Here is a 115,293-nt window from a genome sequence, read left to right on the forward strand (position 1 = left end):
ATACCAGGTTATACCCTGGTTTTACTTATTCAGTAAAACAGAATTCTGATTTGGGGGCATGTCATAAAATGCCTATATTTCATTTGTATTTCTGGGTATATTCTATCTATTTTCTTGTGCTGGGAGCAGGCTTGGGCTCAATAACTCAGACTGTGTCCTTCAGAGCTGAGTCTGCAATTTGCACCTGCTTGAGTGGAGAAGGAAGGCAATTGAGACAGCAGCTAGGAGTGGCCAACCTGGCTGATCAAGTTTCAAATGCCTATATTTGAAGGTTGAGTGACCAAGCAACTGGTGCTTCTCCAAGCAAATAGCAGGAAGACACCATTCCAATGGAAGTATCCAGCCCACGGGCAAGCCAGCTCTCCAGGCTCAGAGCTGGTGGTTCCATCATCCAGGTACACGTAGTTGGGCACTGTGCCCGTCGTGCTGCCAGGATTTGTGTTATTTTAGGATTGTCTAAACCAGCCATTTTCAACCACTGTGCCGTGTCACACTGGTGCCGCAAGTGGTCCACAGGTGTGCCAGAGGAATTTGGGGGAAGGTCATTTATTAATAGGCCCAATGGGAGATGTGAGCCCCCACTGGCAGCATGGTGTGCCTTGTTAATTCTGAAAAACCTGGTGGTGTGCCTTAACCATTTCAGTGCCTTGTCAGTGTGCCGTGAGATGAAAAAGGTTAAAAATCACTGGTCTAAACCATCCAGCCATTTCACAGGCCTCATTTGTTCCAAGCTCAGTCCCACTTTGGGGGCAGCACCACATGCATGAGAAAAAAGGACTAACCTTTTTCCCCAGAGTCTCTCTCTTTTTCCCCCCTTTCCTTTTAAGAGTAAATTGCTTAAATTACTCTGAGTCTGACTCTTCTGGAAAATTCATTGGATGGTCACATATCTGCACTCTGCAAGCATTACAGTAGGAGTGATTTTGATAGAGACGCCTGAGGTTCTGTGATGATCTAGGAGGGGGAGTCCTGCCCCGGGAGCTCCTCTGGCCGGCCTGATGTTATGGGCTGTTGGAGGCAGATTAAGCCACCAAGGCTTTTCCCTTGTAAACTGACTGTCTAAAAAGGGAAGAGAGAGGAGCGAGAAGAGGGTGAGTGTGCTAAACGCTAGGTGCTACTGGCCTGGTAACTGGTAACCCATCTATGGACCCTGATGGGGCACATGTGGTGTCTCAACAAGAGGGCCTCACTTTTTTTCTGGATCCTTCTGTCTTGGCACTCCTCCATCTAAGCTTCCTGTGGTTCCCCTGCAGCTGCTGTCCCTTGAGGCTCCCTCGGAAGCTCCTTGAGAAGAGGCTTCTCCCACTCTCTCCACTCCACCTTCTCCATCTGAAGCAGCAGGTCTTCAACTTGGGCAGCCCTTTCCTCCCCCACTGCTTTGTTGTTAAACGCGCAGCAACGATTCTCACACTTCTGGACCAAATCCCGAAGGGCGCTGTTGTCTGACCCCTTGATGTAGTCTTCCAGGCTTCCCCCTTCTAAGTCTTCTTTGCCGGTGAATAAGACAACCATGTGCCTTGTGGCCCCCACACCAAAGATCGCCTGCACCCGCTGAAGGGCCACCTTGTCTTCCTGGGTGAAACGACCCACCTGAGTCACGAACACCAGAGCGTGGGGGACTGGGCTGGCCAGACAGAGGCGCTTTTGGATCTCATCAGCATTCTGGGGACCTTTGACCCTGGCATCAAAAACAGCCGGAGTGTCAACGACAAGCTCCCCTTCCACTCCTTTGCCCAGAACTTTGCAGCACAATTCTGGGTCTCTGGCTTTAACTGGAGTTTGGACACAAACGTCTCTTCACCCAGAATGGTGTTTCCTGTGGCACTTTTCCCACCTCCTGACTTTCCAACCAGGAGAATCCCCAGGTCTGACTCCAGAAAGGAGCTGCTGACATTCACAAGGTCTGTGGAGAAGAAATCAGACATAGGTCACCATTGTTGTCTCTGTATGTTTGTCCTCAGGAAGGGACAGTTCAGGAGCTGCTGCAAAACACCATTCCCTTTGCCTTTCGCAACCCCAGACAACATTTCCCACTGTACAACCCACAAGGGAATGGGGTCATGGTGAGTAGTCTATACCCCTCTCAGTCCCAGTTCCCCTCCCCCAATTCCACCCTCCTGCATCTCCCCAAGTGGTCCTGATACCCAAGCAGTTCTCACTAGGCTTCAGGGCTGTGTGGAGAGGGTTGGTTGTCACCCTTGGTTCGCCTCTGCTGCCTTGTGGCACCTTGCTTCCTTGGGAGCCGTTGGACCTCCTCTCTGGGTCCTCCCCAGTCAGAGACTCCCTTAGCCTCCACCCTGCCCTGCAGATGGCTTTTTGAACTTGCTCCACTCTTCCCTGCTCCACCCCTCTGGAATTGTCTCCACACCCTGGCCAGGTCCTTCCACTGGGACTCTTCAGAGGGGTGGGGCATATTCTCTTTCTTGTGGTGCAGCATAGGAGCCCCCCTCCCCTGCATCACTGGCTCCTGAGGGCTGGACAAAACCTACACCTGCTGCTTCTCTTGCCTGAGCTCTCCTGCAGAACCACAAGGGGTGAGTCCCGATCGGGACACCCAAAGACCTCAGAATAAAAAGAAGGGAATGAGTCTTTGTCACTACCACACTCTAAAACAGGGGTGCCCAAACACCGGCCCTGGGGCCACATGCGGCCCTTGAGGCCTCTCAATGCGGCCCGCAGGGAGCCACCAGTCTCCAACGAGCCTCTGGCCCTCGAGAGATTTGTTGCAGCCCACACTGGCCCAACACAACTGCTCTCAACATGACAGCAACTGTTTGACCTCTTTACGTGTGCTGTGGGATGAGGGCTTCCTCCACTGCTTGCTGTTTCATGTCTGTGATGCAGTAGTGGCAGTAAAGGAAAGGCAGCCTTGCTTTGTGCAAGGCCTTTTATAGGCCTTGAGCTATTGCAAGACCTTCATTCATTCATATAAGTTCATCTTTAATATATTCATTTGTGTAAACTTATGTAAATTTATTCAAATTTTAAATGTAAATTAATTATTTCTTTCCCTGGCCCCCGACGCAGGGTCAGAGAGATGATGTGGCCCTCCTGTCAAAAACTTTGGACACCCCTGCTCTAAGAGGTAGAATGGAAATTGACTCATGTTTCTTACACTCTTCAGGGGTATGTGAGTTGCAGTGATCAGCAGGGGAAGCATAGGACAGTTGCAGTTAAACAAAAAGAAAATGCAACAACTGGAGAGGACGTGAAATGGCATGGATTCCAGATGCAGGGAGGGAAGGGAGCTTTTGTGATGCTTCCTACTTTACAAGTGTACTTTGTGATTAATGGAGAAGCTGAGAAATTACTCGACTAGAGCAACGATGGAGGAAAACTCATTACAAATCCAACCAAACACGGGATAGAGCTCATATCCGAGCTTCCTCCTTGGTGGGGATAGAGGCCAAGGAAGCTTTTCCTTCTCTGCCACCATCACCTCCTCCTGAACAAGCCCTCCCACCATGTTGGATAATGGTCAGTTAATTTCCAGCCAGTTACAGAAAAGAAAAAAATCCCTTTTCTAGGCAAGGTGATCAAGGGGGTAGTGATATCTCAACTCCTGTGGGTTCCTCCTAGAGGAAACAGATTATCTGGATCCCTTTCAGTCTGGGTTCACACCAGGCATCGGGATGGAGAGAGCTTTGGTCACCTTGATTGACGACCTGCGCTGAGGAGAGTATTTCCATGTAGGTCCTGCTGAACTTCTCAGTGGCTTTCAGTACCATCTGGGGCATTTGGCTGAGATGGGGCTTGTTATTCTACTCCTTCTTGGCCAAAAGGTCCCAGAATGTGATGCTGGGGAATGCATCTTCAGCACCTTGGCCAGGGAAATGCAGGTTGCCACAGGGATCTATCGTGTTCCCCATGCTGTTTAACATCTACACCAGGGGTGCCCAAACCCCGGCCCGGGGGCCACTTGCGGCCCTAAGGGGCTCCCAGTCCGGCCCGCAGGGAGTCCCCAGTCTTCAATGAGCCTCTGGCCCTCCAGAGACTTGCTGGAGCCTGTGCTGGCCCAAAGTAACTGCTCTCAGTGTGAGGATGACTGTTCAACCTCTCATCTGAGCTGTGGGATGAGGGCTCCCTCCACTACTTGCTGTTTCACATCTGTGTTGCAGCAGTGGCAGTGAAGGAAAGGCTGGCCTTGCTTTATGCAAGACCTTTTATAGGCCTTGAGCTACTGCAAGACCTTCATTCATTCATATAAGTTCCATCTCTAATAAATTCATTTATCTAAATTTATTCAAATTTTATACGTAAATTAATTCCTTTTTTTCCTGGCCCCCAACACAGTGTCAGAGAGATGATGTGGCCCTCCTGCCAAAATGTTTGGACACCCCTGATCTACACGACAAGGCTAGAAGAGATCATCCGGGGATTTGGAGTGGGGTGCCCTCAGTACGCTGATGACATCCTGCTCCACCTCTCCTTTCCACATCTAGAGGGATTGCTACTGAAGTCTTGGGGTGGCCTCAAGGTGGGTGGGAACTGAATCAGGGTTAGGGCCTTAGTATCTTCTCCCAGTGTTGGCGCTGAAGCCCAGCTAGGTGACATAGCTGCCCAGTTAGATGCTGTAAAGCATTTTATGGCACCCTGAGAGGAGGGAGCAATGGTGCTGGGTCAGTTCTAGTTGGCACTGTGCCTAGTGCCAGGAGGTGGATGATGCAGCACTGCTGGACTAAGTGACACAGCCGGGTGGCAGTGTGGCTTTGGAGGGTTGTGAGGAGTGGGAGGAAAGCAGGGGAAAGGAGGAACTGGGTGGGAATGATTGGGCCCAGGAGGTGATGGGACCAGCAGAGGCCTCCTCCACTGTGAGGGAGATTTTGGGGGGTTTACCTGCTTAATAATCTTCTATGTAACCCTATATGTGAACATGTAATTTCTCTTTCATTGGTTTGGGCCTCCTGTCATGGTTGCAAGCCTGCGAGTTCTTTGCTGGCGCAGCTAACGAAGAATGCGTTTACCACCGAGAGGCGGCTGCGGGCCAAGGACTTTTGCTGGAAAAACAGATCTATCAGGATGTTCTCTGAACAAACATGTCAGATCGTCCAGGGTGGGATTTTCCTGATGATCTCCAAACGGGAACTGTGGAAAGTCCCACAATAGAGCCAATGGCGTCAATGACTTTATTATTGCTAATAATAATAACCCCTGCTAATTGGGTAAAAGGCACTTTTTCAAGTGGGTGCTCCTCTTTTTAGAAGGGGGAGAGTAACTGGCCCACCTCACCCCAGCAGTGTCTTTTACTAGTGGCTGTCTGCTGGTGTTCTTTTTGCATCTTTTTAGATTGTGAGCCCTTTTGGGACAGGGAGCCATTTAATTATTTTATTTTTCTCTGTAAACCGCTTTGTGACCTTTTAGTTGAAAAGCGGTATATAAATACTGTTAATAATGTTAATAATATTGCAGTGTTATAAAAATGAGCCATCTGCTGCGCCCGATCCTGGATGACCTCGCCTGTGGCAGAATTCAGAGGGGCAATTTTCCTCTGTGTTGGACCTAGGGCCTGCTTGATACCGTCATACATCCCCTTGATGTTGCCCGTGTCAGCTGCTATCTGTATCTCGGAACAGAGCTGGAGCCAGTAGTCATTAGCACATCTCCTGGCAGTCTGTTGGACTTTGCTGCGAGCAGTTCGGAGGACCTGCAGGTTGCGCTCACTGGGACAGGCCTTGTATGCTGCTTGAGCTCTCCTCTTTTCCTCAATGACTGGTGTCAACTCCTCAGAGTGGGCTTCAAACCAGTCTGCCACCTTGTTGGTCTTCTTGGCAAATATGGACAAGGCGGTGTTGTAAACGGTATTCTTGAAATGTTCCCATCTGTTGGATGCGTTTGCGTCGGCCGGGCCTGGAAGAGATTCCTCAAGCGCTTGTGCAAATTCCTCCACTTTTCTCTGATCCCGGGTCTTGCTGGTATCAATGCGAGGTCTTCCTTCCTTTCTTCCTTCCAGCAGATGGAACGCTGGGTGCAGCACTACTCTGAGCTATATTCCAGAGAAAATGTAGTCACCGAAGAAGCACTGAACAACATTGAGTGCCTGCCTGTGCTGGAAGAGCTTGACAGTGAACCAACCCTAGAAGAACTTCACGTGGCCCCGGACTCCCTTGCCTTTGGCAAGGCACCTAGAAAAGACAGCATCCCTGCTGAAGTCCTAAAATGCTGCAAAGAGATCATCGTCACTGAGCTGCATGAAATCCTCTGTCTCTGCTGGAGAGAAGGTGGAGTACCTCAAGACATGAGGGATGCAAACATCATCATGCTGTACAAGAACAAAGGTGACAGGGATGACTGCAACAACTACCGCAGCATCTCTCTCCTTAGCGTTGTAAGAAAGCTGTTTGCCCGAGTTGCACTAAAGAGGCTCCAGGTACTTGCAGAGAGCGTTTATCCAGAATCGCAGTGTGGATTCCGAGCCAACAGGTCCACCACTGATATGGTATTCTCCCTTAGACAACTGCAGGAGAAATGCAGGGAACGACGACAGCCACTCTTTATAGCCTTCATAGATCTCACAAAGGCTTTCGACCTGGTCAGCAGAGACGGCCTCTTCAAGATTCTCCCCAAGATCGGATGTCCACCCAGGCTCCTCAGCATCATCAGATCTTTCCACAAGGACATGAAGGGCACTGTTGTCTTCAATGGCTCCACATCAGACCCTTTTGACATCCGAAGCGGAGTGAAGCAGGGCTGTGTTCTTGCGCCAACCTTGTTTGGGATTTTCTTCGCTGTCCTGCTGAAGCAGGCCTTTGGAACTGCAACAGAAGGCATCTATCTCCGGACCAGATCAGATGGAAAGCTCTTCAACCTCTCCAGACTGAGAGCAAAATCCAAAGTCCAGCTGAAATGTCTGCGTGACTTCCTCTTTGCCGACAATGCAGCTGTCACTGCCCACTCTGCCAAAGATCTCCAGCAGCTCATGGATCGTTTTAGCAAGGCCTGCCAAGATTTTGGACTGACAATCAGCCTGAAGAAAACACAGGTCATGGTTCAGGATGTGGACTCACCTCCCTGCATTACAATCTCTGAGCATGAACTGGAGGTTGTCCATGACTTTATGTACCTTGGCTCAACGATCTCCGACACTCTTTCTCTCGATACCGAGCTAAACAAGCATATCGATAAAGCAGCTACCACATTTTCCAGACTCACAAAGAGAGTCTGGTCCAACAAGAAGCTGACGGAACATACCAAGATCCAGGTCTACAGAGCTTGTGTCCTGAGTACACTTCTGTACTGCAGCGAGTCATGGACTCTTCGCTCACAACAGGAGAAGAAACTGAGCGCTTTCCACATGCGCTGCCTCCGACGCATTCTCGGCATCACCTGGCAGGACAAAGTTCCTAACAACACAGTCCTGGAACATGCTGGATTCCCTAGCATGTATTCACTGCTGAAACAGAGACACCTGCATTGGCTTGGTCATGTCGTGAGAATGGATGATGGCCGGATCCCAAAGGATCTCCTCTATGGAGAACTCGTGCAAGGAAAGCGCCCTACAGGTAGACCACAGCTGCGATACAAGGACATCTGCAAGAGGGATCTGAAGGCCTTAGGGATGGACCTCAACAAGTGGGAAACCCTGGCCTCTGAGCGGCCCGCTTGGAGGCAGGCTGTGCAGCATGGCCTTTCCCAGTTTGAAGAGACACTTTGCCAACAGTCTGAGGCTAAGAGGCAAAGAAGGAAGGCCCATAGCCAGGGAGACAGGCCAGGGACAGACTGCACTTGCTCCCGGTGTGGAAGGGATTGTCACTCCCGGATTGGCCTTTTCAGCCACACTAGACGCTGTGCCAGAACCACCTTTCAGAGCACGATACCATAGTCTTTCGAGACTGAAGGTTGCCAATACAATACAATATAAAAATGAGCCAAGTGGGAGGTTATGTGGGGGCTTGGTCTTTTGTCCTTTGACACTCTGTTCTGTCCAGCTTGTTAAGGAATAAACAGCCTTGAAGGAGAACAGTTTCGGATTTCTTATTTCAACTGCCTAGCTAAAACTAACCAAAATTCAATTTTTCTCTATCAGAGAAAAATCCATGTCTGGCTGCAAAGCCCAGCACAGAGGCTCAAATCTGTGCCAGCAAAATAGCTGATGTAGACTTGAGGGATTTTGCAGGGCCTGGGGCTTTCCTAAGGAAAAGGGAATGAAAGTCCTCTTCCCCCAATGTGACCTCTGGTGGCCTCCCTGGTGCTGCTGGACAGGGCTTCTGAGAGGAATTTTATCAGGGGGTACAAAGTTTCTTTTGGGCCCCTTTGCAAAGGGGGAGGGGTGAAACAGAGTAAGGGAGGGTGGTGATGGGCAAGCAGAATAGGAGAGGGGAGGGATGAAGCAGGGTGAGGGGAGGATAGAGACAGCTGGAAAAGTCTTAGGAGCCCAGGTCTACCCACCCATGTGGCATCAGTAGTGTCCCCAGCATCCCGTATGGACAATGTCTGAGTAGACAGGAAAATGACAGATCCCAGGAAATTTCTGGGCCCCTCCTTTGGCTTCTAGGCCCCACTTTAGACCCTGGGCCCGGGTACAAATTACCCCCTTTACCCCCCTCTCCTAGGCCCTGCTGCTAGATACAGCAATAACCATTTTGGCATCGCTGCAGCCAGTGGTGACAAGGAGAATAGGACTGGGCTGCTAAGAAACTGAAAGTAAATCTGGGCAAAACAGAGAACTTCTTGGTGCAGAAATCCACAGTGCAGTCACTGCACGACTGGCCTGTCCTGAATGGGGTTGCAGTCCCTCTGCAGGATCAGGTGCGCAGCATAGCGGTCCTTCTGGATTCTCAGCTGCTCCTGGTTTGCCAGGTGGTGACTATGATCAGGGGTGCTTTTCCCCACTTTTGGCAAAAGTGACTTTCCTCAGTCAGTCACACCTGATCACAGTGGGCCACACTTGCTGACATCTCATTTAGACTACTGTAATGAGCTCTATGTGAGGCTGCCCTTAAAAACTGTCCAGAAAGTGCAACTATTGCAGAATGCAACAGTCTGTGTGTTATATGTGCACAGAATACTGGAAACCTGAACAGGAGTCTACCTTTAGCACACAAAGATGCACCAGCTGCTGCCTTCACTCTTCTGCCATGCTTGACGTCCTGCCCTCCTGGTGATTTATGCACGTCCATCCCATTGTCCTCTGGTTCCCCTGCAGCTGCTGTCCCTTGAGGCTCCCTCAGAAGCTCCTTGAGAAGAGGCTTCTCCCACTCTCTCCACTCCACCTTCTCCATCTGAAGCAGCAGGTCTTCAACTTGGGCAGCCCTTTCCTCCCCCACTGCTTTGTTGTTAAACGCGCAGCAACGATTCTCACACTTCTGGACCAAATCCCGAAGGGCGCTGTTGTCTGACCCCTTGATGTAGTCCTCCAGGCTTCCCCCTTCTAAGTCTTCTTTGCGGGTGAATAAGACAACCATGTGCCTTGTGGCCCCCACACCAAAGATCGCCTGCACCCGCTGCAGAGCCACGTTGTCTTCCTTCTTGAAATTACCCACCTGAGTCACGAACACCAGAGCATGGGGGCCTGGGCTGAACAGAGAGAGGCGCTTCCGGATCTCTTCAGCATTCTGGGGTTCTTTGCCTTTGGCGTCAAAAACAGCTGAAGTGTCAACAACAACCACCCGCCTCCCCTGCCACTCCTTTGCTCTGTGCTGTCTATTCTCATTCAGGGTCACTGGCTGTAGGGAAAGTTTGGATTCAAACTTCTTTTCACCCAGAATGGTGTTTCCTGTGGCACTTTTCCCACCTCCTGACTTCCCAACGAGGATGAAGTGAAGTTCTGATTCCTCTGGGACATGGTCAACATCTTCTAGAAGAAAGAAAGAAAGAAGACATGCTCTTGTGCTCAACATTTCGAAAACAGGAAAACATAAGCGATGAGCCCCAAGCAACTCACTACATGGCTGCTGCCTCTACAACTGCCCCATTTCTGAGAGTGCTAAGTGTGGCAACACCTGATCTTCCCTGTCTCCTAGTCGCCTTATTTAACTGAAGAGTTGGGGTTATACAGATATTCAGATCTGATCTCCTGCTGCATAGGAGATGCTGGCGGCTACTCATCATGCTCAGGATGCCACGGCAGCCATTTTGGTGCCATGGCAGTCCAGTGCACTGGGGAGCTCAGGATTGGGCTGTTAGCCATCTCTGGCAACCCTTGGTATCCCACAAGAGGCATTAAGTCCAAGTTGCCAGACCTGGTCCAAACAACTTCTTGGCAGCCTAGAGTGGATTCAGACACCTCACACTCCTCCACACTCAGTACCCAACAAAACATCGCTGGAAATATATTTTGTTTATTTTAAGGATTAAATAAGATTATACATATAAATGGACAGGTACTGGATACACATAAGAATAAAATACAGAACACGGCAGACCAAAAGCAATAAAAGCCAAACTCCTAAGACTTACTAGACCTAACACTCAACCAGATAAGTACCTTGAGCATCTCCTAACTCAGATCTTCAAACCGCCACATCTGACCAGGTAGGCATCCATGATGGAATGGTGAAGAAGCCACATCCCCTCCAAAGTGGAGGACTTCTTTATGCCCATCTCACAGGCAGCAACCAACCAGAACTCAGAACCTGCTGTAGTTTCTAGAACAGTGATTTTCAACCTTTTCCATCTCATGGCACACTGATAAGGCACTAAAATGGTCAAGGCACACCACCAGGTTTTTGACAATTGACAAGGCACACCATGCTGCCAGTGGGGGCTCACATCTCCCATTGGCCCTATTAATAAATGACCTTCCCCCAAATTCCTGTGGCACACCTGTGAACCACTCGCGGCACACCAGTGTGCCATGGCACAGTGGTTGAAAATGGCTGTTCTAGAAGGTTACATAACTGTCACACAGTGGCATTGCTAGGGGGGCAATTGGGTATGGACTGTAATGGATGATGCTCTCTGGGGGTGACACCACTACTGGCCAAAATTGTTAAAATCTTGGTATTTTTGATTAATACCATCATGGGTAATTTACTGCAGAATGCAATGAAACAAACCACACTGAAATATCTCTATTCTATCAAAACGTATAGCCAAATAACCGGAAAAGGAAAACACAACTGCCAAGTAACAAAAAGAGAATTTTCTTCACTCAAAACTGATCAATGAGACTGATTGTTCTGAGAGCCAATGAGATGTTATAACACATCAGGGAACCAATCAGGAGACAGTACGAGTCAGTTGTCATTTTCATGTATCAGAACTAATACTAGAATCCCTATTTAGTTCTGTGATTGTCATCAAATTGGTCACTGGTTTTTTGTGGGTTATTGATTTGTTGGGTGACCAGTACTGCTAGATATTAAAATGAATAAAATTAATGGAGGTTACACCAGCCCTAGTGAGGTTCATCATGGTGTTGATACAATGAGCTCTCACACAGGGTGACACAAACCCTCTGCTGTCATGCCCTCACTCCTGCCCTCTCTCATCCTGAAGGCAGAGCTGTGTTCAGTCTCCCAATTCAGGTGTCCTTGAGCTAATCTAGCTGGACTGTGCAGAGCAAGGCTGCTTGCTACCAGACCATGGCTGCTTCCAGATCAGTAACAAGTTCTTGCTCTGCACACTAACAAGCTACATTCCCACAGCTGGGTGAGATGGACCAAGGCAGGCCAAGATTGCCAGGAGAAATATCAATAACCTCAATGCAGAGGATACCACTCTAATGGCAGAAAGTGAGGAGGATCTAAAGAACCTCTTGATGAGGGTAAAAGAGGAAAGTGCAAAATGTAGCTTGAAACATAACATTAAATAAACTAAGATCATGGCATCCACTACCATCACCTCATGGCAAACAGAAAGGGAAGAAATGGAAGCCGTGACAGAGTAGATCTTCTTGGGGTCCAAGATCATTGCAGATGGAGATTGCAGTCAGGAAATTTAAAGACTTGCTTCTTGGGAGGAAAGGTATGGTCAGCCTAGACAACTTAATGAAAAGCCAAGACATCGCCCCCACCTCCACCTGGGGCAAAGGTCCGTGATAGCGCCCCCCCACAAGATACTGCCCCCCTGCCTGTAAGTACACTGTCCCACTCACCACAATGTTACGGAGTCTCGTGTGACTCCAGGACACATTGGGGAAGCATGCTGAGTCTTCCTCAAAGTCTTCCAAAGTCTCCCCAAAGCAGTTTCCAACAGCATCAAGAGAGTTTTCCACATGGAAACGTCTAGAGATGCGCAGGGCTCCATGCCAGGGACATTTGCCCCTTTTAGTTAACAGCAGGTCTACTACTGATTTTCCCACACTGGGGGAATAGGCAGCAAAATGGCAGATGCATTTCAATGTAAATAAGTGTAAAGTAATGTGTATTGGGGCAAGAAATCAAAACTTCACAGATATGCTAATGTCTTTGTTAGATAACAAGAGAGATCTTGGGGTGCTGGCAGACAGCTCAATGAACATGCAGACCCAGAGTGCGGCAGCTGTGAAGACGACCAATCCCATGTTCAGGATAATTTTAAAAAAAGATTGAGAATAAAATGGCCAATATTATTCTGCTATTGTACAAATTGATGGTAAGGCCACACCTCAAGTACTGTGTACAGTTCTGGTCACTAAATCTCAAAAAGGATATAAGTAGTGGAACTGGAAAAGGTGTAGAAGAGAGCAACCAAAATGGTTAGTGGGCTGGGACACCTCCCTTATGAGGAAACACTACAGCGTTCGAGGCTCTTCAGCAGTAGCATAGCTAATGAATGTGTAGCCTGGTGCTGCATGCAAAATGATGTCCTGGAGGTGACGTCATGCCCAGACTTTTTAAAAAGTGAAAAATGGGGCAGTGGCATAGCTAAGGCATCTATTACCTGGGGTCAAAAAAGGTTTTGTAGCCTCACCCCCTCCATGACGAAATCAAATTGAGGACAAATTGGGGAAGGGTTTGATTAAGTCTCAGAGGATGCCTGCATGGCTAATGAGCCAAGTTAGAGAGGCCGTAAAGGGCAAGGAAGCTTCCTTCCGTAAATGGAAATCTTGCTCTAATGAGGAGAATGAAAAGGAACACAAACTGTGGCAAAAGAAATGTCAGAAGGTGATACGGGAGGCCAAGAGAGACTATGAGGAACACATGGCCAGCAGCATTAAGGGGAATAATAAATGCTTCTTCAAATATGTTAGAAGCAGGAAACCCGCCAGAGAAGCGGTTGGCCCTCTGGATGGTGAGGGAGGGAAAGGGGAGATAAAAGGAGACTTAGGGTGCAATCCAAACCCGCACTGGAGCAGGCAAGCCAGGAGCTTGTGCTGCATCCAACGCGGGTTTCTGGCCATTTTCTGGCCAGCAGCAGTAGCAAAGCCAGAGGCAAGAGGGAAAGGGTAAGGGCTGCTGGCCCCATTGGGTCTCCTTGGACCTGCGCCACCTCTGGATGTACCTGCGCAGGAACGAGGAGAGCAGAGCGGCTTGAAGTCGCTCCGTTCTCTCCGGGGAAGGGGGTTAGGATCCGGCATAACTGCTGGGTCCCAGCCCCGCCCCCGGCTCCCCACACACCCGCCCCCAGGGCCGCCCATCACCCATCCTTCCCCTGTCCAGAAACGACCCCCTCCCACCTCCTTCCTGCCCCCCCACACCTACCTTTGCCACTTGTGTCGGCTCTACTCTGCTCTCCTTTGACAGTAGTTGCCTGAAGGAGTCTGAAACTCTGTCTGTGATCAATGACTCTCCAGAGTGACTGCAAACAACAGTCGAGGAAGTAAGGGAGGTAATTGCTGGCCTAAAGTCTAAGCAAGCTCCTGACCCTGATGAGATCTCTACTGATTTAATTAAATCTAATATTGACTGGTGGGTGCCGATCTTTGCATCTCTCTTTACTCTAATTGATAGATCTGGCATTATACTGAATAGTTGGACTAAGGCCATCATAGTCCCAATCTATAAGAAAGGGACCACAGATGCCCAGAAACTTACAGGCCCATCAGCTTACTATCTGTTGCAGGTAAACTTTATGTAAAGCCCCTGCTCAATAAACTCACTCACTGGCTTGCCAGTCAGACAATCCTCGGAGCTGAACAAATCAGCTTTGAATCTGGCAATACAACTTTAGGTCATTGCTTAGTGCTGTATCATCTTGCCTAGAAATAGGCTAAGGTGATGAAAACCAAGTTATATGCAGCTTTTTTGGATCTTAAAGGTGCATTTGACTCAGTGGACAGGCCAATGCTTTGCGCTAAATTAGCCAGTCTGGCTATAGATAGACATCTCCTTCCCTTATAACGAACCTTTATTAGAATACTAAGGTATTAAGATAAGGTTCTCCCCTGAAGGGGGTATCTCTAAGGAGATCCCGACCAACAGGGGTGTTAAGCAAGGTTGTGTTTTGGCTCCCACTCTTTTAAATCTTTTCGTGAATGATTTGGCCTCGTGTTTGGGTGAGACTGAGGGTCACCCACCCCAGTTGGGAATGTGCCATGTCCCTTTATCGCTGTATGCTGACAATGCAGTTATTCTATCTCAGTCATGCATTTGGTTGCTAAATGCATAGAATATCTCTCCCCGAGTAAGCTCTCTATCAATTTCAATAAATCCAAAATTATGACTTTTAGTAACAGCTGGAGGCAATGTTCATGGTCCTTTAGGGGAAGGCAAATTGAGCAAGTGAAGCAATAAAAGGACCTAGGCATTTACTTCTCGTACAACCTTGCCTGGACCAGACACTGTAAAACAATCGGCAAGCTTGCAGGTGTAATGACACAGAATACTGTACAATACCATTCTACCAGAGGGGGTTCCTATGTTCCTACATCCTGAAAGTATTCAATGCTAAAGTTGCTTCCCTGATCTTGTACGGCATCCCAGTTTGGATTAAGGCATTGAACCATTCTTTGGAACAAATCCAGGCAGCTTTTCTAAGGAAAATCTTGGGGTTGCCAAGATGTGTTACACAGTGGTGTAGCTCGGTCGTTTGACACCCAGGGCCCATAAATTTTTGTCACCCCATACAACATAATTAATTAATTTTTCAAGTGATATCATGGCTGGAAGTGACATCATCAAGCAAATTAATATAGATAATTATAAATAATTAAAGAAAAACATATTTATTTATTTATTTATATCTCACCTTTCTATCCCAATGAAGGGCACTCAACAGGGCTCACAGATAAAGCTATGCTAAAAACATAAACTATACATATATGTATAAAGATAAGACATTTAAAGCCTTTGTGAGATCTATGAAGGCTATAAAGCTCTTTATAGCCTTCATAGATCTCACAAAGGCTTTCGACCTGGTCAGCAGAGACGGCCTCTTCAAGATTCTCCCCAAGATTGGATGTCCACCCAGGCTCCTCAGCATCATCAGATCTTTCCACAAGGACATGAAGGGCACTGTTGTCTTCGATGGCTCCACATCAGACCCTTTTGACATCCGAAGCGGAGTGAAGCAGGGCTGTGTTCTTGCACCAACCTTGTTTGGGATTTTCTTCGCTGTCCTGCTGAAGCAGGCCTTTGGAACTGCAACAGAAGGCATCTATCTCCGGACCAGATCAGACGGAAAGCTCTTCAACGTCTCCAGACTGAGAGCAAAATCCAAAGTCCAGCTGAAATGTCTGCGTGACTTCCTCTTTGCCGACGATGCAGCTGTCACTACCCACTCTGCCAAAGATCTCCAGCAGCTCATGGATCGTTTTAGCAAGGCCTGCCAAGATTTTGGACTGACAATCAGCCTGAAGAAAACACAGGTCATGGTTCAGGATGCAGACTCACCTCCCTGCATTACAGTCTCTGAGCATGAACTGGAGGTTGTCCATGACTTTGTGTACCTTGGCTCAACAATCTCCGACACTCTTTCTCTCGATACCGAGCTAAACAAGCGCATCGGTAAAGCAGCTACCACGTTTTCCAGACTCACAAAGAGAGTCTGGTCCAGCAAGAAGCTGACGGAACATACCAAGATCCAGGTCTACAGAGCTTGCGTCCTGAGTACACTTCTGTACTGCAGCGAGTCATGGACTCTTCGCTCACAACAGGAGAGGAAACTGAGCGCTTTCCACATGCGCTGCCTCCGACGCATCCTCGGCATCACCTGGCAGGACAAAGTTCCAAACAACACAGTCCTGGAACGTGCTGGAATCCCTAGCATGTATTCACTGCTGAAACAGAGACGCCTGCGTTGGCTTGGTCATGTTGTGAGAATGGATGATGGCCGGATCCCAAAGGATCTCCTCTATGGAGAACTCGTGCAAGGAAAGCGCCCTACAGGTAGACCACAGCTGCGATACAAGGACATCTGCAAGAGGGATCTGAAGGCCTTAGCGATGGACCTCAACAAGTGGGAAACCCTGGCCTCTGAGCGGCCCGCTTGGAGGCAGGCTGTGCAGCATGGCCTTTCCCAGTTTGAAGAGACACTTTGCCAACAGTCTGAGGCTAAGAGGCAAAGAAGGAAGGCCCATAGCCAGGGAGACAGACCAGGGACAGACTGCACTTGCTCCCGGTGTGGAAGGGATTGTCACTCCCGGATTGGCCTTTTCAGCCACACTAGATGCTGTGCCAGAACCACCTTTCAGAGCGCGATACCATAGTCTTTCTAGACTGAAGGTTGCCAATACAATAAGACATTTAAAAACAAATAATTAAATAAGGGGAAGCCAGCCCAGATCTCTCAAGTGAATTTCTCTGTAGCCTGCCTGCAATAACACCTCCCCTCCCACAAACCTGTGAGATTTTCAGCCCTACCCAGTATCCAGTTCAGTTTAAGTTCTTATATTTCAAGCATATCACTATCAGGACCCACCTGCCTTTACAAGTCTAAAACAGAAAACATTCACCGTACCAGCTGAAGCCCGTTTTATGCCTTTTATGGGGGGGGGGGCTGCCTTCTGGAGCATTTGTTGTGCTCCAGTTCCATCCGATCAGGACCATTCTGGTGGCCTCACATTCCCCTTTGCCTGGCCTGACCACAAGCCAAAGCACGTTTGCTTATTTGCTTTCCATAGGGCTCAATACATTCATCTGCTTGGAGAGAGGTACTTCCTTCTTAGGTTTTTTGGGGGGCTGCATTCATCAGGTCGGGACCATTACAGTGTCATTGGATTCCTCTCAGCTTGCCCTTTCCAATGGACTAAGACAAGTTTGCCTACTCACAAGTAAACACTCAATATGGCTCAGTTGCACTTTTCATAGGACTCCATGCATTTTTTGTTTTCTAGTTTTTAGACCATAACTTAGTTATGTCCATTCTGTGACTTGGCGCGATTAACAAAAACGCATTGTGCTAAATTCCATAGAGTTACGCAAATTCGCTGCAGCCTGACACTTCCGGATGGAAGGAAATTAAGGCAGCTGTTCTCAATCCCCTCCCCTCTGCCCTCCCATTGCCAACTGTCCTGCTTCTTTCATAGGTGGTATGCTGAGCTTTTAAGAGTCCAGCCCTATGCATTTCTACTCAGAAGTAAGCCCCACTGTAGTCAATGGGGCTTACTCCCAGGAAAGTGTGGATCTTTTTGTTTGTGTCCGCTGGAGCAGGAGAGCCTGCACCATGGGGGGGGGGGGGAATTAGGCAAACACTCCCTGAGTTTTTTAAAGCAATCCCCTCTCCTCCCCCTCCATTCTCAGCCCTCATTCACAGGTGGGATGCTGACCTTTTAAGAACATAAGAAGAGCCCCACTGGACCAGGCCATAGGCTCATCTAGTCCAGCTTCCTGTATCTCACAGCGGCCCACCAAATGCCCCAGGGAGCACACCCCATAACAAGAGACCTCATCCTGGTGCCCTCCCCTTGCATCTGGCATTCTGACATAGCCCATTTCTAAAATCAGGAGGTTGCGCATACACATCATGGCTTGTAACCCGTAATGGATTTTTCCTCCAGAAACTTGTCCAATCCCCTTTTAAAGACATTCAGGCCAGATGCCATCACCACATCCTGTGGCAAGGAGTTCCACAGACCGACCACACGCTGAGTAAAGAAATATTTTCTTTTGTCTGTTCTAACTCTCCCAACACTCAATTTGAGTGGATGTCCCCTGATTCTGGTGTTATGTGAGAGTGTAAAGAGCATCTCTCTATCCACTCTGTCCATCCCCTGCATAATTTTGTAAGTCTCAATCATGTCCCCCCTCAGGCGCCTCTTTTCTAGGCTGAAGAGGCCCAAACGCCATAGCCTTTCCTTATAAGGAAGGTGCCCCAGTCCAGTAATCATTTTAGTCGCTCTCTTTTGCACCTTTTCCATTTCCACTATGTCTTTTTTGAGATGCGGCAACCAGAACTGGACACAATACTCCAGGTGTGGCCTTACCATCTATTTTTTTGAGAGGCCTATGTGTTTCTACTCAGAAGTAAGCCCCATTCTAGTCAATGGGGCTTATTCCCAGGAAAGTGTGGAGAGGATTGTAGCCTTGCTGGGCTGTTTTGTTTCCGTAGGCTGGAGCACAGACAGCCTGCACCATGGGGGGGGGGGGGAATTCAGCAAACGCTCCCTGGGTTTTTAAAGCAATCCCCTCTGTTGCTACCACACCTGCCCCCCACTCTGTGTGTGTGTGTGTGAGAGAGAGAGAGAGAGAGAGAGAGCACGCGGGCGAGAGTGAGAGCACTCCACCTTGTTGCATGTGCTCTGGCTACAGAGGTTTTCCGCCCCCCCCCCTTCCCCTCCTCAGCCTCTTTGCAGGCTCAGTGGCTCTAGGAATGTTACTGTTCCTTTGCAAGGGGAACTTCCTCCAGGGCTATTTCCCTGCCTGGGTGAGGCGGAGCCTTTTTGCAGTGTTTTGGGCTGCCTGGAAATGGAAGCGAGAAACCATAGAAGGGCAAAGGAGGCAAAGGTGTGTGTGACTTTCGGTTCCCCCACCCCATTGAGACAAATCAGCAGATAAAAAATCCATGGATAAATAGGCTGCACCTGTATTTCACTCAGGTTTTCTTCATTTCACTCTGCTGTAAATTCCACATCCAACAGTATATAGTATGATGGTTTATTCCTAACCACCACAATGTTAGTGATTTTGGTAACATGTGATCTCACACACCCCCCTGGTATCGAGGGCAGACTGCCCACCCACCCCCTCGCTAGTTACATCACTGGTGTTACATATGCTTCTCTGTGCCTAGAGATGGGGCAGATACTAATTGAGACAAGGGCCTGGCTAAGAGCTTGCAGACTCTGGCTTAGAGTGTATTCTACACAGCCTCCTAAAAGATTTGCTAGCCCCAGTGGGCTCTGAGGTGGTCTTTCACAAAATCAGATCGATTGGTATTAGCTTGGAGGTGTTTCGCTTGTTGCCTGCTACAGCAGGCACCTGTTGTCTTCTGAGGACCCAATTATAATTGGGGCTTTTCTAAAACATCTCTGGAAACACCGTAGCTAACACCATAGAATGCTCAGCTAACAACATTAGAGAAATGGGTGGTACATCGGGGAATTAGTCTTTAGGTTTGTAAACTGTCTGTTTGTATATGTATATATTATGCCAATAAAGGTTCTGGTTACTAATCATAAATAAAAAGTTTTCTGGTTAATTGGCCATAACTTTTGATAGAATGCAGATATTCCAGCGCAGTTTATTTCATTGCATCCAGTATTAAATTACCTTTCCAATGATTTATAACATGATGGTATTATTCATACATACCAAAGTTTTCACAGTTTTGGCCACTAGAGTCAAGCTTAGCTTGTTGCTTCCCTAAAGCTTGTTGCCCAGTGAAATTGCCACCCCCTGCAACCTCTTAACTATGCCACTGCTCTTCAGTCTAGAACAGCGTTTCTCAAATTATGGGTTGAGATCCGGGTGATCAGACATCCTCTTTTTCCAGGACATGTCCTCTTTTTTCACCTCGTGACCTGGAAAAGAACTTAAATGCTCTCCTTTTCCCTGTTAGTGGGCCCCTGCAGGCAGTGCATAGCCTACTTGTAATTAATAAATTTTGTATTGTATTGGCAACCTTCAGCCTTGAAAGACTATGGTATCGCGCTCTGAAAGGTGGTTCTGGCACAGCGTCTAGTGTGGCTGAAAAGGCCAATCCGGGAGTGACAATCCCTTCCACACCGGGAGCAAGTGCAGTCTGTCCCTGGTCTGTTTCCTTGGCTTCTTTGCCTCTTTGCCTCTGACTGTTGGCCAAGTGTCTCTTCAGACTGGGAAAGGCCTTGCTGCACAGCCTGCCTCCAAGCGGGCTGCTCAGAGGCCAGGGTTTCCCACCTGTTGAGGTCCACTCCTAAGGCCTTCAGATCCCTCTTGCAGATGTCCTTGTATCGCAGCTGTGGTCTACCTGTAGGGCGCTTTCCTTGCACGAGTTCTCCATAGAGGAGATCCTTTGGGATCCGGCCATCATCCATTCTCACGACATGACCGAGCCAATGCAGGTGTCTCTGTTTCAGCAGTGCATACATGCTAGGGATTCCAGCACATTCCCGGACTGTGTTGTTAGGAACTTTGTCCTGCCAGGTGATGCCGAGAATGCGTCGGAGGCAGCGCATTATATGAAATAAATTATATGTAATATAGTTCTAATTTTAATAATAAGTAATATAGGGCACAATCCTACCCTGCACTGGAACAGGCAAGACAAGAGGCTTGTGCTGTATCCAGCGCAGGATAGGGGCCCACGGTGACTCAGCCAGAGATAGTGGGAAACTTTTCCCCTTACATCTGGATAAGGCACCCTAGCCCCTATGGGTCTCCTTGGACTTATGCCACCTCCTGAGGTGGCACAAGTCCAAGGAGAGCAGAGCAGCTTGAAGCCGCTCCAAACTCCCCGGGGACGGGGGTTGGGAACTGCTGGGTCCCAGCCCTGCCTCCCACTCCCCACCTACCACCCACCCCTGGGGCCGCCCCCTGCCCTGCCCTGCCCCCCACCCTCCCTCCCACCTCCGGACTTGCACTGGCCCAAGTACTTCTCTGGATTGCGCCCACAGTGTTTAAATTAACTACATGAAATCAATATACTGCATGAGTGTTTTTAGCTTTTATTTTGTTATATCCTATATTTTTCTTGAATGTCCTACATTTTGGGCTGGCTTGACCTCTTCTGCAGTTATGATATCTGCTCAGCCTTGTCAGGACCCATCAGTGGATGCTGGCCTGACTGTTGGTGGGTTGTGGAACTGGAACTGAAACTGACAAGCTGAGAGCTGACAAGGAAAACATATTGAGCCCTATGGAAACTGAGCCACACATGTACATTTACTCATGAGTAGATGACCCTGCCTCAGTCCACAAGGGCAGGCCAAGAGGAATTCAATGCCATCAGAACAGTCCTGATCCCATGAACCCAGGCCACCCAAAACACTTCAGAAGGAAGTCATCCCCCCCTCCCAGCTGAAAAGAAAAATATCTTGAGCCCTATAAAAAGCAAAACTTGGGTCCCTTTGGGGTACAAATGAAGTAAATTGAATAAATAAAACCGAGCCACATGAGTATGTTCGTGCCTGAGTAGGCAAATTTGCCTTGGCTCCTATGGAAGGCTAGGTGAAGGGGACTACAAGGCCACCAAAATGGTCCCGATTTGATGAACATGGAGCTCCACAAATGCTCCAGAAGGTGGTTGCTCCACCAGAGTAAAAAGGATGAAAACAGAGGCTTGAGCAGCTGGTAAAGAGAAACCTTAGAAAGCTCGGTGGGTCCCGGGCCAGTTTGGGCGGCTGACTTCTGAGCGGTGTAGAAAGACCAAGGCGCCCTTCGCGATCTTCGACCAGACAAGACTGGAAGAGGGAGGCGCCCCCAGACGGCCCCCCCCCACTGCTGCCCCTCTGGCAACTCGAAGCCCGTGGCTTCCAGAGCACTTCTCGCCGAGTTCCCGTCGGGCTCACTAGACCGAGCGGGGCAGAGACCTTTCCGCGCACCTTTCAGGAGGGGGCTTGGGGGAAATGCCCCGTCCACGAATCCCCCTTCAGAGACCCTCCCCCGCCCATCACTTTCTGCCCGGTGCCTCCGCGGAGGAAGGGGGCACCTGCTCCACGCGCTGCCTCCGGGGCTCGGAGTGCGGGTCGGCAGCCTCCCCGGCTCGAGTGGCAGCTCCGCTCCGGGCAGCGCTCCTTCTGCCCTGCCCGCCCCGCCCCGCCCGCCCCAGGGAGGAAGGGAGTGGCCCACAGGGGAGCTGCGGCCTTGCCCCCGACGGGAAGGGAGACCCGAGCCGACGGGGCTTCAGTGGCAGTTGCAGCCGGAGGAGCGCGGAGCGGAGGCGAGGCAGGTAGGCAGGCAGGCAGGCAGGCAGGCGCGGGGGGATCCGGCTGCCCGCCCGCCGCGTTGGCCCACGACGGCCCGGCTCGCCCAGCCCTGCCCTGCCGGCGGCTGCGGCTCTGTGGGGCTCGGACGGGCGTTCTTGCCGCACAGCCCCGCGGGCCCGAGTGACGCCTCCGCCGCCAGGCCGGAGCACCTGCTGTACGGTTGCGGCGGGCAGCGCTTCGGGTCCCGGGGCGGGAGACAGCAGGGCGGCCAGGGCGGGTCGGAAGCCCGTCGAGGGCTCCCAGGGCAGTTTGCACCTGCGAGCCAAAGGAGGCTGCGGGACGCGGGCGGGAGGCATCCGAGGGTGGCAGTGGGGCTTCGGGCCCCCGCCGAGGGAGGGGGGAGCCGGGTTTCCGAAGAGGACCTCTCCTTCTGTCGGGCTGCTTTCTCTGCGGGCACTCTGGCCGCTGAAAACGTGTGCTCTGTACCGCTGCGCACTGGGGTACCACAAATGGGCCACAGGTGTGCCCTGGGAATTTGGAGGAGGGTCATTGATTAGTAAGGCCAGTGGGGGATGTGGGCATGGCGTGCCCCTTGTCCAAAAGCCGCTGGTGTGCCCTAACTCCAGTGTGCTGTGGGTTGCAAGAGGTTGGGCACTCCTGCACTGATGCTGTGCTGAGAACAATCCCTTGGCAAAGCACAGTTGCTCACTTTGCTGCCTGTGGAAGGAAGAGCACTCCTGTTCAGCACATTTCTCCAGGCGAGTTTCCCTTGAGCAGATTCTCTGTTCTGTGTTTTATTCCAGAAATCCTCAGTCTTGCCCTGTGACTTGCCTGGCACCAAGAACATGGCGGAGCACGCCACTGGTAAGGCCTTCAGCAGTTGGCTCGTGTTGGCCTCGCACAGGTCTGAGCGGCCACATGTTGCTTGCTTTTTCACTCCCTGTGATTTGTGGAATACTCATCACTGTCATGTGGGGGGCGGAGGTGTTGACTGTCTTGGGGCCCCAAGGAGGGCAGCAGGGCTTTGGGCTGAGGAAGATCAAGGAATGAAGAAGATCGCTGTTGTGTCCTGCTCTCTCCAGGGCACCTGGGTGGCAGAAGGTGGGTGCTGAGCACTGGGTTGTTTGCTGCCATTCTCCCACTGATTTGTTATAGGCCCTGAACGGAGGATTGTCCTTGTTGGTAAAACCGGAGTTGGGAAAAGTGCCACAGGAAACACCATCCTTGGGACTGAGAAGAAAGTGTTTGAGATTGGGGTGTCACCCTCTTCTGTCACAAAGGACTGTCAGAAGGGGGAGGTGGTGAAAAATGGCCAGAAGATTGTAGTTGTTGACACACCTGGTTTTTTTGACACTAAAAAATCAAATGAGATGGTTGCCAAGGAAATTAAAAAGTGTGTGAAGCTCCTCTACCCCGGGCCACATGCCATTGTCCAAGTCATACAACTTGGACGCTTCACTAAACAGGAGAAGGAAGTGGCACAATTGATCAATAAGGTCTTCACCCTTCAAGGAAAAGCTTATTACATTATTTTGTTTACCCACAAAGAAGACCTGGAGGGCAGCAATCTCCAATCTTTCCTGTCAGAAGGAGAAAGCAATCTTCAGCATCTGATTGAAAGCTGTAGCAGCCGGTACCTGGCTTTCAACAACAGGGCGAACGGCAAGGAAAGTGCTGATCAGGTTGCTGAATTGCTGGAAATGGTTGAAAAACTTGTGAAAAATAACAAAGATGCCCCTTACTATACAGAAGACATGCTGGAGAAGGACAAAGAGGAAGCAAAGAAGAGAGGCTTTTCTTCCTGTACAATCATCTGATCCCAAAATGCCACAACAGCTCTCACTGGAAAACAGGGAAGCACTTTTTTACCTAGCCCTGCAGTGGAATGGCATATTCTAGCTTGACTGGAGATTTGTAGTCCTAAATTTAGCTTACTCAGAGCCCAGTCCCCATCAACTTTCTAGCGCTGATGCAGCCGCAGTGTAGCCCCAATGTAAGGGAACAAACATTCCCTTATCTTTATGAGGCTTCTGTGGCTCCACCACCCCCAGGATGCAGCACACAACCCATTGGTATAATTGCATTAGTGCAGAAAAGTTGGATAGGATTGCTGTTCCGCCCCATGCATCTCTCACCTTCTTGGCCCAACTCCTAACTTTTCTGACCCTCATGTCTGCCTGGTTTGATTCTCTCTCTCTCTAGTTATGCACCACAATCTCAGGTTTTTTCAGAGAGGCAGAAGCAGGGAGTGGGGGCTGTCCCAGCAGCAGCATCTGGAAGTGGCAGAGCCACCTCCAGTAAATAACCTGCAAGCATCTCTCTCAAGTGACAAATTGTGGGAACTGCCCTCACAGCTGCTGGAGTTTGTCACTGGGAGATGTGGCTTGGAGGTGGGAGTGGCAGGAGCCAAGGCGAAGGAATTTGGCTGCCCAGGAGATGTTGTCTTTTCACAGGGATGGCCATGCACAGCCGAGACATTACCATCTTCTTCAGTTCAGGACGTCCATGATGTTGCCCACAATATCCTTTTTCGGCCATTAAAAACCTCTGAGGTGCAGAGGCTGAGCTGACCATCCTTATGATACCTGCTGGTTTTCCTATTCCACTCTTGCTGGACTGGCTGAGTTTATTCTGTCCTTTTTTTGCTTTTTGGTGCCCAATTGCCCAGTCCTAACCAGTGCTGATGCGATGGGGCCAGAGTAGCTGCACTGCATCTGCTGCTAGTAGTTAGCAGGCTGGAGGTCTCCTCAAGGTAAGGAGACTACCCCAGGGAAAGCTCCAGCCTGCACAACAGGTCTGCTAATTTGCTGGCACAAGTCCAAGTGGATCTGTGTCAGGCCCAGGACAGGGGAATGGATAAGTTGCACGCCAGCGCTACCTATCCCACCCCCTCCTGGGACCCAGTCCTCCCACCCCCACCTATCCTGCCCTGCCCACCCTGTCCTCCCCTCCCAGCCACCTTTTGACCCTCCGCTGCCCCTGAGCTGCTTGCAGCTGCTCTCACCATAAGAAGCACCCTTATGCGGTGCTTCTTACACTGGCGCTGGAAGGCCGGTGCAGGCATTCCTGGTGGGCTGATACAAGCCACCAACTCCTATGCTGTTGCAACATACTTTATGGCACCTTTGCGACGGCCTGTGGCACAGCACCTGTAGCTGCACCAGCGCTAGAAAAGATTAGGATTATGCTTCAAGTCTTTCAGCCTCTGCAAATTGTATATAGTCAATCGTAGAATACTTTGAAGTGTCAGTACTATACTCTGTTTGGTGTGCGCTATTTGCAATAAATATCCCCTGATGAAGTTCTAAAATTGAATTTTTCATTTTTACAAATGGACTTAGGACATGATTTCTCTGTGCATCAGCAGAGTGCTCTGCCCCAGGGCCTCTGAAAGGAATTTTATCAGGGGGTACAAAGTTTCTTTTGGGCCCCTTTACAAAGAGCAGATTAGGGGCAAGGAGGGGCAAAACGGTGGGGGGAAGGTAGACCAGCTGGAAAAGTCTTTGGAGCCTAGGTCAACCAACCCATGTGGCTTCATTAGTGTCCCCAGCATCACATGTGGGCAACAAGTCTGAGTAGATAGGAAAACGTAAGTTCTCAGGAAATTTCTGGCTCCCTCCTTTGGCTCCTGGGCCCCCCTTTTGACCCTGGGCCCAGGTACAAATTACCCCCTTTACCCCCCTCTCCTAGGCCCTGCTTGCCCCTCTCAGGACCAGTTGTTGAGACATGAAAGTGGTCCATGTGTGCCACCTTGCATCTCTCCACCTTGCATGCATCTAAAGCTGGGGGTGGGTGGGGTCTTATTTTAAGAGAGAGGGAGAGAGAGAACACAGTCTTTTCCCCTGAGTACCCTACCATGCTTCTGGGCACTTTTCTTCTTTGTTGTGGCTGGAGTGGGCATGTAGCAATGATCCCTTAACTGAGCCCCCCCACCAAAAATCCTACAGATTGGTGAGAGGAAAAGGCCATCAGTGCCCTCCCACAAGCCAAAACCAACTGTACCTTACAGAGCTCTTTAGTCTGGGTTTAGACCTGCCTTCAGGTCTGAAGCAGTGTTGGGCACCCTTGTAGATAGCCATTGCCAGGAATACATCAGTGAGAGGGCCTCCTTGTTGGTTCTGATGGATCTCTCAGCAGCATCCAAGGCCACTGCCCCAGGTATCCTCCTGGACCACCTGGAAGGAGTGGGCTTAGGAAGCATGGTGATAGGTTATAGATAAGTTACAGGTACATGTCAGTTATAGTAGAGACAGCTGCCAGCCATGGGAAACTATTGCTTGGTCTCTTGGTCTTTGGCCTATGGGTTGTTGCAAAGTTCCATCTTGTACCCGTTCTGTATCTGTCTGAAGACATTGGCATGAGCTTCAGTTTGCACAGTTTGCACACAAATGCACAGTTTTCACTGATCTTGAAACAAGGTCTTGAACTTGGATTTAACCCTTAGAAAACAGCTGTTTTCCATTGCACAGGACCATGAGGAGGGGCTAAAATTGTCAGGGCAAATGGTGGTAGTGGACAGCTGGACATGTTCTTCAGTACTTATCAGACGGAAGGGAGATGAGTGCGTCCAGGTGTCAAGCCTTCAGCTGATCTTGGAAAAGATCTTGAAACTTGATCTAAACCAGAGTTTCTCAGACTGAAAGCGAAAGCCAGCTGCAGCTGGCCTTTCTGGGAATTCACGTATCTGGCAGTAACACAGGGCCTCTTGCCAGGAAGTCTGCTGATCGACAGCCAGAGCCCTGCAGACAAGATCATGGGCCTTGGTCATGACACCCTTTCGTGCTCGCTTGGTTTGCCCTCCTCCTTTCTGCGTGAGGAGTCGGGACATAGCACCTTTCTCTTCTTTACTGCTCAGGCAGTGGGAACGCATTCTCTGTGCACCCCCAAGTGCACTTTTGCGTTTGCTCAGATGCATACATTCCACAGTGCTTATGCGAGGAGTGCTGGGGGCAGAGCTTCACCTCTTGGCAAATTCCCTTACTGGCAGAGCTCCTGTGCCTTTTAGCAAGAATCCTCCACAAAAGCAGGGAGCCATTCACACTGGAAGCTGGACTAGATGGACCTATGGCCTGATCCAGCAGGGCAGTCCTCATTTTCTTACCCTGGACCCTCAGAAGGAGGGTCTCTCATACCCCGTTCTTATCCTTTCCCTAGACTGCACGTGTACCTCAAAAGGCAAAAAGCAAACTAGCATCCCTCGAAGGTTCAGCAGGAGCTGCTGTACAAACCGGACTGGAAAGTCAGGAGTGGAATGCAGGGTGACTTCGTTTGCACGTGTACATGCACATGTGTGCGCTGTTGAGCTTGGAAAGTGCAACTGAAGCTCAGCCTCTCCTTCTGGGAAATGCCGTGACTGTGCAGAATCCCTTATCGCGAGCAATGTGTTTGTGCATGTGGCTGTTGGCCCAGAGGTTGTCCCTTCCTTCTTGTCGGGGGATCTGGCTGGCCCTCAGAAGGAATGGCCTGTGGGTGGTCATGTTTGCCTCTCAGCCCATTGTGTGCCACCACTCTTTGCTTTCCTGCCAGAGTGCCTGGCTCCAGGTGTTACACAGTACTTACCGGGTGGGAGGAAGACAGACGTGCCCATGTGTGTCAAGCCTTCCATTGAAGCTGATCTTGAGAAAGGGCTTGATGAAACCAGCGTTTCTCAAACTGTGGGTTATGACCCACTCGGTGGTTGCGGCCCAGGGCTAGGGAGGTCACGGGTTGGACCCACCTGCCCCCTTGCCTCCATCTCGCTCCAAATTGGAGCCAAACAGAGCCAACAGGAGGACACCTCTGGCTTCCGACCCACCTCCAGAAGCTGCTCCCACTTCGCACTGGGCCCAGCATGGCCTCCAGAGGCCTCCGTGGACCTCAGAAAGCCTCTGGAAGTGACTTCTACATCCTTCTGGTTTCACAAACACATCTTCTGGTTCTGTCCAGAGGTCCGTTTTGGGTCCTGACAGCAGCGCCAGAGGCAGAGATGGGCTGCAGCTCCGGTACATTGGAGAACCACTGCTCCTTTAGAAACAAGCAGTCAACTTGAAATGTGGGGTAAAAACTGACAGAACCCTGAGGAGAGGAAGAGCCGCACTCAGTGAGTTGTGCAAGACCCCTTGAACAGAATAAGGGGGCAGGGGATGGGGGGCTGGAGCCAGCAGGGACAGAGAAGCCCAGCATCACGCCAAGGCATGGGTGGAGGACCTGGAAAGGAGGGTTCCGTTTGTATGTGCACATTGTGATGAGAGGTGCAGAGGCAGCTCTGGAGGCAACGCTGTCTTTCTAATTTGATGGGAGAAAAGGGAGTGGCATACACGAGACGCTCTGCAGATGTCCCCCAAAGCCGGTAGGTTCAGCCTGCAGTGGAGGCTTGTTTTGAGGCCCGGGTAGCTCCGGCAGAGGAGCAGCGAAAGTGAAAGAAAACTGCGGCTGGCCCTTCCGGGAACTCACATGCCTAGAAATAACCCAGGGCCTCTCACCAGGAAGTCTGCTGATCAACAGCCAGGTCTGCAGACAAGACCAGGGGCCTCGGGCACAGCACCCTGTCACGCACGCTTGGTTTGTCCTGCTTCTTTCTGTTTGCAGGGTCAGGACACGGTGCCGTTCTCTTCTTTACCACTCAGGCAGTGGAAATGCATCCTCTCTGTGCCCCAGGGCTATTCTCCCCCCCCCCCCACATAACCTCTTTGTCAGATGCCACAGATGCTAAGGTTTCGGCCACAACACCTGGCTGAATCAGTGGCTTTCTGCTGCTCTGCTACGTTACTGTGACCACTTCCCTTTGTGCTCATGTCCATTTTAGGTTTGCTCAGGGCACAGCACCCTATCACGCACGCTTGGTTTGTCCTGCTTTTTTCCTGTGTGCAGGGTCAGGACAAAAGAAAAGATCCTGAAGCTTGATCTAAACCAGAGTTTCTCAGACTGAAAGCGAAAGCCAGCTGCGGCTGGCCCTTCTTGGAAATCACATGCCTAGAAATAACCTAGCAGACTTCCTGGCAAGAGGCCCTGTGTTACTTCCAGGTACGTGAATTCCCAGAAAGGCCAGCTGCAGCTGCAGCTGCACTGCTGCATCCAGTGCAGGAACAGAGGCTACTGGAGGTCTCCCCATGGTGAGGGGACATTTGACTGCTTATCCCGGGGTAAGCCCTAGCAGCCACAATGGGGCTACTCAGGCCTGGGCCAGCAAAATAGTTGGCACAAGTCTGAGCAGTCTCAAGTTGGGGAATCAGGGCCAGGATATGGGAACAGCCACTGCTGCTATTCCTGTCCCCATTCTGGGCCTGATCTCCTCTCCCTGTCCTGCCCTCCCTCTTTGCTGCCTGGTGCACAGCTTACCTGTTCCAGTGTGTGTTGGCCTAGCACTGGTGCCAGCAGCACCACAATGTCCTACACTGCCACAATTATTATTATTATTATTTTATTAATTTATACCCCGCCTTTTTGCCCAACGGGCACACAAGGCGGCTCACAACATTTTAAAAATACAACATTAAAAACAATTTACAATAATTAAAAAATCTAAAAACAAACAAACAAGCAAACCCCATGGATTTTCATATAAAAAGCAAGGATCGCCAGCCAGCCTGTCAACAATTAAAAGCTTTTTGAAATAAAAAGGTCTTCAGTCCACGCCGAAACATTAGCAACGAGGGAGCAGTTCTCAGTTCTATGGGGAGGGTATTCCACAGTTCGGGGGCCACCACCGAGAAGGCCCTCTTCCTGGCCGCCGCCCCTCTCACATCTCTTAGTGGCGGCACAGTCAAAAGGGCCCCCCCCAGATGATCTAAGAGCATGGGCAGGATTGTAGGGAAGGAGGTGGTCCCTCAAATACCCCAGCCCCGAGCCATAAAGGGCTTTAAAAGTCAAAACTAGCACCTTGAATTGGGCCCGGAACAGAACCGGCAGCCAGTGTAGCCGCCGCCGCAGCGGCTCGACAGAGTCAAACCGACGTGCCCCAGCAACCACACGAGCAGCTGCGTTCTGCACTAGTTGTAGTTTCCGGACCATCTTCAAAGGCAGCCCCATGTAGAGTGCATTGCAATAATCTAATCTAGATGTCACTAGAGCATGGGTTACTGTGGCCAGGTCCGCGCAGCTCAGGTACGGTCGCAGCTGGCGAATCAGCCGAAGCTGAGCAAAGGCTCCCCTGGCCACCGCCGCCACCTGGGACTCCAGGAGCAGCTGTGGATCCAGGAGAACCCCCAAGCTGCAGACCTGCTCCTTCAGAGGGAGTGCAACCCCATTCAGAGCAGGATGATAGTCCAGCACCCGAGCTGTGGATTTCCAAACCAAGAGCACCTCTGTCTTATCCAGATTTAATTTCAGCTTGTTCGCCCACATCCAGCCCCTAACCGCCTCCAGACAGCGATCCAGGACCCCAACCGCCTCCTCAAAATCAGGGGGAAAGGAGAGATAAAGCTGGGTGTCATCAGCATACTGATGGCAACCCACTCCAAACCCCCAGATGACCTCTCCCAGCGGTTCCATGTAGATGTTAAAAAGCATGGGGGATAAGATGGAACCCTGCGGCACCCCAAACCTAAGAGGTCAGGGTGCCGAACAGGCATCCCCCAGCACCACCTTCTGGGATCTGTCAGCCAGGAAGGAGCGGAACCACTTCAAAACAGTGCCTCCAAACCCCAACCTGGCCAGACGTCCCAGAAGGACACCATGGTCGATGGTGTCGAAAGCCACCGAGAGGTCTAGCAGGACTAACAGGGTTGCACTCCCCCTGTCCATCCCCCGGCGAAGGTCATCCACCAAGGCGACCAAGGCAGTCTCCGTCCCGAACCCTGGCCTGAAGCCAGATTGGAATGGGTCCAGATAATCCGTTTCCTCCAGTACCCTCTGAAGCTGGGACGCCACCACCCACTCAATTACCTTGCCCAGGAATGGGATATTCGAGACCTGCAGAAAGTTATTTAAATTAGTGGGATCCAGGGAGAGCTTCTTCAGGAGGGGGCGAACTATCGCCTGCTTCAAGGCAGGCAGGAGCACCCCCTCCCTCAGAGATGAGTTCACCATCCTCCCCGTCCACTCGACCAGCCCTTCCCGGGCAGCCCTAATTAACCATGCTGGGCACGGGTCGAGCGGGCAAGCAGCAGGTCTCACACTCCAGAGAATCCTGTCCACATCCTCAGGCTCTACAAGCTGAAAAGAATCCCAAATAGCAAGGTAGACAGGTGCCCCGGGGACATCATTAGATATGCCCACAGCGGCGTCCAAGTCATGCCGAATCTGATCGACCTTTTCTGCAAAATGTTTTGCGAACTCATCACAGTGAGCTTCCGTGTGCTCCTCCCCACCAGTAAGGGGGGCCAGATGTAAAAGGCTACGGACCACACGAAAGAGCTCAGCTGGACGGTTCTCTGCAGATGCAATGGTGGCAGAGAGGTGCGCCCTCTTAGCTGCCACCACCGCCTTAGAATACACTCTCATCTGGGCCCTAGCCCGTGTACGGTCAGATTCGGTACAAGTCTTTCACCACTGACGCTCTAGATGTCTGCCCTGCCGCTTCATCACCCACAGCTCCTCAGAAAACCAAGGAGCCGCTCTGACTCTGCGACTGGGCAGAGGACGCTTGGGAGCGATCTTATCCAGGGCCCTGGCCATCTCCGTATTCCAGAGATCGACCAGAGCGCCGGGTGGGTCTCCAGCTCTGGCAGCAGGAAAATCCCCCAGAGCCCTCAGGAATCCATTTGGATCCATCAGCCTCCGAGGGCGGATCATAAAATGTGATCCCCCGCCATTGCGGAGGTGAGAGGCTGCAACAAGCCTAAATCCCACCAGAAAGTGATCTGTCCATGACAAAGGAGTGATCTTAATATCCTCCACCTCCAGATCACCATCAGCCTGCCCAGCAGTAAACACCAGGTCCAACGTATGTCCCGCATCATGCGTTGGGGCACATATTATTTGAGACAGACCCATGGTTGCCATGGAGGCCATGAAATCCTGAGCTGCAGCTGTTCCCGGGGCCTCGGCATGGACATTAAAGCCCCCCAACACCAATAGGCGGGGGGACTCCAGCACCACGCTCGAGACCAACTCCGTCAGCTCAGGCAGGGAATCTGTTGGGCAGCAAGGCGGGTGGTACGCCAACAGAATCCCTGTTCTGTCTCGCCCCTCCAACACAACACGAAGACACTCAAACCCGGTGGACTGCTGAACAGGGTTTCTGGTGAGAGGGATGGAATCCTGGTAGACCACTGCAACCCCGCCTCCCCGCCCCTGTAGCCTTGGCTGCTGCAGTACCCGGAAACCCGGTGGACAAATCTGGGAAAGGCTACCCCCCCCCAGCTCACCCAACCAGGCCTCCGTGATATATACTAGGTCGGTCTTTTCCTCCAGGATTAAATCCTGGATTAAATAGATCTTATTATTTACCGACCTGGCATTCAGAAGCAGCAGTTTTAGACTCAGGGGGCTGATGCCAGGCATGCCAAGGGTCAGAGGGATGAGAGGAGGGCCAGAAAAAGGGACAGTCTGTCTACGACTGACCCTCCTTCTCCTGTAACAGCCAGGCCAACCCCCACCGCCATACCTTCCGTGGCCCGTAACTCTAGTGATGGTGGCCTCCCTCCCCTCCCCTGAGCTCCCCCGTGGTGTCAAACACATAGTTCTGGCAGGACTGACCTACACACCAACAACAGCCGCACAAATATAAAACTAAAACACACACACTCAGACACACACACCACAACCAACCAATGCAGCAACCCTCACCCCCCTCACACCAAGGCTTGGGCTGCTGCACCCCTCTGCCTCTCTCTCACCAAGGCAGAGGAGCTCTCTAGCCCGTCCCTCCCTGCCCCCCTCTCACAGAGGCAGGTACACCATTCAACCCTCCTGGCCCGACTCTCACTCAGGCCAGGCAATCACATTCACACTAACACTCACTCAGTTAAAAAGGCTGGTGCTGGTATGTTGACAGGCTCAAAGGCTCCAGAAATGAGCAAGTGTGGCTGGCGCCTATCAATCCACGGAGGGATTGGCAGGGTGATTGGTGACAGCAGCAACAGATGTTCAGGGCTCCACTCACAGGCGAAGAGCCCTTCGGCTCGCGCCAGAGGCTCGCGCCTCTGGCAAGCCAGACGGCTAAGATGGTAGAACAACCTGCAGGGAGAAGAGCCGAATGGAGCTGGATTAGCCACAGGCAGGTGTCACAAATAAGCCAGCCCCACCCCACTCCTGCAGGCCGGCAGTCAGCAGCCTCTGCCCTTAAAGGGCAAGCCAGAGGGCTAAGATGATAGACCAACCTGCAGGGAGAAGAGCCGAATGGAGCTGGGTTAGACACAGGCAGGTGTCACCTTTGCACCTTTGCACAGGCATGCTTTACAACATATTTGTGACAGTGTAGACCAGCAGAGTGGTGCTCTGGACCACAGGAATGACCACCTCTCACAGACTGCTCCAGCTACGTCACATGACTGCCTTCAGCTCCCCCTAGTGGGCTGCACAGCCTCCCCCCCCCCCATCACCACAGGGCAGCAGTCCAAGTTTCAGGCATGGTGGTGCAAGAGTGTTGGTGCACTAGTTGTTTTATAAGTTGCACATGTAAAATGCGGATTCTTATTCTAAATTGCTCTCTATCAATGAGTGTTCACGTCCCAATCTACATTCATCTGCTAATTCAAGCAAAGTACAATCCAATTATTTTCCAGACAAGCAGTAGCTTTATTCATGACATTATTAAACCAAGGATGAAAACCATATATTATTCATTTGTGCATGAGATGAACCCTACATCAGCCTTAAGAACAGGAGGGCCAGCTGGGCTTAGACATTCTCCAGGTTGAAGAAGAGACTGAAGATACAACTGCGATAGAAGTAAAGGAAGCAAAGACCAGTAGTAATGCACACAGTGATCAGAAAGGCCTGCCTCCTGCTTAGACCCCAAAAGCCTCCCTGCCTGGCCCTCCTGCATCGTGCCAGGAAAGATCTGACTTTTGCAGTGGTTAGGCCGGGCTCCAAGTACAGCTCATTGACATAATGCCTCCCATTCTCTCGAACTATTGCCTCCACCATTCCCATCAGCTCAGAGACCTGCCCCTCCCAGTCCGCTTCGACCACCCTATTGTTGAAGGCACAGACTCGGTTCCCACATTTCTGAATCAGGGCCTGGACAGCTTTGTTATTCGACCCCTTCACATAATCCCACAAGCTCTCCCCTCCCAGATCTTCTCGGCGGGTGAACAAGACCACCATGTGCCTTGCAGCCTCTGCCCCAAACACCTCCAGGACTCGCTTTGCTGCTGCCTCGTCCTCCATGGTGAAGCGCCCCACCTGGGTCACAAACACCAGGGCGTGAGGGCCGGGCTTGGAGAGCTCAAGGCAGCGGATGATCTCCCTGAGCGAGTCTTCATGGCAGGGCTGGGAATGGAAAATATCCGCTGTGTCAACCACCGACAGGGCCCATCCCTTCCAGCTCCCTCGCCCACTCTGGCAGGTCACGGTCGTAGCTTTTATCCCAAGCCTGGACTCAAAGGCCTTCCAGCCAAGGATGGTGTTCCCGGTGGCGCTTCTCCCGCCTCCGGTCTTGCCCACGAGGACAATCCTCACTTCGGATTCTCTGCCTCCCCCTGTGGATTTGAAGAACAGTTAGAGGCAGAGCACGTGGCTGCTCCTGGGAGTCTCACCTCACTTCTGTGCAAATGATCTCGAAGTGGCTGGGTGGATGACACATGTGCACACACTGCTGGCTCTCAAGATAAAGAGATGCTTCTGGTTGGAGGAATGTCCTTTTTGCCTGCCTTCCCAACAATGGGTAGTTTAACCCTCAGATAGCCCTTTTCCTGTTCTCCTGATGCATCCAAGGGATGCATCCAAGTGGTTCTCAGATTCTTTAAATGACTCAGGGCTCAATCCTACCCAACTTTCCAGCACTGATGCAGCCATGTCAATGGGGTTTGCACTGCATCCTGCAGTGGGGGGACAGTCACAGATGCCTCTTCAAGGCAAGGACATGTTTGTTCCCTTACCTGCATTGCAGCTGCAAAGGTGGTGGAAAGTTGGGTAGGACTGTGCCCTCAGCTGCACAGGCAGAGCCTCTGGACTCCCAATGCTGATGGCCCCCAAACCCAATGGCTCCCAATCCCAATGGCTCCTATGTGGATGCACAGATGAACATAGAAAGGACAGGATGAGACCAGGAGATCAGTCCTCGTGGTTCCTGCTGCTCAAGAATTCTGTGCCAAGAATTCGTTGACTGCTCTTGGGCTAGTCATTTGTTACTGTGCCTTAACCGTTTCAACTATAAAGTGAGACCCAACTGGTATAAATGACACATGACATATATCTGTGTATACTGCAAAACTTATTGCTTACACCCCCTCTAGCTATGCAGCCAGGGGGGCAGGTCAACAGAAAGTCCCCTGAGCAGACCTGTGCTCTGGCACCACCAGTGAAAAAGGAAGAGGAAGGGGAGGAGAAAGCAATGTTTTGACCTGTCACTTACCATACATGACTCTGACCTCTCCCAGAAGTCTCTGTAAGAATAGAACATGGTAGTTACAAGCAGCCTTTACTCTGCATGCACGCGGACACACACATATACAGAGCACACATAAAGAAATGCAAACCCCACAAGAGAAGTTTGGTCTGCTGCACAGCAGATGAGAGAGAAATGCATTCAGATGAAACAAGCAACTGACTACAGTTGGATCCCAGTATCCGTGGATTTGACTTACCACAGATGCCAGCGGATACTGGGGTCCATATTTAAAAGCCCAAGTGAATCAGGGACCTTGCCTTTTCATGCCCACACCATGCTGCCTCGAAGCCTCCACAGTTATTTTTAGGGCTGAATGACTGACTTCCAGGTGGTGCGAAGGTTCCTTGCTCCTCCCAGCCTCACCTCAGAATCCATCGCACCAGTCTCCTGCTGGGAATGGACCATTAATGGCCTTCTAGAAACACAAGGATGATGAGCCTACCCAACTGCAGCCTCCATACTGCACTATTGGACTTGAAGCTATAAAAAGGTGCTCACAACCACTCAGTGCTGCTTTTTCCCAGTCACTCTGTGAACTGCTGTTCCCAGGCATCCTTGTCCATTCTGCTGCCCAAGAACTGCTGCGTCTCCTGGCACCCAGGACTGGTTTCTCTCTCCCTTGGGTGCCACTGCAATGTTGCTCAGGCTCCAAGGGCTCCTTCCCCCATGCAACTTTTTCCTTACACTTCATCATCATTGGCATCCTTCAGTCTCGGAAGACTCTCGGAAGACTCAGAAGACTCTCGGAAGTCCTCGGAAGACGAGGACCCGGGGAGGGGGTGTGAGGAAGGCAGGGCCTCCTTCCAGAGGCTGAGGGCTCGCCCCGGAGGAGCACCGCTGCGGGCCGAGGCCAGGCCGGGCACAGGGAATCGCTCTGAATGGTGGTTCTGGCACAGCGTCTAGTGTGGCTGAAAAGGCCGATTCGGGAGTGACAATCCCTTCCACACCGGGAGCAAGTGCAGTCTGTCCCTGGTCTGTCTCCCTGGCTACGGGCCTTCCTTCTTTGCCTCAGACTGTTGGCCAAGTGTCTCTTCAGACTGGGAAAGGCCATGCTGCACAGCCTGCCTCCAGGCGGGCCGCTCAGAGGCCAGGGTTTCCCGCCTGTTGAGGTCCACTCCTAAGGCCTTCAGATCCCTCTTGCAGATGTCCTCGTGGCGCAGCTGTGGTCTACCTGCAGGGCGCTTTCCCTGCACGGGTTCTCCATAGAGGCTGCCCCCGATTGGCAGCGCAGGAGCAGCCAGGCGCCAGCCGAGAGGCTGCCCGTGCAGGGTCCCGCCCGCGGACAGCAGCAACAGCCGCCTGGTGCAGGCGGGCGGGGGGGGGGGACGAGGACCGGGGAGGGGGTGTGAGGAAGGCAGGGCCTCCTTCCAGAGGCTGAGGGCTCCCCCCGGAGGAGCACCGCTGCGGGCCGAGGCCAGGCCGGGCACGGGGAATTGCCCCGTCACAGTCGTGCCGCGACCGCGCTCCTGGAAAAGCCCACTCGCCCGTCCCGTCCGTCCCGTCCCGTCCGCCACGCGGCTTCGCCCTTCTAGAGCGCGAGCCTTCGCGGAGATTGGCGAGGTCCCCAGATGCCGCCCCGCCCCGCCAGCCCCTCCCGCGCCCCCGCGGAGCACCTTGCAAGGGAGCCCGTCGAAGGCGCGCCCGTCGCTGCGCAGGCTCCCTCGGCGCCGCTCTGCCGAGCCGCCGCCGCTCCTCGCGACCCTTCCGCGGAGCCACCGACAAGAGGACGCTCCTGTCCAACCCTCCGAGGAGGGGCCTGGGCGGGTCCTGCCGCGCCGCTCCTCCGCTGCCAGAAGCGCCCGTCGTTCGGCCGAGGAGAGCAGGGCGGGCGGGCGGCGGAAAGCGAAGGCGGAGAGAGAGCGAAGTAGGTAGCGCGCTGCGACGCGTCGCCTCGCCGTCTCTGGGTCGGGCGCCTGCCGACCTCCCCGGCCCCCCTCCCTGGACTGGAAAGCGGGACCGGACGGACGGGAAGGGCGCGGGGCCCGGGACGGGAGTGCTCAGCCGGGGAGCGCACCGTCGGGGGAGGCCTTTGGAGGGGCGCCGCAGTGTCGGTTCCTGGGCTCTGCGTGCCGCTCAGGAGCTTCGTGGTCCCGAAATCGCTCAGAGCAAAGTGGGGCGCGGGGGGGGGGGAGTCTTTCGCCTGCCCCAGAACTCCTGCTGCCCCTTCATGCCAGGAAAGGGTCTCTCTGGGGATCTCTGTGCAACCTCACTCAGAAATCCCCACGAAGGAAGGAGGAGGCAGCAGGACAGATTCGAAGATGTCTGCGTTTGTTAAGCAATCATTCTTTCTCCAGGCACTTAGAACAGCTTCAGTCTGAGGCAAGCGACCCCTGCCTTCTCCCTGACACATGAAGGAATGCAAAGTGGAAGTGGTTATCACCTCCTCTTTGCCTTCTTTCCCCATGCTGCACCCCTGGGACAGAAAGGGGTGCTCCTGGGAGGGAGGGGTCACTGTGTGAAGTGTCACTTTCTAAGCATCTGGAGAATGATTGATGGAGTGTCTGCCTCATGCCTTGGGATGATTAGGAAAGGTATTGAGAACAAAGCGGCTAATATCATAATGCAGTTGTACAAATAGATGGTGAGGCCACACCTGGAGTATTGCGCCCAATTCTGGTCAGCACATCTCAAAAAGGATATAGTGGAAATGAAAAAGGTGCAAAAGAGGGCAACTAAGATGATTACGGGGCTGGAGCACCTTCCTTATGAGGAAAGGCTACGTTTGGGCCTCTTCAGCCTAGAAAAAAGGCGCCTGAGGGGGGACATGACTGAGACATACAAAATTATGCAGGGGATGGACAGAGTGGATAGGGAGATGCTCTTTACACTCTCACATAACACCAGAACCAGGGGACATCCACTAAAATTGAGTGTTGGGAGAGTTAGAACAGACAAAAGAAAATATTTCTCTATTCAGCGTGTGGTTGGTCTGTGGAACTCCTTGCCACAGGATGTGGTGATGGCAACTGGCTTGGATGCCTTTAAAAGGGGATTGGACAAGTTTCTGGAGGAAAAATCCATTACGGATTACAAGCCATTATGTGCATGTGCAACCTCCTGATTTTAGAAATGGGCTACATCAGAATGCCAGATGCAAGGGAGGGCACCAGGTTGCAGGTCTCTTGTTGTCTTGTGTCTTGTGGCTCCCTGGGGCACTTGGTGATACAGGTGCTGTGAGATACAGGAAGCTGGACTAGATGAGCCTATGGCCTGATCCAGCAGGGCTCTTCTTATGCCTCTGTCCTGCATTACAAAGGTAAACAAGGCTGTTTTTAAATAGCCTAGCAAAGGGACATTGTTTTTTAAATGGATTTGCTTTAATGCAATTTTTGCCATCCACATGGGTTCTGGGAACAGAACCCTTGTGGCTACTGACACTCAACCTGTAATAAGAGAATGTCCCTGAACACCCTTCCCTTATCCCATTGTAATTATTCTCTTCTTCCTCCAGGTTTGGGATTAGGGACAAGGAACAGCTCAGAGGCTGCAAATTTCTGACAGGTTCCCACTCTGCCTTTCCTCATTTAACATGATACCTAGTATAGTCTTACAGCACAAGCCTATGAATACTCAGAACTAAGTCCCATTATTTTATTTTTAATTTGAGAAATGTATATCATGCCTTTCCCATGCCGAAGCAAATGCCCAAGGTGGCTTACAAAGCTCCATAGTAGAATACAAATGAGTTTATTCCAATGATTGTTCTACAGGCAGTTCGTAGAACCCTTCTCTTCTAGATGGAATTCTTCATGGTGTGGTCTTCACCTCTGGCATCTGGGTATGCCTTCCAAGCTTCTAGCAGGAGCAGTTTCAGGTTAGCCAAGCTGTAATCAGAGACTCCTCCTGTCTCTGTTGTATCAGCTTTCAGTCTCCTATCCAAAATTCAACCAGGACTACTTGTGCTTAGCATTCCTCAAACAGCCTTCTGCTCAGCCATCAGACCACAACTACATTGTGTTCAATGGGACACTCCCGGGAAAGTATGTATGCATATATGTATAGGGTTGCATCTCTAGCAAAGATCAGATGTGGAGAGTGGAATTAATTGAGACAGAAGTGCAGTGAGGAAGCAACTTTACTTCATCCTCGAATTCATGTGCTGGGTGTGGAGCCATTGAACTCAAAAGTGCAATAAAATGTATCATCTGATGGTGTTACCCCAGTCTTTGGCTCATGGGGGCCTCCTCTATTCACCAGGTGACTCACTGACATTTCCATATTCTTTCCTAGTTCAGACGTTTATCCAAAGCCTGAGCAATGACGTCCCAGAAGAAATTGTTCAAAAGTCTGTTCTCCAGAAAAAAGGGTGAGCTACTCCCCTATTTCGATCTTGCAAAGGACACCTCCATTTTGCTCTAGTGCAGGGGTCTCCAAACCCCGGCCCAGGGGCCAGATCCGGCCCATGGAGTGCCTCTATCAGGCCCGCGGCCAGCCTATGATCCCCTGAGAGCCTCTGGTCCAGCTGACCAAACACAACCAGAGTTGTGCTTGTGGGGTGGGGGAATGGGGTTCCATTTAAATGTGTGTGCTTTATCTCTTGGGCTGTGTTGGTGCTTGGAGAAATCCTGGACGTTCATTCATTTCAGTCATTCATCTAAGTTCCATCTATAATTTATTTATTTAAATTTTACATTTAAATTTTTTTCCTTGACACCATGCCATATATTTGATGCGGCCCTTCGGCTGCTCTAGTGGCCCAGACTGGCTCTGAAAGGGAGGGGGAGGGGCCATTTGCAAAATGTAGCACTGGGACCCCCTTCTTGCTATGCTACTGTCAGGCTCTGATCTTCTTGCAAGTATATTTGGTACCATGTGAGTTGGAGAGAAGGGCGCATGTGTTTCAATGCTTGATATTGAGCCAAGCAAATCTAGTGTGAAGGCACCTCAGTTTTTAGAAAATGAGTATTGAATTTATGATACCGTGTTTCCCCAAAAATAAGACACTGTCTTTTTTTCTTTTCTTTTTTTTTCTGGCTCAAAAAAACACACTAGGTCTTATTTTCAGGGTAGGTCTTATTTTTTCCAGAAGTCAGTCCCCTTATAATGGGACTTACTCCCTAGAAAGTGTGGAGAGTCTCAGAGCCCGGTAGGCAGGGTTGCCTCGCTTGCTGCTTCCTGCCACAGCTCCTCCTCAGCATCAAGGTAGCACAGCAGGTGCTTTCTAGGTGGCGCACACGGGAGTGCAGCGTTCCCGGTCACGTTGTCCACCGCCCCCGCCCAAGGACCCCTTCTACCCTCCCCCCCATCCCAGCCCTGATCACAACTAGGTCTTATTTTTGGTACAGGTCTTATATTTCAGCAATTCTCAAAAAACACACTAGGTCTTATTTTCGGGGTAGGTCTTATTTTTGGGGAAATAGGGTATTATGTTCAAAATATAATTCAATCCCAAGAGAGTTTTAAAAGCTGGATTTAACATTGGTCTATAAACAGTGGTCGTTTCATTTCTATTGCTTATTTTTTTTTGGCAGGTTTCCTGAAAAGTTCCTTCTACCAGAATTTAAACATTTTTATCTGGTGTTCACTGGGAGTATCTTTCCCTGTGGAGAGTATCTGTCACTAACAGCCCAATCCTGCCTAACCCACCCCCCTGCCAATGCGCCCATGCCCCTGGAGCATGCGCTGCCTCTTGTGGGATAGGCAGTCCCAGTGGTCTCCTCTGGGCAAAGGAACATTTGTTCCCTTGCCCATGGGTAAGACTATGCTGACCAAATGGGTCTACTTTGACCTGCACCCACACTTTTGCTGGTGCAAATCCTAGCGGCCACAGGAAGGCAGATTGAGGATAGGATATCAGCGGCACTGTTTTCACAAATACTGCCCCCTTCCCAGCCTCGACACACACCCCTCCTTGCCCCAGTCTCCACCCACCTTTGGCCTTCCCCCCCATGCTGATTTAATGGTGCAAGCGCTGTTCTTGGGGCTCCTTGCAGCAGGAGCCGAGCTGCGCAGAATGGCACATTGCCTTTTGCAACTGCTGCAAAGCATGCTGTGTCACCGGAATGCAGAGTTCTGGAATAGGAGTGGGCCCAAAGGGACAGGACTTCAACAGCACATCAGCCAGCCAGTCAGGGTGGGGCTTCCCAGCACACTCTTGTTATCCCGTCCCCCCACATGTTGAATAACACCTGGCAAATAACAGCACATCTGAGAGATCACCTTCCCACACATCCGGTTTGGCAGCGCACGTCTTCACCATCATGACCAGACAGTCAGAGGTGGAGGGCACTTGTTCAGGGCTTTCCATAGATTTGAATGGGAGTCTTTTAATGCCTACCATTCTCCTCTGGTTTCTGGGACCTGGTAAAGTGGCCCTGAATCCCCCTTCGCAGGAAGGCCCAAAGGCAATCGCTCAGTTCTAGGAGGAAAGAGGGCTTTGTTGCAGGCCTTGACCTTTGGGTGACATTCCCCATTTGCTTGCCTCTGGCATTCCTCCTCTATTGGAGCCTGTGGGGTCTCCAGCAGCACCAGAAGAAAAGATTATAGGATGACTGCCACTTTCAAATATCTGGAGGGTACATCCAATTGACTTCCCTGTCACTTCAACCTTTTGAAGCTCTTTGCTTCTTCCATGCTGTAGTTGCCTGCTCTGAGTAGGGGATCGGACTGATGATCCCGCACTCCACTCCAACCCTTGTTCTATGATTATATGGAAAAGCACATCATTGTTTGAATTTCTTGGTTTAAAATATTTATAACACCCCTTTCCCCTGCTTATCAGGAAGTTTGCATTATTTTGTTTTCTGCAGATTAGTAGAATATCACAGTCAGGGGCATAGGGTACGCCTCTCTGGCTGCCTCTTCCTCAGAGGTGGTGGTGGTCCACCTCTGTGAGGGGAGGGGCACCAACAGATGGAGGTGGCGACAGTGAGGCTTTGCCTTGTTGGCGCTTCCTTCTCCCAGGTATGGCAAAGCATGCACTTCAGAAGTGTGCTTAAGGGCACATATGAGGCTGCCTTGTCCCAGGTGGAACTACCTGTCCATGTAGCTCAGAATTGGCTACTCTGACTAACAGAATTCTCCAGGACTTCGGCTGAGGCCTTTCCCAGCTGTGGTTGCTGAGATCTCCAGAAGCTGGAGGGGAGTGGAACTGGGACTCCTCATTGCATGCTCTGCCCCTGCACTTCAGGTTCTGTGGAGGGCAAGTGGCAACACAGCCCACTCATCAACTGTCAGAGGGAAAGGCATTTGTAGGCAGGCAGGCTGGGAAGGAAGGAACAGGCGCCTGTGAATAAGTAGCAGAAATATCCTTTTGCTAGGCATACAGGCCTGGGGAGTAGTCGTGACAGTATAAGCTTAGGCTCCATTATTTCTCATGCAATGCTCTTCTCACCATACAGTGTAGCTGTTTGGGGTGGCAAAGTGTCCTGAGGCCCTGTGGCTATGGCACGCAGTAATGTGTGTCTGTTGTGGACTACAGAGCACACATGGCACCAATCCTCTTGACAGTCTGTTACTAAGCAAAGCTGGGAGTGCTGTGCAGCCTTGGACTGAAAATTCTGAAGAGGCCTAGGTCCCAGGTTCCTCAGGGTGTGGCTTCTAACATTAACGCACCACCTGCACATTGAGATCTGCAGGAGACACATGCCCCAAGCACACCATGGTCAGTCTTATGGCTCCTTTCGAATGGAGCAAACTCATGACTGGAGGGTACATTAAAGGACTGTGGAGACAAACCTTCAGTGACAACAATAGTAAACGTTCCTCATTTCTTCCCAGCAGAGCCAGCAAAGGTCAGTGCCAGTGAGGAATCAGAACTTCGGATCATCCTTGTTGGGAAATCAGGAGCAGGGAAAAGTGCCACTGGCAACACCATTCTGGGTGAGAAGTTTGTGTCCAAACTTGCACTAAAGCCAGTGACTGAGACTTGTAGTCGAGAGGTCCGGGCAAAGACCTGGAATGAGAGGCAAGTGGTTGTCATTGACACTCCAGTGATGTCTGTTGACAGGATCCCCTGGCAGGATCCTCACGAGGTCCAGAAGTGCCACTCTCTGGCCGCACCAGGTCCCCACGCTCTGGTGTTTGTGACTCAGGTTGGTCGCTTCACACAGGAAGACGAGATGGCTGCAAAGAGCTTGAAGAAGATCTTTGATAAGAAGGACCAAGCCACAAAGATGATTGTCTTGTTCACCCGGAAAGAAGACTTAGCAGGAGAAAACCTGAGGGAATATGTAGAGAAGTCAGGCAACAAGGCCCTGCAGAAGTTAGTCACAAGCTGTGAGAACCGTGTCTGTGCTTTTAACAACAAAGCAACAGTCGAGGAAAGGACCAGCCAAGCTGAAGGGTTGCTGTCTCTGATTGAGAAGATGGTCCAGGTGAACTGGGAAACCAGCTTGCAGCCAAGTGCATCTGCCTGAGACTATACCCAGTGAGGATGCCATTGCTGAGTGCTGGAGTCACCCGATACATCTTCGGCAGCACAGCTGACAATGATCCCAAAGGAACAAGTCCAGTGTGCATCTGGTTCGGTGCTTCTACACTACAAAACCAAAACCTTTCCTGTGCTTCTCATGCACTGTCATCAAATCTGAAAGTGCAAGACTTCCAGTTCTATGTACAGACAGCGTGAAGGTCTCACACAATCTCTTTAAATGACACCAGAAGTCCTTCACTTCCTAGTTTGATGGCAGCATGTGATGAGCAACATGAGGAAGGGTGTGATTTGCTTCTCACTAGAGCAAATGGGAAGCTGAAAATTGTGGCTTGCATTGGTGGTGGGTTGGAGGGAAGCAGCAGTGGCAGAGGCACTCTGAATCTACCACCCTTCCAATTCCTTGTAGTGTGCTGCTGATGCAACCCACATCAACTGGCCTCATGGGTGGGCCAGCCGTGCGAAGGAAGGTTGGGATGAAAGCAGCAGGAGGATTCACAGGAGGAGGGGAAAAGGCCAGAGGGGGGTAGGTGAGGCAGCTGGAAAGGCGGAGCTGGAAGGACCAGAGCATGGGTGACAGGAATGGAAGAGAGTGAAGGGGGAAGAGACAAGAGGAAGCAAAGGGTCAGGAAAGAGGTATGGAACAGTGATAGGGGTGGGAGGTGGAGAGTGCAGGAAAGACTGGCAGATGGAAGGAAACAAAGAGGGTGAGCTGCAGGCAGATTCGTGGCAAAGGGCCAAACACTGCCCTTCCCTCAGCAAATCTCAGTGGCCACCAGGAGTGAAATTTAGCCCCATGGAAGAGGGCTGGGGGGCAGACCACCATGCTAAGGAGAATCCAGCCCAGCTGGCGGAGAGCTGCAACCTAGAGAGGAAGTCCCACTTGCATGGTGTCAATGATGAGAGGGGAGGGGGATGTCTTTGATGGCCTCCTAGAGAGCAGGGCAACCACCCCCTTCCCTTCTGTCTACCCCCAATGAGTCACTGCAATGTCCTTCCCCATCAACAGTGGCCGAGTACCCAACAGTGACACAGTGGTTTTCAACCAGTGTGTCGTGAATGGTCTACAAGTGCACCATAGGATTTTGGGGGAGGATCATTTATCAGTAGGGCCTTTGGGGGTTGTGAGCCCCCCAGCAGCAGTGTGCTGCATTTTGCCAATTGCCAAACAACTGGTGGTAACCAAACAACTGATGGAATCCTCCTGCTGCTCTCATCCCTTCCTTTGCACGGCTGGCCTTGACAAACTTAGTGGGTATTGGGCCATTGCTGGGGCTACTTAACTCCCATCTCCCCTTCCAAACTCCTTTTGCCGCAGTTCTGACCCTGACACCTGCAGAATTCCCCTGGTCACAGATCCAAATGTCAGCAAATCTGGAATGAGATGAAATTCTGTCACCACCTAGGTGGTCAAGGAATAGACTGCTCTAAAATGCTGCAGTCCTGTGCGTACTTGCTGGAGAGGAAGTCCAGGGTGGAGTCGTGGTTTGGGAGTTGGCCTTAGACCTGGAAGATCCAAGTTCAAATCCCTGCTCAGTCATGAAGCTTCCTGGGTGACCTTGGGCCACTCACTCTCTCTCAGCCTCACCTACCACACAGGGTTGTTGTGAGGCAAAAGGAGGAGAGGAACTGTGTACACCTCCCTGAGCTGCTTGGAGGAAGGGCAGGATAAAAAGGTGAATGAATTAATGAACGCTCCAACCTAAAAACATGCCCACAACTGGCACACATAGTGCTGCTGAACAAATGGGAAACCCCACTTCACAGCTATTGCGAAGATCGGACATTTTTGTTTTCTCACCCCACTTAAGTTTAATAAAGAAGAGAGAGTGAAAGCAGGGGCAAATGGGTTTTGGTTTCAATAGTTGCAGATGTATTGTTAAATTAGAAGGCACCTCGGAGATCAAACTACCCCCCCCCCACTCAGTGCAGTGTAATAAAAGTGTAATAAAAGAAGAGCTAATGTGGCCCCTTCCCGCACCTGTGGCTGCTGCACACCAACACCCCTCTGTTGTTGCCACTCTCGCCAGAAGCCCCCAACCTCAGCTGTTGCCACTGCCACCCAGCCTGCCACACTCCAGTTCACCTGCAGAAGCCAGTGAGGAAGGATGCAAGGACAGCCCTGCTGAATCAGACCAGAGGGGCCCAGCTCACACAGCATTCTAAAACTTCCCTCAGTGACCCACCAGCTGCCACTGCAATGGGAGGCAGACCCTGCAACTGACATTCAGAAGTCTACTGCTGCTGAGCCCAGAGGTGGTGCACAGCTAGCATGACCAGTAGCTGTCCAGAGGCCTCTGGTCTGCTGTGAATTCGTCCAATTCCCTTTTCAAGACATCCCCAGATCTTGTGGCAGTAAATTCCACAGAGTAATGATATGCTACATGAACAAGCTCCTCCTTTTGTCAGTTTCCTTGGGTGACCCAGCCCTGTGATTGTGTTGGGAAAGAGGGAGGAGAGCTTCTTCCACTCCCCACCAGACATTTTGTAGCTCTCAATTGCGTCCCTCAGGTATCACATTTTTCTAAGCTAAAAACTCCTAAGTGTGGGGTCTGGCTTCGCTTCCTTGTAGGGAGAGCCAGAAGGCAGCAGAAAGCAAGGGCAGGCCTCGGGGACAGATGCCAGCAGGCATGGTAGAAGTGGGGGCCTTGGTGCCAGTGGGCCGCACACTTAGCCAGAGCATTCTTGACCCCACGCCTCCTTTTCAGTCACCTGACAAGGCTGCAAATGTTTCTGGGCATACACTGAACACCAACATATCTCATGCCAGGGAGGGTGGATAAGTTTCTCCAGGCTGCACACCTGTGTGCACATACATATCCCTGCAGGGTGCTGCTCATGCTGTCACTCACTGCAAGCATTGTCCATATGCCTTGGAGGAAACAGCATGGACAGGCAGCCAGGCAAGAGGGGCCTGGGTGCCCACGTGCCACTTCTCTTGTGCAGGCTGCGGAGAAGGTGCAGGCCTCTTGTGGGGGTTTGGTACCTGATCATCATTGAAGAAATGATGATTTGATCATCAAATGAAGAAATGAAGATATCTCCAGGAGCTCGTAAGCCACAGCGCCCTTTCCTCCCCTGAGTACCAGCAAGACACAATAGCATGACTTCTGTGATCACCACTGGGATTAGGCACACCAATGAGGAAGTTTTGTAAAAGGAATTTGTAGCAACCAAGTCAGAATACAGCTTGGAGGAAATACCCCCCAGAGAGAAAAGAGCAAAACGAAGGACCCAGTCCTCTCCAACTGTTTAGCACTTTAGTACTTTTTAGATGAAGCTGAAAGGGAACATTTTTTCCTTTACCTTGAGAAGGTTTCTGCATTGGTGCTGGAAAGCTGGATTGGGCCGTAAGCTCCTAGCTAAAACATAGCTAAGACTAGAACTGAGCTAACGGCATCCGTCCTATCACCTCATGGTAAAGAGAAGGGGAAGAAATTGAAACCGTGACAGAGCTTCTCTTCTTGGGCTCCAAGGTCACTGCAGACAGAAATTGCACCCAGGAAATGAAAAGACACTTCCTTTTTGCTAGGAAAGCTGTGGGAAGCCTAAGCACCTTAATGAAAAGTCGAGGCATCACCTTGTTGACAGAGGTCTGTACAGTCAAAGCTACGGTTTTCCCAGTAGTAATGCATGGCTGTGAGAGCTGGACCTTAAGGAGGGCTTTTGAATTATGGTGTTGGAGAAGCTTTTTGAAAGTCCTCTGGACTGCAAGGAGATCAAATCAGTGAATCCTACAGGAAATCAACCCTGACTGTTCATTGGAAGGACAGATTATGAAACTGAAGCTTAAATACTTTGGTCATCTCATGAGAAGGGAGGACTCTTTAGAAAAGACCCGGATGCTGGGGAAAATTTAAGGCAAAAGAAGAAGGGGATGGCAGCGGATGAGATGGTCAGAGAGTGTCACAGAGGCAATGAACATGAATGTGGGCACACTCTGGAGGTTGGTGGTGGACGGGGCCTGGCCTGCAGAGGTCGTGGGCTCACGAAGAGTCGGACAGCGTTCTTGGGCTGTGTTGCACCGACCACATCCTGATCCTCAGGGGCGATCCAGTGCTGCGCTCCGCCAGGGGTCTCCCTCCGCACCACAGCGGGAGGTCCTCCTGTCCCTGTCGGCCCCTGGCCCGGGCGCGCCTACGCGCGGGGGCTGCGAGGTTTCGACTCCGGGCAGCGGAGAGGAGCCGGCGCCGCCGTGGCTTTCGCTTTCTCCTCCCGGAGCCTGGAAGGGAGCAGGGCGTCGTCGGATGGGTCCTCGAGAGTGAGCGTCCGGGAGAGAGGCGCGTGAGTCCGCCGCGCTCGACTTCGGGCGGTCCGCAGTGGCGCTGCGGGACTCCCGCCGGGCTCTGCAACACGCCGGGGAGATCTGGGCAGCCGGAGCAGGGTGGGAGCGGAGCCTCGGCCCCGTCGAGCAGAAGGGTCAGCGCTCCTCGGCGCCCGCGAGCGAGGGGGAGGCCCTTCCCACCTCGCCAAGCGGGCCCCGGGCACCTGCAGGCCGAGCGAAAGGCCTGGCGGAGAACGGGAGCCCGCGTTCAGGCATCTCCGGGGGTCTCCCGGGGCAGGGAGTTCCACAGGGGACCGGTTCCTCGAGCGCAGCCTGAAGCCCGTCTCCGGGGTGGGGAGTCGGAAGCCCTTCCTTGCCTGCTGGCAGAGCGGCATGCAGGGGGCCCCGCTTGCTCCCCGTTCACGCCCGCTCGCCCTCAGCAGCACGGCGGCGGTCTCTCGAGCCGCGGAGAAAGCGGGAGGCACGAAGGACGCCCCCCGGCTGCTCCTGCCCTCGGAAGCCCTCGTGGGCACGGCTGGGAGTGTGCCCGCTGCTGCCCTGCTGGCCGCGCGGGGGCCGGCGAAGGTGTCCGCGGGGGGATCGGGACGCTCTTCGAGGGTGCCTGCGGGGCACGTCTGCCCGAAGCGGCGGGAAGCCTCCGCAGACGCCCTGAGCAGCCGGAGAGACCCCCAGATGCGCGCCTTTCCGCGACCAGTGTTGGGCCAGAAGAGCGGCTCCCCGCCAGCCCTCTCGGGCTGAGGGCCCCGCCAGCCCTTTGCAGGCTGAGGCCGCGGGCTTTGCCCCCACCCTCGCAGGACCACGCGGAGCTTCGAGGGCCTGTGGGGGCGGCGACGGTGGGGCTGCTCCTCTGCCCGCCCCTCCCTCGGCCAGGGCTGTCTGTGCACCGAGAGCCGCTTCCCTGGCAAGCGACCGGCGAGAACCTACGAAGGGGCCCGCTGGATCAGGCCAAGGCCCATCCAGTCCAGCCTCCTGCATCTCCCAGCGGCCCACCAAGCGCCCAGGGAGCACACAGGGTAACGGACACAGCCTGCTTCCTGGTGCCCTCCCCTGCCTCTACAGACCTGCTAGGACTTGTAACCTGGAAAGGAGTTTTCCTCCAGAAATTGCCCGGTCCCCCTTAAAGGCACCCAGGCCAGCCGTGCACAGAAGCTGGGCGGGGAGTCACCGGGAACTCCGCGCGGGCACTGCAGCTGCATCCCCAACGTCCCCTGCTGCTCGGAAACCCCCAGCCCGCAACCTCGGGAGGCGGCCTGTGCTGGCCCCATGCCACCCTGACGGGGCCTCCGCTGTCTCGGGGCCGCGGAGCGCAGCTCCTCCCCTCCTCCTGCTCCGGCGGCTTCGCGACAGCGTCCCGTGAGCAGCTTCTGGCCTGGTGGGGTCCCCGTTCACGTGACTCGCCTTTCGGTTCAGAGAGACACCGTCTCTGCGCGTCTCTTGAACTCACTGCCGCGACCAGCCGTCAGCACCCAAAGCGGCTACTGTTCTCCTCTCGTTGCAGTGACGGTTCCCGGGAAGGCGCTCCTTGGCGGTGGCAGCGAGAGCAATGGCCTATCAGTCCACTGCGGCCACATCGTGGGTAAGCAGGCAACGGAGGGGGCGTGATGCTGACGTGGGGAAAGATCCTTTTGAGGTGCCACATTCTGCCCTCCCAGGTCACAGCAACTCATTGATGAAGTCCCAGCTAAGTTCAACTTCTTCCCCACTTCTGCAAAAGCGAAACACTGTTGCTATTTGATATTAGTGCAAACCATGATGATGATGATGATGATGAATACACCACTTTTCAACATAAACTAGTTCAAAAAACACTGTACATAGCAAAACCAATCAATGGCTCTCCAGCCACAAAGCGCTCACAGTCTAAGAGAGTTGCTGGAGAGACACTCTGCTGGCGTAAAAAGGTATAATTTATCTCCCTCCCCAAATAGAAAAGAACACTTTCTGTTATTCTACTTGTACTGTATTTTATATAGCTGTTTTTAAAATTATGTTTATATCATGATGGCTGCATCAGGCAAGGTTAGGTGGGGGCAATTACTGGATTTTCCAAAGTATCTTTTGCAGTATCTGCTCTTGAAACTGTCTAAGTCCCTTATTTGTTACTAGTTGAAACAACTAGTTGTTACTAGTTCATTTTACACCTGGAACTGGTAGACAAAAACCACAGCCCTATATCCAAAATGTATCAAACTGTTTGTTTTATGGGAGAACCAAACTGTTTATTGTTTTATGGGCACGTGGTTATGGAGCATACAAAGGCACCAAACCAAAGGGAAACTGACAAAGCAACCAGCACAAAAGCATCAAAATAGTTAATATAAATCAAGCCAAACAATACAGATAACAGTATTTTGCAAAAGCCCATCCATAATTCCAAACACGGCACACAGAAAACAAACCCCACTAAATACAGTGAAATTCAGCTCTCCTGCACAGAACAAATTCAGCAGTCCTGCACAGAACATTGTAGGAGTTCTCTGATTTAACTCCAGTACACTAAGTTAAAGGGAAGTAACCAAGTTTTTAAGCTATTACACTTGCTTGAAGCTCTCAAGACTGATGAGTGGTGATGATCTTCTAGGTCAGGGGTGCTCACACTTTTTTTGGCTTGAGAGCTACTTTGAAACCCAGCAAGGTCCGGATATCTACCAGAGTTTTTTTTACAATGTTCGCGCCATCATAACATATAACATTTATGTGTACAATGTATGTTGGTGTACCTTGAGCCCCACTGAGTATAACAGGACTTACTCCTGAGTAGATATGCCTAGGATTAGGCTGTGAGGCTGCAATCCTAGCCACACTAACCTGGGAGTAAGCCCCATTGAGTACAATGGGGCTTACTCCCGGCGTTTCCTCCCAGAGGCACCTGAAGGGGGGGGGTCGGCACTCCGCGATCTACTCATTTTGCCTCTCGATCTACCGGTAGATCGCGATCCACCTATTGAGCACCCCTGTTCTAGGTGGTTCTCGAACTTTTCCAGCCCACAGCTCCCCTGATCCTTGTGGCCATGGCTCCCCATTACAACACCTCACCTCAGTTACCCCCAAAATGGGGATGAAGGTGTTATAATTATACACTAGAAACAAAAAAAACAGATGCCAGCACTCTGAGGCTGCAATCCTAACCACACTTACCTGAGAGTAAGCCCCATTGAACAAAATAGGACTTACTTCTGAGTAGACCTGGTTGGGATTGTGCCCTGAGTTTGTTAGCAGCACACCTGGAAGGTTTTGGAAAGGAAGAGGGAAAGTGATGAATTTGCTGGGGGAGGGGAAGACTTTGTTTTGTGTGTATTTGCTAATTGCAAACAGAGATTTGTTTTGTTTTGTGTGTATTTGCTAATTGCAATCAGGGACGTGAAACAGACCCAGAGACTGTTTGGCTGTAATCCTACCCTCACTTTCATGGGAGTAAGTTCCATTGAACACAGACTTACTTCTGAGTACACCTAGCTAGGACTGTGCCTTTTGTCTTATAATAGCAGCCAACATGGGAAGTACCTCCTCCCCCAAAAGGAGGCAGGAGGAAAAAGGGGATGGCTGAAAAGGAAAGTGTATTTTTATTTTTTAATCAATTTTTGGAGACAAAGCTTGACTGATCAAAAGCGGCTTTTTTTTCCTTTTTTGGAAGGAAAAAGAGAAAGATGAAGATCCTTGGTTAAGCTGACACAGACCCCAAGCCTTTGTAGGTCTACTCAGAAGTAAGTTCTATTTGAGTCGATGGGGCTTACTCCCAGGAAAGTGCGGATAGGATTGCAGCCACACAGAGCAAGATTACAACTCACCCCCAAAGTAGATGGGGGCATGCTCACACACATACACCCCAACATGCAGGTGCCACCCCTATTCCCCCCAGGCAAGACAGAAGAATGCAGGCTGGGGCATTTGGACACCCCCCCCCATTAAGAGCAGGCTGGTCTCCCTCCTTCCCAAGCAGAGGAAAGCCAGCATTGCCTGTACTTACTGGTCAGGCTTCCCTCCCAGTTTGAAACCTGCCAGGAGTGTGCACTGTGCTGATGAGATGCAGCACCTCCTCCCTACCAGCCTTCGGTCTAAAGGCTCCACCACCTCCCCCCACCATGTTTCACACTCCACCTCACACTGCCCCACCCACCTTGTTCACAGCTGCAGAAAAGCAACAAGTAGGAAGGCAGCAGGTGCAGCTGAGCTGCTACTGCCATCTCTCTCTGAGATGCCTCACTAGACTCCCTAGAGATTAAATACCTCAGTTCCTGAGGCCACACCTGGAGTATTGTGTCCAGTTCTGGTCTCCACATCTCAAAAAGGACTTGGAAATGGAAAAGGTGCAAAAGAGAGCAACTAAGATGATTGCTGGGCTGGGGCACCTTCCTTATGAGGAAAGGCTACGGCGTTTGGGCCAGCCTAGAAAAGAGGCACCTGAGGGGGGACATGATTGAGACATACAAAATTATGCAGGGGAAGGATAAAGTGGATAGAGAGATGCTCTTTACACTCTCACACAACACCAGAATCGGGACATTCACTCAAATTGAGTGTTGGGAGAGTTAGGACAGACAAAATAAAATATTTCTTTACTCGGTGTGTGGTTGGTCTGTAGAACTCCTTGCCACAGGATGTGGTGATGGCGTCTGGCCTGGATGCCTTTAAAAGGGGATCGGACAAGTTTCTGGAAGAAAAATCCATTATGGGTTACAAGCCATGATGTGTATGTGCAACCTCCTGATTTTAGAAATGGGCTATGTCAGATGCAAGGGAAGGCACCAGGATGAGGTCTCTTGTTATCAGGTGTGCTCCGTGGGGCATTTGGTGGGCTGCTGTGAGATACAGGAAGCTGGACTAGATGGGCCTATGGCCTGATCCAGTGGGGCTGTTCTTATGTTATGTTCTTAAGTTCTAGTGAGAAAAAAGTAATCCACAGAAATAACCCTAAAATGAAGTTGAGGGCCAAATCCTATCCAATTTTCCAGCACTGGTGCAGCTGCAATACAGCCCCAAGGTAAGGGAACAAATGTTGCCATACCTTAAGGGGACTCCTGTGACTGTTGCTCCACCACAAGATGCAGTAAATGCCCCATTGGCACAGCTGCATTGGCACTGGAAAATTGGATAGGATTGGGCCCTTAGAGCCCAATCCTATGCATGTCTACTCAGAAGTAAGTCCCATTAATAATAATAATAATAATAATAATAATAATAATAACTACTTTATTTATACCCCGCCCTTCTCCCCAGAGGGACCCAAGGCGGCTTACAACAGGTTAAAAGCAGATTAAAACATAATTTAACAAACAGATAAAAGCATATTAACACATTGACAGATATCATAAAAACAGTAGTCAGATAAAAAGTCAGGTAAAAAAGAGCATAGAGCAGCAGATCATAAAGGAATCAGGCCTGTAAAAATACTAAAAGATGTAGAAAAGATGTTAAAAAGGCCATGAACTCAGAAGGCTTATTTAAACAGAAGGGTCTTCAGGTCTCTCTGAAAAGTCTCAAGAGAGGGAGCCATTCTCAAGTCAAGGGGAAGGGAGTTCCATAATGTTGGTGCCACTACTGAGAAGGCCCTATTTCTTGCCGCCGCCCCATGTATCTCCTTAGGCGGCAGCACTTGTAAAAAGACCTTCTCTGATGACCTAAGAGGACGAGCCGGATTGTACGGAAGTAGGCGATCTCTAAGATACCCTGGCCCAGAGCAGTATAGGGCTTTAAAGGTCAAAACCAGCACCTTGAATTGGGCCCGGAAACGAATGGGCAGCCAATGTAGCCCCTGGAGAAGCGGACTGACAGAGTCAAACCACCTACCTCCAGTAACCACACGGGCCGCTGCATTCTGCACTAATTTTCAGTTTCCGAACCGACTTCAGGGGCAGCCCCACATAAAGCGCGTTACAATAATCTAACCGTGGCTTGGATCACCGTGGCCAGGTCTGCACAATCCAAGTACAGTCGCAGCTGGCGCACCAGCCGAAGCTGAGCAAAGGCCCCCCTAGCCACAGCCGCCACCTGAGAATCCAGGAGCAGCTGCGAGTCCAGGTGGACCCCCAAGCTGCGGACCTGCTCCTTCAGGGGTCAATTAGAGTGAATGGGGCTTACTCCCAGAGAAGGGTGGATAGGATTGGGCTGTTAGTCTTCAGATTTGATGGGGGGAAAACATTCTTACAGGAAAAGAAGAACCCATTAAGGTAAAAGCAGAAGAAGGGAAAATCAATGAATAAAATAAATTCATAAGGGATTTCTTAACAGATGAAGTTAGAAGGTATCACTAGTCACAAAAGGAACAGGGAAATGCTGATCTTAAAAGCAAGAATGGCAGGAAAAGATGGAAGGAAAGGCCCCTCTTCTCTGGGTTCACCCTTTTCATACAACTTCACACCCCATCCCATTCTGTGTGTGTATGTGTGTGTGTGCACATGCCCTGGTGCATATCTTTTCCCTATTTTTTGAGTGTATGCATTCCACATTTTGTGTGTGTGTGGTGTGTGTGTGTTGACCATTGGCAGCACATGGCCCATTCTGGACGCCCCCTTTGTTTCCAGTACCATTTTAATAGTTCCGGCTGTGTCCAGTTTTCTCTGGGTGCCTGACTTGTGAAGCTGGACTGCTGTGATCTCCATTGCCTGAGGATCTCAGGCCCCTCTAGGTGGTCCTGTGGTTTAAGCAGGAGAAGCCACTGTCTGGGTTTTCCTCTCAGGGAACTGGGACAGCCTCATGTGTGCAGACTTCGACTTTCTCAGCACCCCAGGACATCCAGCCTGAGCTGGCTTCTGGTTCACTCCTCTGCTCACTTTTAAGGCATTCCAGGACACAGCCAGAGTCTTTCCAGGACCAGACTAATATTGGTGAATGTGTTGCTTTGTGAATTTGCATTTCTGAAAGATAAAGGTGAAGGGCCATCTCATCAATGAAACAGAGTAAGGTGGCTGCCTCAGGCAGCAGATGGGTGAGGCAGGCCCACCACATATAGCCATTTCTCCTTCCCCCCCCCCCCAACTTGGTTTGGAAAGCCCACTACACTCCCCTCTTCCACACTCTTCTTCCTCTTAGTTTCCCCCCTTGAATTCAGGAGCAGAGGCTGACACATTACTGAGTGGGAAGGGCAGCATTGGGCATGCTGCTTCAGGAACTGGGGGGTGGGGGTGTGCTATCCTGTTGGCTTGAGGCCAGTATTAAAGAGTCTTGAAGAACAAGTTGACCCTGGGAGCGGCATGTTCTAGAGATGTCTGCTTTGATTGCTTCCTGTCTACAAATGTGGGGGACAAAAAACCTCCTCACTGGCATCTTTTTTCATGTTTATTTTCATAAAAATGAAAGGAAAACAGAACATGCAAGAATGAAGAAGGTATTGAATTGGTGCGAGGTCTTATAAATCCAGGCAACATAAAGAGTGTTCAAAGCAACATCTTCAATCAAAATTGTACAGTTCTAACCAAAGCATAAGATTAAAGCTACCTACAAATGAACAAAACCCCAGAATTATATACAGCAAATCAAAATATAAAATTTGAATTGCTTACACATGGAAATTTTTTAGAAAACAATTTAAACCTTGCATTTTGTCAGCCTTTGTTTATATAGGATTGTAATTAACTTGGCACCCAACGCAGGTGTGCCGAAATGGCTCACACTGCATCCTGCAGATGGGGCAATTGCTGTGGAGGCAGTGCTTCAGACAACAGCTGTGCCTCCTTGCTACTGCAAGGGCTTCAGGAATGCCTCTCCCCTCTGCTTTGCCCTGACAAACTGCACCTGGCTGTCTCCCCCTATTGGAGGGGCTCCTACAAGCCACACAAAGGGCTCTTCTTTCATTTGTTTCCAAAAAATGCCTCTATTTAGAACTTGCGAAAATGGTTAATGAGGCACAGAAGCCAGGAAAGAGCTGTGTGACATTTAAACAGCAGCATAGATAAGAGGCACCCTCAATGGAACTCTAACTTAAACCTGCGGCAAACCGCCTCCTTTCCATTGAGCATCCCTGCTTGAGAGATGAGAGAGAGAAGGCTGACCTGCCTTACACTGAGGTAGAAATTTCTGAGATGCTCTGTGCAAACCCTGGGAAGGGTGCTGCTTATTCATGCCAAGTGGGACCACTTTCTGGTGGGTCTCTGTGAGATGCAGGAAGCTGGACTAGGTGGGCCCTGGGTCTGATCCAGCAGGGCTCTTCTGATGTCATATGTTCTTTTGTCTGTTTGGCCTGAATGTTCCAGTGTGCAGGCAAGGAGTCCTGCACTCCTTCTAATGAGTTGTGGAACAATTGTGCATCTTATTTGCTGTCCAATCATTCAGAAATTGTTTCTCACTCTGCTCTTTTTGAGTGGGGATATCACATTTTTGAAGTTCTGATCTGCACATGTTAGCTGTTATAAGCAGCCTGCAGTGTACCTCCTAACACATTGTCTTCTTGCAAATCTTTCAGGGAGCGATGGATGGGAACAGCCATGGTAAGGAACAAAATGAAACAACCTAGTTAACTGATGTCTTTAAACTGCTGCTTGGCTTTTACCTCAAAAACATTCCTTATTTGTTTAAATGGTTTTTAAGAGGTTCTGACTGTGTCACCTAATGTCTGTCTCCACAGTGTTTTCTTGGGAAGGGAAGTTGAACCACCCTTGGCCCAAGATTCCTTGCATGGAGTCAGCCCAGAGCTGAAGCCCATTCAAGAACCAGACTGGCAGTAGAGTCCTTTTCATATTTCCTTGTAACTAAGACTGCAATCCTTTCCACACTCCGCATAGGAGTAAGTCCCACTGACTATAATGGGACTTACTTCTGAGTAGACATGCATAGTATTGGGCTCTAAGTTCCACTGTCTTCAGTGGCACATACTCCCAGGAAGGTGTGCGTACAATTGGAAACCGTTGTTTAGCAGTTTCTGGGGAGCCCACACCAGATCAGAACAAAGCAATTTGGATTAGAGTAAAAGTGTAACTAGAAACAAAAGAAAACTCCTCAGCCCTGCTCTTTAGTGGCCTTAATCAGCATGAATCCTGAATGAGAATGTGAACAAATTCTACAAACGGATTCCTAGCTATGTGAAGAAGCCTCTCCTGAACCTCCTGCTAGTCACTGGATGACCCAGCCTGGCTCCAGTGTTGAGGCATAGGCAGTGGCATCGCTAGGGGGTGTGGGCCACACTAGGTGAAAGTGCGGGGGTGGAGTGGGGTGGGGTGGCTACTACTACTGGCCAAAATTTATAAAATCTTGGTATCTTTGAATAATACCATCATGCTATATATCATTCGATGTGTGATTTCATGCAGAATGCTGTGAAACAAACTGCATTGAAATATCTCTTTTCTATCAAATGTTATAGCAAAAAAAAAAAAAAAAAACAGCAGGAGCAGGGCAAGGACGCATCACCATGCCCTCTATCCCAGGGTTGTTGCCCCACCCACTGAATGGGAGGATGCCCATCATGGGGGGTGATGCACTGGCCTCTCGTACGGGGTGATGCAAACTTTAGTGACACCACTGTGCATTGGTAGCATCAACCAGGACCAATCCTGAATGAGCACATAAAAAGGATGCACCTTGCCTGAATCCAGGTGTTGTGCTCTGCCTTCTTCCTTGTCTGGAAGTGGCAAACAGGACAAGCCCCCCCCCCCAAACATGCTTACCAGGAGATCCATGCAGGCCACCTGGGGAGAGTCCAGGCATGGGAGGTGGCAGATATATGACAGCCTGGCTGGTCCACAGGTGGGGATATGTGGCCTATGCTGGTGGACTGGGGAGACCAAGGAAGCCCCTAGCGCCCCCTCCCCACTGTCCAGCTGGAAGTCACCTCCATGGTGTGCAGCGCAGCCCTGCTGGGGGCCACCTTGGTGCACTGGGGCAGGCCATGCCTGGTTGGGAGCATTGACTGGGTCTCTCCATTTGGCCTCAATGGCCAGCACAGAGGTGGTCAGTGTATCACCAGGCACGGTGACACTAGGCTGGGCCACACTCCAGGCACCCACTGAGATAGCCATGATCCTTTGGGGGAAGGGGGGCATGTGCAGCCATATGGGCGCCCTGCTCCACCTTGCCTAAGAAAGTCCAGGGCATCGTGGCTAAATGTTCAGTGGGGGGGAGGTAATGTGGAGGTATAAAACAAGGACCATCAGGGTACAGCAGGGTGGCCCAACAGGGAGATGGGGGTCATGGAGTTGGGAGGGTGGATATATCAGGACTCCACAAAGGCAACACACAGCATAGCCATGGTGGAATTCTGGTTGGAATCAGTGCTTGCTGTAGTGCCAGAAGGGCAAAAAATTGACCACCACATTGGCTCCACCTGTTCCCTGGGTCGGAATGCATGCTGTGTGTTTGTGAGGGAGAGTTGTGCCTCCAGGGCAGGGCCTCTGAGAGGAATTGTATCAGGGGGTACAAAGTTTTTGGGGGGGCCACTTTGCAAAGGGGGAGGGGTGAAACAGAGTGGGGGAGGGTGGTGACGGGCAAGCAGAATGGGGGCAGGGAGGGGTGAAACAGGGTTGGGGGAAGGTGGAGACAGCTGGAAAAGTCTTTGGAGCCCAGGTCTAAGCATAGGCAGCTACTTCTAAGTCTCTCTAAAATCTTTTAAATATAGAAAATTATGCAGAAAATTAGCATCATCATATTTAGGCTCCCACAAGAATGGAAAGTGTCCTGCCCTGTACCAAAACTTGCTTCTGCAGCAGTTGTAGCCCCGCAGCCGTGTCCCGGAGCTCCTTCATGGTTAGCAGATCCACAAGCTACAGAGCTACTGTAGCAGGCCAGTTTCCTCCCAGACATGACACTTTGTTAAGGAGTGTCACGTATGCATTCCTCGGCCCAGCATATATGGCTTGCCAGTAGCTGTAGTAACTGCAGCCGCACACTCCTGGTAGTGTCCTCAGCATCCCGTGTGGGCAATAAGTCTGAGTCGATAGGAAAATTTAAGATCCCAGGAAATTTCTGGACCCTCTCTTTTGGCTCCTGGGTCCCCTTTTTGACCCTGGGCCTAGGTACAAATTACCCCCTTTACCCCCCTATCCTAGGCCCTGCTCTGGGGTATGCATGCAGTGGGGCCCTGTGGGGGGTGGGGTTATGGTGGATTGTACTCTTAACTCTTCCTTTCTGGGGGGCTGCAGTTGCCCCCTGTGGAAGATCACTGTTCAGCCCCTTGTGGCAGGGGCAACATAAGAGGGGTTCAGGTGAGCGTTTAGCCAGCATGCACAATGGTAGGCATTCCCGGTGGGGGGGGCAGTCCCTGCTCCTGGCCATGGGGGGTGGACTGGTGGGCCAGTGTTTTTGTGGCACAGATACTTGAGTGATGCTGACCCCTTGGGGGGGGTCTTTGCTGGGGGGGCGCCTTGGGATTGGGCTCTGGCTTGAGTGCATTGCAGCATGGGATTCCCACTGCCCCCCATTTGCTTGCCTATGTGGGATGTGTTGTCCTTCCCTGTTGGGGTGGTGAGGTGGGATTCCAGTTGGGTGCCTGTCTGTGGAGTCCTGCTTGGAGAGACTGCCTGCAGTGAAGACAAGGGTAAACACAATGCCTTACCATGCATGATGTGAGGGATATGAGGTTGTCTGTGCAAAGTGTCCCCTTGGTGTGCCAAGTCCTGCTTCATCATGGCTCCCAAAACCAGAGTTCTCCTTTGAGGGACTAGAGAGGCATAGCCACATGCCATGCATCATGTGATCAGACTGGGGATCTCCTTGATGGGCTTCCATACTGGAGTGACTGTCATCCAAAAGGGAGTGAGGAGCTGGCACCTGCGGGTCCTTCCTCACTCCCATGTCATGCCCACGGTACACCGTCTCTTCTCCCCAGCCTGGCTCTCCACTGGCAGGATGTTCCAGTGTCTGGACTGTGTTGGAGTTACAATGGCATGCCATTTCCTTGCTGTTGTGCCAGCGTCCAGGGTGCAGAGGGGCTTCTGTGCCTGCAGGGCTGTTGTGCTGTGTATCTTGAGGATAGGATTGGGCCTTAAACTAATCACACATGATTAAGGATCACATCTGCTTTCCCTCCACCCCCTTTCTTCCCTCTCCTCTGCTTGTCTCCCCCATGTATCTAATAGCAAAATCCTATCTCCCCCCACTGACAATGCTGCAGCCACTTCAGTGGGGCCTGCACTGCATTCAGTGGTGGGGGGAGAGCAATCAGAGGCAAGTAAATATTTTCTACTTACCTTGTGTAGGTCTCCTGGTTATCTGTGGGTCTCCTTGGCCATCTATAAAGCTGGTGTCTGAGGAGGGAAAAGGGGTGAGGGGGTTCAAAAAGGGGATGGGAGGAGCATGCTGATGCCATCAGGATGCACCTCCTGCCCTCCTCCTCCTCCCCTACCTTACCTCTCCTGAAACTCCACATGCCCAGCCCCTCCCTGCACATGTCATACCCCAACCAAGAACCTACCCAAGTCAGCACAGCCCTAGGTCCTACAGCCTGTGCTTGCCTTTGTGGGTGCAAAGCAGCTGCTGTGACTGGCCTGGCAACTGTGTGATGCTTGTTCCTTCACTGGGCCTTTTACATCAGCAGAACATTTGTTCTGCAGTCATGAAAGGCCCATAGCACTGGGCTATTGGGATGTAACACCTCCACACAGGGACATTTCCCCTTACTCTTTACACAGCGTGTAGGTGGCACTAGTTAAATAATGTATAACATTATGAACTTTGTACTTCACAGGGGGAGGCAGAGAATCCGAAGTGAGGATTGTCCTCGTGGGCAAGACCGGAGGCGGGAGAAGCGCCACCGGGAACACCATCCTTGGCTGGAAGGCCTTTGAGTCCAGGCTTGGGATAAAAGCTACGACCGTGACCTGCCAGAGTGGGCGAGGGAGCTGGAAGGGATGGGCCCTGTCGGTGGTTGACACAGCGGATATTTTCCATTCCCAGCCCTGCCATGAAGACTCGCTCAGGGAGATCATCCGCTGCCTTGAGCTCTCCAAGCCCGGCCCTCACGCCCTGGTGTTTGTGACCCAGGTGGGGCGCTTCACCATGGAGGACGAGGCAGCAGCAAAGCGAGTCCTGGAGGTGTTTGGGGCAGAGGCTGCAAGGCACATGGTGGTCTTGTTCACCCGCCGAGAAGATCTGGAAGGGGAGACCTTGTGGGATTATGTGAAGGGGTCAAATAACAAAGCTGTCTGGACCCTGATTCAGAAATGTGGGGACCGAGTCTGTGCCTTCAACAACAGGGCAGTTGGAACAGACCAGGAGGGGCAGGTCTCTGAGCTGATGGGAATGGTGGGGGCGATAGTTCAAGAGAATGGGGGGCACTATGTCAATGAGCTGTACTTGGAGCCCGGCCTAACCACTAAAAAAGTTGGATCTTTCCTGGTACAAAACAGGAGGGCCAGGCAAAAGGCAGAGGGGGGCTTTTGGGTTTGGGATAGACAAAGATGCCTCTGTGTGGGGATTGCTGTTCTTTTTGTTGTGTTTGTGGTTATCCTGATTTGTTTGATTCCATGGTTTTGAATCTTACTGACTTTCCAAATAACTCTTCAGCTTCCCAAATTGCTTTTCACTGTTCCTCAGCATCTTTATTCTTGCTTCAGGGTGACCATCCTCACAAGATAAGGCATGCTGGCAACAGCCACAGCAGCACAACAGTCATGGTGTAGAATGGAGTGGGCAGCTCCAGTGGGGAATTGACCACTCAGTGAGGGAATCCTTTGCTGAACCTGCATTTAAGCCATAGCATATGATGTCAGTTTCTCTATCATGACCCTTATCTGCTGTTCGAAGCAGGTTTTCTGCATTACATACTTGTTAGTTTTTGTGGACTGCTGTTTCCCTACAGTTGTGAAATTCCATGTGCTGCTGGAGACAAACCCACCTCCAGGCTCACATCACAAAACCTTCTCATGTGGGATTAATTAGCTGGGGTTATTCTTTTCATGGCTAAACTTGTAGAGATCCAGGACCTCAATGCACACTGTAGACTGACTTATAATGAAATGGACTTTTAAATCTCAAGCCTGTTCCAAAACAGGAGCATCAGATAGGCTGCGTATTAAATCAGTACCCTGCACAAATCAGGCGCTACTGGTGTCTGATTTGGTTAAATACTTGACCCTGAGTTGGTCCATCTGTTTCTGGAGCCTCCAATATCCTCATCCCAAAGGACACTACTTTACATATATGTTAGGTAGGAACCTGGGTCTGTCCTGTTTCAAAGTAGGGTGCATACAAATTAGCAGACACAGCAGAGACTTGAATTTGCTGTTGTATTTAGAGCACAGAGTCATACACAGAATAGTTAAAGCAGTCCAGGTCATACACATAGAATATAGCAGTCCAGAGTTACCGTGTTCTAGTCCAGCATCCACATATCAAAGTCAAAGTCAGTCCAAGGTCATGCACAGTATTTGTTTGACAATGTCTCCGGCAGCAGCTTTACAGCTCGCCCACTGCACTGGTGGAGCTGCATAGTGAGGTTTAAGAGGGCTTCAGCACCCAATCTGAGACTGCCCAGTTAATCTGGGTGTGGCTGCACAGGTGTTCATGCAATCCAGCTAACTCAGCTGCTTGCAACTGGCCCTGAACCAATTGTTTGCAACCAGAGCTAGCCACACCACTTGCTCAGGTGCAGAAGGGGTGGGTCACCAGAGGTCACCCCAGAAGGTTCTGCAGCATGGGCCCCACAGGCCCAGCACTTGGCGCATTGCTGAAAGGGGGGGCAGCACCCCACCAGGACCCAGACACTGAACAGACATGATGGAAAGACGTCCCATGAGGAAGACCTGCAGGTTTCTAGAAGCGCTAGCAGTGGACTCCCATCTTCCTCATCTTCTGAGAACACTGCAGCCTCCATACTGCATTATTGGACTTGAAGCTATAAAAAGGTGCTCATAACCCCTCGGTGCTGCTTTTTCCTACTCACTCAGTGAACTGCTGTTCCCAGGCATCCTTGTCCATTCTGCTGCCCAAGAGCTGCTGTATCTCCTGGCACCCAGGACTGGTTTCTCTCTTCTCCCTGCACCTTCCCTTGAGTGCCACTGCAATGTTGCTCAGGCACCTGCTGAGCTGCTTCCAAGGGGCTCCTTCCCCCATGCAACTTTTTCCTTACACTTCATCATCATTGGCATCCTTCAGTCTCGGAAGACTCTTGTATCGCGCTCTGAATGGTGGTTCTGGCACAGCGTCTAGTGTGGCTGAAAAGGCCGATTCGGGAGTGACAATCCCTTCCGCACCGGGAGCAAGTGTAGTCTGTCCCTGGTCTGTCTCCCTGGCTGTGGGCCTTCCTTCTTTGCCTCTTTGCCTCAGTCTGTTGGCCAAGTGTCTCTTCAAACTGGAAAAGGCCATGCTGCACAGCCTGCCTCCAAGCGGGCCGCTCAGAGGCCAGGGTTTCCCACATATTGAGGTCCTCTCCTAAGGCCTCAGATCCCTCTTGCAGATGTCCTTGTATCAAAGCTGTGGTCTACCTGTAGGGCGCTTTCCCTGCACGAGTTCTCCATAGAGGAGATCCTTTGGGATCTGGCCATCGCCCATCCTCATGACATGACCAAGCTAACACAGGCATTTCTGTTTCAGCAGTGCATACATGCTGGGGATTCCAGCTCATTCCAGGACTGTGTTGTTTGGAACTTTGTCCTGCCAGGTGATGCCGAGGATGCGTCGAAGGCAGCGCATGTAGAAAGCGTTCAGTTTCCTCTCCTGTTGTGTGCGAAGAGTTCATGACTCGCTGCAGTACAGAAGTGTACTCAGGACGCAAGCTCTGTAGACCTGGATTTTGGTATGTTCCGTCCAGCTTCTTGTTGGACCAGACTGTGAGTCTGGAAAACATGGTAGCTGCTTTACTGATGCGTTTGTTTAGCTCCGTATCGAGAGAAAGAGTGTCGGAGATCATTGAGCCAAGGTACACGAAGTCATGGACAACCTCCAGTTCATGCGCAGAGATTGTAATGCAGGGAGGTGAGTCCACATCCTGAACCATGACCTGTGTTTTCTTCAGGCTGATTGTCAGACCAAAGTCTTGGCAGGCCTTGCTAAAACAATTCATGAGCTGCTGCAGATCTCTGGCAGAGTGGGTAGTGACAGCTGCATCATCGGCAAAGAGGAAGTCACGCAGACATTTCAGCTGGACTTTGGACTTTGCTCTCAGTCTGGAGAGGTTGAAGAGCTTTTTGTCTGATCTGGTCCGGAGATAGATGCCTTCTGTTGCAGTTCCAAAGGCATGCTTCAGCAGGACAGCAAAGAAAATCCCAAACAAGGTTGGTGCAAGAACACAGCCCTGCTTCACTCCACTTCGGATGTCAAAGGGGTCTGATGTGGAGCCATCAAAGACTTCAGTGCCCTTCATGATTACCTGATGATGCTGAGGAGCCTGGGTGGACATCCGATCTTGGGGAGAATCTTGAAGAGGCTGTCCCTGCTGACTAGGTCGAAAGCCTTCATGAGATCTATGAAGGCTATAAAGAGTGGCTGCCGTCGTTCCCTGCATTTCTCCTGCAGCTGTCTAAGAGAGAATACCATATCAGTGGTGGACCTGTTGGCTCGGAATCCGCACTGCGATTCTGGATAGATGCTCTCTGCAAGTACCTGTGATTAGTGCAACTCTGGCAAACAGCTTTCCTACAACGCTAAGGAGAGAGATGCCATGGTAGTTATTGCAGTCGCTCCTGTCGCCTTTGTTCTTCTACAGCGTGACGATGTTTGCATCCCTCATGTCCTGTGGTACTCCACCTTCTCTCCAGCAGAGGCAGAGGATTTCATGCAGCTCAGTGACAATGATATCTTTGCAGCACTTCAGGACTTCAGCAGGGATGCTGTCTTTTCCAGGTGCCTTGCCAAAGGCAAGGGAGTCCAGGGCCACGTGAAGTTCTTCTAGGGTTGTTCACTGTCATGCTCCTCCAACACAGGCAGGCACTCAATGTTGTTCAGCGCTTCCTCGATTACTACATTTTCTCTGGAGTATAGCTCAGAGTAGTGCTGCACCCAGCGTTCCATCTGCTGTGCCCGATCCTGGATGACCTTGCCTGTTGCAGACTTCAGAGGGGCAATTTTCTTCTGTGTTGGACCTAGGGCCTGCTTGATACCATCATACATCCCCTTGATGTTGCCCGTGTCAGCTGCTATCTGTATCTCAGAACAGAGCTGGAGCCAGTAGTCATTAGCACATCTCCTGGCAGTCTGCTGGACTTTACTGCGAGCAGCTCGGAGGACCTGCAGGTTGTGCTCACTGGGACAGGCCTTGTATGCTGCTTGAGCTCTCCTCTTTTCCTCAATGACTGGTGTCAACTCCTCAGAGTGGGCTTCAAACCAGTCTGCCGCCTTGTTGGTCTTCTTGTTGAATACAGACAAGGCGGTGTTGTAAACGGCATTCTTGAAATGTTCCCATCTGTTGGATGCGTTTACGTTGGCTGGGCCTGGAAGAGATTCCTCAAGTGCTCATGCAAATTCCTCCAATTTTCTCTGATCCCGGGTCTTGCTGGTATCAATGCGAGGTCTTCCTTCCTTTTTTGTGTGATATAGTCGCTTTGTTTGCAGTTTCACTCTGCTGCACACCAGGGAGTGGTCAGTGTCGCAGGCAGCACCCTGATAGCTGCATGTGATCTTGATGCTGGGAAGGCTGGAGCATCTGGTGAGAATCAGGTTGAGCTGGTGCCAGTGCTTTGATCTTGGGTGTCTCCAGGAGACTCTATGTTGGGGCTTCGTGTTGAAGAATGTGTTGCTGACACAGAGACCGTGATTACAGCAAAACTCTAGCAGGCGTTGGCCAGTTTCGTTCATCTTACCAGTGCCGAACTGACCTAAGCAAGTGGGCCACGAACTGTGATCAGCACCAACTCTAGCATTGAAATTGCCGAATACAGACAAGGTGGTGTTGTAAAACGGGGGCAACAAGCTGAGCTTGACCCTAGAGGCCAAAATTGTGAAAACCTTGTTACATATTGTAGCAATGACTTTGGGAAGCAACCAAAACTCAGGGTCAGGTTGCTTGATGTAGTGCAGGAGCAGAAGCAGTGAAAAGTCAGAGAGGCAATGAAGAGACAGCAGGCAGATTGAAGGTTGAGAGTGCAGAGAGAGAGACTGTTTTTACAAGCCTCTTGGTCTGCTTTTTATTGAATCTTGAAACAGTACAGAACAAGCTGAGGTTACTTTCAGTTAGAGATAACGCTAACTGGCAACTAGCTGACATCAACACATTCCTTAGATATAAACGCATCTACAAAACAATAGATGTGAAGCAATAGTCACAGCCAACTATTTGCAAAACAGACTACCCACTAAGGGTCAAAACCCCTTTTGAGCTGTGGCATGGCAGAGCACCAGACATAAAGCATCTTCCTGTGTTCGGCTGCAAAGTCTATGCTTATGTTCCAAAGGAGAAAAGGTCCAAGCTAGACCTCAGAGCTGAAGAAGGTCTCTTCATAGGATATGCTCCAGGCACAAAAGGTTACAAAGTTATGGACATGCACACCGGAAAGGTGACCACTAGGCATGGTCTTTACTTTAATAATAATAATAATACAGGTATTTCTATAGTGCCTTTCTTGGTCGTCAGATTTCTCCTCAGACTTTAATTCAAGGCAGTTTACATAGGCAGGCAATACTAAATCCCAATAGGGATTTTTACAATTGAAGAAGGTTCTGTCTTTCAAGAACCACAACATTTTAGATGGATCTTTAATGATCTGGTATCGCATTCTGGCCTCCGTTTTCCTCCCACACAGGCTGACAGCGGCCAAAGAGCAGGTGGAATAACTCAGCATACCTCGGCTAGGCTTGTCAGCTGCTTCAAGGTGCTGGTGGCCTCGAACTGGCGACCTTCGGATGTTATCTTCAGGCAAACGGAGGCTCTACCTCTAGACCAGACCTCCTGCCCCTACTTTACTGAGAATGAGAGAGTTGACAAGGGTAAAAAGTTCATTGATGGTCTATCACAGACAGATAGGGAACTCATGTATATACTAGTTTTCCGTAACAGCATACCAAGACCGTCATTGCCAGAGTCTGAGACCTGTGCAGAAGGGGAAACTGATGGGGAAGAGGAATTGTTGGAGCCAGAAGTTGCTGCAGGAGCAGACCATGTTCCAGCAGAACCCAGACATTCATCCCGAGAGAACAAAGGCATACCACCTTCACAATTTGGACAGACCTACCTCACAAGGTCATCATCAGAATATGAACCAGAATCCTGGGAAGAAGTGGAAGCAGTGCCTGCAGATGAATCAAGTAAGTGGAAAAGAGCTGCACTACACAAAAACAAAACATGGAAATTAACCAAGTTACCACCAAATAAAAAGGCGATAGAATGCAAATGGGTCTTAAGGCCAAAACAAATGCACAAGGGCAAATAGAGCACTACAAAGCAAGACTAGTAACCAAAGATTACTCCCAGAAAGATGGAGAAGATTTTGATGAGGTTTTCACACCCGTAGTGAAACACTATTATAAGACTGCTCCTGAGCATAGCTGCTTCAAGGAAAATGTGTGTACATCATTTGGATGTTAAAACTGCGTTTCTCCATGGAGAAATTAAAGAGGAGCTTTATATGAAACAACCACCAGGTTTCACAGACAGCAAGAAAGCTCACCTTGTATGCAAGCTTCAGAAGGGGCTGTATGGCTTAAGGCAATCCGCCAAAGCTTGGAATGAAAAACTGGAACAGATGTTGACACAACAACACTTCACACAATGTGCAGCAGACCAGTGTCTGTACACAAAACAAAAGGATGGAAAATGGATATATCTCTTGGTTTATGTAGATGACTTGTGTTTTTATGAGAGGGGACAAGACTACAGTGACATAGTAAATCACCTGAACAAAGAGGTGGAAATTAAGGAGCTAGAGGATGTCACTTATTACTTGGGTATGCAAGTGGACAGAGAGGAAGATGGAAGTTTTCTTCTCAGCCAGAAAACAAAGATTTTGGACTTTTTGGAGTCACTAGGACTCAAAGATGCACACCCAACAGCTACACCAATGGAGACCAACTTTCTTAAACAAAAGGATGAAAGTTAACCTCTCCTGAACAATACACAATACAGAGAAGCAGTAGGTCAGTTGCTTTACCTGTCCAACACAACCAGACCAGACATTACTACTGCTGTAGGGATTTTGAGTAGGAAAACTAATTCTAATTCCCACAAAATGGGACTGGTTTGGAGTTAAAAGGGTTGCAAGATACCTAAAATGTAGCAGCGCAAGATGCTGCTGTGGGGAGCACCCAAGGCTTTTTGGGGCCTTGGTGCTTGGTGGGAGACACACAAGACTGTATCTTGTTGCCTGAGGGAGAGTGTTAAAAGCAGTTAAAAGCAGAAGCACTCTGAGGGTTTGAAAGTTAGAACTTGAGGAGCAAAGAGTTATAGCAATGAAACAACAGACATGTATAGGAGCGAGATGCAGAAGGAAGGCCTGATGCAGAAGAAAAGCTTCTGGGATTCAGCCTTCTCTGGCTTTTATTCCCTCTCAAACAATACACAACAGGCTGGGGTTTTCCATTCTCTGATCTTGTTTACAATACTAAACCATGAGTCAGAAGTCTGCGTAATAGGGAAATTTCAAGAGGATGCTGAGATTCACACTGGCTATAACTAGCCAGCTCTCTAGCTTAACTGCAATCCACATTCCTAGATATGATTCTCCATAACATCTTCTTGTTGACAGGCTACAGAGCTTCAGACTCAGCATGTCACCAAGGCCGCACCGAGTTTGCTCTGCGCAAGTGCAAAGTGTGCTTTGCTTGATTGCCTACATACTAAGGCTAAGGCTAGCGCCTCTACATAAACACTACATAAAAGGCACCCTGGACTTCAGACTGAAGTTGCCAGCCAGTGAAAAGCCTCAATTAGTAGTCTACACTGACTCAGATTGGGGAGAAGACAGAGCTGAACGAAAGTCAACCAGTGGACATTTGGCTCTGTATGGGGGTGGAGCAATCAGCTGGGCAAGCAGGAAACAAACCTCTGTGGCTGTTTCTTCCACAGAGGCCGAGTACATATCTGCATCAGAAACATGCAGAGAAGTAATGTGACTTTGTCAATTGTTCAGTGATTTGGGCATAGATGAACAAAAGCCAATCCAACTGTTTGAAGACAACCAGAGTTGTATCCAACTGGCACAGTCAGAAAGCCAAAATGCATACGCTAAGCACACAGATATCATGCACAAAGTGATTTCTGATATGATCAAAAAAGGACTTGTCAGGATGGACTACTGTCCAACCCAAGAAATGATAGCAGACATCCTGACTAAGCTACTAGCAAGAGATAAATTCCAGAGTCTACAAGAAAGTATGAATCTGCGAGACTCGTGCATCCAGAGTTGAGAAGGGGTGTTAGAGTTGGTGCAACTCTGTCTGCTGTCCAGAGGGGACAAGATGCTGCCCAGAAGGGGTCAAGCTATGGCCCAGTAACTGTGACCTTTCTACCTGTTCTCTCTGTCATCCTTGATGACTTGGACACCACATTAGCAGTAACTAGTGATGTCCCTGAGGCATCTGTCTATCCCAGGGGTGCCCAAACCCTGGCTCGTGGGCCACTTGCAGCCCTCAGGGGTTCCCAATCTGGCCCACGGGGGTCCGCAGGCTCCAATAAGCCTATGGCCCTCCGGAGACTTGCTGGAGACTGTGCTGGCCCAATGCAACTGCCCTTTGTGTGAGGACAACTGTTCAACCTCTCACCTGAGCTGTGGGATGAGGGCTCCCTCTAATAATTGCTGTTTCACATCTGTGATGCAGCGGTGGCAGCGAAGGTAAGGCTGGCCTTGCTTTGTGCAAGGCTTTTTATAGGCCTTGAGCTACTGCAAGACCTTCATTCATTCATAGAAGTTCCATCTCTAATAAATTCATTTATGTAAATTTATCAAATTTTAAATGAAAATTAATTCTTTTTTTCCCAGCCCCAAACATAGTGTCAGAGAGATGTTGTGGCCCTCCCGGCAAAACGTTTGGACACCCCTGGTCTAGCCTATCTTGTGGGATTCTTTCCAGCTTGTAGAACCTGAGGATGTGGACAGGATTCTTTGGAGCATGAGGCCATCTTTTTGCCTGCTTGACCCTTGCCTGGCATGGCTAATTAGAACTGCCCGGAGGGGCAGTGGTGTCACTAGGATTCATGTCACCCAGTGTGGGAGGACTGCGTGTCACCCCATGCAGTGGGCGGGGCAATGCCCCAGGTACCATCACCCTGCCCCCACTGTTTTTTTGGCTGTACTTTTTGTTAGAACACATATATTTCAATGTGGTTTGTTTCATTGCATTCTGCATGAAATTACACATTGATTGATATATAACATGATGGGATTATTCCTCCAAATCCTGATTTCAGTGATTTTGAAAAACTTGTAAAGTCTCTCTCACACACACCCCCATGTCAACTTACTAACACCTTATTGCAGCAGTTCTCAAACTTTTAACACTGGGACCCACTTTTTAGAATAACAATCTGTCCAGGACCCATTGGAAGTGATGTCATGGCCAAAAGTGACATCATCAAGCAAATTAAAATAGTTATAAATAATTAAAATAAAATAATTAAATAAGGGGGAGCCAGTTCTGTTCCACCAAGTGAAACTACTCTGAAGTAAGTCCCATAGTGGTCAATGGAGCTTACCCTCAGGAAAGTGTGGGTAGGATTGCAGCCTGTGAGCCCAATCCTATGCATGTCTACTCTGAAGTAAGTCCCATAGTGGTCAGTGGGGCTTACTCTCAGGAAAGTGTGGGTAGGATTGCAGCCTGTGAGCCCAATCCTATGCATGTCTACTCAGTAGTAAGTCCCATAGTGGTCAATGGAGCTTACTCTGTAGTTTGCCTGCAATACCCCCCCCCCAAGAATCAGTGAGCTCTTCAGCCCTCCCAGTGCCCAGCTTCAAGTTCTTCTATTTCAGGCACATCAAGATAAAGACCCTCCTGGCTTTGCAAGTGCAAAATAGAAAACGTTCCCCTTACCAGTTCAAGCCTCTTTTTTGTCCTTTTTTTTGGGGGGGAGGATGCCAACTGGAGCATTTGTTGCACTCCAGCTCCATTGGATTGGGACCATTCTGGTGTCCTCACATTCCTCTTTGCCTGACCTGACCACCAGCCAAGGCTCGTCTGCCTACTCGCAATTAAATGCGACATGAGGCTGCTTCACTTTCCATAGGGCTCCATAGACTCACAGCTGGGAGAGGGGACCTCCTTCTTCATGTTTTTGGGGGCTCCATTCATTGGATCAGGACCATTCTGACCTCTTTGGAATTCTCTCAGCCTGCCTTGACTAAGGCAAGTTTGCCTACTTGTGAGTAAACGCGACCACATGGCTTCATTTCGGGCTCAGACTCGCAGCTGCGAGGGGGGAGCTTCTCCGGTGTTTTTTTGGGGCTGCATTCATTGGATAGGAACCATTTTGGTGTTGTTGGATTCCTCTCAGCCTGCCCTTTCCGACAGACTATGGCAGGTATGCCCACTCACAAGTAAACACGTGATACAGCTCACTTTCACTTTCCATAGGGCTTCATGCATTTTTTCTTCCGGTTTTTTGGCCACAACTTTTGAACGAATGGAGCTATTGCAATTCTGTTTTTTGCATTGCACTCTGCCGGCCATTCAACATCCAACGGTGTATTGCATGATGGGGTAGCTCCTAACGCCGCGAAGGTAGCACATCCCCCCAGGGCACGTCACCCCACTGGCGTGTCACCTGGTGCGGCCCGCCCCCCCTAGTGACGCCAGTGCATTGGCTGTTTCTCACTTAAGGGAACAAATTCTCTGTTGACTAGGGATATCTGATTGGTCATTCAGCCAAGTGGTCATTGGGTCAGCTGGCCATTGGTCAACATTTCTTCCAATTAGAGCCTCCCTGTGCTAGGCAAGAAGGTCAGCTTGCCAGACTTCTGAGCTGGGCAGCAGCTGGAGGATGATAAGAGCCCTGCTCTCTCTGAAGTAGCACAACTTTCCATGCAGCAACCTCACAAAATGAGTTAGCTCATGATTTTACCTAGCTCATCGCAAGCAGTGCACACTACATGTTGAAGGGAAAGTCCAGGGGGAAGGCCACAGAGTGGCCCTCCAGACACTCTTTCGATACCGACGCTCTTTCGATACCGAGCTAAACAAACGCATCGGTAAAGCAGCTACCACGTTTTCCAGACTCACAAAGAGAGTCTGGTCCAACAAGAAGCTGACGGAACATACCAAGATCCAGGTCTACAGAGCTTGCGTCCTGAGTACACTTCTGTACTGCAGCAAGTCATGGACTCTTCGCTCACAACAGGAGAGGAAACTGAACGCTTTCCACATGCGCTGCCTCTGACGCATCCTCGGCATCACCTGGCAGGACAAAGTTCCAAACAACACAGTTCTGGAACGAGCTGGAATCCCCAGCGTGTATACACTGCTGAAACAGAGACGCCTGCATTGGCTTGGTCATGTTGTGAGAATGGATGATGGCCGGATCCCAAAGGATCTCCTCTATGGTGAATTTGTGCAGGGAAAGCACCCTACAGGTAGACCACAGCTGCGATACAAGAACATCTGTAAGAGGGATCTGAAGGCCTTAGAAATGGACCTCAACAAGTGGGAAACCCTGGCCTCTGAGCGGCCCACTTGGAAGCAGGCTGTGCACCATGGACTCTTCCAGTTTGAAGAGACACTTGGCCAACAGACTGAGGCAAAGAGGCAAAGAAGGAAGGCCCACAGCCAGGGAGACAGACCAGGGACACACTATACTTGCTCCCAGTGTGGAAGGGATTGTCACTCCCAAATTGGCCTTTTCAGCCACACTAGATGCTGTTCCAGAACCACCATTCAGAGCGTGATACCAGATTCTTTCGAGACTGAAGGTTGCCAACATTATACAACCTCCTTCTAACCAGCCTCCTCATTTGAGAGAAGTCCACTCAACGGAAGTCAAGGGTTTTTGTGAGAGATTTGCCCGGTATTTTTTCCCTGATGTGCCTGTCGAAACGGATCACAGCATGATCACTGTTCCCCAATGGCTCTGTAACATTGACATCTCTAACCAGGTCCTGAGTACGGCACAATATTAAATCCAGAGTCACCTGCCCTCTGGTGGGCTCCATGACTAGCTGCTCTAAGGCACAGTCATTTAGCATGTCAAGGAATCCGGTCTCCTTTTCGTGACCAGAACACAAATTGACCCAGTCTATAAGAGGATAATTGAAGACTCCCATGATTACAACCCTGTCCCTCCTTGTCACCTCCCTGATCTGTTTCCTCATTTCAAGGTCCCGGTTTCTGGTCTGGAGGACGATAGTACACCCCCAGTATTACATCGCTCCTCAGGCCTGGTAATTTAACCCACAGAGATTCTATGGTGGAGTCAGACCCGTCTTCAATCTCTATTTTGCTGGATTCTATCCCTTCCTTAACGTAAATGGCCACCCCACCTCCAACATGCCCCTCCCTGTCTCTCCTGTAGAGTTTACAGCCCAGGATTGCAATATCCCACTGATTCTCCACATTCCACCAGGTTTTCGTTATAATAATAATAACTAGGTATTTATATACTGCCTTTCTGGTCATTGGATTACTCCTCTGACTTTATTCAAGGCGGTTTACATAGGCAGGTGTTTCTGATACTAAATCAGGACCAACCGAGGTTTACCAGACTTTTAAAAAAGGAGTTCTAGAAATATTCATTTATAATAACCAGAAAAATACCCTCAAACGTTTATCTCCCTATATTTACACATGCTTGCAAACTGCAGGAGCTGAGCTCATCATAGGGCAATTAGCAGCTGTCTTGCAAACTGAAGAAGGTGAGCACTTTGCAGGACAATTGGCAGCTACTGTATCTGAATTTTGAACAACCTCGGGGAGATTGAGGCAATTAGTTATCTGATCTTTCCATCACCCTTTATGGACCCACCAAATGGTCGTGACCCATCAGTGGTTTGGGAACCACTACTTTAGAGCAGGGGTCTCCAAACCCCAGCCTGGGGGCCAGATGTGGCCCACAGCGAACCTCTATCCGGCCCTCAGCCAACTTCTGATCCTCTGAGAGCCTCTGGCCCAGTTGACCAAACACAACTGGAATTGTGTTTGTGAGGTGGGGGAATGGGGGTCCATTTAAGTGTGTGCTTTGGGCTGTGTTGGTGTTTGGAGAAATCCTGGACATTTGAGCCTATTTATTCATTCATCCAAGCTCCATCTCCAATGTATTTATTTAAATTTTATATTTATTTTTTTTCCAGCCCTCGACACTGTGCCAGGTGTTTGATGCAGCCTTTTGACTGAAAAGTTTAGAGACCCCTGCTTTAGAGCCTTGTGTGGCAACCTTGCCCTGACACAACAACACAGACCCATCAGGACAACACCAGCACCTTTCCTGACAACCTGCTGGTCAAAATCCCTGACTATTTGAGGCCCTTGCTGTGTGCAGAACTGGGCGTAGGCTGGTTCCATGTGATAAGGAGGGCTTGAGGCATAATTTGGTCACGAAGGTCTTTCTAATCCGGATGTAGGTCAACAGGGTACCTCCAAAGGATTTGCAGTGTCAGCTAAATTGCAGCTGTCAAGTAGAGGCACCAGAGGGCATCTGCAATCTTGACAGATTCACTACAAAGAACTGATGACAGTGGTGCATTCAGTGGAGACAGGAAATGAGATTATCTTCTTCCTAGGGAAGGTGTGCAGTGGGTGGGGAGGCTGTTTTGCCACAGCTCCTCCCCACTGGGCCTTGTGCCCGCTTATGGCTGATTAGTTTCCCTTGTTAAACTCACAAGTGCAGCAAGCAAAAGTCAGAGTCAGGTCCCAGTCCAATAAATGCAGATTGCCAACTCACAGTCCAAAGTCAATATGCCAGGTCACAGTTCAAGGTCAAATTCCAGTCAGGTCAGGTCAGGTCTCTGTGTCAGGGTAGCTCTGTCTCCTTCTGAAACTGCCTTTTATCCTTGGATGTCTCATAATCCAAAATGCAGCTCAGCTGTGAGCTACTTTTTTAGCCCCTTGTTAAGTCCAAATTAGGCTCAGGTGAGCCATCTCTTCAGTCCATGTCCATTCAAAGTCCCATCAAGGTCAAATGAAGCTCAGGTGTCCATCAGAGTCTCTATTGGCCTTGATTGATTACAGCTGTGGAGCCAGCCCTGCCCTTCCCTGAGCTGTCAACCAGCTGTCAAAACATGGAATTGCTGTCAACACCACATCATCCAGCTGATGATCTTCCATTACAATCCACCCCTTGGTGTTCCAGTGATTCCTCTTGTTTTGGTCCATCGCCATTCTTCTCCTTTCCCGAGGATGGTTTCCTTTCAAGAAAGAAAACTCACAAGTGGAGCATCACCTGTGTAATTTCATTCCCTTCGCTTTAGTTTTCCGATATCTAAACAGGCAGGAGAGGCTGCCCCTGCCATTGGCACCCAGTATGAGGACACAGGGCCCCAACTGAGTATTTCCCCAGCCCTGTTTGGTTAGTGGGGGTATATGACCCAAACCTTTTGCCCACTACATAATTCCTGATCAGTGGAGCCAAATCCCCTGTCTCCTCTGGCTGTGGGCTTCCCTGGTCCATCCACCCCTTGGATGGCTGGCACACTGCACTTCTCGCAGATTAGTTGTGCGATCCGCTGTCTGGCCTGACAGGTGAGGTCCTGCTTACCTCCATTATGGAGGATAACTTTTAGCTCTCCCTGGTAGTCTGCAGGTAGTCTACCACCCCTCCTAACACTTGTATTCCCTTAAGAGCCAGGCCAGACCAGGGTGCAATCCTTCCATATGTCCCCGTAGGTACCATTACCCCAATTCCTAGGGGGACAGTGATCTGCTCCCCGGTAGGAACACTTATTTCCTCAGGTGTTATTAAGTCCACTCCAGCGCTGTCAGGTGTGGCACGTATGGGTAGGACCCCATGTGCATGGGTCTTCCAAACCTTTAAATATGGGATAGGTTTGGGGACTACTAACCCCACCATGTGTTGTAGGGGGGTTTGACCCCCTCCAATAGGTCTATTATTCAGTTCAAACTCTGCCTGCTCTAATACGGCATTCCACTTTTTTTAGTGTGTGATTGGGCGTTAGCTGTTTGATTTTTTTGCTTTAGTAGCCCATTCATTCTCTCTATTAGGCCAGCTGCCTGAGGATGGTGAGGGATGTGGAACACCCACTTGATCCCCCATTCATTGGCCCAGTCCTGCACTACTGCTCCCGCAAAGTGGCTCCCGTCGCTCTGTACCTGAGCAGGCACCCCATACCTGCGTATTAGTGCCTCCATGCCCTTAATCGTGGTCTGCTGGTTTGCTCTGGCTCCTGGGTACACTAATAAATATCCGGAAAAAGTGTCAACCATTGTGAGGAGATACTGCCATCTCCCTGCCTGTGGTAGGGGGCCTACATAGTCCACCTGCCAGACTTGCCCAGGCCTCTCTTCTCTGTGGCCCAGGGGTGTCCTAGGGAGGGGAATGCCCTTTACCCTCAAGCAGACCCCGCAGGCTGCTGTTACTGTGCGGGCAGCATCAGATGAGCATGGGATGCCTCACTGAAGCACCCATTTCCTGGTACCCTTTTCCCCCTAGATCAGGGGTTGGCAACCTTAAACACTCAAAGAGCCATTTGGACCCGTTTTCCAGAGAGAAAAAAACCTCAGGAGCCACAAAACCCTTTTCACATCTAAAATGAAGATAACACTGCATATATAGTTTTTTTTTACCTTTATGCTCTTATAGGTCCCATTTTTATAATGTAGCCCCCTCTTGTAGCTTTTAGTTAGTTTTGTCATACATTCTTATCTTGTGTTTTCAGACGCCTGGTCCTCTATGGTGTTTTGCCTGATTCCAAGGCCATTCTCTGCCTGGAGAATTATGCCCACTTTAAGCAAATTAGCTGCCCTTCTTTCCCCCAACAAATGACCCTGGTTCTGCCCTGTAGTCCTGCTGGACCCCACCTCCAGGGTAGCTTGCCTGTTCAACCTGCAGAGGTCCTCTCTCCTGCCAGCAGCCTGCCACCACTACAGCAGCCCCTGGGTCCTCAGCAGGTCTTGGGCACAGCAGCCACACTTCAAACTCCAATGTTTCCAGCAGTCCGTTAGTCACAAAGTCAGTCAGAGTATCCAGGGCACAGTCCAAAGTCAATAAGCCAAGTCACAGTCCAAGGTCAGATTCCAAAGTAAGTCAGTCAAATCAGTCAGAGTATCCAAGTCAAAGTCAATAAAGCAAGTCAGTCTCCTCTCCAACCTGCACTCCTTCTACAACCCACACCCCCCTTCCTGCCTCAGGTGCTCCTTATATCCCTGAGGGCCCTATTGCCTTCAAGTGGCTGCAGCTGTGCAGCACACTCTGCTGGATGCCCAGGCCTTACCCTTAAAGGGGCTACTCCTGACACCACTTCCAGGATTCCAATACATATGGCAGTTATGACATCTGCTTATCTTACATGGATACTAAAGAACTCCCCCCACCTTCCAGAGGCACCCTGCTGGAAGGAAAAAAGGACACAGACTCCAGAGGTGGGGAAGAGAAGAAGCCAGAGCTGGTGGGGGGAAGGTGGGGGGGCAGCCACAGGCCAGCTTCTGCCCTGCCTGCCTGCCTGCCCTCCCTCCCTCAGGCTGCAACCCTCTCCACACTATCCTGGGAGTAAGCCCCATTGACTACAATGGGACTTCTGAGCAGACAAGTTGGTTGGAACTCTCAGGTTGCAGTCCTCTCCATACTTTCCTGGGAGGAAGCCTCACTGACTACTTGTGAGTAGATCTGCACAGGAGGGGGCTGAGGCTACAGCCCTCCACACCTTCCTGGGAGTAGCCCAGGGACTACAGCGGGGCTTGCTCACGAACAGACCTGCTCGGCTGGTCGGTCTCCCACTCGAGCTCGGGCTCCTACTCACCCGTCCTTGCACTTGGCCTTGAGCAGGCTCCAAGGGTGCAATCCCAGGCACCCTTTCCTGGGAGTAAGCTTCATCCGCTGTAATGGGGCTTACTACTGAGTAGACACGCATAGGAGCAGGCTTTAAGGCTGCCATCCCAGGCACCCTTTCCTGGGAGTAAGCTTCATCTGCTGTAATGGGGCTTACAACTGAGTAGACATGCACGGGAGCAGGCTCCAAGGCTGCCATCCCAGGCACCCTTTCTTGGGAGTAAGCTTCATCCACTGTAATGGGGCTTACTACTGAGTAGACATGAAGGATGTCTCCTCTGCTGTGGAGGAAAAGCCTCTCCTTGCACTGAGTGGGGACCTGCTCAGGGAAAGGCGGGCTGCAAGGGCTCACAATGGCTGAGGAGGAGGGCGTCCTGCTGGAGAGTTGGGGAAGGGAAAAACAGGGAGCTTAAGCCTGCAGAGTGGGCAAAATTGAAAAGGGAAACCAATGCGGGGCAGGTGGGGGTGAAGGGAGAGGAGGGCAGTGAGCTCAGGGGGCGGAGGGAAGCAGCCTGCCCTCCCAACACAGGTGCCTCCTGTCACCCCCTTTGCCACTTTCACCCAGAGGAGCCGCAGCAGACAGCTGAAAGAGCCACATGCGGCTCCAGAGCCGCGGGTTGCCGACCCCTGCCCTAGATGTCCAGACTTTTCATGGGCCCATTGAGCTATAATCAGTAGCTCATCATCTGGGTTTTGGGCTGGTGTGGTGGTTCTAATGTGGGCCAACTGATCAACTGCCTGGTTGTACCTTGCCTCCTTTGTTCCTGTGGTGTACCCATCCACATGGCGTGCATACATAGCCAGATGTTGCAAACATTGGTCAATTTTTTCCCATAGTTCCTGCCCCCACAATGGACGGTTGTATAAAGTAAAGCTGTCCTTCTTCCATTTAGGGAACCACGTGGTCAAACCCTTATATACAGCCCAGGAATCTGTATAAATGTATACTGTTGGGCCCTGCTGTTCTACGGTGTGCTCTATTACCATGAGTACTGCCATCAATTCTGCATACTGACTAGACCTGCCCGTCCCGTCCCGGGTCAAAGTGGTCTGACACCTGGGGTTGAGTGCTGCGGCCTGCCATACCTGATTTCCCCCACTATATTTCGCAGAGCCATCTGCAAACCATGTGGTGACTAACCCCTGCTAACTGGGTAAGACGCACTTTTTCAAGTGGGTGCTCCTCTTTTATTTAGCAGGGGGAGAGTAACTGGCCCACCTCACCCCAGCACTATCTGTTCTAGTGGCTGTCTGCTGGTATTCCTTTGCATCTTTTTAGACTGTGAGCCCTTTTGGGACAGGGAGCCATTAGATATTTGATTTTCTCTGTAAACTGCTTTGTGAACTTTTTGTTGAAAAGCGGTATATAAATACTGTTGTTGTTGTTGTTGTTGTTGTTGTGTCTTCCTCCACTTGATCATACGGTGGGGCCTTCTTTATTGGGGACTCCCCCAATGGCTCTACTTTCACTGCCTCTACCTCTTCTCCTACTGGTGTCAGAGCCAACACTTGCTCCTGGAGAGCACTTACCCCCTGAGGACCGGGGCGTGCCCTTTCTGAAATATACCATTTCCATTTTACTATGGATGACTGTTGGGCTCTGCATACTTGTGAACTAGCTGAGTCATCCATAATCCAGTGCATAATAGGGATGCTGGGCCGCATCACCACTGGTTCCCCTCCCGTAAGTCTCTCAGTCTCGACTAGAGCCCAGTAACATGCCAAAAACTGGCGCTCAAAGGGGGAGTAGTTTTCGGCTGCCCCGGGTAGTTTCCTGAACCAGAAGCCCAGTGGCACCTTTCTCCCCTCCTTCCCCTTCTGCCATAAGTTCCACATGGCTACCTCCTGGTTGGCGGAAACCTGTAGCTCAAATGGGATCCCTTTCATAAATGGGCCTAATGGCATAGCAGCTGCCACCGCGGTCTTAGCTGCAGTCAGGGTGGCCTACTGCTGTTCCCCCCATTCAAATTGGGCCTTTTTCCGGGTAACCTGGTAGATTGGCCTTAATACACTGCTCAAAACAATAAAGGGAACACTTAAACAACACATCCGAGATCTGAATGAACGAAATATTCCTATTAAATGCTTTGTTCCTGACATAGTTGAATGTGCTGACAACAAAATCACACAACAATCATCAATGGAAATCACATTTATCAACCCATGGAGGTCTGGGTTTGGTGTCATACTCAAAATTGAAGTGGAAAAACACACTACAGGCTGATCCAACTTCGATGTAATGTCCATAAAGCAAGTCAAAATGAGGCTCAGTAGTGTGTGTGGCCTCCACGTGCCTGTATGACCTCCCTACAACACCTGGGCATGCTCCTGATGCGGTGGCGGATAGTCTCCTGAGGGATCGCCTCCCAGACCTGGACTAAAGCATCCGCCAACTCCTGGACAGTCTGTGGTGCAACGTGGCGCTGGTGGATGGAGCAAGACATGATGTCCCAGATGTGCTCAATTGGATTCAGGTCTGGGGAACGGGCGGGCCAGTCCATAGCATCAATGCCTTCATCTTGCAGGAACTGCTGACACATTCCAGCCACATGAGGTCTAGCATTGTCCTGCATTAGGAGGAACGCAGGGCCAAGCGCGCCAGCATATGGTCTCACAAGGGGTCTGAGGATCTCATCTCGGTACCTAATAGCAGTCAGGCTACCTCTGGCGAGCACATGGAGGGCTGTGCGGCCCCCCAAAGAAATGCCACCCCACACCATTACTGACCCACTGCCAAACCGGTCATGCTGGAGGATGTTGGAGGCAGCAGAATGTTCTCCCTGCTGTCTCCAGACTCTGTCATGTCTGTCACATGTGCTCAGTGTGAACCTGCTTTCATCTGTGAAGAGCACATAAGAACATAAGAACATAAGAACAGCCCCACTGGATCAGGCCATAGGCCCATCTAGTCCAGCTTCCTGTATCTCACAGCGGCCCACCAAATGCCCCAGGGAGCACACCAGATAACAAGAGACCTCATCCTGGTGCTCTCCCCTACATCTGGCATTCTGACTTAACCCATTCCTAAAATCAGGAGGTTGCGCATACACATCATGGCTTGTACCCCATAATGGATTTTTCCTCCAGAAACTTGTCCAATCCCCTTTTAAAGGCGTCTAGGCTAGACGCCAGCACCACATCCTGTGGCAAGGAGTTCCACAGACCGACCACGCGCTGAGTAAAGAAATATTTTCTTTTGTCTGTCCTAACCCGCCCAACACTCAATTTTAGTGGATGTTCCCTGGTTCTGGTATTATGTGAGAGTGTAAAGAGCATCTCCCTATCCACTCTGTCCATCCCCTGCATAATTTTGTATGTCTCAATCATGTCCCCCCTCAAGCGTCTCTTTTCTAGGCTGAAGAGGCCCAAACGCCGTAGCCTTTCCTCATAAGGAAGGTGCCCCAGCCCAGTAATCATCTTAGTCGCTCTTAGCACAGGGCGCCAGTGGCGAAGTTGCCAATCTTGGTGTTCTCTGGCAAATGCCAAACGTCCTGCACGGTGTCGGGCTGTCAGCACAGCCCCCACCTGTGGACGTCGGGCCCTCATACCACCCTCATGGAGTCTGTTTATGACCATTTGAGCAGACACATGCACATTTGTGGCCTGCTGGAGGTCATTTTGCAGGGCTCTAGCAGTGCTCCTCCTGTTCCTCCTGGCAGGAAGGTGGAGGTAGCGGTCCTGATGCTGGGTTGTTGCCCTCCTACGGCCTCCTCCACATCTCCTGGTGTACTGGCCTGTCTCCTGGTAGCGCCTCCATGCTCTGGACACTACACTGACAGACACAGCAAATCTTCTTGCCACAGCTTGCACTGATGTGCCATCCTGGATGAGTTGCACTACCTGAGCCACTTGTGTGGGTTGCAGACTCCGCCTCATGCTGCCACTAGAGCTGGGATTGGCAACCTGTGTTTTTAGAGCTGCATGCAGCTCTTTCAGCCATCTGCTCTGGCTCCTGCAGGCTGGGATTTAAAGGGGCAGGACGGGTGGCTGCTGCTCTGGCTCCTGCAGACTGGAATTTAAAGGGGTAGGACAGACAGCTACTGCTTTCCCCTTGGGCAGAGGGGGAGATTGTTTTGTGCAGGATGGGATGCTGCTGCTTTCCCCTTGGGGGGAGCGGGAGATTGTTTTGTGCTGTGGGGGAGGGAAAGGGGGGCTTGGCCACTCGTGCCTGGGAATATGGTGTGCTGGGGCTTCGCCTGCTCCCGTAATGCACTGTGCGCCCTCTACGTCGTGTATATGGTGAGTGTGGCTAACAGCAGCCAGGCTCCCCTCCTGGCTTCCTGCCACCCTGAGTGTGGCTGGCAAGGGGTGGGGGCACCAGGCGGGTGGGCTTCCAGTGGGGGGTCGGTGGGGGACGCAGAGGCAGGAGGGGGAGCCCAGGCAGAGCTGCCTGGGTGGGGGGAGGCAGGGGCAGCTCCCAGGAGAGGGCAGAAGGTGCCTGCAGTCCTCTTGTGGGCATCTCCTGTGCACACAGCTGTGGGGTGGGGCTTGGCACAGTGAGGCAATGGGGATGACCTCACTTTTGTCTTGTAGGGCAATAGGTGAGGCAGAGCAGTGGGAGAGGGGGGGGAGTGTTGACTTTGCAAGGGTGGGTGGATGGGGAAGAGGGAGGCTGTGGAAGGGCTGCCTGTGTAACTCCATCTTTACCTTGCTTTTCTGGGGTGCCATGGGGAGCAGGAGGGCAGAGATGGGGCTGTGGGAGCCTTAGAAAGGGGTGCTCTTTCAGGAGCAAGAAAGATGGGGGTTGACCTGGGGAAAATGAAGAGTGCTAAATTCAAGGGTGCCGTCTTAGCATGCACCGCCCCAGTGTGTGCCCAGGGTGACCAGAGGTCCTCTTTTTCCAGGACATGTCCTATTTTTTAGCCCCATGTCCTGGAAAAGAACTTAAATATCCTGCTTTTCCCTGTGAGCAGGCAACGCATCCCCTCTTGTAATTAATACATTATGTGTAATACAGTTTTAAATTCAATAAGTAATCTTAAATTAGGCACATGAGATCAATAATACAATATATAATAAATATATAATCTATATATTGATCAATATAGATGAGTGTTTTTAGCTTTTATTTTGTGGTCCTACATTTTTCTTCAATATCCTACATTTTGGGGTGACTTGTCCTCTTTTATTGTTATGACATCTGGTCACCCTGTGTGTGCCTCAGAGTGCCTTCTCAGGGCCCAATCCTATCCAGTTTTCCAGTGTCGGTGCAGCCAATCTAAGGGGCATGCACTGCATCTTGTAGTGGGGAGTCAGTCACAGAGGCCTCCTCAAGGTATGGGAACATTGTTTCCTTACATCTGGGCTGCATCAGTGCTGGAAAGTTAGATAGGATTGGGCCGTCAGTCAAGATATATCTATCTTGACAATAAGTACATATTGTCTGGTTAGCACAGGAAGAGGAGCTTGCTGCAGATCATAAAGGTAAAAAAAACTATATATGCAGTGTTATCTTCATTTTAGATGTCAAAAGGGTTTTGTGGCTCCCGAGGTTTTCTTTTCTCCGGAAAACAGGTCCAAATGGCTCTTTGAATGTTTAAGGTTGCCGACCCCTGCACTAGAGTGACAGCACCGCCAGCATTCAAAGGTCACCCAAACATCAGCCAGAAAGCATAGGGACTGCGAAGTGGTCTGTGGTCACCACCTGCAGAACCACTCCTTTATTGGTGGTGTCTTGTTACTTGCCTATGATTTCCACCTGTTGTCTACTCCATTTGTGCAACAGCATGTGAACTTGATTGTCAATCGGTGTGGCTTCCTAGGTGGAAGTTTGATTTCACAGAAGTGCGATTGACTTGGAGTGACATTGTGTTGTTTAAGTGTTCCCTTTATTGTTTTGAGCAGTGTATTTGGGCGAGATGGGGGATATGCTGCCTCCAAAACCCCATTAGCCCTATTATTCTCTGGGCTTCTTCCTTTGAGGAAGGGGGAGGCAAGGCTGCTATTACATTTAGCACCTTTTCTGGGATATGCCTTACAGGCCCAGACCATACCACCCCTAGGAACTGGACCTGTTGCGCTGGACCCTGTATCTTGGCTGGGTTGACTTCCCACCCCCGAGCCTTTGTCTCAACTGAACTTCATCCTGTTGGTATCAGGCCAGTGACCAAGCTTGTCAAGATTGTTTTGAATTCTGATGAGTTTCTTGACAATGCTATGCTGGCTCTGAGAAATCACTCCAATAGTTTCTAAGTGCTCACAGACATGCTGCTTAATAATCTGTTCCTGGATCTTCTGGAACTGATGTTGGGCTGATTGGTCTGCAGATTCCTGGATCCCAGAGCTTTCCACATTTTGAAAAGACAGGCCAACAATCACTTGACCCCAGTCTTTGGGCTCTGACCTATCCTAATTTTCGACTCCTGCCAACTAGGCCAATTTGTCCCATCCAAATATCTCAACTCCCTTCTAATGCCCGCTTTTTGGCTAATTAACACCCTCTTTATCTCTAGAACAACCGCTGTGGTGTGCAAAGGAATGAACACAGAACTCCTTATCTATAGCAACTAACCAAATTTATTGCTATAAACACAGACACTCCCTGCAAGTCCTCTTGTCCAGAGGCTTTCCCTCCCCAAAACTCCACTTAACTCAGTGGGTAAAGGTCTGAAGCCTCCAATTCAAGTCCAATCCGGTCTCCAAAGCACAGTCCAGTCTTCCCAGTCTTGTCTTCTGCAGCAGAGTCCCTCCTCTCCAGCAGTGTCCTCTCCAGCAGAGCGTCTCCTCCAGCAGGGTCCTGGCAGTCCTCTCTTCTGTGTCCTCCAGCAGAGTCCTAGCAGTCCCCTTCTCCTGTAGCCCTCTTGGTCTGGTTCCCTCTGGGTCCGGGTCTGGGTTCCTCTGGGTCAGCGTCCTGCTTCCGGCTAGGTCAGCATCCTGCTTCATGTCAGGGTAGCTCTGTCTCCTTCTGAAGCTGCCTTTTATCCTTGGATGTCTCATAATCCAAAATGCAGCTCAGCTGTGAGCTACCTTGTTAGCCCCTTGTTAAGTCCAAATTAGGTTCAGGTGAGCCATCTCTTCAGTCCATGTCCATTCAAAGTCCCATCAAGGTCAAATGAAGCTCAGGTGTCTATCAGAGTCTCCATTGGCCTTGATTGATTACAGCTGTGGAGCCAGCCCTTCCCTTCCCAGAGCTGTCAACCAGCTGTCAAAACATGGAATCGCTGTCAACACCACATCATCTACCTGATGATCTTCTGATCTTCCATTACAGGCTCCTCACCCAAAGTCCCCGAGTTCTTTAGATTAACGAAAGCAGCTGCAAGCTCACATCTGCCAGACCCTTCTGGGGTGCAGTTCACCTGGTCCTGGAGGCTGGAATTCAGTGGCAGGAACAAGGTGTCCCCTCACCATCTCTCTACATATTTCGGGGGGGGGGGGGTCAAACTTGCTTAATGTAGGAGCTGCATACAATAAAGATCAGATGTTTGAGAGCCACAATTTAAGAAGCACTTACAAGCTTTCATAAATTCATAAAATTTATTTATGAATTTACGAGCACTCGTAAATTCATAAATAAATTTACTCACCATGAATACAAATGTGTTATTCCACCGGACTCTCAGTTTATTGCTGGTTAATAATTATAAAACATGAAAATTTCTTATTTACCCTTTATATTAATTGTGACGCAAAAAAGAGCTCAGCCAACACATTTCTGAGAGCCACACATTATATGTCAAAGAGCCTCATGTGGCTCGCAAGCTGTGGTTTGGCCACCCCTGGCATATCCTGAGTCGTGATGCCCCCAGTTCCTCATGAGTGCAGCCATGAGGTTGGGCCACCTTTCCCTTGTGGGAGAACAACGGAAGAACTGCACAGCTCTGCCTTCCCTCCGATGTCAGTCACCACTTCACCATTTTCTCCACACAACTGGCCTACCACTTCCTTGATCTTCCCCTTCTTTCGGACACCACCAAAAACCCGTTTCCCATCTTTGGTTGGCACCCCCCTCAGCCTCAGCTCATTCTGTGCTTGAGCCTTCCTGCCATCATCCCTGCAGGGGTGGGCTCTGTTTCCTGGCTGTTCACTAGCTGGTGGACAACTCCATGTCCTTGGGGTGCAAGTGGGTGTTGGAGGTGAAGAAGCCAATTCCATGCTCTGGATCATTTAAAAAAGGATGAAAAATAAAATGTCTAATGCAGGTCATGTCTCGCTATCCACTGGGGTTCCGTTCCAGAACCACTAGTGGATTAAAAAAAAAATCCATGGATAAAAAGACAGTGGAAAAATATATTTAAAGACTCACTTACAGGTTTCTTGCTCCTCCATTGCTCCTAATAACATCATGTCGACATTCACAGGGATTTGATTCTGGGACTCCCTGCTGATGCTATAAAATGTGTTAAACGAAAGCAATTTTGAAAGAATTAAAAAGTATGTCGCTTTACAATTGTGGTTTAAAAACAACTTTTCTTCTTGTTGTAGAGAGGCAGTCAGCAATTAGAAATGCAAAAGACCCCTTGCCTTTGCCTGGCTTAGCTAAAGAATAGAATGATCACTTGCATGACTGTCTCTCTACAACAGTAAGAAAAGCAGTTCTTTAAACTGTGATTTTAAAGGGATGCATTTTTCCCCTTCTCCAGGGATCTGCACATTCCTTCTCATTTGCAGGGGCCATTCGTGTTGAGTCAAATTCGTGTATAAAAATTTGTGTATCACAAGGTTAGACCTGTATTAATCAATGGTGAGGCCACACCTGGAGTATGGTGTCCAGTTCTGCTTGCCACATCTCATAAAGGACATAGTGAAAATGGAAAAGGGGCAGAAGAGAGTGACTGAATTAATGCCTGGACTCGGGCACTGTCCTTAATAGGAACATAAGAATAGCCCCACTGGATCAGGCCATAGGCCCATCTAGTCCAGCTTCCTGTATCTCACAGCGGCCCACCAAATGCCCCAGGGAGCACACCTGATAACAAGAGACCTGCAAGGCTTCCTGGGAATTGTAGTTAAAAACATAAGAATAGCCCCACTGGATCAGGCCATAGGCCCATCTAGTCCAGCTTCCTGTATCTCACAGCGGCCCACCAAATGCCCCAGGGAGCACACCAGATAACAAAAGACCTGCTTCCGGGTGCCCTCCCTTGCATCTGGCATTCTGACATAGCCCATTTCTAAAATCAGGAGGTTGCACATACACATCATGACTTGTAACCCGTAATGGATTTTTCCTCCAGAAACTTGTCCAATCCCCTTTTAAAGGCATCCAGGCCAGATGCCGTCACCACATCCTGTGGCAAGGAGTTCCACAGACCAACCACATGCTGAGTAAAGAAATTTTTTGTTTGTTTGTCCTAACTCTCCCAACACTCAACTTTCGTGCATGTCCCCTGGTTCTGGTGTGATGTGAGAGTGTAAAGAGCATCTCTCTATCCACTCTGTCCATCCCCTGCATAATTTTGTATGTCTCAATCATGTCCCCCCTCAGGCGTCTCTTTTCTAGGCTGAAGAGGGGGAGGCAAGGCTGCTATTACATTTAGCACCTTTTCTGGGATATGCCTTACAGGCCCAGACCATACCACCCCTAGGAACTGGACCTGTTGCACTGGACCCTGTATCTTGGCTGGGTTGACTTCCCACCCCTGAGCCTTCATGTGGGTGACTATGGCAACCAGTCCCTCCTGTACATCCTGTTCTGTAGGGCCTGAAATCATGACATCATCTATGAAGTGAGCCAGGAATAAGGCAGGACTCAGAGTTAACCGCCCCATGTTCCATGCCACTAGTCCATGGCACAGAGTGGGGCTGTGTAGATACCCTTGGGGCAGGACCTGAAAGGTATACTGTGCCCCATCCCAGCTAAACGCAAACTGGTCCTGTGACTCCTTGCTAACTGGGATGCTGAAAAATGCAAGATCAATCACTGCATGCCAAACTCTAGCATTTTTCTCTATGCTCTCCAGTAATGTTACCATGTCAAGCACCACTGCTGCCAGCGGTGGTGCTTGCTTGTTTAGTTGGTGGTAATCAACCATCATCCGCCAACTTCCATCCGGTTTTTTAACTGGCCATACTGGGGAGTTAAAGGGTGAGACTGCCAGTCTAATTACCCCTACTTCCAATAACCCCTTTACTGTCTCCGTTATTTCTTTATGACCACAGGGCAGGTGGTACTGCTTTACATATACTGGCCTATCTGGCGGGGGTATATGCAGGGGGGTCCACCTGGCCCTCCCTACCAGAACTGCCCAGAGTCCACAGGCATACCGCCCTCTGGGGGTTTGAAATTCTTTGCCCTGTAATAGGTCTATGCCTATAATATATTCTGGGACCCGCAAAATGAGGACCGTAGCTCTAAAGGGTGCAGACCTTCCTATGGCTAAACGCACCTGTGTTTCAATTGTCCTCTCTTCTCCATCGCCATATACATTAACATATCTAATGGTGCCTGCATGTTTATTTGGGTCCCCATGCAATAAGGTCGCTTCAGACCCTGTGTCCATTAAAGTCAGGACCGTTTGGGTGTTTTCTCTTGCCCAGTAAATTGTTAAAGGGATATGAGGACACGAGTCTCCAGGGATGGCCGTCTTCATTGGCCTCACCAATGGAGCCCTGCCTCCCCTCTATTCCTGTGGCTGGGATACCCCCCATCCAATGTGATAAGGTCCTCCTCAGATGTAGCGGGGGATATTCTACTTGCTTCAGGGGGCTCTGTTGAGGAACCGGTAGCTATTGTCTGTCTTACCCTGGTTGGGGTTCCTTTAGCGGCCCGTTCCTTCTCCCAGAGTTTATACAGTTCGGATGTGGGCAGGCCATCTATTTTGTCCTTAGGGACCCCCCCGGGTCAGTAAGTCGGCCCACATCTTCCATTGGGGAACCTCCACTTTATCCTGAGGTGAGGCTTTCCCCTTTTGATATTTCCCTGTGGGAACCCTCCATTTGGATTTGGGAGGGGACGATTCCTCGGACACCTGCCAGGTTTTAGGCCTGGGGGTACCCTCATCAAGTATGTCTTGCAGCTGTCCTAATAGGAGCACAACCTCCCCCATGTCACGACCTTGCGCTGGCCCTAGTATGGCCACTATGGCACCTTTTAGGTGTGGCGGGGGCCCCCTTACCAGTCGGGCCCTCATCCCAGGTGAGAAAGGCAGAGAATCAGGCCCTGCAAAGGCAGGCATGTACAGGCCTATTTGCATAGCCATGGTGCGCAGCTGTCCCATTGCCTCTTCTATGGTGCGCCACCCTGGCAGGTTCTCCTCCCAATCCAAGGGTGAGGGATATTTCGCCTGTATTGCCAACCCAACCCAGGCAATCAACGAGGTAGGTGGACTGTGAGCGTAGATAGCTATTGATCATAACATCCTGTGAAAGGGCCCCTAAGGCTTTTAACTCTTCTGGGCTTACCTGGATGGTACCTGCCCCTTGGTCATATAAGCGGAGTAACCAGTTACTCAGCTACTCAGTGGGGCGTTGCCTCATATCCCGCACTATCTCCACTAGTTCTTGTGCAGTATAATCCTGTACCGTCCTCACTGTATGTGCTAGAGCGCCTATGGGACCCTTTGCCTTGTCGGTAATTAAGGGGCGTGCCTGTAGCACAGGTTGCGCTACCCTCCTAGTTTCCTCCACATCCAGGCCTACCAAGGCCCTTGGCATCACTCCCTCTGAGGAGGGAACCACAGGGCCCTCACTACCTTCCCATTCTTCCGCCGCTGGCTGAGGTTTATCCTTAGTGCCATCAAGCGTTCTGTTAAACAGGGATGCTCACACTTTTTTGGCTGGAGAGCTACTTTGAAACCCAGCAAGGCCTGGAGATCTACCGGAGTTTTTTTATGATGTTCAGGCCATCATAACATATAACATTTATGTGTACAATGTATGTTGGTGTGCCTTGTATAACCGCATGAGCCAATATTGCACAACACAACATAATTAACTATAAACATTTTTGTAATTACTTGAGTTTACTTTGATGACTTGCACTGAAGTGAATCAGCCAAGGATGCATAGTCCGGACAGTAGCTGCTGACAGCCAGCCTCAAGCACACTTCCAAATGTTCATCAGTCATGGTGGAATGGTACTTGGACTTAATGATCTTCATGTAGGAAAAGGCTGACTGACATAAATAAGTGGAGCCCTTCCTGCCTTAGGTGCTCTTATATCCCTGAGGGCCCTATTGCCTTCAAGTGGCTGCAGCTGTGCAGCACACTCTGCTGGATGCCCAGGCCTTACCCTTAAAGGGGCCACTGCTGACACCACATCTACCTCCTCACCAGATCTTCCTCGAATCCAATACAAGTGGGGGGGGGGGAGCAGATCTCTATACAGACCAGTGCAAAAACAGGGGAAAGGTGTGGGGGAGGGAAGATGTCTATATAGACATCACAGCAAGACCAGTGCAAAACCCCTTGCACACAGAACCAACAGATGGAAGTTGGGAGGGGGCAGATCTCCATACATACCAGTGCAAAAACGGGAAAGGTAAGTCAGCCCCAGTAGAGTCAACGGGGCTCACTCCCAGGGATGCGTGGGTGGGAGAGAAGCCTGCTAGCGGCTCCTCTCCAGGTCTACTCATGAGTCAGCCCCAGTAGAGTCAAGGGGGCTCACTCCCAGGGATGCGTGGACAGGAGAGAAGCCTGCCAGCGGCTCCTCTCCCGGGGAGGAGTCTGCCAGGGGCTCACTCCCTGGGCTCCCTGGGCTCACTCCCTGGGCTCACAAGCCTGCCAGGGGCTTACTCTCAGGGATGCGTGGATGGGAGAGAAGCCTGTGAGCGGCTCCTCTCCAGGTCTACTCACGAGTCAGCCCCAGTAGAGTCAACGGGGCTCACTCACAGGGATGCGTGGATGGGAGAGAAGCCTGTGATAGACTCATTTTGCCTCACGATTGACCAGTGGATTGCGATCGACGTATTGAGCACCCATGTGTTAATACTTCCCCCAGGCTTTCTGCTACCCTAGCAGCTTGGTGGGCCCGGGCTAAGGCTTCTCTATAGGCTGAATTCTTTTCTTGCTCCATTAGAATCAATTTTTTCAATTTGCTATTTTCTGTTCTTAAAGAGTGTATCTCCGCATTTTCAGTAGACGATAAGCTCAACTTCCTTACAGCAAGAATGCCACGTTTGACGGCTCCTCCCCTATACCAAACCATCTTGCCCAGAGCCCATCCTATACTGAAGACCATCCATGCCTTCCAGAAGGCATAAGGGACATTCATTTCTCTCACCATAAGGTACATGGTATTCCACATCCACCAGGTATCCATTCAGCCTGTTTCCCTGGTTTTACACTATGCATGCTGCAGGAAACGATATGCCCTGGGTTTGAACCCCACTCCTGGTACCAATTGTTTTGCCACAGCTCCTCCCCACTGGGCCTCATGCCCGCTTAAGGCTGATTAGTTTCCCTTGTTAAACTCACAAGTGCAGCAAGCAAAAGTCAGAGTCAGGTCCCAGTCCAATAAATGCAGATTGCCAACTCACAGTCCAAAGTCAAATTCCGGTCAGGTCAGGTCTTCTCTGTGTCAGGGTAGCTCTGTCTCCTTCTGAAGCTGCCTTTTATCCTTGGATGTCTCATAATCCAAAATGCAGCTCAGCTGTGAGCTACTTTGTTAGCCCCTTGTTAAGTCCAAATTAGGCTCAGGTGAGTTATCTCTTCAGTCCATGTCCATTCAAAGTCCCATCAAGGTCAAATGAAGCTCAGGTGTCCATCAGAGTCTCCATTGGCCTTGATTGATTACAGCTGTGGAGCCAGCCCTGCCCTTCCCAGAGCTGTCAACCAGCTGTCAAAACATGGAATTGCTGTCAACACCACATCATCCACCTGATGATCTTCTGATCTTCCATTACAGAGGCAGGTGAGGCAGAGCCTCTCCATAAGAATCCTTTGAAAAGCACCACCACCATGTGAGGGGCTCAAGCACTCGCAACCCACGCACAAAGCATCCTCTGCTTTCATAATAGGGCACCACAGTGCATGGGTTGTGAGTGCTTGCAAGCCTGACACGGTGGTGGCACTTTTTGAAGGACTCTGGTGGGGAGGCTCTGCCTCACCTGCCTCCCCACCCACCAGCATGTCCCTGCTTCTTCCTCCCAGGATGTGACTGGAGGGAGGGGAGTAGATCACATGCACAAGAGTCCGAGGCTTGACCAGAGTCCTTCAGGAGCGTGGCCTGCATGCCAGAGAAGTTGTGTCTTTACTGTTCACTTTGTGCACAGAAGTTCTGGGGAAACAGCTTGTCTTGCACATGGGTATCCACTGATGTTGGCACGGGAAGCCGGTGGAAGTCTTGCTTGGTCTCAGAGTCTATATTGTCCTTTATTGTAACGTGAAGACACAACATAAACAGGAATGGAGAGAAAAAGTAAAGAACAAAATGGAGGGAGATCCATTCGTGACACTTCGGGGCCCCAAAACGTTTCTTTTCAGATGAGTCTTTGGAGTATAGTTTTATGCAGCTTTTTTTTTCTGCAGATGGACTTTTCTTGTTGCTACCCTGCATTTTATATATGGCATTTTATTTGCTGGCTCTCCCTATTCTTTTATTACAGGGCAGTTGCTGGTGGTCATTTTATTTTTTTAATTTTTGAATTGATATTATTATACATGTGTATGTATTTTATGTTACGTTTTTATGCTATGTTTGTATTTTATGCTATGTATCTTATGCTATGCTATGTTATTAATAATAACAATTAAGTATGTTTATATTTTGTAAACAATTTGAGTGCCAAACAGTTGAAAAGCAGAGTATAACGGCCCAGTCTTATGAGGGCCTGAAGCTGCTGGAACTCACATCACAAAACATGACATGCCAGTTTGCACAGCTAGGCTGCTACATGACCCCGGGGCTGGTAAGTCAACACAGGGGGTGGGAGGAAGGTAGGAAATGGGCAGAACAGAGTGGGGAGGGGAAGAAACCAGCAGTGTGGGAGCAGGTAAACCGCACATCACCCATGGTAGGTGATTCTCCTGGTCTACCACCAGAACCTCCACTGGAGCAGGTGGGAGCTTTTAGAAGATTAGGGTGGGAATTGGACCAGAAAGTGGCAGAAGGGTGGTGCTTAGTGGCAGCTGCATACCCCAGATCTTATCCCCCCTTTACAGGCCCAGACACCACCCCCCCCCCCAGAGCTCTTCAGCCTTGTGCCAGCCAGCGAATCGCCATAGTTCTGAAGAGTCCCACTGGGGACAAGGTGCCCTACAGGGATGTAAGTAAAACCTGTCTTTCTTTACCTCTCCTGGGCTGCCTGGTTCCCAGCTGTCCCCTAGCATGCAGCCCCTGCTCCTTTGGTGGCACTGCATGCTCCAGGCCAGCTGAGGCTAGGATGGGCCCCAAGACACCCAGATCCTCTTTACACAGGCTGCTGCCAAGCCAGGCCTCCCCATCCTGTTCTGGCACCTCTGAGTTTTTTGTTCCTCTGCGCAGGACTTTACATTTGTCTCAACTGAACTTCATCCTGTTGGTATCAGGCCAGTGACCAAGCTTGTCAAGATTGTTTTGAATTCTGATGAGTTTCTTGACAATGCTATGCTGGCTCTGAGAAATCACTCCAATAGTTTCTAAGTGCTCACAGACATGCTGCTTAATAATCTGTTCCTGGATCTTCTGGAACTGATGTTGGGCTGATTGGTCTGCAGATTCCTGGATCCCAGAGCTTTCCACATTTTGAAAAGACAGGCCAACAATCACTTGACCCCAGTCTTTGGGCTCTGACCTATCCTAATTTTCGACTCCTGCCAACTAGGCCAATTTGTCCCATCCAAATATCTCAACTCCCTTCTAATGCCCGCTTTTTGGCTAATTAACACCCTCTTTATCTCTAGAACAACCGCTGTGGTGTGCAAAGGAATGAACACAGAACTCCTTATCTATAGCAACTAACCAAATTTATTGCTATAAACACAGACACTCCCTGCAAGTCCTCTTGTCCAGAGGCTTTCCCTCCCCAAAACTCCACTTAACTCAGTGGGTAAAGGTCTGAAGCCTCCAATTCAAGTCCAATCCGGTCTCCAAAGCACAGTCCAGTCTTCCCAGTCTTGTCTTCTGCAGCAGAGTCCCTCCTCTCCAGCAGTGTCCTCTCCAGCAGAGCGTCTCCTCCAGCAGGGTCCTGGCAGTCCTCTCTTCTGTGTCCTCCAGCAGAGTCCTAGCAGTCCCCTTCTCCTGTAGCCCTCTTGGTCTGGTTCCCTCTGGGTCCGGGTCTGGGTTCCTCTGGGTCAGCGTCCTGCTTCCGGCTAGGTCAGCATCCTGCTTCATGTCAGGGTAGCTCTGTCTCCTTCTGAAGCTGCCTTTTATCCTTGGATGTCTCATAATCCAAAATGCAGCTCAGCTGTGAGCTACCTTGTTAGCCCCTTGTTAAGTCCAAATTAGGTTCAGGTGAGCCATCTCTTCAGTCCATGTCCATTCAAAGTCCCATCAAGGTCAAATGAAGCTCAGGTGTCTATCAGAGTCTCCATTGGCCTTGATTGATTACAGCTGTGGAGCCAGCCCTTCCCTTCCCAGAGCTGTCAACCAGCTGTCAAAACATGGAATCGCTGTCAACACCACATCATCTACCTGATGATCTTCTGATCTTCCATTACAGGCTCCTCACCCAAAGTCCCCGAGTTCTTTAGATTAACGAAAGCAGCTGCAAGCTCACATCTGCCAGACCCTTCTGGGGTGCAGTTCACCTGGTCCTGGAGGCTGGAATTCAGTGGCAGGAACAAGGTGTCCCCTCACCATCTCTCTACATATTTCGGGGGGGGGGGGTCAAACTTGCTTAATGTAGGAGCCGCATACAATAAAGATCAGATGTTTGAGAGCCACAATTTAAGAAGCACTTACAAGCTTTCATAAATTCATAAAATTTATTTATGAATTTACGAGCACTCGTAAATTCATAAATAAATTTACTCACCATGAATACAAAACTTATGTGTTATTCCACTGGACTCTCAGTTTATTGCTGGTTAATAATTATAAAACACGAAAATTTCTTATTTACCCTTTATATTAATTGTGACGCAAAAAAGAGCTCAGCCAACACATTTCTGAGAGCCACACATTATATGTCAAAGAGCCTCATGTGGCTCGCAAGCTGTGATTTGGCCACCCCTGGCGTATCCTGAGTCGTGATGCCCCCAGTTCCTCATGAGTGCAGCCATGAGGTTGGGCCACCTTTCCCTTGTGGGAGAACAACGGAAGAACTGCACAGCTCTGCCTTCCCTCCGATGTCAGTCACCACTTCACCATTTTCTCCACACAACTGGCCTACCACTTCCTTGATCTTCCCCTTCTTTCGGACACCACCAAAAACCCGTTTCCCATCTTTGGTTGGCACCCCCCTCAGCCTCAGCTCATTCTGTGCTTGAGCCTTCCTGCCATCATCCCTGCAGGGGTGGGCTCTGTTTCCTGGCTGTTCACTAGCTGGTGGACAACTCCATGTCCTTGGGGTGCAAGTGGGTGTTGGAGGTGAAGAAGCCAATTCCATGCTCTGGATCATTTAAAAAAGGATGAAAAATAAAATGTCTAATGCAGGTCATGTCTCGCTATCCACTGGGGTTCCGTTCCAGAACCTCTAGTGGATTAAAAAAAAAATCCATGGATAAAAAGACAGTGGAAAAATATATTTAAAGACTCACTTACAGGTTTCTTGCTCCTCCATTGCTCCTAATAACGTCATGTCGACATTCACAGGGATTTGATTCTGGGACTCTCTGCTGATGCTATAAAATGTGTTAAACGAAAGCAATTTTGAAAGAATTAAAAAGTACGTCGCTTTACAATTGTGGTTTAAAAACAACTTTTCTTCTTGTTGTAGAGAGGCAGTCAGCAATTAGAAATGCAAAAGACCCCTTGCCTTTGCCTGGCTTAGCTAAAGAATAGAATGATCACTTGCATGACTGTCTCTCTACAACAGTAAGAAAAGCAGTTCTTTAAACTGTGATTTTAAAGGGATGCATTTTTCCCCTTCTCCAGGGATCTGCACATTCCTTCTCATTTGCAGGGGCCATTCGTGTTGAGTCAAATTCGTGTATAAAAATTTGTGTATCACAAGGTTAGACCTGTATTAATCAATGGTGAGGCCACACCTGGAGTATGGTGTCCAGTTCTGCTTGCCACATCTCATAAAGGACATAGTGAAAATGGAAAAGGGGCAGAAGAGAGTGACTGAAATAATGCCTGGACTCGGGCACTGTCCTTAATAGGAACATAAGAACAGCCCCACTGGATCAGGCCATAGGCCCATCTAGTCCAGCTTCCTGTATCTCACAGCGGCCCACCAAATGCCCCAGGGAGCACACCTGATAACAAGAGACCTGCAAGGCTTCCTGGGAATTGTAGTTAAGAACATAAGAATAGCCCCACTGGATCAGGCCATAGGCCCATCTAGTCCAGCTTCCTGTATCTCACAGCGGCCCACCAAATGCCCCAGGGAGCACACCAGATAACAAAAGACCTGCTTCCTGGTGCCCTCCCTTGCATCTGGCATTCTGACATAGCCCATTTCTAAAATCAGGAGGTTGCACATACACATCATGACTTGTAACCCGTAATGGATTTTTCCTCCAGAAACTTGTCCAATCCCCTTTTAAAGGCATCCAGGCCAGATGCCATCACCACATCCTGTGGCAAGGAGTTCCACAGACCAACCACATGCTGAGTAAAGAAATTTTTTGTTTGTTTGTCCTAACTCTCCCAACACTCAACTTTCGTGCATGTCCCCTGGTTCTGGTGTGATGTGAGAGTGTAAAGAGCATCTCTCTATCCACTCTGTCCATCCCCTGCATAATTTTGTATGTCTCAATCATGTCCCCCCTCAGGCGTCTCTTTTCTAGGCTGAAGAGGTCCAAACGCCATAGCCTTTCCTCATAAGGAAGGTGTCCCAGCCCAATAATCATCTTAGTCGCTCTCTTTTGCACCTTTTCCATTTCCACTATGTCTTTTTTGAGATGCGGCAACCAGAACTGGACACAATATTCCAGGTGTGGCCTTGCCATCGATTTGTACAAGGTCATTACAATATTAGCCATTTTGTTCTCAACACCTCAATGATCCCAAGCATAGAACTGGCCTTCTTTTCTGCCACCGCACATTGGGTCGACACTTTCATCGACTTGTTCCATCACCACCCCAAGATCTCACTCCTGATCTGTCACAGACAACTCAGAACCCATCAGCCTATATGTGAAGTTTTGATTTTTTTTGCCCCAATGTGCATGACTTCACACTTACATTGAAAGGCGTCTGCCATTTTACTGCCCATTCTGCCAGTTTGGAGAGATCCTTCTGGAGCTTCTCACAATCACTTCTGATCTTCACCACTCGGAGGTGTCATCTGCAAATTTAGCCACCTCACTGCTCACCCTTGTCTCCAGGTCATTTATGAAGAGGTTGAAAAGCACCAGTCCCAGGACAGGTCCTCAGGGCACACCGCTTTTCACCTCTCTCCATTGTGAAAATTGTCCATTGACACCCACTCTGTTTCCTGGTCTTCAACCAGTTCCCACTCCATGAGAGGACCTGTCCTCTAATTCCCTGACTGTAGAGTTTCCTCAGTAGCCTTTGGTGAGGGACCGTGTCGAATGCCTTCTGAAAGTCCAGATATATAATGTCCACGGGTTCTCCCACATCCACATGCCTGTTGACCTTTTCAAAGAATTCTAAAAGGTTTGTGAGACAAGACTTCCCCTTACAGAAGCCAGGCTGATTCTCCCTCAGCAAGGCTTGTTCATCTATGTGTTTTGAGATTCAATCTTTGATAAGGCATTCCACCATCTTACCTGGTTTAGATGTTAGGCTGACTGGCCTATAGTTTCCCAGGTCCCCCCTCTTTCCCTTTTTAAAGATAGGCATGACATTTGCTATCCTCCAATCTTCTGGCACCATGACCGTTTTGAGGGACAAGTTGCATATTTTAGTCAAGAGATCAGCAACTTCATTCTTCAATTCCTTAATAACTCTTGTGTGGATGCCATCAGGGCCCAGTGACTTGTTGATCTTTAATTCCTATTGATCTTTAGGCTCCTGAATGGGTTGCTTAGATTAGCCTAATGAGGCTCTTATCAACTCCTAAAGGTCAATGGCTGTGATCTAAAGGACAATGCCTATGCTAAATTGCCCTGCCTGGTTGGGAACTGGCCCTTCCTAGGTTCTTACCCTCCTAATTCTGTTCTCTTAGGCTGGGCTGTTTTTTAACCTCAAGCTAGTTTTTATTTAAGTTTGTTTATTTATTTATTGCTCTCACCTAGATCCTGTGTCCCAATTTACTGAACCTTTGGATTATGTTCTAACTTAGATTAAGTTTAATTTGGGTTAAGTAGAAGGTTAATTTAAACAAAGTAGAAAAACTTGCCTCCCACTTTATCCTCCTCTGTTTTATTTATTTTTTTCCAAGTGCCTGACCCTTGAGCTCTTACTCACAAGTCGGACTCTGCTCCTGCTCAAAGTAGACCTATGTACACACTTGCATATTTATTTTTATTGCCCTCACCTAGCTCCTGTGCCCCAACTTGCTGGACCATTGATTCCCTCCCTCAGGTTAGATTAGGTGCTAATTTAGGTAAAGCTTAGGTAAAGCTAAGCTAAAGGTAAAGCTAAATTTAAAGGTAAAGCTAAATTTCAATGTTGATTTAAGGTTGATTTAAAGTTAGAAGACAAAGAGTTAGAAAGACAAAGAGTGAGAAAGAGTTAGAAGAGTACACTTACCTTCTTCTTCTCCTCCTCCTCCTCCTCTCCTCTTCACAACTCAGAGAGTTCTCCCTCTCCTTCTCCAAAACGCAGAGCTCCACTTGCCTTCTCCTCGCACAGATGCTAAACTCCCGGTGCCTTACCTGGCACTTTGTTCCCAGAGGCACTTGGTTCCCAGTGCCCTTATGAGGAAAGACTACAGCGTTTGGCCTTTTCAGCCTAGAAAAGAGGCGCCTGAGGAGGAACATAATTGAGACATACAAAATCATGCATGGGAAGGATAGAGTGGATAGAGAGATGCTATTTTCCCTCTCACACAACACCAGAACCACGGGACAGCCACTCAAGTTGAGTGTTGGGAGAGTCAGAACAGGCAAAAGAAAACACTTCTTTATCTAGCATGTAATCAGTCTGTGGAACTCCTGGCCACAGGATGTGGTGATGGCATCTGGTCTGGATGCCTTTAAAAGGGGATTGGACAAATTTCTAGCGAAAAAGTTCATCATGGGTTACAAGCCATGGTATGTGTGTGCAAGCTCCTGGTTTTAGAGGTAGGCTACCTTGGATTGGCAGATGCAGGGGAAGGCACCAGGACACAGGTGTTGTCTTGTGTGTTCCCTGAAGCATTTGGTGGGCCACTGTGAGATATAGGAAGCTGGACTAGATGGGCCTTCGGCCTGATCCAGTGGGGCTCTTCTGATGTTCTTATGCTGAGACCATCCTGCTTTTCTATTATCAGTCCCTCTTAGGAACAGGCAGAACAGCAGTGTCCTTTCTACAGACTCTCTGGGGTTGGGCTATGATCTCCTGTCATGGCAGGGAGGTGAGCGCTCATGATGTGCCCTGAAGAGTTGGAGCAGGTCTCCCTCCCACCCAGTGGTGGGATTCAGCCGGTTCTCACCGGTTCTATAGAACCCCTACCTAATCCAGTTGTTGGTTCTAAGAACCGTTTGCTGGCCGGGGAGCTTGCACCTTGAAATTTCAGGGCTAACCCTCCTGGGGGCAGTGGCCGTGCGGGGCCAACCCGTGGGGGGGGGAAGGGGGTCGCTCCCAGTGGGTGCCGAGGCTGCTGGGGCTGAAGGGGTGAGCTGGACGTGGCCAACTGGAGTCTCCCGCAACGCGGCTGCCACTCACCAGCCCGAGCGAGTGCGCGCACAGCTCTGACGCCTCACCTCCTGTGACTGCACCAAAGAATGTAGGCACATGCAGCCTTGCTGACAAAGGCGAGAGAAGCAGCCCAGCTGCCCGCTCCGCGCCTCCCCTCCCCGGCTGAGCTGGCCGACTGGCAAGTAGACTGCTCCTGTGCCTAGAGGCTCCTTGGGCTCAGCTCTCCCGGTGAGTCGGGGGCACGGGCAGGATGAAGAGGAGGGTGCCAGAGCAGCTCCCGCCCAAAGAGCCCCCACCACCCCCGAGGGCGAGCCCCCCGCTGCCGCGCGTCCCCTCCCGCCCATGCAGCCTCGCTGACGAGGGCAAGAGAAGCAGCCCAGCTGCCCGCCCCATGCCTCCTCTCCCCATTGAACACAATGGAACTTACCTCTGGGTAGGCACTGAGCACAATCCTAACCAGGTCTACTCAGAAGTAACTCCTATTTTGTTCAATGGGGCTTACTCTCAGGAAAGTGTGGTTAGGATTGCAGCCACTGTCAATCAGAAGGCAAAGGAAGGAAGGAAGCATCTCATCCTCCTCTCTGAGTTTGCCACACTTTCCTGGGAGTAAGCCCCATTGAATACAGTGGGACTTACCTCTGAGTAGACACTGTCAATCAGAAGGCGAAGAAGGAAGCATCTCACCTGAGGCTGCAATCCTATCCACACTTTCGTGGGAATAAGCCCCATTGGCTATAATGACTTACTCCTGAGTAGACATGCATAGGATTGTGCTCAAAGGCTGCACTCCTAGCCACACTTTCCTGCGAGTAAGCCCCTTTGGCTATAATGAGACTCTATAATGTGTAGACATGCATAGGCTTGGGCTCTCATGCTGCAGTACGCTCTATTGACTATAATGGGACTTACTTCTGAGTAGATGGGCATAGGGATTGTGCCCTTACTTCCCACAAGCACAGGACTGCACCATGGGGTTGGTTTTCATCCTTGGGGTTTGGGAATGCAGTTTTGTGCCTGAGATCTTTTCATTGCAATACAATGTATTTTTACACAATGATTGTATAATACACTATCAGACACATAGAGGTGATGCTCCCACAGCTGAAATTCCTCAGGTTAAAAAAAGGCAGGAATGTGGCACAAAACATTACTTCATTAAGAGCACAATCCTATGCAGGTATTCTCAGAAGTAAGCCATATTGTGTTCAAGGGGTCTTACTCCCAGGAAAGTGTGGATAGGATTGCAGCCTTTGAGCAGAATCCTATGCATATCTACTCAGAAGTAAATCTCATTATAGCCAATGGGGCTTATTCCCAGGAAAGTGGAAGTAGGATTGCAGCCTTAGGGCACAATCCCATGCATGTCTACTTAGAAGTAAGTCCTATTGTGCTCAGTGAGGCTTTCTTCTAGCACCTGTACAGTCACAATGCAGCCCTGAGATAAGGGAACAAATGTTCCCTGCCCCCCACCACAGGATGCAGTGCATGCCCTATTGGTACAGCTGCACTGGAAAATTGGATAGGATTGGGTCCTAAATCCTCTTAACTGTAACTTTCCAGCACCAAGTCCTGGAGGTCTCTTGTCAAGGGAATGTTTGTTCCCTTACCACAGAACTGCAATGTGGCTGCATTGGCTCTGGAAAGTTGGATAGCCCTTAGGCTGCAATCCTACTAACACCTGGGAAGCAAGCCCAATTGACTATATAATGTGATTTACTCCTGTGTAGGCTTGCATAGGATTGGGCTGCTATTCCCAGGTAAGTGTGCTGAGATTGGTAAAGTTAGCATTGCTCCTTCTCTAGCAGAAAAGTTCCTTTAGGTTATTCTCCCTCCCCCACCCATGCAAGTGAAATGGCAGGCTGACTAGAAATTGAAGATTTTTTGAACAAGTTTGCAAATTGGGTTTAGGTCTTATCACCTAATGAAGAAGAACTGGAGAAGCACTGGGAAGAACTTGTGATCAGTTCTCAAAACCTGCAAGGCTTGTTACATGTGCTGTTAATTTTCATTTTTAGGCTGGGTTGTGGTTGCTTGGGCACCTACACAGCTGCAACACTTTCAAAGGACTGTGGTGGGGAGGTTCTGCCTCACCTGCCTCCCCACCCACTGCAGGCCCCTGCTTTGCACTCCCTGGTCAGTAGCAGCCCTCAAACTTCTGGGAGACTCACCACTAGAGTAGACCAAAGTGATGGATATCTGCTGTTGCCTGTCGGAAAGCAAACTAGAAGAACAGTCCCCTCATAGTACTTTTTTGCTCATTAGTGAAACTGTACCTCAAGGCTGCCATTCTCTCTCAAACCTAGGAAGTCAACAACTCCCCTTGAACTTGTTGGGCTTCTGAGTAGACGTGCATTGGATTGCAGAGTTGGAAGTTGGAGGGGGAAGCTTTAGAGTTCACTGGAATTCTTTTTGGGGCTGGGTGGTAAAAGTAATAGAGCAGCATTTCTCAACCAGTAGTACTCATACCACCAGTGGTACTTGAGGTGCTGCCCAGTGGTACTCATGGCAGGACCCCCCCCCCAGACCTCCACTGCCTGGCAGTGAGACCAGCAATACGATGCAACAAACAGTGGTAGGAGGCTCATATTCTGCTTTTCTTGCACTCAAAAAAGCCCTCCCATCTACCCTGGGAGCCCAATCCTATGCATGTCTACTCAGAAGTAAGTTCCACTATAGTCAATGGAACTTACTACCAGGAAAAAGTGGATAGGATTGTAGCCTGAGCCTCTTACCGTTGTTAGTTGCATCATGTCTGGCCTCTTAGTATGGAAATAACTGGTGATAAAGTCATTCCAGTTACTTCCAGTTGTACTTCCCAGAGGTGGGCCATGCAAAATGGTACAGCAGGCGAGAGGCAGATGCTGAGGAATGCTATAATAGAACAAAAAAGAAGGGGAGATGTAAAGATGTTACATGCTGTTGTTGCTTTTGGTTGATGATGAGGTGTCAGACTATGTGCTCAGTGCTCTTTTGCTGACCAGATGTTCACCACTAAAAGTGAACCAGATCCTTGAGAGGATTGACTGAAACTATTAGGGCAGGAGGTCTGGTCTAGAGGGCAGGAGGTCTGGTCTAGAGGGTAGAGCCTCCATTGCCTGAAGATTAACATCCACAAGGTTGCCAGTTTGAGGCCACCGGCACCGTGCGACCTTGAAGCAGCTGGCAAGCTGCAGCTGAGCTGTTCCATCTGCTTGGAGCGTGGGAGGATGGAGGCCAGAATGTTAAACCAGATCGGAGTGTAACACCTTGAATGTAGTGGTTCTTGAAAGAAAGAACCTTCTTTCACTTTGTAAAAATCCCTGCGTGGATTTAATAAGCCTGCCTATGTAAACCGCCTTGAATAAAGTCTTGAATAAAGACCAAGAAAGGCGATATATAAATACTGTATATTATTATTATATTATATTATTAAGGGAGATGCTGTCGGAATCCAAATGGGCCTTGGATTATTTAGCCAAAATTCTGCCATTTGGGGACTCTGCAGCCAGGGCTTGCATCTCACAGTGGCCCACCAGGTGCCTCAGGGAGCACACAACATGAGACCTGCATCCTGCTGCCACTCCCTTACACCTGGCCTCCTGAAGTAGCCCACTTCTAAAATCTGGAGGTTGCACATACCCATCACGGCCTGTAACATGTGATGGACTTTTCCTCCAAAAATTTGTCCAATCCTCTTTTAAAGGCATCCAGGCCAGATGCCATCACCACATCCTGTGGCAAGGACTTCCACAGACTAATTACTTGCGGAGTAAAGTAATATTTTCTTTTGTCTGTTACAACGCTCCCAACATTCAATTTTAGTGGATGTCCCCAGGTTCTGGTGTTGTGTGAGGGAAAAGGAACACCCTCTATCCACCCCCTGCATAATTTTGTATGCATCAATGATGTCCCCTCCTCCAACACCCCCTTTTCTCACAAGTGAGGTGCCCAACCCAGTAATCATTTTGGTTACCCTCTTCTGCAAGTCTTAATAAAAAATAAGAGGGAGGAGAATAGCAGCTCTGAAACCCTACCAGTATTTACCTAGAAGTAAGTTTTAATGATGGCAATGGGGCTTACTTCTGAATAAACACACATACACACCACGCCAGATTTCACAATACTACATCCCAGAGGCACCAAGACTCAACCTCTGAACCTTAGAAGTTCCCTAACAGCCCAATCCTATGCACGTCTACTCAGCAGTAATCCACCATTATTGGCAATGATGCTTACTTCCAGGTAAGGGTGGACAGGATTGCAGCATAAGAACCCAATCCTTTGATTTGTAGGTTCTTTCTGTAATTCCTTTTCGTCATTCTCTAATCTTTGTACAAGATCTTTCATTTTCTTCTCTTGTCCAATTCTTTGTTTCACTGCATTTCTTATTGCTAATCCTCGAAAGAATGCTTTACTTGCATCCCACACCATTTGTGTTTTAATTTCTGGATGAAAATTGGTCTTAAAAAAAATTCCATTTCTGTTTTTGTTTGATTTAAAAATTCCTGATTACTCAACTGAGTTATATTTAGCTTCCAAGTATTTCTCCTTAATTTTTTATTTATTATTAATGAAATTGGATTATGATCTGCATATATATTAGGTAAAATTTCCGACTGGAACGTTCCACCTAAACCAGATATTGAAGGCCAACACAAATCGATTCTAGACCAGGAGTTATGTGAATTTGAATAATATGTAAACTGTTTATTCTCTGAGTATTGTGTTCTCCATGTATCAATCATCTGCAATTCTTCTGCCATTTCCAAAAAAGGTCTGGGTAGAGTTCCTCCTCTTTTTAAAGATCTTTTGTTAAATTTTCTGTCCCATTTAGCTTGAAAAACCGCATTAAAATCTCCAAATAGAAAAGGATCCCTATCTTCTCCCATAGTTAATTTCTCATATAGTCTTCTATAAAACTTATCTTGATGGGTGTTTGGTGCATAAATATTAACAATTAATGCTTTCCTAGTTTCAACTTGGATCTCTACAATCAAAATTCTCCCATCTTTGGATTGCCATTTCAATTCGGGTTCCAATTTGGGGTTAACATATGTAGCTACCCCCCTTTTCTTTTGGTTGAAACTGAAGCAAAAAATAAAGTTCCCATTTTTCTATTTTTAAGAAATCTAGCATCATTTTTTCTAATATGTGTTTCTTGTATACAGATTACATCTGCTTTGGTTTGATATAATTGATGAAATATTCTTCTATGCTTCTGAGGAGAGTTCAATCCATTAATATTTACAGAAAAAAATTTCACTTGTTGTTCAGCCATTTTCACTTAGAAGTTTGTTTTGTCTTTCTTGTTGACCTACTTGTTTTCTGTCTTACTTGTATTGTTCTTCTTCCTCCTACTGCTCCTTGTACTTCTTCTTGTTCTTGGCTGTCATCTATAACTTGCTCCTTTTCTTTCTTCCCTTTCCTCCATTCTGTTCGTTTTGAATTTGGTCAGAGGATTCTTCCTCTTCTTGGAAGGAAGTGCTTTCTTTCTCTGAGAGTTCCGTGCTTTGTTCTCCCAGACTTTCTCCATATTTTGATAAAAATTGTTGAACTTTCATCACTGAATTTATATTAAATCTTTTCTCTTCATAAACAAACAGGAGTCCTTCTGGAATTTGCCAACAATACTTCACATTATTTCTTCTTAATATTGCAGCAAAGTTTCTATAGGATGCTCTCTTTTGGCGAACTTTCCAGGTCACTTCTCTCAAAATTCTCACTTGCTCTCCCTCGACTATTCTTTGTTTTTCTTCCAGTCCTTTTATTATCTCTTGCAGCTTTTTTCGTACATTTTATCACTATTTCTCTTGGCTTTTTATTTAGTCTTGCATATCTAGAATTGACCCTGTATACAGTATCTATCATCTCTTTAACCTTATCCTCCTCCAATTCCAGCTCCATTGACAACCATTCTTCCATTTGACCTCTAATATCTTCTGGGGATTTTTCTTTAAAATTTTGTATTCTAATAAGAAATGCTGCTTTCTCCATCTCATGTCTCATTACAGAGATCTCTAATTCTTCATTTTGCTTTTGCATTCGATCCATTCTCTTTTCCATCTCTTCCATACTATGTTCTGCCAAATATCCCAACTCCCTTTTAATGCCCGCTTTTTGGCTAATTAACACCCTCCTTTTCCAGGAACAACAGCTGCAGTGTGCAATGGAATGAACACAGAACTCCTTATCTATAGCAATTAACAAGAATTTATTGCTACAAACACAAACACTCCCTGCAAGTCCTCTTGTCCAGAGGCTTTCCCTCCCCAAAACTCCACTTAACTCCGGGGTAACGTCTGAAGCCTCCAGTCCAAGTCCAATCCGGTCTCCAAAACACAGTCCAGTCTTCTGCAGTAGAGTGCCTCCTCTCCAGCAGCGTGTCTCCTCCAGCAGGGTCCTGGCAGTCCTCTCTTCCTGTAGGTCTGGGTCAGGTAGCCCTCTTGGTCAGCTTCCGGCTGGGCCAGCCCTTTGCTCCTTCTGAAGCTACCCTCCATCCTGCAGCCCCTTGTTAAGTCCAAACTCAGCTCAGCTGTGAGCCACCTTGTTAAGTCCAAGTTAGGCTCAGCTGAGCCATCTCTTCAGTCCATGAGTCCATTCAAAGTCCCATCAAGGTCAAATGAAGCTCAGGTGTCCATCAGAGTCTCCATTGGCCTTGATTGATTACAGCTGTGGAGCCAGCCCCGCCCCCCCAGAGCCGCCAAACAGCCGCCAAAACAGGGAGTCGCTGTCAACACCACACCATCCACCTGATGATCCTCTGATCTTCCATTACATACTATTATTAATTTTCTTTGTATCTCTCTTTAAATTTTTGACTTCCTGCTTATTTTTTGTAATCTGGTCCTGCATATTTGTCAAAGAAGTATTTATCTGCTTCATTTGGTCAGAGAGATTGCCTATCTGTTCTTTCATCTCATTTCTAAAATCTTTCATTAGGTCAAATAGTGAAGTCTGACTTTCTCTCCTTTGTTCCATAGCTGCATATGTATCAATTTGTTATCCAACCGATGGTGATGTCTTCAATGTAATTTTACTAACTTCTTTTCTTGATGTCATTTTTTCCTTTTTGCTATTTTCCTCTTTATTCCATCTAATCCCTTAAAAAAACACTCTCAATATCTTAAATATCTCAAAACAGAACAATACAAAACACCATCATAATCACAATTCAATAACTTCACAAAATTCCCACCCAAAAGAAAAAAAAGAAAAAAGTCATTAGTCTAAGATTTAAAAAGTCCCCTCCAGTCTTTCTTCTTTCTTCACCTTCTTGTAAGATAAATCTTCAAGTTTATTTCCAAAAAAAATACTTTACTTCACCTTCTTGCTAGGCTAATCCCCAGTCTTACTTCACCTTCTTGTAAGGCTAATCCCGAAGTTATATCCAAAAAGGGGGTACTTTACTTCACCCTCTTGCAAGGCTAATCCCCAAATTTGATATATTAAAAAACAAACAAACCAATAATCCGCTTTAAATCAAATCAATACCAATATCTGTTCCAATATCAGCTCAAATCAAGAGTCTTTAAAGGCTCTGTCTCAAATCTCAGTCTTATTCTTGCTTCACTTTCTTTTAAGGCTAATCCAAATTTTATAGTCCCAAAGCTTCTCCAACAAATAAAAAAAAATTCCAAATCTTATATCCAAAAAAGGTGGATCACTAATCCAATTCCAATCAATAACATTATCAAGTCAAATTACTATCTCTTTAAATACTCAGTTCTAAATCCAGTTCAAGCCTCCTGCAACAACAGGCCTGAATTCAATTGCAAGCCTCTTGCAACGAAAACCTTCAAGCTATTAAAAGTGTTGCTTATTCTTTTTGCACGTATACCATTACAATCGGGTGATTTACATAATCTTCCTTTATTTTTTCCTTCTTATCTCTCTTCTTTTCTTCCAATCACCCTTATTAGAAAAAAAAAATACTCCAGATGGGGTTTTTTAACCTCCGAGTTCACTACTTCCCCTCTCTGGGTGGCTGCCAGCCAATGTAAATAGTCTTAAAGAAGATCTTTCCCTCCTTCGAACTTATCAATTAAAATTTAATGATCTGATTACTCACGGTTAAAACCTTTGTTCGCTTTCATGTTGAATCTAGTGGGCCATGGGGGGGGTCTTCTCAGTTTCCCAGATCTATCCAAGATGGCATTATTATTAATTATTAACAGTATTTATATACCGCTTTTCAACTAAAAGTTCACAAAGCGGTTTACAGAGAAAAATCAAATAACTAAATGGCTCCCTGTCCCAAAAGGGCTCACAATCTAAAAAGATGCAAATGAATACCAGCAGACAGCCACTAGAACAGACAGTGCTGGGGTGAGGTGGGCCAGTTACTCTCCCCCTGCTAAAAAAAAGGAGCACCCACTTGAAAAAGTGCCTCTTACCCAATTAGCAGGCATCTGGTATGAGATGTGCTCCAGCACAGAGCAAAATCAGGATATCTTTGAAACTGCCGTTTCAAAAGATAATCCTGGTTCACGCTCTCAGCTTTCATCCCTTCTTCTTGGCAACGAAGTATTCCTCAATAATGAGGAACTTTGGAAAACACATCCATTTAGCAGATCCCCCGGAGAGCCCTCCAAGTTCACTGCTACTGCACTGAGTATTAGCTCCACCTCCCATCTAATGTTTTATAGATGGTATTTAACGCCAGAGAAATTAGCAAAAATGTACTCTGGGTTAGCAAATAAGTGTTGGAAATGTAATGAGGTAGAAGGAACTTTTTATCATATGTGGTGGACATGCGAAAAAGCAAAGAAATATTGGAAAATGATACATAAAGAGTTGCAAGAGATATTGCATTGTGTATTACCATTCAAACCAGAAATATTCCTTCTAAATGTGACATCAGAAATTAAAGACCAATCTAAGAAACACCTTATTGTACATATCGTTACAGCAGCAAGAATATTGTTGCGCAAAAATGGAAATCTATAGATGTGCCAACTAAAGAAAATTTAATAGATAAAATTTATGAAGTAGCAGAAATGGAAGTCTTAACAGAAAGAATGAAAGAGAGAGATTTAGATAGAGTAAGAAAATATTGGAAGTTTTTTTATGATTGGGTAGATAAATTTAGTTAGATAAAATTGAGTGTTTCGTAAAAGTCAATTTTTTATATTGATAAGAACATAAGAACAGCCCCACTGGATCAGGCCATAGGCCCATCTAGTCCAGCTTCCTGTATCTCACAGCGGCCCACCAAATGCCCCAGGGAGCACACCAGATAACAAGAGACCTCATCCTGGTGCCCTCCCTTGCATCTGGCATTCTGACATAACCCATTTCTAAAATCAGGAGGTTGCGCATACACATCATGGCTTGTAACCCATAATGGATTCTTCCTCCAGAAACTTGTCCAATCCCCTTTTAAAGGCATCTAGGCTAGACGCCAGCACCACATCCTGTGGCAAGGAGTTCCACAGACTGACCACACGCTGAGTAAAGAAATATTTTCTTTTGTCTGTCCTAACCCGCCCAACACTCAATTTTAGTGGATGTCCCCTGGTTCTGGTATTATGTGAGAGTGTAAAGAGCATCTCCCTATCCACTCTGTCCATCCCCTGCATAATTTTGTATGTCTCAATCATGTCCCACCTCAGGCGTCTCTTTTCTAGGCTGAAGAGGCCTAAACGCCGTAGCCTTTCCTCATAAGGAAAGTGCCCCAGCCCCGTAATCATCTTAGTTGCTCTCTTTTGCACCTTTTCCATTTCTACTATGTTTTTTTTGAGATGTGGCAACCAGAACTGGACACAATACTCCAGGTGTGGCCTAACCATAGATTTGTACAACGGCATTATAATACTAGCCGTTTTGTTCTCAATACCCTTCCTAATGATCCCAAGCATAGAATTGGCCTTCTTCACTGCCGCCGCACATTGGGTTCTTATGTTCTTATGTTTCTGGAGCTCCTCACAATCACTTCTGGTCTTCACCACTCGGAAAAGTTTGGTGTCATCTGCAAACTTAGCCACCTCACTGCTCAACCCTGTCTCCAGGTCATTTATGAAGAGGTTGAAAAGCACCGGTCCCAGGACAGATCCTTGGGGCACACCGCTTTTCACCTCTCTCCATTGTGAAAATTGCCCATTGACACCCACTCTCTGCTTCCTGGCCTCCAATCAGTTCTCAATCCATGAGAGGACCTGACCTCTAATTCCCTGACTGTGGAGTTTTTTCAATAGCCTTTGGTGAGGGACCATATCGAATGCCTTTCTTTGCGGTAAGAAAAGGCCCTCTGCTGGGCCTCTATTACTGTTGTTTTAAGCAGCCCCATGCACTCTGGAGAGATTGGACTCTTTTTACCCTCCCTTTCAACCTCCTTCTAACCAGCCTCCTCATTTGAGGGAGGTCCGCCCGTCGGAAGTCAAGGGTTTTTGTTAGAGATTTGCCTGGTATTCTTCCCCCAACGTGCATGTCAAAACGGGTCGCAGCATGATCACTGTTCCCCAATGGCTCAGTAACGTTTACATCTCTAACCAGGTCCTGCATACCGCACAATATTAAATCCAGAGTCACCTGCCCTCTGGTGGGCTCCGTGACTAGCTGCTCTAAGCCACAGTCATTTTACATGTCAAGACATCCGGTTTCCTTATCGTGACCAGAACACAAATTGACCCAGTCAATATGAGGATAATTGAAGTCCCCCATGATTACAACCCTGTCCCTCCTTGTCACCTCCCTGATCTGTTTCCTCATTTCAAGGTCCCCATCCGATTTCTGGTCTGGAGGACGATAGCACGCCCCCAGTATTACATCGCTGCACAAGCCTGGTAATTTAACCCACAGAGATTCTATGGTGGAGTTGGACCCACCTTCAATCTCTACTTTGCTGGATTCTATCCTTTCCTTAACATAAACGGCCACCCCACCTCCAACACGCCCCTGCCTGTCCCTCCTGTAGAGTTTATAGCCCGGGATTGCGGTATCCCACTGATTCGCCGCATTCCACCAGGTTTCCGTTATGCCCACTATGTCAATGTTTTCCCTAGTCACCAGACATTCCAGTTCTCCCACCTTTGCTCGTAGACTTCGGGCATTCGCATAAAAGCATTTATACACGGAATGCCCCAGGATGGGCTGCTTATTCGCTCCTTTGTCCCCACATCCTCTCATTGTGCCAAACCGTCTATCACATCCCATCACGCTACCTTTCCCAATTTCTTCTCCTACTCTGCCTTTGTCTTGTTGTTCTCTAACCTCCCCATCCTCATCCCATAGGGATGAGGAGTCCCGAACCGGATGCCCCTCGGCTCCTGTCGGCCTTCCCCCAGGGATCAGTTTAAAAGCTGCTCTGCCACCTTTTTAATGTTATACGCCAGCAGTCTGGTTCCATTCTGGTTCAAGTGGAGCCCGTCCCTCTTGCACAGGCCCCGCTTGTCCCAAAACGTTCCCCAGTGCCTAACAAATCTAAATCCCTCCTCCCTACACCACCGTCTCATCCACGCATTGAGACCCCTGATCTCCGCCTGCCTAGCTGGCCCTGCGCGTGGAACAGGTAGCACTTCAGAGAACGCTACCTTTGAGGTCCTGGCTTTCAGCTTTCTGCCTAAAAGCCTAAATTTGGCCTCCAGGACCTCCCAGCTACACTTGCCCACATCGTTGGTGCCGACATGCACCACAACCGCTACCTCTCCCCCAGCACTGTCTACCAGCTTCTCTAGACGAGAAGTGGTCCGCCACCTTCGCACCAGGCAGGCAAGTCACCATGCGGTCCTCACATCTGTCGCAAACCCCCCTCTCTCTGTTTCTAATAATCTGATAAATATGTTTCTGATAAATATGCGAGCCTTTATATTGATGATTATTGCGTTTTTTTCTGTGTTCATTGAATGGTGTATGTTGGAATCTGGGGCCAAACCTTATGTGTAACCTGTGTTGTACCCACCCAAAGTTAAACCTGTTTCCTTTCCTGTATCTGTAATAAATAAATAAAATATTTTTAAAAAAAGAACATAATCCTATGCATATCTATTCAACAGTAATCCCCTTATTAGCAATGAGGCTTACTCCCAGGTAAGGGTGGACAGGATTGCAGACTAAGAACCCAATCCTAAACACATCTACTCAGCAGTAACCCCCTTTATTGGCAATGAGGCTTACCCCCAGGAAAGGGTAGATAGGACTGCAGACTAAGAACCCACTCCTATGCATATCTACTCAGCAATAACTCCCATTATTGGAAATGAGGCTTACTCCCAGATAAGGATGGATAGGATTAAAACCTAACAGCCCAATCCTATGCACATTTACGCAGCAGTAATCCCCATTATTGGCAATGGGGCTTACTCCCAGGAAAGTGTGGACAGGATTGCAGCCTAGAAGAGCTTGGGAGTCCAGTAGAACTCATAAGAACAGCCCTGCTGGATCAGGCCCATCTAGTCCAGCTTCCTGTATCTCACAGTGGCCCACCAAATGCTCCAGGGAGAACACAAGACAAAAGAGACCTGCATCCTGGTGCCCTCCCCTGCATCTGGCATTCTGAGGTAACCCACCACTAAAATCAGGAGGTTGCACATGGACTTTTCCTCCAGAAATTTGTCCAATCCCCTCTTAAAGGCATCCAGGCCAGATGCCATCACCACAGACTCACTACATGCTGAGTAAAGAAGTATTTTCTTTTGTCTGTCCTAACTCTCCCAACACTCTATTTTAGTGCATGCCCCCTGGTTCTGGTGTTGTGGGTCAGGGAAAAGAACACCCTCCTATCCACTCTGTCCATCCCCTGCATGATTTTGTATGTCTCAATCATGTCCCCTCTCAGGCACCTTTCTTCCAGACCAAAGAGCCCCAAACACTGTAGCCTTTCCTCATAAGGGAGGTGCCCCAGCCCAGTAATCATTCTGGTCGCTCTCTGCAAATAGTTTGCTGCCACTACAGCTTTTTTCCCAGACCTGCCCTCTCTTGAAATGAGGTTGAATGTCCTCCATTTTAGCTTCTGTTCCTTGATGGCTCAACCCGTCCCTGCAGGCAGCCTCCTCCAATCAGCTTAGACTGCTGATTTCTGCTGTTTGGGACCTGGGAAAGTCTCTTTTTTCCAGCCTCTCCCTCCACACCCTGCAGAGCCCGCAGCAGCTCTCTGGGCCAAAAGCGACCCCTGCTACTGCTGCTGTGCTGCCCACACTCAGTGTCTCCTTATCCAGCGTGCCAGTAGTCTGTGGAACTCCTTGCCACAGGATGTGGTGATGACACCTAAGAACATAAGAATGGCCCTGCTGGATCAGGCCCAAGGCTGGCCCATCTACTCCAGCTTCCTGTATCTCACAGTGGCCCACCAAATGCCCCAGGGAGCACATCAGATAACAGGATACCTGCATCCTGGTGCCCTCCCTTGCACCTGACATAGCCCATTTCTAAAATCAGGAGGTTGGACGTACACATCATGTCTTGAAACCTGTAATGGATTTTTCCTCCGGAAATTGGTCCAATCCCCTTTTAAAGGCATCTTAACCAGATGCCATCACCACATCCTGTGGCAAGGAGTTCCACAGACCAACCACACACCTGGCCCACAGATGCCTTTAAAAGAGTACTGGACAGATTTTTGGAGGAAAAGTCCATCACAGGTTACAAGCCATGATGGGTGTGTGCAACCTTCTGGTTTTACAAGTAGTCTGTGGAACTCCTTACCACAGGATGTGGTAATGGCATCTGGTCTAGGTGCCTTTAAAAGGGACTGGACTGATTTCTAGAGGGAAAAATCCATCACGGGTTATCATGGAATGACCTAAAAGGTTATCTAGTCCAAGCCCCTGTCTGTAGCTTCTCAGACATATGCTCAGTGCAGAAGATATGGCCAATGCACTTGGAGAGATGCATCATATCTGTTTGACTACATTTAATGGCCTGCATCAGAGAAGTGTGGGGGGAGTGCAGCATCCCCCTCACCGCTGGACGTTAGTCAGTCAGTTATGCTCTACCCCAGACCCACTTGCACTTTCTAGCAGAATGTTAAAAGAACATAATACCTACCTACTACTGGCACTTTTAGCAGTAATTCAACAAATAATTTACTAGAGTTTATCTTAGCAGAAAGGCATGCTAAGTTATTTAAAACTATTATCTTTACCTGCTCATTAGGTACATGTGAAACACATGACAGCAAGATACATTTTTAACTGCAATTGATGCCAACAGGAATAGTTTTTCTTTGGCAAATAGTTGTGGGGAGTGCCATTCTGATTTACTAACACAGCAGGGGTAAAAGGTTAAATTCTGTCAGTTGCATCTGAGTGAGATCTGCTTAGGATTAAAGCCATTCAAAATCCATACCCAAGAGTTCTTTAAGCCTTAAGCGTCATTTAATTCTGAAGCTTCCATAGTTCTGTGTTATTTCATTGCAGTGTGGATCCCACAAGCTACATAAAAGTTACTAGAACAAAGCCAGTGGGACATCTTGAGTAAATACATAACTCTAACATGTGCACTGTGGACCCTTTTGAAGTCTATGGAAGTCTCCTCCTACCTTTTACATCCCCCTTTAGGCTTTATTTAAAAACACACACATACACAGCATGAAACAAGTGTTAAGAACACATCTGGTAAAGCTTCTGATCTGGTGCGAGCCTAACCATGTCACACAAGGCAGGCCTCAAATGTGGTTGTAGCTGCCATCTCAAAGCTTCAGACCACAGGGAAATGACAAGCCCTCCAACTGCAATGAACCACAAAGCAAAAACAAGAAGCTGGCTGGATAATGAGATGCAAGAGTGACTTCAGTATTCTCACCATCAATGTATCTCGTTAACTACTTCAAACTCATGGTCATTAAAGGGCAGGAAAAAGCTACAGTAGGTAACAGCATCTCTTTCCCTTGTTAACTTCCATTTGATTTTAAAGCAAGTTCAAGAAGTAGCTAACATGATTTAAGATGTTTCCCTGTTAATCGTCATGATTCATATTTCCTGATGCCAGTAACTGTGTTGGCCACCTGGGACCAGAGAAGTACAATGAGCAGTGTGGGATTGGACACGAGACACTTGGGTTCAAAGCTCAAATCTATCAAAAGCTGCAGTCCATTGCTACTGTCAACAGACACTAGGCCATCAAAGATATAGGATCAAGCAGCAATCCGGAGGATAAAGATAGGTGGCCAAAGCTTACCTACTCCCATTCATCAAATCAATTAGATTAACCCATTTCTGCCCAGCCCACAGGTGTACACATTTGATCCCTGTTGCGTATATGCAAAGTTGGGTGGAAATAGCTTAAATGTAGCATAGAAACAGTTGGACTAAGATCTGGTAGCTGTGGGCAGATACTGATCCCATTTTGTGAATCTGCTTGGAAAAACAAAAACTGTCCTGCTTCCTGTTAACGTTTGGTTAGCCTCCTCCTTGTAGTGTGCAGGCAAGTCACGTTCTTCAGTTAAGCAAGAATGTTCCTCTGTTAAGCAAGAAATACCCGTGCTGTTGAAGGGCCCAGAGGGACGTGCAAGGGGCTATTATTTATATAGGGTTCCCCTGTATCTGTAGTTTCCATATTCACGGTGATGGGGGCCTGAAACAGAACCCCTGCAGATATGGGGGGATGCCTAGGTATCAGTATAATAGTTCTTTCCTAGGTGTCCTATTTATAGGTGAGGGGTTTTTTTTTTCCTGTCTAGAGCAGGGGTACCCAAACCCCGGCCCTGGGGCAGCCCTCCAGGACTCCCAATCCGGCCCA

At 49.4% G+C, this 115,293-nt stretch overlaps 4 protein-coding genes across 4 annotated transcripts; 3 read left to right on the forward strand and 1 right to left on the reverse strand.

The window, feature by feature from the left end:
- Nucleotides 1–1,227: 1,227 nt before the first annotated feature.
- Nucleotides 1,228–37,376, reverse strand: LOC136651288 (GTPase IMAP family member 8-like). The gene is given in 9 exon segments (XM_066627539.1): nucleotides 1,228–1,715; nucleotides 1,718–1,903; nucleotides 9,029–9,793; nucleotides 21,837–22,608; nucleotides 31,277–31,431; nucleotides 31,990–32,133; nucleotides 33,844–34,644; nucleotides 35,520–35,550; nucleotides 37,169–37,376. Coding segments are annotated over 8 exon segments (3,318 nt in total). The 5' UTR covers nucleotides 35,527–35,550; nucleotides 37,169–37,376.
- On the forward strand, nucleotides 21,907–25,377 carry LOC136654089 (GTPase IMAP family member 7-like). Its single transcript, XM_066630955.1, has 3 exons — nucleotides 21,907–22,104; nucleotides 22,885–22,945; nucleotides 23,237–25,377. Exons 2-3 carry the CDS (start codon nucleotides 22,927–22,929, stop codon nucleotides 23,896–23,898), a joined length of 681 nt encoding a protein of 226 aa, XP_066487052.1. The 5' UTR covers nucleotides 21,907–22,104; nucleotides 22,885–22,926; the 3' UTR covers nucleotides 23,899–25,377.
- Nucleotides 37,243–45,787, forward strand: LOC136654088 (GTPase IMAP family member 1-like). Its single transcript, XM_066630954.1, has 3 exons — nucleotides 37,243–37,419; nucleotides 39,786–39,861; nucleotides 43,278–45,787. Exons 2-3 carry the CDS (start codon nucleotides 39,813–39,815, stop codon nucleotides 43,910–43,912), a joined length of 684 nt encoding a protein of 227 aa, XP_066487051.1. The 5' UTR covers nucleotides 37,243–37,419; nucleotides 39,786–39,812; the 3' UTR covers nucleotides 43,913–45,787.
- A 2,062-nt stretch (nucleotides 45,788–47,849) lies between these two features.
- LOC136651289 (GTPase IMAP family member 1-like) lies at nucleotides 47,850–61,654 on the forward strand. Its single transcript, XM_066627540.1, has 4 exons — nucleotides 47,850–48,121; nucleotides 48,203–48,345; nucleotides 49,710–49,787; nucleotides 60,825–61,654. The coding sequence occupies exons 1-4, from the start codon at nucleotides 47,850–47,852 to the stop codon at nucleotides 61,610–61,612; spliced, it is 1,281 nt and encodes a 426-aa protein (XP_066483637.1). The 3' UTR covers nucleotides 61,613–61,654.
- Nucleotides 61,655–115,293: the final 53,639 nt, after the last annotated feature.

This window comes from Tiliqua scincoides, chromosome 5 (genome assembly GCF_035046505.1).
Source record: "Tiliqua scincoides isolate rTilSci1 chromosome 5, rTilSci1.hap2, whole genome shotgun sequence".
NCBI classification, from domain to species: domain Eukaryota; kingdom Metazoa; phylum Chordata; class Lepidosauria; order Squamata; family Scincidae; genus Tiliqua; species Tiliqua scincoides.

Excerpts from the sequence above, each read along its gene's own strand:
- LOC136651289 (XM_066627540.1), top strand. The coding sequence starts at position 47,850 with ATGAATGTGGGCACACTCTGGAGGTTGGTGGTGGACGGGGCCTGGCCT. Across the intron at positions 48,346-49,709 it reads CGGCCCCGTCGAGCAGAAGG|TGACGGTTCCCGGGAAGGCG; the intron begins GTCAGCGCTCCT and ends CTCTCGTTGCAG. Across the intron at positions 49,788-60,824 it reads CCACTGCGGCCACATCGTGG|GGGGAGGCAGAGAATCCGAA; the intron begins GTAAGCAGGCAA and ends TGTACTTCACAG.
- LOC136654088 (XM_066630954.1), top strand. The coding sequence starts at position 39,813 with ATGACGTCCCAGAAGAAATTGTTCAAAAGTCTGTTCTCCAGAAAAAAG. Across the intron at positions 39,862-43,277 it reads TCTGTTCTCCAGAAAAAAGG|AGCCAGCAAAGGTCAGTGCC; the intron begins GTGAGCTACTCC and ends TCTTCCCAGCAG.